The sequence below is a fragment of the Adiantum capillus-veneris genome, chromosome 27 (genome assembly GCF_014529385.1).
Source record: "Adiantum capillus-veneris isolate H3 chromosome 27, ASM1452938v2, whole genome shotgun sequence".
Taxonomy (NCBI): domain Eukaryota; kingdom Viridiplantae; phylum Streptophyta; class Polypodiopsida; order Polypodiales; family Pteridaceae; genus Adiantum; species Adiantum capillus-veneris.
This window is the reverse complement of record NC_140957.1, coordinates 36677916-36822094: the sequence shown is the minus strand read 5'-3', so window position 1 is coordinate 36822094 and position 144179 is coordinate 36677916. Positions and strand designations below refer to the sequence as shown.

The 144179-nt window shown below is 41.6% G+C and overlaps 2 protein-coding genes across 3 annotated transcripts; one reads left to right on the top strand and one right to left on the bottom strand.

Annotated features, from left to right (window-relative positions):
- The first annotated feature begins 19286 nt into the window (after positions 1-19286).
- Positions 19287-20841, top strand: LOC147421780 (uncharacterized). Its single transcript, XM_086503533.1, has one exon. It carries the CDS (start codon positions 20180-20182, stop codon positions 20540-20542), a length of 363 nt encoding a protein of 120 aa, XP_086359659.1. The 5' UTR covers positions 19287-20179; the 3' UTR covers positions 20543-20841.
- A 30439-nt stretch (positions 20842-51280) lies between these two features.
- On the bottom strand, positions 51281-117376 carry LOC147421779 (uncharacterized). Of its 2 annotated transcripts, none has more exons than XM_086503507.1 (2): positions 116446-117375; positions 51281-54172 (listed from the first exon to the last, which is right to left on the bottom strand). In XM_086503507.1, exons 1-2 carry the CDS (start codon positions 116903-116905, stop codon positions 54159-54161), a joined length of 474 nt encoding a protein of 157 aa, XP_086359633.1. In that variant the 5' UTR covers positions 116906-117375; the 3' UTR covers positions 51281-54158. The 2 variants fall into 2 exon arrangements, with proteins under 2 accessions (XP_086359633.1, XP_086359632.1); XM_086503506.1 differs by lacking the exon at positions 51281-54172 and adding an exon at positions 75060-76234 and having other exon boundaries at positions 116446-117376.
- Positions 117377-144179: the final 26803 nt, after the last annotated feature.

Sequence of the window (144179 nt, the reverse complement as noted above, 5' to 3'; positions counted from 1 at the left end):
AACCAACTCGCCATCAGCTAGAGAGCTCGCCATAGCATGATTGTCTTCAAACAAGATAGCCTGTAGCAATCGGCATAGAGGCGCTTGCATAGTAACGTTCAACAACATGTCCGTCAACAGCATGGCATCCACCTGCGGTAACTGATCCTCCAAAGCAAACACCGGCATACCTTCACCTGTAGTCCCTTCAAACAACACTGGAAAAGGCGGAAAGCCTTGCATACCTTATATTTTCACCATAGCTGTAGCACCAAAGCCTACGACTCCTCATCTACATCGACCACGGGATCATCAAACCCCCACTCTGCTGCATCGAAGCACTCTTCTTCAATCAACATGGCCTTACCATCACAAGGCAAGAGAGAGGGTTGCCGAACCCCCTGGTCCACACAAAATGTCTCTTCACCTGCAATCTGTTGCTCTTTGACCATCTTATCAACATGCATAACATCCTATGTCTCATATCTTGAGAAAGCAGACTCCGTTTCCCATGTGCTGTCCGTATCCAAGGCAATGCTATAGCTCGCATACACCTTGGCTTTCTCCAAAAAACTCACCGGCTTTGGCACTTCAACTATCTTCTCCATTGCTTGCTTTTCGGAAGTCACTTGGTCAAGCACATCAGGCGTTACTCGGTAGACTCCTCTCTGCAGCTGCTGAGGCCTCATTGACCCACACGGTATCGTCTCTACTCTGTCATCACGCCTATCCGCTGCTACCACATGTGCATCAACAAAGGGTCAGATTACCTGAAGCTCTTATCTAGCAATTGGCCTTGACACCAATGGACTCGCCAGAACCTGCTTTGCTTGTTGCTTCTTTCAAACCTTCTTCGTCCTGCTCTGCGCATAAGCTACTGCCTCCTCTTATGTGCATGATCCATCTAGCTCGACTTTATCCCGCACTTTTACATGCAAGCAGTTCACAAACTTGGTCATCTTCAAAAAATTTGCATTCTCTACAGCAGTTACCTTAACCAACTTCCTCTATATGGCCTCGAACCCCCACACGAATGCTCGGAAATCACCGTCAAGGCTTTGCTTTAGGCCGTCCAACATCTTCTTCACTTCACTCCACTGCGTGTTGGTCACATATCGGCTTCGGAATGCCACTTCCAATGTTCTCCAATTCTGTTTTTCTTCAGCCTGTAAGCCCTCGTACCATACCTTTGCTTTTCCACGAACCAGGAGCGGGAAAGCTTGGGCCACTCCCTCTTCACTTGACAAGCCGCTGTCTAGCAAAAAAAGCCGTAGTCTTGTAGCCAAACTTCAGCATCTTCAGCACCTGTAAAAGTCAAAAAATTTGACCATGCCATTCGTGTTAGATCCGGCTCTTCAAACCGCGACACCGTCTTCGACTTCACCGAGAAGCAATCAGTAGCTCCTCCGTGGGGGCACCACTGATGGAAAAGGGGAAGTAGGAACAAACCCAGCACACAAGTAAGCTGCCTCTCTATAGCCCAAGGATTAATCCGCACCCCTAACCACATAGATCCACATACACACACACACACACCCACACACTATCTACCAATCTCCGATGCACCGACTCGCCTACAAGCGCCACCGTCTATACACAATCACTTAGAAACTCCAAGCATAACTGGCTCGACAACATACAACTATAACTGCTAATGCATAGCACACTCATCAAATCTGCAAACACACAGTAAGCTCTCCCACCCTCTCTCTCCCTCTCTCTCTGCACATACACACAAAAAAACTCGGAGCCAACGCTACCACGGGTGCTATACACGAGACAAGACGAACAGACAAGAAAATTGCTGACAAATCCAACACAAAAACCGGGGTACAATGATGGCACTAATAACTAATATGTCTCGAAGCCTTTACACTTCGCCTTGCTTTATTAATCCATGTGGAAAAACCCGGCAGCTCTTCGGCCCATCTTGTTGAATGCGATCCTTTTTCCTCGACTTTTGGAAAAGTAGCTTCTGGCCCCGGCTATCTTCCCCCCTCCTTATACGCTCCCTTTTGTGTTATGTAGCGTTGCTCCTTTCACGTCGCCACCCCTTGATGCGACACTGCTCCAATCTCCCATAGCATAGAGACAGATCTAGAAAACTGAATGCAGTAGCGTGATTACCCTACTTTTGGATACCCTTTAGTAGAATTTTCTACTGCAGCTTTCAAAATTTTCCTCATTCCATCTATATTCACACTTTGCATTGCCAATAGAACCTCCCCTTCTGCAGCTTTGCCGGGCCTCCCTCTTCAACTGGCACTCAGTCCGTGAGCCCTCCAACAGCTCTGCACCTTCTTAGCGGTGGCCCCCTCTTCATGGCAGCCTCCTTCAACACTCTTAAGAGCTCCTCCCTCTCTAAGTGGCTTCTCGGCTTTATCCCCCTGCTCACGCCAAGGGGGCTACCCCTTAATGCTCTCGATCATCAAAGAACCAAAAAAACCCTGCATTGGTTGATCTAGACCATCTATTTTGAAGCCATGGTTGCCGATCAAGAGTTAATAGGCATTGGTATTCAAACACCTAGAGAGCCTTGAACTCACCGAACATGATCAAGCATTCTGCATACATACTGGTACTATTGGACAGAGATATACATCAACCTTTAGTATCCTTAAGAACTCCAATCAGCAAAGCTTCGAACCACATTTGACCTCGTAAAAGTGACATTTGGCATACACATCCTGGCAAGTAGAGTCTCCTGCTAACATCTCGATCAAAATTTTATATCATAAACCTCATAGCACCTGTATCCAGCACCCCTTGCCTCGTTCCCAACCTTGTGATATAAGCATTTGATCATGTCACCTGTAATAGCAAGAAACACTTGCAATTTCGACTGGAGAGTGCTTCATCCCGATGTACCTGTCTCCTAACTACATCAAATACTTTTCCAATGTCCCTATCACTTGCCTGCAAATTGCCATGCTTGGACTTCTTGCACTTGCATAGGTCAACCATCTTCAGCTGTACGAGCGTGGCCGTTTTGCATCCTCTCTTTCTCTTTGCTCCATTTTACACTTAAGCTCATTTTGAATCCGTTGCCGCATTTTGCTGGCAGTGTTCATATTTTCCTCTGCTTCATTTCTTTTGCGTTGTTTGATCCTTTCCATAACTTCTGATTTTTTGTGCTGTAGAGGCACATATTCTTCTTCTTCTCTTTCATCATCCACTTCCGTTCCCTGACTTCTCTTTTCCTTGTGTTTCTGTTGGCAGCATCTTTGTCTTTGTGCCTGTGCTTCTTCCAGTGTCCTATGGACTTGGGTGATGGGGATTGCCTCCGCCGCCCGAGTTGGCCTCTTCTTCAGTCTTATGTGTCTAAGTGAAAATTCACCTCCATGTTCCTCATGTGAAGATTGATATTTGGAAGGAGTTTCTCTTTCTCTTGACCCAGCTTCTTCGCTGATTGGTGCATCTGATTCCGTCTTCTCGCTGTCAATGTCATGCTGCCTTGAGCTCTACCTCGTTTGTTTGATCTCCGGTTGTGTCCTCATTGATAGTCCTGCTACCGGTTTTTCTGCTCTTTTAGATTTGTGGATCAAATTCAATTGTGCTTCCGAAAGTGGTAGCTCATCAATCATTCCTAATGGTTGGTAAGCAATTCAAGTCAGCATTGGTCTAGCATTCAAGTAAGTCTTGCTCTTTTGGCTACCCTTGATATTCGCTTCCACTATGTTGTCAAGTAGGTAGTTGCCAAAATCACAATTGACTTCTCTTCTTTCCACTAACCCCATTGCCATCACCGCTGCCATGTGTAAAAAAGGTTCACTGTATCGCGTTGGCTTTTGTACCTTGAAATATTGCAATATGAGCTACAACGGCAATTCAGTAGATCAAGTCTTGATAGGTTAATTTGTGTCCTCTTTGCTTTAGAAGTGCTTTGTCATTATCTATTGCTTTGGTCTTTTGCAATAGATCGTGTGTTCCTCACTGTAGCTGGAGAGCTTTGTTGATTATCTTCGCATTCATTTTAACCTTGACCATAGCTCCGTCTTTTTCTATAAGGGTGGCTTCTCCATTGTATTTAATAGAGCTGATGAGTTCATGTGCTCTTCTTAAATTTGTTCCCCATGGAGGTAGTCGTAGATAATTGTCTAGTTGTAGACACATAGCCCCTGCTAGCACTTCTGACCTCTGGTGTAATGCCCACAATTCCCTTGGAAAAATTGCGGCCTTTACTATTTCTCCGTCTGCTGTGTTGCTTGGAACTTTTCAATGAATATATTGACAGTTATTGTTTCTAGCACCTGTTCTGTGATATAAGCTTTCTCATTTGACGACATGTCCGTGATCTTGTATGGAGGGGCTTCCCACTCCCTTTGTGCTTTTCTTCGGGGCATCCTGAGACCAGTTTTAGATTGAAAATAGGGTTTAGCAAATGATCAAAAACAGTCAAAAAGTTGAAGAAAACACAAACTTGACCATAAAATGAAAAATGAGCATAACTTTGTCAAAACTATCCCAAATTTGACCAAATTTCACCAGTGCATTTAGGATTGCTATAGTCACAAGGGCATGAGGTCACATATGAAGTTTGTCACTAAGGTACATGGATCGCAATCCATGTTGGGACACCTTTTGAAGATCTGGTAATACCAGCTGGTAGGGTTCATCAAGGTGGTACCTTGGTCCAAAACTTTTGGGTTTTGAATCATTGGTTTGGTACTTAAGTCAATTCTTGGTAATTATCCTCAAACGTAATGAAATTTGGCATTTTGATTTGGATTTTGGAATTCAAATGAATTGATACTTCATGGCTAGACCACTATGTCTTCCATCTTTCTTGATTTTTGGAGCACCTAACACACCCAATACCAAACAACACAAAGTCGAGAAAAAACTCCCATTTTATAAAAATCAAACTTATTTTGAGTTAAAAATGTATCATGTCAATATTGCTCAATTCCTTCAATGAACATAGTCAATTTGTATCTTAGGTCCAACCTAAACATACAATACCAATTTGGCCATAAGTAAGTACAGTTCAAATAGATTAAGATAGGCACAATGTAGAAGCCAAAATTTTTCATTCGTGCAATTTTTGGGCTTTGTAGTGATGTCTAGAATTGTCATGAAAAAACATGCTTGGATATTTTTTGGTTGTCAGTATGAAGGTGAATTACCAAGGTGTATCAATATATATAGAACATATCTATAAGTAAATATGGGTGTAGTCATGCAAACACCAATAATAGATATGCAAAATACAAAAAATGCAACTTTTTTGTACTTAATTGTATGCACAATGAAAGAAATGTGTGGTTGTAGCAGCCTTATACTTACATTAGGACCCATGGAAGTTAATGGGAAAAATATATTGGTTGCATCAAAATTTCTGTATGTGGTGTACCATGGGGTTAATTATGAAAATATATCGTTTTTAGTCAAATGCAACACTACGTTGACTTTGGAAACTTGTCATGACTTAGGAATCAAGGAATATGCATGATACTTATTTTTTCCCATGTAGAATGGGTTCTTAGCATCAAGCTTATGTAAGGATGCTTGAAATTTCACACATATACGAGTATTGAACTTTTTTCCAAAATCATGAAGGATTCTTTTATGTCATATTGTGTTACCAAACTAGTGTTAATGAGTTCATTTATCATGGTTATACATCAATGTCTTGTTTATTACTCAGCCCATGAGTATGGTTATATGTGTAAACCAAATATTGACAATGTGTGAACCAATTTCTCATCATTTACTGAGCATTTTCAAAGGTGTTGCTATTGAATTTTACTAGATACTTAAATTTTAATGGTCTAGTTTTTAAATTTAATTAAATATTTAAACAAATCCCTTATCAGTTTAAAGGGGTTTTTCCTCCTATTGTAGGATTATTTTGGGTAATTTTATTTCATCTACCTCATCAAATTCAAGAGGATCTTTTTGTATTGGATCCGCTAGAGAAATCCCCTTAGATGGCTTAGTTAGGCTAATATGAAAAGTATAGGCTAGTGGGAGGAAAGCTTTAGCCTATAAGTCATTTCATTATGTCCGTCTGAATTTGAAATGGTTGATAAAAAGTCCAATTTGCTTATCTTGCTAGGTCTTGCCAGAAGTATGTTGTAATCAAGCCTTTAGAACTTGAGAAAAAACCCTATGATCATCTTTATACATGGTAACACGTTGGTGCTTATTTGCTACTAGATTTTTCTTGAGCTAAGAATATTGTATGGAATTGTTTACCTTTTGAAAGACACTGAAGATTATGTGCATACTTGTTAGCTGGAAAGATCTTGGCAATGGGCATGTTTCCCCAGTAAGTAGAAAACCTTGAATCTTCTTTCAGCAATCTCAAATTTCTCGTAGAAGTATGCACCATATTGTTGTATGCGTATTCTACTATCGAGAGGAACTTTTCCCACTGATTTCTTTGGTCAACCTCATTAACATAAGATTTTACAATATCTATAACAAGGGAATTTTCTTTGGTCAACCTCATTAACATAAAATTTTACAATATCTATAACAAGAGAGTTTTCATTGTTCAACCTCGATAACATAAGATTTTACAATATCTATAACAAGGACTTTAAAATTTTCACTTTCCCAGTCTTGTTTGAGGATTATAAGTAATAGAGAAATTAAATTTTGCACCTAGATTCTCAAATATTCCTTTCCAAAAGAGATTGGTTATTCTAGGGTCTCTATCAAAAACAATAGACTTAGGCAAGCCATGGTATTCAATAATTTGAGAAATAAAAAGGTTAGGAATATGAGGAGCTTTGATAAACTTTTTGAAAGTATTAAAATGATCTTGCTTGTTGAAACTATCCTCTATCCTCTAAATACCAGTATTAACCATGTAACTTGACAAGCCAAAGATAAACAACCCCCTCAAGTCTTGAAAGTGGTATTAATAACCCTCATGCTTTTTTTTTATTGTATTTAATCTCTTGGCATGGAATACTTTAATCAACAAAATTATGTATATCCTTCTTGAAGGAAGGCCAATAGAACCGAGTATCTTGGGAGATGCCTTGTGGAAAATGAAACCAAAAGGAGAGGTTGCACGGAGATCATGGAGAGGGTGAAATGGACGCGTGTCCCTAGGCAAGGTAGAAGGAGACCAAACCGACATGAGACGGATCTCTCCTTGCGCCTCTCTCTCTCTCTCTCTCTCTCTCTCTCTCTCTCTCTCTCTCTCGCAGCAGTCACGAGTTTGGATCAGAATTACTTGCTCTGCCTGTCGAGTTCCCCGTCTGGTGTGGATCTCGCTTGCCGTCCCGAAAGCTCTCCCTCCCTCTGGTCTGTGTACGGACTAGTCGCAGACTGCGACAGTCTGTATCATTTGTGTGCAAGGGTAGGCTGTTGTGGAGGCCTCTAGTTTGTGTACAACGGACGAGAGTTGTGGTCACTGAGGCGGGAGGGATATGCAAAGTAGGAGGGAGACAAGGAGACGGCAGACAGGGATATCCCACAACTGAGGTCTAAGGTGGAGGGGCAGAAAGAGACGGCGGACACAAAGCGTCGGGGAGAGAGCAGGGCATGTCATATTTGAGGGGGACGGTGGAGAGACAGAGGGGGTTGCAAAGATGCTGAAACGTAGGCCTACGCAATGGGCAACCCAGGGAGGCAGCGAGCTGAGCGGTGGGGACTGACCAGGTCTGCAGAGAAGGAGCCAACAGTAGGGTCAGCCAGTACATGGTGATGCAAAGAACAACAATCTACAGGGGTGGGGAAGTCCGCAATAATGGGAGCGTAGAGCAAGGGACGTAGCTGAAGGGTCTCTATTGCAGGGTAGTTTACTCTCATCTCCCTCGCTGTCTGTGGTGGACTCAAGCAAATGGAAATAGAGAGAGAGACGACAAGGCAGACATGGGTCAAAACGATTCTGCCATTGGTTGTGTGTGTGCGCTGCAGTGAGGGAGAACGGACACAAGAAAGGAGGAGGAGAAGGAAAGAGAGGGGGGGGGGGGGATTTTCGTTGGGCAGCGGCAGGGATGAGGACAGACACACATAGTTGAGGACTAGATTCTTTGAGTCCCGCCCCCCTCAAAAGGATTCTTAATTGCAATTGGAATTACATAAACATTAGCGATCTTCTTACCTATGCTCTTGTAAAATCAACAATAATTCAAGAAGGTTTATCACTAATTGGAAGCTTAAACAATAATTCCGTCACCTACAAGATTAGCCTAGCTAGTCTCACTCTCAAGGGCATTGAACAATGCAGATTAAGTAGCTCTGTTAAGAGAAACAAGAAAAGTAGATAGTGGATAATTAGATAATGGTTAGTGACTTATAGAGAGAGAGAGAGAGAGAGAGAGAGAGAGAGAGAGAGAGAGAGGGTTGTAGGAGAGACTAAAGAGAAAAGGTGCCTAGCGAGAGAAAGATAAGAGATAGTAGGCAACAATCACTTGCTAGAGCATTTTGGCATGGAATGATGAGACAATTGAGAGGAGGAGTGGTCCTTATATACCCTCCAAAGAGAGAAAGCTGGCCAAGTTTTCTAAAGTGAAAAAAAGTAGTGGGATTTATGAATACCTAGAGAGAGAAGGTGGAAAGGCACTAGAAGACCAAACTTCACTTGTGGCTGCACCCACTCCATTGGAAGGCAATACCTTGACCACACACATGTGAAGTACAATGAGATTCTTAACCTTCAATAACCCCTTTGGAGCTCACAAAGGATACATGAGGGAAATTATCTCATATAGGTGAAAACTATGAACATCTCATTCTGTGCAAGTTAAGCACACCATAATCTTTTACTCCAACATTAACCTCTGAGCGTTATACCTTGTAAGACGAATGCCCTATAAACAGCATACTTTGATAGTTTTCTCTTTATTGAACTCCATAGATTTTCTACAAACCTTGTATTTGAAGAAGTAATGATCCCTATGCACTAGGTCCAACACCTCTTTATTGAACGAGATAGAGGGTACTATATGCATGATCAAGAATACCCACTTCTTGCAATCCCCACTCTAGCATGAAATCTGACATGTGGCTAACTTGTCAACATATCCTTACTCCTCGAGAGACATGATATAAACACCAAATTTTTTGCTATTGGACCCTCAACGAGCCCTATGAAAAAGAGAACATAGTGGAGGGCCACACCAATGAGACGGTAATGTATGTCCGTGAACTTTGTAAATGTAGGTAATGCACCCTATTCCCTATTAGTGCAATGTTTCATGGCCATCACTCAAGGCCAACGTAAACACCATTTTTTTTGTCATTGGACCCTTAGTGAGAATTTGACAAAAAACTTAGATATTGTGCAGTGCCACACCGATGAGACGGTATTGGATGGCCATAAAATTTTGCAACGGTATGTAACACAACCTACTCCCCACCCTTCGAAAGTTTCATGGCCATCGCTCATTGTCCAAAAGGTCAGGGATGATGCAAACACTATGTCTTGTCCCTACAAAGTTTTATGTGCATTCCTCACTATCTTGACCAGCTTCATTTGAAATGAAAAGCAATGTCGTTTTTATGTTCTAGTAGGTTAGATGGACGTTTGGTTTAGTTTTGGGAAAAAATATTTTTTTAGCCTTTGCTTGCTTTTTGTGCTTTCAATGCTTTTTGTAAAAGGCAAGACTGGATCCTTAATCTAGGAGTTCAAGAGATGGTATGATTCGGTTTTGTAAAAATCCGCTTTTTGAATGCTTTTCACACTACTTCTAGATTTCCATGCTTTTCAACGCTTTTTGATGAAGAATGAGTTTATTTCCTTGTTTGGGTTGATGGGAGAAAGTCATGGTTCAATTTTTTTTCTTTTTTCTTTTTTTTCTTTTCATGCTATGTTTAGCTTTTTTTTTATGTTTTTGAAAAGCAATGTGCTTTTTAGAATGGTCTAAAACCAAAAGTAATATATATATATATTTAATGTGATTTTTAACCTTTTTTCTGCTTTTGATGTATTTGAAAAGCAATGTGCTTTTTAAAATGGTTTAAACCTAAAAATAATATTTATAGTCACCACATGGGTGTGGAACAAATGGTGAAAGAGATGGAATTAAATAAAATTTTATGGGAATTAAGAAAAAAGGTGGTATTGTGTGTGCATTATTTGCCTATGCATGCTATGTACATTGACTCGCCATTACCACGATTTTTATTACCATTTTGCATACTCTTTATTCATATTGAAATATTTTCACGCAAAACTCTCTTATTTTTTGTGTGAATCCACTGCATTCTTTGAAATGAATCTGTCATTGACATCTCATTGCAAAACCTTAAAATTTTTGTCTTGCATGATATCCTTTGCAAGACCACTAGTTAGTAATGGCTTTAAGTGCTTTCCTACATTGTCCTTCGGGTCTATGTTTTCTTTGTCTGGATAGATGGAATCTCTACAAACAAAGCATAACTAACATAAACAAACACTTAGAGTAATTTGAGTTAATTAGACAGTTTACAATGCTCACCTCAATGCTTGGATTCTTTTCTTAAGGGCGCCAGAGCCTACCTTCAACGTTTTAAGATTCCATAGTTTCTTCTTTCGCACACGAGTGCCTAACATTGTCTCTTTGTTTTGTAATCACCGTACCTTTGTTCGCAAGACCTGTGATTCTTGTGTGCGTTGCATTGCAGTCTTTTGGTCCTCATGATGCAAGTTTAAAAGTCTTTAAATCTCATTTTCTTGGTGCTTCACCATGTCTTTATAAGTTTCTGATTTGTTGTTTAGAGCTTTACAGTAGACAAGCAATCCATTCTCTACATTACCTGCAAAGCTCAATAAGTTAGTGGGATTTGAAAATGCTGGGAAAGCATTTGTCATGGGATTCAATGGATAGAGTGAGACTTTTGTCCAAATATCTAGGTGTTTTGCTCCCTTTTCTCTGAGTCTCTCTGTCATGATCGGTGTCACTTTGATGCTAGTTTTGCCTCGCTTACATAGTGGCATATATTGGGGATCCAAGTCAATGTGTAGATGATAGAAGGGTCTCTTGAGGAGGACATTTTTCAGGGTGGAAGAAGAATCCATGTGTGCAACAAGGCAAGAAAGGGAGGATTTCTTTAAGGTCAGCGCACAAACAGTGAGAGAGTAAGGAGAGAGTAGATTTGGAAGGATACGTCCTATTTCCTTTACTCATACATTCCATGTACAGGAAACTCCCTCCAATTCTAGGACGTTCACTAAATGCAACTGAAAACGATTTATTCTTCAATCATCACGGCCGTTATGACACTGTGGCAAGAATCTACTTGTAAGTACACTTTTCGAATGGTTATTCCAACTTGACATTTTCTTTTACCACACCAATTTTCTAGAGAGAGAAATTCAAAATTCTATTTTTCTTAGAAGGCCCTCTAGATGACCTCCGAAATTTCCTAATGTCCGGGGGAAAAATTAACCCAACCTCTAAAAGTTCTTTTATCTCCATCTAGGCCCCCTCTCTACAATGCTATAAGAAATCTACGCTAACGTTGATGAACGAGAACAACACCTGGTTTAAGTGGGATGCGATGCGCAACTAACTTGGGACGGAAACCTTTCAACTCCGTGTAATCCCATGCAAAAATGTTCTGATACTCTTGACATAAAAAATAACTTCCTCCCTCAATGGTGACTCTAAAGAAGCTCCCAAAAGCACAACTTTGTCCTCCCCCTTTATAGGAACCCTCACAGTGTCTTCCTCTCTAGACAAAGGTGGAGTCTCGTCATCCTCATCAAGGGTAATCTCAATAGCATCACGTTAAATACAATAGGAACTAGGTGTCCAAGAAGAAGTAGAACTCCGGTCATCATCTGCATCACTCTCAATTTATGAAGTACCCCCAAGGGTTTGTAATAGAATAAGGATAAGCTGGCAGAACGACTCGAGAATATCCTCTACCTAGCAACAGACACCCTCTAGGGATATCAATAACACAATTGGTACGCCATATCCAAGGTCTCCCCAAAAGAAGTTGATACTGCCTAGGCCTCGGACTAAGCCGCAAAACACAACAATCAATCTCCACAGTTTGGAACGCCACGATAATGGGCAAATCCTGGATGAAAACTTCAACACTCACAAAACGGTGATCACCCATGCGTAACCCAGTAATATGAACTCCATTAAAAGATAGGCCAAGCTTGGCAAAGGTGGTGTAACTCAAAACATTGACCCACCATCAAGTATAGTATGTGGGATCACAAGCTGGTGGATCATGCACTCCACTCGGGGACACTCTTGCTCAGCAAGAAGAGAATCTACCTTCTGAATAGCAGGAAAAATAGGACTCACCCCCTTGGAAGAACCCAAAGCTCTTCAGTACCTTCGCAAAAGGGCACAGCTAGAAGGAGAAGTGAAAAGGTATTGTGGTAAGCTTCACTCGATTAAGAGTAGCTATAAGGTCAAAAGAAGGAATAAGAGGGAATAAATTACTTGGGGTAGGGCAAGGACAAACACGATGACAAGGTTGGGGCAAAGGGTTGGGAACAGGAACAACAACACAGATGGGTGTGTGGGTAGCAACATCGGCGGGTGTAGAGTCTCTCTCCTCCTCAACAACTTTCTCTTTTCCCTTTCGTGTAATGGCATGCATAGGGAATGCAACGGAATCAATCATATTAATTGATGGATAGTTGGTCGCGGTGGGTTTTGAACTAGAAGAAGCCATGGTTGGAGAACTAAGAGACCCTCTTTGTAAAAGTGTCGAACTAGGGCTTGGAGGTCTCTCATTCCCACTAAAAAGGTTCATGGATCCAGGCGGTGGTATTGTAAAATTGCTATTCATCATGTGTGCATCTTAATATAGCAATTTTCCTCAGTATGCCCCTTACCCAAACATCTCTCATAAGTGCAGATAACGATGGGACAATCTTTGGAAAGGTGGCCAAGTACACCACAAGCTTGACATACAATCTTAGTGGGATTAAGCTCAGGGTGACGAGCAGACTATAGATTTTGTTGATGCTTCAAATAGTTCACATCTAGAGTGACAATTGTCATGTTTCCATTCAACTAGCTCATGTAATTAGTCATCATGTCTTTCAAGTCCCCTATACTAGATGCAATGCTCTCATAATCATTCCCGCCCTCGTGATGCATGGAAGGTGTACTGGTAGAAGTAGATTGAGGATAAGTCACAAAAGGTTGGGAAGTGTGAGAAATTGGTGTCGGGACATGTGGAGAGGTGGATGAAGAGGAAGTGCTAATAGTAGGTGTCGGTGCTGTGCTAGCCATGGGTAATACGATGGAGATGGTGTGCAGCTAGTTGTGGTTCATAAGCGCACCTATAGGAACTCTGCACATTAACAGCAGACGTGATACCAATATTTAAATCTTGTGGAGCTTGAGCCCTCACTAAAAGTTGAATACTAGGATGCATTTCCCTAAGAAATGATTCCACGATGGTAAGCGGATCGATGTTGAAAATGGGAGTATAATGGTTGATAAAATTCCCGAACCTTGTGGCGGCTTGCTCAATGCTTTCATGAGGATAATTTTTTAAAAAGGCGCATAATTGTTCAAAAAATGAGAAAAAATTTGGAGGTTTGCAAAAAGTGGCTAAGAATTTCTACTCAAAATTAAAAAAACTAGGGATAGAGTTTGCTTGCAGCTTGAAAAACCAATTCGAAGCTTCACTCTTAAGTGTAGTGCTAAAATAATTCTTTACATGTCCCTCCTCAACAATGTGTGATGTCAAACAAGCAATTTAAAAAATTGTTTACGTGAGCTGCATGATCTTCCAAGGGCGTCAGGGCGAGCGAGGTTAGATGGTAATACCAAAGGTAAATGGATTACACATAGTTGAGCCATGATGGGAATATGGACAGAAAGTAAGATACTTGACGGACTTTTCCTTGGTGGAGCTAATACTTTTGGAAGCTATTGTTGTGAAGGGATTGTAGGACTAGAATTCCATCGTAACGCTTTTTCCTTTTCCCTTCTATGATATCTCTTAGCTCGCTCACTCTCCCTAAGATGTTCTCTCCACTCTTTATCATTGTGCATACGTCCCCTTTCAAGTAGGTTCATGTCGCGAAACCTCAACTAAGTCAAGGTCCCATCGGGTGTGCCATTGTTTGGTAAATATCTAGATGAGCAAGGCGAAGAGGAAAAAGACCCAAAGACCCCTCAGATACCCAAGAACTATAATATAGAGAGTGTAATACAGACCCCAAAGCCCAAATGAGATAGATCGGATGGACCTAAAAAGAATATAGTTTGCTAAAGGTTTGCTGTTAGGGAGCACTGGAGTGGCTGAAATATGGATGAACAATCGCAAAACAATAAACACAACATGAACACAAATATGATAACAAATGATAACATAGTGACATAGAAAATGCTCACGAGAGTCGACACAATGGGCACAAATAGGTTTTTATTTTATGATATACGAGCGCTAATTGCTTTTACAGATGGTTGCTTTAAATGTTTTTATACCAAAATGGAGTGAGAGAAAATAACATTTAGCCCGAATTGCATACGTCGAAGGTGAAAATTTTGATGGCGAGGAACAAAGAAACCCTCTCACAACCCTTAAGATGATACAAAGCTTCAATTTTTTTAACAAACTACAATGTGCAATGACGGCTAGTTCTATGCAATGCTATATGAGAGTGTGTGTCATGTTTCTTCTATTTATGTACAATGTACCAGAGGTATGGTTTCCTTTAGAGCTAGAATCATTCACCACACTTTGTCTTTGATGGTATTCGCAATCTTTAAGGTGGTTTGCACTTTAAATTTTGATGATCTGAGAACTGTATCTTGCGTTTGACTTTTCAATATAATGATACTCTCTCTCTCACTGAATATGCCCTGCTCACAAATGAAACTCTGAGACTTTTTCCCTTTTTTCAACCTCTCTCTCTCTCTCTCTCTCTCTCTCTCTCTCTCTCCCTTTTTTAACTTGCCCAGAGAGGTTCCCACTCTCTCTTTTCCTTTTTTATGGAGAGCCCCCCTTAGAGGACTTTAATAATTCAAATTGTTAGTGCTCTCAAAGCCAAAATAGTGTTAGTTGCCGAGAACAAGGAGGAACTTCTCTCTTCCTTCTCATTCTCGGCAACCCTATAGGGAATTCTTCTCTCTCCTCATTGTCACACAGGGCAAAACCCTGTCTCTCTTCTCGCTTGTTTATGATTAGGGTAAATCCCTCTCTCTCTCTTCTCACTTGTTCATTACTGAGGGAAAAGCCCTCTCTCTCTCTCTCTCTCTCTCTCTCTCTCTCTCTCTCTCTCTCTCTCTCTCTCTCTCTCTCTCTCTCTCTCTCTCTCTCTCTCTCTCTCTCTCTTCTCGCTTGTTTATGCTCATGGTAAAGCCCTCTCTTTCTTCTCGCTTTTGCTAGCCCTCTCAGAGGTTTTCTCTCTCCCTCCTGGACTTGGCACAGAGGAGAATCTGTCTCTCCTCATTTATGCACAAAGAGAAACTTCTCCTCTCTCCTTGTTTATGCACAAAGAGAAACTTCTCTCTCTTCGCTTCGTTTATGCACAAGGAGAAACTTCTCTCTTCGCTCTCCAAATGAACATGCACACACACACACACACATTAAACTCTTGAAATGCTCATAGATTTCTCTGTATGCAGTCGGCAAAGAAGCAAAGAGGCACCTCTCCCTCTCTTCTCTTCCATGAGCGGGCACGAGCCCAAAAAAAGGCATCTCTTCAATTTATTTTCTTTAAATTGACTTTATAAAGGACAACCTTAGACTTTTTCACTTTTAATAACTATTAAAAAATGATAGCACAAATGCAAGCATAGATAAATTTTGGCGTAGCATGTCAAAAACCATAGGATGGTAATCTTTTCTTGCATCGCGCTTTTGCCATGTTATCCACCTATGAATTCTTTGATGTTTCCAGAACTGCAAAATAGCACAAGCCTTCCTCGACCAAAATTAAGCATATCCATTTTAGGTAAAACTGATGTAGATGGTTATCAAATGGACACAATGTTAGCGGGGCGCCATGACGAACGTCTGTAGCATAGCTTTTTGTTACTAACATAATGTCAATATGCAAGGAAGTGACTTTGGATGGGGCATGGAGACTCAATGAGATCATCAATCTCATCAAAGTGAACCTAAAGGGCAGTTCAGACTTCTACAATAGCAAATCAACCACTTCCTAGTCAGAAAATCACTCTATGTCCAATCTCACTGCTCTAGGTCATCGCGCCTTTTTGGCATCCAAACGAATTCAGAATGCAACAAAACTTAAGGAGAGGTATTACAACACCTAAGGGTATATTCCTACCAAGTTCTATAGTCATCTGGGAAGGTACATAAATCACGATCCATCGCAAAAAAATGTATAGAAAACCGACACAAAACTACACGAAAAGGTAGAAACACTCTTCCAAGGTCAAAACATCAAAAAACAACCATTTAAGACCTCAAATCAATGCATTTAGCTCATAGACAAGATGTTGCAAACCACAACAAAATTGAGAATGATTACACTTAAATTGAAGAGCCAGAAACAAAGAACATAATGTGCTATTCGAAATTGAAATATGATTGCCAGACAAGGAGAAATATTACAACTTGTAGCAGCAAGGGAGCTTTCAGTTTGACATCTAATTACTTTCAAAGATAATGATAATCTTCCTTACAAAACTAAGGGTTTTGACTTAAGAGCTTGGGACTCTTTCCCACGGCCATTAAGCCACTTACATGGTTTGTAAGGCTCCGAGAGACTAAGAGGGAATGATAGATTATATTACAATTTGCGAATCCTCGTTAGCAAAATTACACCGCTTTTTTTGAAAAAAATGATTTGAGTACAACAAAGTTTGGTGTATATCTGCCTTTTAAGTGACATTCCACTACGTCTACCAAAGTTTCCCCCCTTCCTATTCATTGCATGTCCTCGTGCAATCTACCTTTGACTGTTGCCTTAGTAGTTGATCAACTTCTTTTATTGTGTCCTAGTGAGTCGCCTAAATTTTTGTGCACTTGCCTTGATCTCCATCTTTGTTGCCAGCTCTGTGAAAGGGTTATTGCTGAGAGTGCTCTGATATGCTATATGTCGAGCTGGTAAATCTTTGGTCAGGGGATTAAAAATGAAGGAGTCCCATTCAAAGAATCCTGTCATGAATGCCTCCTCAAAAGTTTGCATGTAGTGGGAGGGCAAGAACATGACTCTCGCTTACAATCCCATGATGACGTTTTTGCTACAAATTTTTATTTCCATATTCCAGCACATCCCTCTTGTGCCTTCGAGGATGCTTCGCTACTTCTATATCATTGAATTCCATAATGCAAGTGATTAGCATCTTTTCAATCTTCACTAGCATACGGCATGCACAATTTGGTATTTTCTTCATCATGTTGATGACTCCTTTGAGCGTATGAACCATATACTTTTCTGATGGGAGAATGTTATTGCTTGGATTCATAATAACTAGGTAGTTCAGAACTGCTGGTCTTTTGCTTTGCCATGAATAAAAGCCTTCCCAGGATCGCCGTCTATTGATGGGAAAATAAGTTGGGTCGATTCTGAGATGCTGCAGAGCATTTCTATAATATGTTTCATTAGTTGGGTGCTGCTCAAACCATTTCCTTTGCCAGATTGGTTGATTTTCAATGATAGTTTGAATCTGTATGGGAGTGACAAGAACATCTCTCTAATCTCCTCTATGGTTTGGCTCAAGGGTAGGTAGCATTTTTTGTTTCCATAAGAGAGCCACCTGTCTCATTATTGGTAGTGCGATCATCTCATGCTCAAGTTTTTTCTCTCATTATTGGTAGTGCGATCATCTCATGCTCAAGTTTTTTCACCAATTTGTCGGGAGTGATCATGAGAAGGGTTGTTGACTCCAACACCTTGAGCTTATATTATAGATACTCCTTGTGTAAAGGGTCTTTGACTTATGAGATCCATCACTGAATTTCTTCTTTTATAGTATCCAACATGGACGTCATGCCTGGATCTTCAGATTCCTGCATTGCCGTTCCTGTGCTTGTACTTGGGCATATCTATGTGGTGAGCTTCAAAGTTGAATTGTACCACTTCTTCTGTTTGTTCAACTTCCACAGGGATTATTTGTATTGTGTTGCCCTTAGAGCATCCAACTCTTCCTTTGCTTCTGCCAGCTGCTTGCTCAAATTTTCAATTTGTTTGTCTTTAGCTTGTGCAGTGATCTATGCCATGTTGTCATAATTTGCCTGTCATATTTCTCTTGAGCAAGGGCCTCCTTTAGATCCTCGACCTCTTTGGGTAGCGAGGTTGATTTAGTTGTCATGCTTGTGAAGCTCGACGCCTCTTGCAAGGCTAAAAATTGGGTCAGAGTCTTGCTAACCACCGCATAAGCCTCTTCCAGCTTCCCATTCTATTCCCTTTCCCTGATTAGCTCCTCCTCTAGTCTTTGTTGCTCAACATGCAGAATAGTGTTGGATTCATTAAATTGATGGACTTCTTTGTAGTAATATGCAGCATTCTCTTGTTCCTGTTGTAATTTTGATTGGAGTTGTAGCTCAAAACTAGAGTTGCAGTCGGACTTTTTGAAACTCCTCGATTTTGTTTTGCAGCTTCAGTGAGTGTGTTTTTGGCTGCTTTCGTGGCCTCTTTCCTTGCGTCCCCCAGCTCTAGTTCACGCAAGTTGTAGAGAGCTCTTTGGAATTGAAACTGGAGCTTGATCTGGTCTAAATGTGCATCAATGTCAAACGACCTGATCATTTGTGCTCCCTCCTCTACCATAGCTTGCGAACGAGGAGATCTTGGTTGTTTCTAACTTCTTTGGCCCTGGTCGTCAGAGGTAGCAGCATCATCCGTCGTTCATTCTTCTATTTTCTGTGCTTCGTGAGCAGCTTGAGCTGTAGTGATTTCTGGTAGTGCTGTCTCTTTTTCTTGAACTACCTGCTATTGTGACAGCACTTTGTCTGCCATTTGTTCTGGAAGATCTAAGGCTTCGTCTCTTCTTTCTATTTCATCCTCTGAAGCTAGATTTTTGTTCTTTGGTGATTTAAAGTTATATTCTTATTGGTCAAGGGTGTCCCGATAACCTTTTTCTTCTTGGTTTTCTGCTTTCTCCCCTGCCTAGGTAGATTCATCGATGATTCAAGATCATTGACGCGTTGGAAAGGGGGAAGTAGGAACAAACCCAACACACAAGTAAGCTACCTCTATAGCCCTGGGATTAATCCGTACCCCTAACCACACAAAATCACATACACACACTATCTGCCAATCTCCGATGCATCGACTTGCCTACAAGCGCCACCGGCTATACACAATCACTTAGAAACTCCAAACATAACAAACTTGACAACACACAACCATAACTGCTAATGCATAGCACACTCATCAAATCTGCAAACACATAGTAAGCTCGCCCACCCTCTCTCTCCCTCTCTCTCTGCACATACACAAAAAAAATATGGAGCCAACGCTACCACGTGTGCTATATATGAGACAAGATGAACAAACGAGAAGATTGGTGACAAATTCAACACAAAAGACTGGGTACAATGATGGCACTAATAACTAATATGTCTCAAAGCCTTTACACTTCACCTTGCTTCATTAATCCATATGAAAAAACCCGGCAGCTCTTTGGCCCATCTTGTTGAAGGCGATCCTTTTTCCTCTACTTTTGAAAAAGTAGCTTTTGGCCCCGGCTATCTTCCCCCCTCCTTATACGCTACCTTTTGTTTTATGTAGCGTTGCTCCTTTCAGGTCGTCCACCCCTTGATGCGACACTGCTTCGATCTCCCATAGCACATAGACAAAAAAGTGATGCTTACTTTTGGATACCCTTTAATAGCATTTTCTATTGCAGCTTTCGAAATTTTCCTCGTCCCCTCTATATTCACACTTTGCCTTGCCAATAGAACCTCCTCTTCTGCAGCTTTGCCGGGCCTCCTCCTTCAACTGGCGCTCAGTCTGTGAGCCCTCCAACGGCCCTGCACCTTCTCAGCGCTGGCCCCCTCCTCATGGCGGCCTCCTGCAGCACTCTTAAGATCTCCTCCCTCTCCGACTTGCTTCTCGGTCTTATCCTCCTGCTCACGCCAAGGTGGCTGCCCCATAAAGCTTCTGTAGCGTGCCCTTGGTTGCTTGCTGGCGAGCCCTGGTTGCTCCCCTGTTTGTGCTTTCCGGGCCTGGCTTAGAGAACCCTTTCTCTACCTCCTCGAGTGTTCCTCGCTACTGGCCAACCCCGCCTCCTCTCTCTCTGTCGAGCTTGCGGCCCTCAATACATGCTTAATATGGGCACCCTCGCCTCCCTTCTCTGGTTCCAGGCGAGCTGAGCTCGTTCAGCGTTTTTTTGCTCTGTAGTGCCATCCAGCTTCCATGGCCAGCTCTTTGGCGCTACAAGCTGCCAATGATTCTTCTGCTCTCATTTTTGAGCGGCTCCCTGCTGCTGTATCTTGTGAGCTTGTTTCGGAAGCCCTCGGACCCTCCTCTTTCTTGCAAGCTGCTGTATCTTGTGAGCTTGCTTCGGAAGCCCTCGGACCCTCCTCTTTCTTTCTCCCCCGCCTTCTTTTCCGGCTACTACATATGGCCTTGCTCTGTGGTGCCACGGAAGCCCACCCACCACTTCTTGGCTCCTCTCTTCACCTTCCTAATTTGTGCTGCCATGCAACCAGACAGGTGGTGCCCCTTTCCCCTCCAGATGGCGCCCTTATCTGTGTCGTTAGTGCCACCTTTTTTTGACATGGAATTGATTTTCATATCTCAGGTTAAGCTTAGCTTATTTTTAGAAAAAAACTCTTATTGGGTCCCCTTTTCCACGCCCATGCAATACCAACTTTGAGCTCGCCTTGAAAAACTCTTAACTTTACTTCCTTTCACACCTTCAATTGTCGGATCCAAACTCCAGCATCGATCTTTGATAATTAGTCCACTATACGGTCACATAGTAGGCTCCTCTGCGATAGCTCTCAATCATCAAAGAACCCAAAAAACCTTGCCTTGGTTGATCTAGACCATCTATTTTGAAGCCACGGTCGCCAATCATAATGTCCGATCAAGAGTTAATAGGCATTGGTCTTCAAACACCTAGAGAGCCTTGAACTCACCGAACATGAGCAAGCATTCTACATACATACTTAGCTTGGTCTTGCTTCAACTTGTATCCATAAATTTTCTTTGTACATTGGAGAAGAATGTACTATACCATTTTTTGAAGCAGCGACATCATATGGAACCAACTCGCCATCGGCTAGAGAGCTCGCCATAGCATGATTGTCTTCAAACAAGGTAACCTCCAGCAATCGGCATAAAGGCGCTTGCATAGTAACCTCCAACAACATGTCTGTCAACAGCATGGCATCCACCTGCGGTAACTGATCCTCCAAAGCAAACACCGGCATACCTTCACCTGTAGTCCCTTCAAACAACACTGGAAAAGGCGGAAAGCCTTGCATACCTTATATTCTCACCATAGCTTTAGCAACCAAAGCCTGCGACTCTTCATCTACATCGACCACTACATCATCGAACCCCCAGTCTGCTTCATCGAAGCACTCTTCTTCAGTCAACATGGCCTTACCATCACAAGGCCAGAGAGAGGGTTGTCGAGCCCCTGGTCCGCACAAAATGTCTCTTCACCTGCAATCTGTTGCTCTTTGACCACCATATCGACATGCATAACATCCTATGTCTCATATCTTGAGATAGTAGACTCCGTTTCCCATGTGTTGTCCGTATCCAAGGAGTATCCAAGGCACTGCTATAGCTCGAATACACCTCGATTTTCTCCACAAAACTCATCGGCTTTGGCACTTCAACTATCTTCTCCATTGCTTGCTTTTCAGAAGTCACTTGGTCAAGCATATCAGGCGGTACTACTCGGTAGACTCCTTTCTGCAGCTGTTGAGGTCTCATAGGCCCACACGTTATCGTCTCTACTCTGTCATCACGCCTATCCGCTCCTACCACATGTGCATCACCAAAGGGTCGGATTACCTGAAGCTATTCCCTAGCAATTGGCCTTGACACCAATGGACTCGCCAGAACCTGCTTTGCCTATTGCTTCTTTAAAACCTTCTTCGTCCTGCTCTGCGCATAAGCTACTGCCGCCTCGTACGTGCACGGTCCATCTAGCTCGACTTTATCCCGCACTTTTACATGCAAGCAGTCCACAAACTTGGTCATCTTCAAAAATCTTGCATTCTCTACAATAGTTACCTTAACCAACTTGCTCTATATGGCCTCGAACTCCCACACGAATGCTCAGAAATCACCATCAAGGCTTTGCTTTAGGCCGTCCATCATTTGCTTCACTTCACTCCACTGCGTGTTGGTCACATATCGGCTTCGGAATGCTGCTTCCAATGTGCTCCAATTCTGTTTTTCTTCAGCCTGTAAGCCCTCGTACCATACCTTTGCTTTTCCACGAACCAGGAGCGGGAAAGCTTGGGCCACTCCCTCTTCTATTGACAAGCCGCTGTAGTCTTGCAGCCAAACTTCAGCATCTTCAGCACCTGTAAAAGTCAGAAAATTTGACCATGCCATTCGGGTTAGATCCTGCTCTTCAAACCGCGACACCGTCTTCGACTTCACCGAGAAGCAATCAGTAGCTCCTCCGTGGGGGCACCACTGATGGAAAGGGGGAAGTAGGAACAAACCCAGCACACAAGCAAGCTGTCTCTCTATAGCCCAAGGATTAATCTGCACCCCTAACCACACAGAATCACATACACACACACACTATCAGCCAATCTCCGATGCACCGACTCACCTACAAGCGCCACCGGCTATACACAATCACTTAGAAACTCCAAGCATAACTGGCTCGACAACATACAACCATAACTTCTAATGCATAGCACACTCATCAAATTTGCAAACACACAGTAAGCTCGCCCACCCTCTCTCTCCCTCTCTCTCTCTCTGCACATACACACAAGAAAACCCGGAGCCAACGCTACCACGGGTGCTATACACGAGACAAGACGACCAGACGAGAAGATTGGTGACAAATCCAACACAAAAAACTGGGTACAACTTTGGCACTAATAACAAATATGTCTCGAAGCCTTTACACTTCGCCTTGCTTCATTAATCGATGTGAAAAAACCCGACAGCTCTTCGGCCCATCTTGTTGAAGGCGATCCTTTTTCCTTGACTTTTGGAAAAGTAGCTTTTGGCCCCGGCTATCTTCCCCCCTCCTTATACGCTCCCTTTTGTTTTATGTAGCGTTGCTCCTTTCACGTCGTCCACCCTTTGATGCGACACTGCTCCAATCTCCCATAGCATAGAGACAAAAAACTGAATGCTGTAGCGTTTTTACCCTACTTTTGGATACCCTTTAGTAGCATTTTCTACTGCAGCTTTCAAAATTTTCCTCATCCCCTCTATATTCACACTTTGCCTTGCCAATAGAACCTCCCCTTCTGCAGATTTTCGAGCCTCCCTCTTCAACTGGCGCTCAGTCCGTGAGCCCTCCAATGGCCTTGCACCTTCTCAGTGATGGCCCCCTCTTCATGGCGGCCTCCTGCAGCACTCTTAAGAGCTCCTTCCTCTCTAAGTGGCTTCTCGGCCTTATCCTCCTGCTCACGCCAAGGTGGCTGCCCCTTAAAGCCCTCGATCATCAAAGAACCCAAAAAACCCTACCTTGGTTGATCTAGACCATCTATTTTGAAGCCATGGTGGCCAATCATAATTCCCGATCAAGAGTTAATTGGCATTGGTCTTCAACCACTTAGAGAGCCTTGAACTCACTGAACATGATCAAGCATTCTGCATACATACTGCAACTATTGGATGGAGATATACATCAACCTTTAGTATCCTTAAGAAATCCATTCAGCAAAGCTTTAAACCACATTTGACCTTGTAAAAGTGACATTTGGCATACACATCCTGGCAAGTAGAGTCTCTTGTTGACATCTCGATCAAAATTTTATATCATAAACCTCATAGCACCTGTATCTAGCACCCCTTGCCTTGTTCGCAACCTTGCAATATAAGCATTTGATCTTGTCACCTGTAATAGCAAGAAACACTTGCAATGTTGACTAGAGAGTGCTTCATCCCGGTGTACCTGTCTTCTAACTGCATCAAATACTTGCCCAATGTCCCCGTCACTTGCCTGCAAACTGCCATGCCTGGGCTTCTTGCACTTCCATAGGTCGACCATCTTCAATTGTACCATCATTGCCACCCCCTTGTTGAGCATTGATGCTCAACCATAGCATTATTTAGATAATATATCATTCCATAAGAAGAAACTGATAGATACTATGTACAAGAGCTAGATAAAAGCAGGAGAGAAGCACTGTCTGCCGTAGCACCCGCTTGGATCAAATGGAAAGCCATAGGCTCTCCCAAGCATAGTGTAAACTCCACCTAGATTAAAAATATGGCATTGATCATCACCATCCGTTTGTAAAATTGATACAAACCATCCCTACTTTGTACCAAAAAACCTGTAAGTCGACCACTCTTGCTTGGCATAGCCTGGTCTTGCTTCAACTTGTATCCATAAACCTTCTTGGTACACTGGATAAGAATGTACTATACCAATTTCTGTAGTAGCGGCATCATATGAAACCAACTCGCCATCAGCTAGAGAGCTCGCCATAGCATGATTGTCTTCAAACAAGATAGCCTGTAGCAATCGGCATAGAGGCGCTTGCATAGTAACGTTCAACAACATGTCCGTCAACAGCATGGCATCCACCTGCGGTAACTGATCCTCCAAAGCAAACACCGGCATACCTTCACCTGTAGTCCCTTCAAACAACACTGGAAAAGGCGGAAAGCCTTGCATACCTTATATTTTCACCATAGCTGTAGCACCAAAGCCTACGACTCCTCATCTACATCGACCACGGGATCATCAAACCCCCACTCTGCTGCATCGAAGCACTCTTCTTCAATCAACATGGCCTTACCATCACAAGGCAAGAGAGAGGGTTGCCGAACCCCCTGGTCCACACAAAATGTCTCTTCACCTGCAATCTGTTGCTCTTTGACCATCTTATCAACATGCATAACATCCTATGTCTCATATCTTGAGAAAGCAGACTCCGTTTCCCATGTGCTGTCCGTATCCAAGGCAATGCTATAGCTCGCATACACCTTGGCTTTCTCCAAAAAACTCACCGGCTTTGGCACTTCAACTATCTTCTCCATTGCTTGCTTTTCGGAAGTCACTTGGTCAAGCACATCAGGCGTTACTCGGTAGACTCCTCTCTGCAGCTGCTGAGGCCTCATTGACCCACACGGTATCGTCTCTACTCTGTCATCACGCCTATCCGCTGCTACCACATGTGCATCAACAAAGGGTCAGATTACCTGAAGCTCTTATCTAGAAATTGGCCTTGACACCAATGGACTCGCCAGAACCTGCTTTGCTTGTTGCTTCTTTAAAACCTTCTTCGTCCTGCTCTGCGCATAAGCTACTGCCTCCTCTTATGTGCATGATCCATCTAGCTCGACTTTATCCCGCACTTTTACATGCAAGCAGTTCACAAACTTGGTCATCTTCAAAAAATTTCATTCTCTACAGCAGTTACCTTAACCAACTTCCTCTATATGGCCTCGACCCCCACACGAATGCTCGGAAATCACCGTCAAGGCTTTGCTTTAGGCCGTCCAACATCTTCTTCACTTCACTCCACTGCGTGTTGGTCACATATCGGCTTCGGAATGCCACTTCCAATGTTCTCCAATTCTGTTTTTCTTCAGCCTGTAAGCCCTCGTACCATACCTTTGCTTTTCCACGAACCAGGAGCGGGAAAGCTTGGGCCACTCCCTCTTCACTTGACAAGCCGCTGTCTAGCAAAAAAAGCCGTAGTCTTGTAGCCAAACTTCAGCATCTTCAGCACCTGTAAAAGTCAAAAAATTTGACCATGCCATTCGTGTTAGATCCGGCTCTTCAAACCGCGACACCGTCTTCGACTTCACCGAGAAGCAATCAGTAGCTCCTTCCGTGGGGGCACCACTGATGGAAAAGGGGAAGTAGGAACAAACCCAGCACACAAGTAAGCTGCCTCTCTATAGCCCAAGGATTAATCCGCACCCTAACCACATAGATCCACATACACACACACACACACCCACACACTATCTACCAATCTCCGATGCACCGACTCGCCTACAAGCGCCACCGTCTATACACAATCACTTAGAAACTCCAAGCATAACTGGCTCGACAACATACAACTATAACTGCTAATGCATAGCACACTCATCAAATCTGCAAACACACAGTAAGCTCTCCCACCCTCTCTCTCCCTCTCTCTCTGCACATACACACAAAAAAACTCGGAGCCAACGCTACCACGGGTGCTATACACGAGACAAGACGAACAGACAAGAAAATTGCTGACAAATCCAACACAAAAACCGGGGTACAATGATGGCACTAATAACTAATATGTCTCGAAGCCTTTACACTTCGCCTTGCTTTATTAATCCATGTGGAAAAACCCGGCAGCTCTTCGGCCCATCTTGTTGAATGCGATCCTTTTTCCTCGACTTTTGGAAAAGTAGCTTCTGGCCCCGGCTATCTTCCCCCCTCCTTATACGCTCCCTTTTGTGTTATGTAGCGTTGCTCCTTTCACGTCGCCACCCCTTGATGCGACACTGCTCCAATCTCCCATAGCATAGAGACAGATCTAGAAAACTGAATGCAGTAGCGTGATTACCCTACTTTTGGATACCCTTTAGTAGAATTTTCTACTGCAGCTTTCAAAATTTTCCTCATTCCATCTATATTCACACTTTGCATTGCCAATAGAACCTCCCCTTCTGCAGCTTTGCCGGGCCTCCCTCTTCAACTGGCACTCAGTCCGTGAGCCCTCCAACAGCTCTGCACCTTCTTAGCGGTGGCCCCCTCTTCATGGCAGCCTCCTTCAACACTCTTAAGAGCTCCCTCTCTAAGTGGCTTCTCGGCTTTATCCCCTGCTCACGCCAAGGGGGCTACCCCTTAATGCTCTCGATCATCAAAGAAACAAAAAAACCCTGCATTGGTTGATCTAGACCATCTATTTGAAGCCATGGTTGCCGATCAAGAGTTAATAGGCATTGGTAATTCAAAACCTACCTAGAGAGCCTTGAACTCACCGAACATGATCAAGCATTCTGCATACATACTGGTACTATTGGACAGAGATATACATCAACCTTTAGTATCCTTAAGAACTCCAATCAGCAAAGCTTCGAACCACATTTGACCTCGTAAAAGTGACATTTGGCATTTCTTTCATCATCCACTTCCGTTCCCTGACTTCTCTTTTCCTTGTGTTTCTGTTGGCAGCATCTTTGTCTTTGTGCCTGTGCTTCTTCCAGTGTCCTATGGACTTGGGTGATGGGGATTGCCTCCGCCGCCCGAGTTGGCCTCTTCTTCAGTCTTATGTGTCTAAGTGAAAATTCACCTCCATGTTCCTCATGTGAAGATTGATATTTGGAAGGAGTTTCTCTTTCTCTTGACCCAGCTTCTTCGCTGATTGGTGCATCTGATTCCGTCTTCTCGCTGTCAATGTCATGCTGCCTTGAGCTCTACCTCGTTTGTTTGATCTCCGGTTGTGTCCTCATTGATAGTCCTGCTACCGGTTTTTCTGCTCTTTTAGATTTGTGGATCAAATTCAATTGTGCTTCCGAAAGTGGTAGCTCATCAATCATTCCTAATGGTTGGTAAGCAATTCAAGTCAGCATTGGTCTAGCATTCAAGTAAGTCTTGCTCTTTTGGCTACCCTTGATATTCGCTTCCACTATGTTGTCAAGTAGGTAGTTGCCAAAATCACAATTGACTTCTCTTCTTTCCACTAACCCCATTGCCATCACCGCTGCCATGTGTAAAAAAGGTTCACTGTATCGCGTTGGCTTTTGTACCTTGAAATATTGCAATATGAGCTACAACGGCAATTCAGTAGATCAAGTCTTGATAGGTTAATTTGTGTCCTCTTTGCTTTAGAAGTGCTTTGTCATTATCTATTGCTTTGGTCTTTTGCAATAGATCGTGTGTTCCTCACTGTAGCTGGAGAGCTTTGTTGATTATCTTCGCATTCATTTTAACCTTGACCATAGCTCCGTCTTTTTCTATAAGGGTGGCTTCTCCATTGTATTTAATAGAGCTGATGAGTTCATGTGCTCTTCTTAAATTTGTTCCCCATGGAGGTAGTCGTAGATAGATAATTGTCTAGTTGTAGACACATAGCCCCTGCTAGCACTTCTGACCTCTGGGTGTAATGCCCACAATTCCCTTGGAAAAATTGCGGCCTTTACTATTTCTCCGTCTGCTGTGTTGCTTGGAACTTTTCAATGAATATATTGACAGTTATTGTTTCTAGCACCTGTTCTGTGATATAAGCTTTCTCATTTGATGACATGTCCGTGATCTTGTATGGAGGGGCTTCCCACTCCCTTTGTGCTTTTCTTCGGGGCATCCTGAGACCAGTTTTAGATTGAAAATAGGGTTTAGCAAATGATCAAAAACAGTCAAAAAGTTGAAGAAAACACAAACTTGACCATAAAATGAAAAATGAGCATAACTTTGTCAAAACTATCCCAAATTTGACCAAATTTCACCAGTGCATTTAGGATTGCTATAGTCACAAGGGCATGAGGTCACATATGAAGTTTGTCACTAAGGTACATGGATCGCAATCCATGTTGGGACCCTTTTGAATATCTGGTAATAACCAGCTTGGTAAGGTAGGGTTCATCAAGGTGGTACCTGGTCCAAAACTTTTGGTTGTTTGAATCATTGGTTTGGTACTTAAGTCAATTCTTGGTAATTATCCTCAAACGTAATGAAATTTGGCATTTTGATTTGGATTTTGGAATTCAAATGAATTGATACTTCATGGCTAGACCACTATGTCTTCCATCTTTCTTGATTTTTGGAGCACCTAACACACCACCAATACCAAACAACACAAAGTCGAGAAAAAACTCCCATTTTATAAAAATCAAACTTATTTTGAGTTAAAAATGTATCATGTCAAATATTGCTCAATTCCTTCAATGAACATAGTCAATTTGTATCTTAGGTCCAACCTAAACATACAATACCAAATTGGCCATAAGTAAGTACAGTTCAAATAGATTAAGATAGGCACAATGTAGAAGCCAAAATTTTTCATTCGTGCAATTTTGGGCTTTGTAGTGATGTCTAGAATTGTCATGAAAAAAACATGCTTGATATTTTTGGTTGTCAGTATGAAGGTGAATTACCAAGGTGTATCAATATATATAGAACATATCTATAAGTAAATATGGGTGTAGTCATGCAAACACCAATAATAGATATGCAAAATACAAAAAATGCAACTTTTTTGTACTTAATTGTATGCACAATGAAAGAAATGTGTGGTTGTAGCAGCCTTATACTTACATTAGGACCCATGGAAGTTAATGGGAAAAATATATTGGTTGCATCAAAATTTCTGTATGTGGTGTACCATGGGGTTAATTATGAAAATATATCGTTTTTAGTCAAATGCAACACTACGTTGACTTTGGAAACTTGTCATGACTTAGGAATCAAGGAATATGCATGATACTTATTTTTTCCCATGTAGAAATGGTTCTTAGCATCAAGCTTATGTAAGGATGCTTGAAATTTCACACATATACGAGTAATTGACTCTTTTCCAAAATCATGAAGGATTTTTTATGTCCTAATTGTGTTACCAACTAGTGTTAATGAGTTCATTTATCATGGTTATACATCAATGTCTTGTTTATTACTCAGCCCATGAGTATGGTTATATGTGTAAACCAAATATTGACAATGTGTGAACCAATTTCTCATCATTTACTGAGCATTTTCAAAGGTGTTGCTATTGAATTTTACTAGATACTTAAATTTTAATGGTCTAGTTTTTAAATTTAATTAAATATTTAAACAAATCCCTTATCAGTTTAAAGGGGTTTTTCCTCCTATTGTAGGATTATTTTGGGTAATTTTATTTCATCTACCTCATCAAATTCAAGAGGATCTTTTTGTATTGGATCCGCTAGAGAAATCCCCTTAGATGGCTTAGTTAGGCTAATATGAAAAGTATAGGCTAGTGGGAGGAAAGCTTTAGCCTATAAGTCATTTCATTATGTCCGTCTGAATTTGAAATGGTTGATAAAAAGTCCAATTTGCTTATCTTGCTAGGTCTTGCCAGAAGTATGTTGTAATCAAGCCTTTAGAACTTGAGAAAAAACCCTATGATCATCTTTATACATGGTAACACGTTGGTGCTTATTTGCTACTAGATTTTTCTTGAGCTAAGAATATTGTATGGAATTGTTTACCTTTTGAAAGACACTGAAGATTATGTGCATACTTGTTAGCTGGAAAGATCTTGGCAATGGGCATGTTTCCCCAGTAAGTAGAAAACCTTGAATCTTCTTTCAGCAATCTCAAATTTCTCGTAGAAGTATGCACCATATTGTTGTATGCGTATTCTACTATCGAGAGGAACTTTTCCCACTGATTTCTTTGGTCAACCTCATTAACATAAGATTTTACAATATCTATAACAAGGGAATTTTCTTTGGTCAACCTCATTAACATAAAATTTTACAATATCTATAACAAGAGAGTTTTCATTGTTCAACCTCGATAACATAAGATTTTACAATATCTATAACAAGGACTTTAAAATTTTCACTTTCCCAGTCTTGTTTGAGGATTATAAGTAATAGAGAAATTAAATTTTGCACCTAGATTCTCAAATATTCCTTTCCAAAAGAGATTGGTTATTCTAGGGTCTCTATCAAAGACAATAGACTTAGGCAAGCCATGGTATTCAATAATTTGAGAAATAAAAAGGTTAGGAATATGAGGAGCTTTGATAAACTTTTTGAAAGTATTAAAATGATCTTGCTTGTTGAAACTATCCTCTATCCTCTAAATACCAGTATTAACCATGTAACTTGACAAGCCAAAGATAAACAACCCCCTCAAGTCTTGAAAGTGGTATTAATAACCCTCATGCTTTTTTTTTATTGTATTTAATCTCTTGGCATGGAATACTTTAATCAACAAAATTATGTATATCCTTCTTGAAGGAAGGCCAATAGAACCGAGTATCTTGGGAGATGCCTTGTGGAAAATGAAACCAAAAGGAGAGGTTGCACGGAGATCATGGAGAGGGTGAAATGGACGCGTGTCCCTAGGCAAGGTAGAAGGAGACCAAACCGACATGAGACGGATCTCTCCTTGCGCCTCTCTCTCTCTCTCTCTCTCTCTCTCTCTCTCTCTCGCAGCAGTCACGAGTTTGGATCAGAATTACTTGCTCTGCCTGTCGAGTTCCCCGTCTGGTGTGGATCTCGCTTGCCGTCCCGACTGCTCTCCCTCCCTCTGGTCTGTGTACGGACTAGTCGCAGACTGCGACAGTCTGTATCATTTGTGTGCAAGGGTAGGCTGTTGTGGAGGCCTCTAGTTTGTGTACAACGGACGAGAGTTGTGGTCACTGAGGCGGGAGGGATATGCAAAGTAGGAGGGAGACAAGGAGACGGCAGCCCACACAAGGCAGACAGGGATATCCCACAACTGAGGGCTAAGGTGGAGGGGCAGAAAGAGACGGCGGACACAAAGCGTCGGGGAGAGAGCAGGGCATGTCATATTTGAGGGGGACGGTGGAGAGACAGAGGGGGTTGCAAAGATGCTGAAACGTAGGCCTACGCAATGGGCAACCCAGGGAGGCAGCGAGCTGAGCGGTGGGGACTGACCAGGTCTGCAGAGAAGGAGCCAACAGTAGGGTCAGCCAGTACATGGTGATGCAAAGAACAACAATCTACAGGGGTGGGGAAGTCCGCAATAATGGGAGCGTAGAGCAAGGGACGTAGCTGAAGGGTCTCTATTGCAGGGTAGTTTACTCTCATCTCCCTCGCTGTCTGTGGTGGACTCAAGCAAATGGAAATAGAGAGAGAGACGACAAGGCAGACATGGGTCAAAACGATTCTGCCATTGGTTGTGTGTGTGCGCTGCAGTGAGGGAGAACGGACACAAGAAAGGAGGAGGAGAAGGAAAGAGAGGGGGGGGGGGGATTTTCGTTGGGCAGCGGCAGGGATGAGGACAGACACACATAGTTGAGGACTAGATTCTTTGAGTCCCGCCCCCCTCAAAAGGATTCTTAATTGCAATTGGAATTACATAAACATTAGCGATCTTCTTACCTATGCTCTTGTAAAATCAACAATAATTCAAGAAGGTTTATCACTAATTGGAAGCTTAAACAATAATTCCGTCACCTACAAGATTAGCCTAGCTAGTCTCACTCTCAAGGGCATTGAACAATGCAGATTAAGTAGCTCTGTTAAGAGAAACAAGAAAAGTAGATAGTGGATAATTAGATAATGGTTAGTGACTTATAGAGAGAGAGAGAGAGAGAGAGAGAGAGAGAGAGAGGTTGTAGGAGAGACTAAAGAGAAAAGGTGCCTAGCGAGAGAAAGATAAGAGATAGTAGGCAACAATCACTTGCTAGAGCATTTTGGCATGGAATGATGAGACAATTGAGAGGAGGAGTGGTCCTTATATACCCTCCAAAGAGAGAAAGCTGGCCAAGTTTTCTAAAGTGAAAAAAAGTAGTGGGATTTATGAATACCTAGAGAGAGAAGGTGGAAAGGCACTAGAAGACCAAACTTCACTTGTGGCTGCACCCACTCCATTGGAAGGCAATACCTTGACCACACACATGTGAAGTACAATGAGATTCTTAACCTTCAATAACCCCTTTGGAGCTCACAAAGGATACATGAGGGAAATTATCTCATATAGGTGAAAACTATGAACATCTCATTCTGTGCAAGTTAAGCACACCATAATCTTTTACTCCAGCATTAACCTCTGAGCGTTATACCTTGTAAGACGAATGCCCTATAAACAGCATACTTTGATAGTTTTCTCTTTATTGAACTCCATAGATTTTCTACAAACCTTGTATTTGAAGAAGTAATGATCCCTATGCACTAGGTCCAACACCTCTTTATTGAACCAGATAGAGGGTACTATATGCATGATCAAGAATACCCACTTCTTGCAATCCCCACTCTAGCATGAAATCTGACATGTGGCTAACTTGTCAACATATCCTTACTCCTCGAGAGACATGATATAAACACCAAATTTTTTGCTATTGGACCCTCAACGAGCCCTATGAAAAAGAGAACATAGTGGAGGGCCACACCAATGAGACGGTAATGTATGTCCGTGAACTTTGTAAATGTAGGTAATGCACCCTATTCCCTATTAGTGCAATGTTTCATGGCCATCACTCAAGGCCAACGTAAACACCATTTTTTTTGTCATTGGACCCTTAGTGAGAATTTGACAAAAAACTTAGATATTGTGCAGTGCCACACCGATGAGACGGTATTGGATGGCCATAAAATTTTGCAACGGTATGTAACACAACCTACTCCCCACCCTTCGAAAGTTTCATGGCCATCGCTCATTGTCCAAAAGGTCAGGGATGATGCAAACACTATGTCTTGTCCCTACAAAGTTTTATGTGCATTCCTCACTATCTTGACCAACTTCATTTGAAATGAAAAGCAAGGTCGTTTTTATGTTCTAGTAGGTCAGATGGACGTTTGGTTTAGTTTTGGGAAAAAATATTTTTTTAGCCTTTGCTTGCTTTTTGTGCTTTCAATGCTTTTTGTAAAAGGCAAGACTGGATCCTTAATCTAGGAGTTCAAGAGATGGTATGATTCGGTTTTGTAAAAATCCGCTTTTTGAATGCTTTTCACACTACTTCTAGATTTCCATGCTTTTCAACGCTTTTTGATGAAGAATGAGTTTATTTCCTTGTTTGGGTTGATGGGAGAAAGTCATGGTTCAATTTTTTTTCTTTTTTCTTTTTTTCCTTTTCATGCTATGTTTAGCTTTTTTTTTATGTTTTTGAAAAGCAATGTGCTTTTTAGAATGGTCTAAAACCAAAAGTAATATATATATATTTAATGTGATTTTTAACCTTTTTTCTGCTTTTGATGTATTTGAAAAGCAATGTGCTTTTTAAAATGGTTTAAACCTAAAAATAATATTTATAGTCACCACATGGGTGTGGAACAAATGGTGAAAGAGATGGAATTAAATAAAATTTTATGGGAATTAAGAAAAAAGGTGGTATTGTGTGTGCATTATTTGCCTATGCATGCTATATACATTGACTCGCCATTACCACGATTTTTATTACCATTTTGCATACTCTTTATTCATATTGAAATATTTTCACGCAAAACTCTCTTATTTTTTGTGTGAATCCACTCCAAGAAAAAACCTAAAACAAAAAAACCTTTCACCATCAATCATTGCCTTTCACTAAATTCCTATCATGTATTCTTTCTTATCGCTTGTAAATAAATATATTTCAATAAAAACAAATAAGGGTCCCCTCATTTGATTCCCTATATTTTCATATATATCTTTTTTCATTTTATATTTATATATAGCTGACACTATTTTAGATTCCACAAATTGTTTATATACTTATCTGTTTTTTTTCCATCATATCCATATATTATATTTATGCATAATACACAAGCATGCATATTTTCAAACCTCTAAGAATCTATTAGGTCATGGTCTCATGCAAGGAGAGGCTCACCTTTGGAGCCCTATGCAAATTCAACAAGAAGGGGGCCACTAAAGACTTTTTTTGTTAAGAAAAGTAGGTTTTTTTTTTGCGATTTTTTATATCCATCTCCACTTCTAATTTGAAGTAGTGGCTAAAAGAGAAAATGTTGCCCAACAACTGAATAATCATCTCAAAATTTTTGAAAATTTATGGAGCTATCGCCGGTGAGATAGTATTTTGTTTTTTGTGGACCCCAGTTTGTCCACTCTCTCACAAGTAAACCATAGTCTTCTCTCACCTCCTTTCCACACATCCACATATATTCACACACTCACCTACACCTTTCATAATTTCTTTCATCTTCTTCACCATTTTCATCTCTCCCTTACTCCATAGCTCAAAAATTATCGTCTCTACACACACATAGTTCAATTTCTCTCTCTAGAATCAAACTCATATTACCATAACCTCTTCATCCTTTCACAAAAAGAGAAAAAACCAGCAAATAACCAAGCTCAAGCTCTAAAAAACGAGGATTTTGATCATGGAAAATTCAGCTTTTTTTTCATAGTCACAAGAACTACACTGATAGAGTCCTACAACTGCTTCATTCACTAGAGAAGATAAATGAAAAATTTCCTTTGCATCTTGTGGTTTCCATCAAATTGTGTATATTCTCATCCTTCTCTTAGTTTTTATCATTGTTTAAATCATGTAATGCACCTTGAGTGCATATGCCATGTAATTTTACCCCATCCTACTAACTACAAACTACTAACACTAATGACTAACCCTTCTTGTAAATTGCACCCACTCTAGTCTACCTTGAAGTAGGTAACCTCATTAAAAAAAATTACTCATCTCTCTAGAATCTTCTCTATTTCACCTCAATAATTTTCTCATGTAGCCCACATCCATGTGACCCAAGAGACAAGAAAGAGAGCCCCACTCTCATAAGATTATATAAAAATTTTCATAAACATGGGTTTTTATGTAAATATTGATCAGAAAATAATCCTAATAGGGACTCTCCTCACCTATAAAGAGACCCCTTTTTCCTTTGTAAGGCAGGATCTCTACACTATTGCTCACTACTTTAAGCGTACTATGCACCATCTTAGTTGTAGGGAGAGAGACTGAGCTCTCTATACACCATTACTTGTGGTGTGTAGAAAAGCTTCTTTGAGCTAATTGTAACACTGCAAGGGAGTGAGTGATTCATAACTTCCAATCGAAGTTGTACCTACTCTTGCACATCAATTGAATCAATATTTTGGGTGCAATTGTGGTTCAAACTCTCTTGAATCTCTCCAATTCACTCTTGGCAACTTCATTTCGTTTGGTTTAAGGTGATGTGTTCTCATTTTGAGATTCTTTTGTAGTATTTACTTGTATGTGACGCAAGAGCTCTTGTGTTTGTTTTGTTGCTTGGAAAAATATTATAAGAGGGTTGTATGGTGAGACGGTTTCCATAACCCTAAGATTATGTGTAGATTGCAACATCATGAAACTTAATTGTGTCTCTTGACTCTCTTCCAAGCTGTCTTTACATCCGCGTCAATCATTAAAATTGAAGCTAAATCCTTGCACAAAGCTGTGTGTGTGTGTGTGTGTGTGTGTGTTTTTGGTGTTTGGTGTGTGTAATTGTAGCGTTGATATTAGTGATAGTGTACCCTTTCTTCTTGCTTGTATTACTTAGGGATTCTCCCCTTTTGCGTCCTAGTTCGTTATATAACTAGGTGGTACCCCTTGTGTAGTTGGGTTTTGGCTGTGGGTTTGTTGTTTTGGTTTGTGTTGCGTTGTGTCCCAACCCCATTCAACTATCCCAACCCCATTCAGCAGCACGGGAGCCTTCAAAGGTGTCTACAGGTTTCTCTTCTTCTTGCGTGCCTCGGACCGCCTCAATTTTGGTGCCCCCACTGAGGACGGCTTGGTGTTTGTCGATTGTTTTATATTGCATATTTGTATAACATGAAAAAGAAAAAATATTTTCATAGAAGAATCTAGAATTTATGTTGGAATTCCTTTCAAGGCTCTATGTGGTTAATTACATGTCATGTGCAAAAAAGATTGTTGGAACTAACCTTTGTGTGCCATTCTAGCATATAAAGACTATGACACGCTATACCTTTGAGGATATACCAATCTTCTTTGTAAATTTAGAATAAGATGTGATAATATTCTTGCTAATTTTAGAATGGTTTGCCATATCCTTGGCAAAAGGGATGAAATTGAAAAAGGGAATTTTTTGTTGCTATGCCTTAGAGGCAACACTGAGCAATGGTTTTGGAGTATGTATTCTCAAATTGAAGATGGATATACACAAATTTCCAAAGCTTTGAAGACCAAATTCTCTAAAGTTCCAACCAAGTAGAAAGCATGGACTTCATTGAGGAGACTTCAACAACATGGTGAAGAATACTATCCTTATGAGAAGGACTTTTCTCATCAATGGGCAAGATGTGGATTTAATTCTACATTTTCAGATCATGTAAAAATGGATCAATTTATTTTGTGTTTGTCTCCTTTCCTAAAGACTAAGGTTTCTTGTAGTGGACCCTCTACCTTTGAAGAAGCGGTTTCTATTGCCCGAAGGAAGTTTCACACGTACTTCTACATCGAAAATGGTTTCCATCATGCTGGAAGAACCAACCATCAAGAAAGTGTTTCAATCAAGGAATCGTCTCCTTTACTGTACGTCTTTCCTTCTACTCCGACAAATGTTGAAGATGATGTTTACGTGTCAACTGATTATTCAAGTGCTAAAGTGTGTGACCGAGATTCAAATGTGGCATCTCTTTCTTCTACCTTTATCACAAGCATTGAAAAATCAACAGAAGATATTCCAAATGGCATTGATGATGATTCAATAATGGATACATCCAATCTTTTGGCGAAGGACCAATTTCTAGTCAGAGCAGAGGAAGCTTTTGTGCAACATGACTCTATGGAGAATGAAGACATTGAAGGTAATCTTGATCCTATGGAATGTTCTGAGAGTGTGCCTTGTCTAAAAGAAAAGAGTGAAGAATAAGATGGAATTTTAAGTGGGGAGATCATATACCACATTGATCATAAAGAAATGACTGTGTACATGGGATGCCAACTTCAAAACAAAGTAGAAGAGTGTGAGTTGAATCAATGTGAGGAGAATCTTCAAGAAGTATTTGAGGATATTGAAAAGCATTGGTATGACCCATGTATGTTAAGCATGGAGCAACCTATCATGCAAGAAGCCAAAGTTTTCACAAAATCAAAAAGTAATCCATCAACCTTGGAGTTTGTACAATGTGAGGAGTTCCAACCTTTCAGGGGGGGGGAGGGGAGATTAGAAGGGGATGCAAAACATGGGAGAGTAGCAAAAAATACGATCATAAAAGGAAGCTATCAAAAGGGTATCATTCTCTCCAACGGTGTACTAGTGGATAGATTTTCATTCATGGGACAGTCTCTTAGCAAGAAAATCCAAGCTTTTGATGCCCCAATCAACTTCACATTGGGTTTCATCTCTTCACAGTCAATCTTTCCTCTCTATACATATGCCTTTCATCCTGGACATCATACCCTCTTATATTTTGGAGGAGGACATAAATACTTGGCGATGAATGGATGTATGGAGGTCTCACATTGTGATGCTTTTAGTCTTCTTCATAGATTAAAAACTTGCAGATTGCTACATGTGGATCTTGTGTAGATCCTTACCAAAATCTATTCTCTTCCAAGGTGTTGGTAGCGAGATGAACTCTATTGTCTACTTATGTGATTAACTTTTTGCAACACCTTCACATTACAATTAGAAGCATGAATCAAGCTTTCCTAAATCATGAAGGTCATAGAATTCTTGACTTGATGAGCCTTCCCAAGATGAATGATTTTTATGAGCTACAGTTTAGAGTTTTTGTCATACAAGCTCGTAGCAGATACATCAACTTTACATAGGAGAAAGAGCAACCTATGTTTTATATCACATTCATAGTGGTGGAAGCAATGATGGACATCAATACGAGCTAAAAGTTTCTTCAACCAAATTTAGTAAGTGATTCCATACCTTATATCTCTCTAACAAAGAAACTTCAAGATATTTGATCCTGGGGGTGCTTATGGAAACTTATCTAATGAAGGGGGTTTACTCAGCCACTTCATTACATCATGCTATTGGTTTTGGAAAAAAAACCTTCATAGCACACAAGGTTTTATATTCATACAACAAGTGTCCTTCAGAAAAGATGGAAGTAAACAAAGACAGACGTTACAAGATCTACATGTTGTGCGGTCAGATAAATGGTACATGAATGTACTATTATCTTGAGGGGGAGGGGGGACTAATGATAGTCATTTTTTGGCTATCCAAATTGCCATAGTGAGCTACCTAACCCTACCAAAATCACCCAAACACTGCGGCTACCCTACCATTTCATTATACATAGACATGCGTGAGTTAGGAGACTTTCCTCATATCTTCTTAAAATCCTTACCTAGTTAGTCACTTGGTTAGTTGAACCAAAAAATACAATAAAAATTAAAATATATTATGGTCCATTTGTGTGTAAATATTTCATTGTATATAGGGCCTAGATATAAGGAGTTTTTATAATTATTTTGGTATTGATTTAAATATTTTTACTTAAATGTGTGTTATTTGTCTATGTATGCTATGTATATTGACTCATTATTACCATAATTTTTATAAACATTTTGCATACTCTTTATTCCATATTGAAATACTTTCACGCAAGCCTCTCTTACTTTTTGTGTGAATCCACTCCAAGAAAAAACCTTTCACCATCAATCATTGTCTTCACTAAATTCTTATCTTCTATAGGTATTCTTTCTTACCTCTTGTAAAAAAATGTACTTCAATAAAAACAAATGAGGGTCCTCTTATTTGATTCCCTATATTTTCATATATATCTTTTTTTCATTTTATATTTATATATAGCTCACACTATTCTAGATCCCACGAATTGTTTATATATTAACCTATTTTTTACATCATATCCATATATTATACTTATGCATAATCCACAACCATGTATATTTTCAAATGTCTAAGAATCTATTCGGTCTGGTCTCGTGCAAGGAGGGGCTCACCTTTGGAACCTTATGCAAATTCAACAAGAAAAGGACCACTGAAGACTTTTTTGTGAAGAAAAGTAGGCTTTTTGGTGGGATTTTTTATATCCATCTCCACTCCGAATTTTAAGCAGTAGTTAAAAGACAAAATATTTACCAAGAGTTGAATAATCACTTCAAAATTTTTGATAATTTATGGAGCTACCACCGATGAGATAGGATTTTATTTTTTATGGACCCCAGTGTGTCCACTTTCTCACAAATAAACCATAGTCTTCTCTCACCTTCTTTCCACACATGCACACATCCACATATACTCACACACTCATCCTCCTCCTCCTTCTCAATCACCAAAACCTGCACCTTTCATGATTTCTTTCATCTTCTTCACCATTTTCATCTCTCCCTTACTCCATAGCTTCAAAATTATCGTCTCTATACACATATAGCTCAATTTCTCTCTCTAGAATCAAACTGATATTACCATAACCTCTTCATCCTTTCACAAAAAGAGAAAATAACAGCAAATAACCAAGCTGAAGCTTTGCAAAAAGAGGATTTTGATCATGAAAAATTCTTTTTCATGATCATAAGAACTACACTGATAGAGTTCTACAACCGCTTCATTCACTCGAGAAGATAAATGAAAAATTCCATTTTCATCTTGTGATTTCCATCAAATTGTGTATATTCTCATCCTTCTCTTACTTTTTATCATTGTATAAATCATGTAATGCACCTTGCGTGTATATGCCATGTAATTTTACCCAATCCTACTAATTACAAACTAATAACGCTAATGACTAACCCTTCTTGTAAATTGCACCCAGCGTGTCAATCATTAAAATTGAAGATAAATCCTTGCACAAAACTCTCTCTCTCTCTCTCTCTCTCTCGGTGTTTGGTGTGTGTATTTGTAGCATTGATATTAGTGATATTGTACCCTTCCTTCTTGTTTGTATTGCTCATGGATATTTTTCTTTTGCATCCTAGTTTGCTATATAACTAGGTGGTGCCCGTGTAGTTGGGTTTTGGCTGTGGGTTTGTTGTTTTGGTTTGGGTTGTGTTGTGCCCCAGCCCCATTGAGTAGCACGGGAGCCTTGAAGGGTGTCTAGAGGTTTCTCTTCTTGTTGCCCGCCCCGGACTGCTTCAATAGCACTATGGATATGATGGTTTTGACAGTGAAGTTGGAATGAAATGCAAAACTTTCAAATAGATTTTCTAGGTTGGTAGTTAGAGTTAGTTTGAATCAGTATGAGACTTCATATCAGACAATACTGGAAATGAAATATAAGACTAGAGCCGGAAATAACAATGAACATTGAAACTGGGAATGAGAATGAATATCAAAATTCGGAACTAAAACTAGAATATATATTCAGATCAACATATATATATATACAACAGTGAGTCAAGTATGATTTAAGCTTAGACAGAATTACAAGAGCGTCGAGCTCTAGGATGTAAGACACAAAGCTCTAGCCAAAGAGTCAATTACTTAGCGATACTCCAGAATCCCAAAAATGAAGTATTGAGACCTATTTATAGCATTTTAACTGGAATTCTGACCGAATGTGCACTATGCTAGTTACCACGTAGCTATCCTTTGGAATTACCAGTCCAACCACATGCTAAACAGTTATTCCCGACATCTACATTCCTTCCCCCTTTTCTTGAATTTGGGTATTCACCAAAATTTGGGTATTCACCAAAATTTTCAAGCGAACTCGCTTCCTTTTATATGGAGCCTTTTTCTTTGGTCGTCGATAAAGGACTCTGGCTGGCTCTTGAATAGCAAGACCAACATTCTCTCACTGAACAAGATGATACAGTGATTCCTATTCCAACTAATCCTTCTAGACCATCTTCATTTCAAGATCATAAGGAGTTAGTGCATTCCAAGTTTTAGTATCAGTATTGTAAAGGATCCTTTTCCCTCTAGTAAGTTGGGCTTTGGCCAGTTTATGACAGTAGGAGGCTGTGTGCATCCACCCTTGAGGAAGAGATTGATTGCGTTTGATGCAAGCTTGAAAGAGAATATCAACTAGTTCTCTGAGCTATGGTTCAGAGGATGCATTATTAGCTAAGTCCTTTCCATATATTTTAGATGCCTCTACTATGAGTTGCAACAATTGATTGAAGATCTTGATCAGGCTGTGAATTTGAGCCCTCCATTGTCCCATCTCTAGCTGTAATTTGTGTATAGCTTTAGCCAAATCGTCAACCTGGACTTTCTTCAGAGCCTCTTCCAAGACCAAATTCTAGGTTGTCCATTCAGTGGTGGCTCCTTCATATCAGTCTCTAAGCTCATCAAGTATCTTGATATAGCTTTGTTGTGGCCAGCTGGTACTTGATATGTCAGATACAGAGCTAAAAAGAATCTTGGTAGTTTAGCCTCCCTAGTAAGTATTGAATACATCAACACTGGAGAATCTAGAATTAATTCAAAAAAATTCAGTACAACTTGATTCTCTTACTGCATCATTTTTTTGGCTATGCGACCCAGGTGATATAGGCTTTTCAAATTTCTCTCTTGCTCTCCCAAGTTCATTTTGATTTGTGGCCCCCTGTTAATGGTGGCATGGCATTATAGAAGTAAATGGATCTTATGATCTAGAATTTTCTTGGCACTCTGTAGTTGCACCAATATATTTTAATTTGTGTTCTTGATGTCTTTCATATATTTATAGGTTGGCTTGTCTCCCAAAGAATTTCCAGTTCTAAGCCAAGGCTCTTCAGGTTCACTATGGAGGGGTTCTTTACATGAGGATTAACCATAATTTCCTCCTTTGTAATAAACCATTCTCGTATTCTATCCAACACCTCAACACAACTGGGATGAGATGATAGCTGACAGATGTAGTGATTGTGTTAGTTGAGTGATTTTCAATCATTGATCGTTCATCAAGCTTCCATAAACAACATCTAAAAGCGCTCTAAATCAAAATATGATGTTTTATCATGTAGAAATTCTTGGATTTGGATAGCTTTTTGACTTCTCAGCTTCTTTCTTAATGATAGTAGTTCAATGGAGAAATTTTGTTTTGAGTCTGAATCAGAGTTAGACTCTACTTGAATGCTACTCTTCTGATTCCCTTAGGTGTAGACAATGATGGCTTGCTATGTAGCCAACTCTTGGTAAACAGATTTACCATGTTCTTTAGAGTGTGCCTGGGATTGGTCTTATTGTTGATCCTAATGAGACTGGTGTTTATATTGTTGTTGAATCTGGTGATCATGCTGTGGAACCAGTTTATATTGTTGTTGAATCTGGTGATCATGCTGTGGAACCAGTATGCTCAATAGACTAGTTTACACCTGCTATAGAGTTAGGAGGGGGTTGATAGTCTTTGTTATCATCATCATCGTTTTGGTCAGCTCCTATTGATGGGGGCTTTTCACAAGCCAAGCTCCCATACCCCTCTTCTCTCGTCCCCACCCCATGAAAACCCCCTCTTAGGGAGGGAGTGATAAAAGGCATTGGAAAAAAGTAAGAAAAAATAAAGTATGATTATGTAAATATATAAAAAAGGTAAAATAGGCCACCTCATGCCTGCGGGGTAGCCCATCCCCACCTTGCCTCCTTTTTCTTTACTGTTGCCCCGCCGTGTGTCCCTTTTCCTCTCCTCCACTCAAAAGGTCAACCCCCTCTCTCTTCCCCTTGTCCTTTCTCCTTTCTCTCTCCCCTCAAGCTACCCCACCTCTCACCAATAATGCATTATAACTCACCAATAATGCACCCTAACTCACATGCAACCTACCCTATCTTCCATAATAGTATACCCCACCCCCTCTTTCTCTCTCCTATCATATCCCATGACCCAAATACCCCCCCCTCTCTCTAAAGGGCGCCATATCTCTTGCCTTGTAGCTAAATAACCTCCCCCACACTCACACACACTCAGTTTCACTGAAAAAAGGGGCCCACAGACCCATCCCCACCCGGTGGTTACCTGATTTTTCTTGTGTTCACACACATCTGCACACAGATTCACCTCTGAGCACACTCCCCTCTCTCCCCTCTTGTAATTACTTTATTCTCCATGTCACCTCTCATTTTTCATTCACCCATCTCTCTCTCTCTTAGTCTCTCTCTCATGAGACTGCTGTTCTGGCACATATACACACAGCCAGACAAGTGGGGCCCACAGTCACATGGCCTATGTAGATAATGATTTCTTCATTTCTAAATTCTAGAATTTCTCCCCCCTCCTTCCCTATATAAAGAGGGGTCACCATCACACTAAAGACACACAACATCACCAAAGAACACACTATGCACTGTGTGTGCCTAGTGCACACACACACACACCCACACCATCACCATCACCGCAATCACCATGCTTGTCTTGAGCATGACCTCTACACCCTTGGATATGGAAGATGAAGGGCAACTAAATGAAGGATGATGGCCATAATCCTCATGCGAGTCTTCGCCATCAACTCCCACCTATCCGCCATGTGCTCTACCACTCTCTCCCTTCTCATTTCCCTACCCTATGCTCCCCATTTCATCGCCTAATTCTCTAAATAAAGCTTGAGGTTTTGTGAGTATGTTTTCTGGAAATGTTTTGCCCATGTGAGGTGTGCGGAATCGCCACCTAGTCTTGTGTTTTGGAGTGAGCTTGTGTATGTGTGAAGGGTATGCGGATTCGCCATCCTTTTGTGGTGCCTAAGTACTAAGCCGCTATACCCCCTCCCTCACTCTCTCTCTCTCTCTCTCTCTCTCTCTTGATCTCATTCCCTTTCCTCTTCATCATTACTCCCAAGCATCCATCTCTCTTGGATGAAAACTTTGTTATGGTGGTGTGTTGTTTGCGTCCTAGCCGCTGAAGCTAGGTGGTGCCCCGTGTTTGCTTTACCATGACAGGCTCGAGGTGCGCCATTCGATCCCCGGTGTTTTAGAGGCCGTCGGGGTTCGGGGTTCGCTTTGCTCCCGTCACTATGTCCTCCCCTTGGTCCTAGTCCTCCACTTTTTCTTCTTTGTCTTTCTTAACATCCTAATTTTTGATATATTTCTAGCACCAATCGATTGACCAGAGCTCTTGTGTATTGCTCAAATTATTAGACTTCATAAATTCGAGCACATTATCCAAATCCTCCATGCTCAATGTCAAATTTCCCTCACAATCTATGATATCCACCAAAGATTGGTAGATATACTTTTTAGTAGAGGCTTTATTGAGATTATGATGAGTAGCCATTAATGAATTTAGAGCAACTTTCTCCTCCAACCAACTTTGAATCTCTAATCTCTCTCCTCATTGAACCACTTTTGTTTAGATAACCTTCAGTTTTTATTATTTCAGTGTTTTTATCTTCTTTTCTTGAGTGGCTATAAATCTGGCATCATTGTTGTGCCCAATGGATTTCTCGAGTAGCTTGATGTCCACAGCTTGACCATCTCTCGATTGGATTTTTCTATCTCGGTCTTGGTTTCTTGGAGTTTCATCTAAAGGGCAATGACTCCCAAGCCAAGGGTCTTCTACTAGGCTTCTATTAGTTGCCCCATGACATTGAACATTATGTTCCACCCAAACATCATGGTGGCAGTGCATCCATCAATTATAACATTAATGTCCATTTGGGAGGTCTCATAGGCAACAAGAGAAATGGGGTAAGGCACCAGTGCCTTGTCTACTCGTTGGACTACCATACTCCCTTGTAGTGGCTTCTTTTAAAGTCGTTGGACTCAACCCTTTCTTTTGCTAAAGTGGAGGTGCCGATAGGGCTAGCTGGGATTTAGATGGGTCTTTGCCTCTCATATCAGCTGATAGAGCTTAATACATCTTAGTGGTCTGCTTCTCTATAGTGTTTTGTGGAGTCTGAGCTAGATCAATAGGGGTGTCTATTGAAGCCCTTCATTAGGAAGAGAATGGGGTCTAGGATGGCCTCTTTATTTGGCAGTTTAAGGAAGTCAAACCTCCAGAATTAAGAAAGCAATCAAAGGACAACTTTTGAATTCAAATAGGCAAAACGGTTAGTTTATTTGAATTCAAATTTTCCCTCCAAAATAAAATTTATAATCTAACATGTAGTAACATATCTACGGAAAGAGCTCGGCATGTAGATTACAAATCTACAATGTCCGCTCAAATCGGAGATTATATGTAGAAGTTATGGAAGGCCAAACATCATAAAGTTGTCCATCCCCTTATTGGGGGGAAAAGTGCATCCTTTGACCACTCTTACACCTCTCTTACAAACCCACCGTTCTTGTACACATGGCATGTATCTATTTGTCAAAAAGTTAACCACCTTTATAATCTCATGGAAAATAAAGAGACCCTCCTAGACCCCATCATGCTCCTAATGTTCCGTTCCTCTATTTAGCTGGCTTGGATGATGTGTCTGGTTTCGATTTTAGTTGACTAAGCAAAGCAGATATCTTTTGTTTCTTTTTAGGTGGCTTAGTGCTGGCATGTGTGTTGGCTCCTATTGTCCCAACTTCTTCTTGTGTTGCTATTCTCTTTGTATTGATTGTGGAGCACCAGATTAGAGAGTTTGAGACTTTAGAGCTAATTTAGGAATGACCAATGACTTGAAGATTTGGCCATATGGACAAATATCAAACTATTTTTTAAGGCCAAAGACTACCACAAGGTAGTCTTTGAAAATCTCTTGCAAGCCATGATCCCAATACTTTGGCTAATATTTGTCCATGTGGTCAAATGTTAAGCTTGTTTTGAAAGTGGACATTGAAAATTCCTAAATTCACTAATATGGTGTTGTGATGATAGCCAACTCAACACCCTCATTGTTGGTAGTACCTCTTCAATCTGTTGGCCCAGAGAATCCTATTGCTTGGTAATCTTGTCGGTGTCAACCCAAGTCACTACAGCTTTATCCCACGTCATTAGGGTGTGCTGGGATACAAGTCACCGAATACAAGAACTTCCATGCGTACGAAGCCTTGAATACATGATGGTTTTGGGTCTTGAACTTAGCACTTTGTTGAAGAAGACTGCTATGCAAAAAGATAGCTAAGATTATTTTTGCCTTCAAATTCTTTAGTCTATGTAGCAACATACCAAAAAAAATCTCAATCACATAAGTGGGGTTGTTTCTCAAATTGATGGCCTTAGCAATAAACTTATACACTAGCCCTTATTCCAAAGCCTCCATCGAGACTCCCTAAGATCCCCATTTTTTTTTCTTGGTGGATTTTAGCATCCTCTTTTAGGTGTTTGTTGGCCTCCTCAATTGAATATGTCTTGGCCTTAACATGGTAAGGCATACTGAGAGCATGTTCCAAGGCTAGCATGAACTTCTTGATCCATGGATTTCGATAGATCCATGTTCTTGTTCAAAGGTATTCATCACTTGTTGAATAAAGTGTACATTAAATTCCATCATGGTGGCCTCTAACACCACGGTTTTTACAACATCTTCTGGGTTTGTCACCCCTTGACCTATGCTTAAGGCACAATGGGAGAGGACTGACCTATGGTGCTTGCCTGTAAAGGCATACAATGTCGTCTCCCGGTCCACCAACAGCATTAAGGGTAAGGGCATATTCAGCAAGGATGACACTTAATGCTTTGCACTTTAGAAACTCCACAAAACCATGCTTGGAGAACTCTGTGTGAGCAACTCAAAGAATGGATGACCCCATGTAATGTACACAACATTTTCCAATAAAAATATTTCATTTACTTTGCAAATATTTGAGGTTTGCATTTTATGAAGTCAAAGAGCATTCTCATCATACGATCGGATCAAAAATTGGAGTTTAGAACTACTAATTATGACCCTTATTCACTTGAAAACTATAGGTTGGTGAGAGACTTAAGCCTCAAGACTCTATCTAAAGATAAGAGTTGACCTTTTAGGAAAGGAGGAGTATTTTTAGGAAAGAAAGAGGAGCGAGTTAGGTTTAGAGGTCTTGGCTTGGAATCTAAGCTTCTTTTAAAATTAGAGAACCGAAATCGCGTATCGGAATCCATGTCCAAATATATATTTATTTATTTATTTATTTATTTATTTATTTTAATTTCAAACTAGCAAAACTTATGAAGACATTGCAGCCAAGCACCAAACTTAACTGCCAGAGAAATTGACATGTTAATAAGGCACCATAGATGAAAAATAAAAATTATCACAACCACTGACTTGATACTTATGAAGGCACTCCAGCCAGGCACCAAACTTTCACTCTCAGAGCGACATGATAAGTAGGAACCATAGATAGAAAAACATTGATTGTCACAGTCACTTATGATGACACTGTAGCTAGCAGCAAACTTCATAGACTTAGCTACATGGCAACCAGGCACCATAGATAGAAAAAAATAAATTGTCAAGGACGCCACTTCAGCCAAGCGCCATGGAGAAACCTTACTTGTTGTCAAAACCAAGGCCATTGTCTATGGTTGCCCTGCGAAGTTGCCATCTTGTCAAAGTTTTGCTTCCCACGTTAGCCCTCAAAGTTTTCATGTCCACGGTTGCCCTCACACTTTTCATAACCAGAGTTTCCCTGTGTAGCCATCTGGTACTTAAGTTTATGAACAACTGTCTTAGTGGTTTCCACATCATTGATCAGCTGTTCTTGTTTAGTTTCAAGCCCGACGATGACTCCCGTCACTCCGCCTATGCTCAAAGTGACCCCCATAGCCGCTGCTATCGCGTTCCCATGAACTTGGAAGAGCGCCTTCAGCTTCTGATAGCCGCTGGTAGACGCCATGGATTTGAGGTTTGCATTTACTTTGCAAATATTTGAGGTTTTTATTTTATAAAGTCAAAGAATATTCTAATGGAATGATCGGATCAAAAATCAAAGTTTAGAACTACCAATTATGACCCTTATTCACTTCAAAACTATAGGTTGGTGGAAAACTTAAGCCTCAATACTGTATCTAAAGATAAAAGTTGACCTTTTAGGAAAGGAGGAGTATTTTTAGAAAAGAAAGAGGACGGAGTTAAGTTTAGAGTTCTTTGCTTGGAAGCTAAGCTTGTTTTAAAATTAGAGAACCAAAATCGCGCATCAAAATCCATGTCCCATAAAAACTTTAAAAAATTAATTTAAACTAGCAAAACTTATGAAGACATTGCAGCTAGGCACCAAACTTAACTGTCAGAGAGCTTTACATGTCAATCAAACACCATAGATGAAAAACAAAAACTGTGACAACCAATGACATTGTACTTGTGAAGGCACTCCAGCCAGGAACCAAACTTTCACTGTCAGAGCAACATGGTAACTAGGTACCATAGATGGAAAAATATTGACTGTCACAGTCATTTATGAGGACACTGTAGCCATGACCAAACTTAACAAACTTAGTTACATGGCAACCATGCACCATAGATGGAAAAAAATTAATTGTCAAGGGTGCCACTTCAGCCAAGCGCCATGGAGAAACCCTACTTGTTATCAAAACCAAGGCTATCGTCCACGGTTTCCCTGCACAGTCCCATCTTGTCAAAGTTTTCCTTCCCACGGTTGTCCTCAAACCTTTTATACCCATGGTTGCCCTCACACTTTTCATGCCCACAGTTGCCCTCTGCAGCCATTTGGTCTTTAAGTTTATGAACAACTGTCTTAGTGGCTTCCACGTCCTTGATCAGCTATTCTTGTTTAGTTTCAAGCCTGACGATGACTCTTGTCACTCCGGCTATGCTCAGAGTGACCCCCACAACCTCTGCTATCGCGTTCCCATGAACTTGGAAGAGCGCGTTAAGCTTCCGATACCCGCTGGTAATCTCCATGGATTTGAGGTTTGCATTTACTTTGCAAATATTTGAGGTTTTCATTGTATGAAGTCAAAAGGCATTCTAATGGAATGATCGGATAAAAAATCGGAGTTTAGAACTATTAATTATGACCCTTATTCACTTCAAAACTAAAGGTTGGTGGGAAACTTAAGCCTCAAGACTGTATCTAAAGATAAAAGTTGACATTTTAGGAAAGGAGGAGTAGTTTTAGAAAAGAAAGCGGAGGGAGTTAAGTTGAGAGTTCTTGGCTTGGAAGCTAAGCTTCTTTTAAAATTAGAGAACCGAAATCGCGCATCAAAATTCGTGTCTCAAAAAAAAAAAAACTTAATTTTAAACTAGCAAAACTTTGAAGACATTGCAGCCACGCACCAAACTTAACTGCTAGAGAAATTGACATGTTAATCAGGCGCCATAGATGAAAAAACAAATTTGGCACAACCACTGACATGATACTTATGACGGCACTCCAGCCATGCACCAAACTTTCACTGTCAGAGAGACATCATAACTAGGCACCATAGATGGAAAAAATATTGAATGTCACAGTCACTTATGACGACACTGGAGCCAACACCAAACTTAACAGACCTAGCTACATGACAATCAGGCACCATAGATGAAAAAACATTAATTGTCAAGGGCGTGACTTTAGCAAAGCGCCATGGAGAAACCTTACTTGTTGTCAAAACCAAGGGCATCGCCCACGGTTGCCATGCGCAATTGCCACCTTGTCAAAGTTTTTCTTCCCACGGTTGTCCTCAGACATTTCATGCCCACGGTTGCCCTTACACTTTTAACGCCCACAGTTGCCCTGTGCAACCATCTGGTCTTTAAGTTTACGAACAACTATCTTAGTGGCTTTCATATCCTTGATTAGCTGTTCTTGTTTAGTCTCAAGCCTGACAATGACTCCCGTCACTCCGGCTATACTCAGAGTGACCCCCACAACATCTGCTAATATCGCGTTCCCATGAACTTGAAAGAGCGCCTTCAACTTCTGATAGCCGCTGGTAATTGTCATTGATTTGAGGTTTGCATTTACTTTGCAAATTTTTGAGATTTACATTTTATGAAGTCAAAAAGCATTCTAATGGAACGATCAGACAAAAAATGAGAGTTTAGAACTACTAATTATAACCCTTATTCACTTCAAAACTATAGGTTGGTAGGAAACTTTAGCCTCAAAACTGTATCTAAAGATAAGAGTTGACCTTTTAAGAAAGGAAGAGTATTTTTAACAAAGAAAGAGCAGGGAGTTCAGTTTAGAGTTCTTGGCTTGGAAGCTAAGCTTCTTTTAAAATTGTAGAACCAAAATCGCGCATTAAAATCTGTCTCAAAAAAAAGATTTTGTTTTTTACTTTTAATTTTAAGCTAGCAAAACTTATGAGGACATTACAGCCAGGCATCAAACTTAATTGTCAGAGAAATTGACATGTTAATCAGGTACCATCCCAGGGGATTCACTCTATATACAAAACGGGATGCCACCTGTGAGCGAGCAACTTTGATAAAATCCCTATATACGACTCATACTAGAGAATATGACTCCCCTTTCTACGCTTATACAACAATCAATAAAGAAAACTATCATACCCCTATCTTACATATAAAAATTATGTCTCACATGATCTAACTGAGTAAAATTAGTCAAAGAGTGTATAGCATAGTGACGTGGAAGGATTCACTATTAGTAATGAGAGGATGTCACATGCGTGCATCCAAATTAAAGAAACCCCCTTATGTACAGTATGTAAAATTCTAACACTCTCCTAAATACAGACAAGATATGGACGTTATCGTAATGAGCCATTTCCCCATATAGATTTTGCACGCAATGTAATGGCCCACTATTTTATGTATACTAGTAACATAACACATGCTTTGCGAAAATACATGTTGAATTGTAAATGATCAAAAGTGTAAATTGTAGTGTGTTTTCATTTGAGAAAACAAACCACCATGAAAAGTAAGAAATAAAATGAATACTATATTAAAATAAACCAATTGATTCAATATAATTTGTCAAAAAACGAACAACATTTCCTTTGTAAACTGATACACATCTTAATCTCAAAACAAATGATGCTAGCTACCTACTTAGTAGGCTTCCCACATGGGATATAAAGCACACATAAAATGGATTGTTCTCTATATAACAAATATGACAGGTCAAGAGTAAAGGCATTATGCTGACATAATCTAACATTGTGGCAAGCATCATGCATAGAAACATCATGCAGCTTGGGTGTAAGAAGCCCTAATCATACCATCCACTTCACCATTGCATTATCATTGATTAGTTGAAAGCTTGTTTGTAAGGTTTTCATACATGTGTTGTAGTCGCCTTATATGAACAATAAGGTGGGAGAAAATTTTTTGTACCTCTTTTACCAATGAGCTCGTCTGAACCCGCCCCGAGACTCAACTCTCTTCCTTCTTCTAATCTTTTGGTGTGCCTTCAAAATTACAAGTACTAAAAAGCCCATGCTTCTTACTGCTAGCAGTTATTATTTAACAAGAGATAAAGAAAGACAAGGATACAAAAGAGAGAGAGAGAGAGAGAGAGAGAGAGAGAGAGACTTTGAGCGTGTGGGGAAAGGGATGGGCATCGATAATTGATGTAGACCCACCCCCTCCCTCTTTTGGAGTTTTCCACATGGCTATGGCTCTTAAATTTTAGGACTTTGTACTACACCTTTCAAGAGTCCGTCTTTCTTCTATAAACATGCTAAGTCTCGTTACTCGTCCAAGTCTCCGTATATTGGCTTGGGTTCAAACTGTTGCACATAATGCAGCTTCTTGCTAGGCTTCCACAAACAAGAAATTGGCCAAGTGAAAGCACAATTTTTGTTGCTAAATTCTATCCGAACGCATTTAACAGGATAGCTTATGAGGACATACAAGATGTTCTCTACATCATCACGTATGCTAAAGGTTCATAGATACAACCAAGTGTCCACATATCCTACTCGCAATGGCCTCCTTTAGACTTACCCATGGCCAATGTCACGAGTTTACAAGTCAACTGTCTTAGAGCCTGCTATGCCAGCTAAACAACCTCTACTTTACAATCCAAAACTTTTTCTTACAAGTAATAATACGCATATCACACAAAATAAAAATGATTACACCTAAAGTGTACCAAGCAAATGTTGAATCTTGACAGGCCTGACTAATAATTCCATCATTATCATAGAACTTCCAAAAAGCAACATACAAACATTTGACATAAAACTTCTAGAAAAATAACATACAAACACTCTGCAATAATTGTGCATCCGCTGAGAAATAAACAGAGGACTTCTCAGCTTTGGGGGCTTTGACAGACACCATAGCTTGCAAGCTTGTATTGTCATGGCTCGGTTCCCATGTATATATTCTTTGCCTAAAGCAGGTTGTGAAAATTTACTCACTTGAAACTCATTGACAAGTCAACCCTTATGAAAGTCACTTAACAACTTCAGTACACACTTCCCCCAACTGCAGCCAAAAAATCATGATCCAAATGATGAGATCCATCACAATTTAAATTCCTCCAATTCGATGCATTAGAATCTACTATTGCCTTGTTGTTTAATACTATTAGCTCAGAGGCGAGCCCCGTATGTTAAAGATCTCTCAACTACTTGCTAGACCCGAGGCCTATGATGTTAATTAAAGTATAGCCACAATGCAGATCCAAAAGTATCTCCACTTGTAATGATGGTACTTGGAGAAATAAAGACGTACAAACTACTACTTTACCGTATAGAAAAGAGCTATTTTACCATGTAGAAAAGCAAATCTACCATGCTATCACATGACAATTATATAAAATCTAACCAGGATTTTATGATTTTAGCCGATCAGAATACACTGTACCCCTGTTTTTTTTTAACACTGATTGGAAATGCTTTGGTCGATATGTAAGACAAATGTGGTGCCCTTACAAAAGCATAAGAAGTCATTCATGAGCTTTCTATTTGCGATGTCGACTCTCGAAGCACTTTGACTGCAGGATATGCCCAACATGACTATTGCAAGAAGCTCTACGTCTTCTCTGTGCTTTGCCAAGGCTAAAACAACCTCACACACATGGAGATAGATAGATAGATAGATAGATAGATAGAGAGAGAGAGAGAGAGAGAGAGAGAGATGCCCCAGAGAGAGATCCTGAGGTAGAATGACAGATGAGCTAGAGAGAAATAGAGAGCACTAAATATAAGAGACCTCCAACAATAACTTGTGTGCTTATCGACACTTATTGCGGTAATTAAAAACCTCTCAATCAATGACCCATTACACCCAAGACCAATTGCTACATCACGAAAGCTGATTGCAGGCGCTCCCGTAATAGCAAAGTGAAAAAGGCATCAAATGTACACAAGGTTCTAACACCCGCATCCGAAGCTTCAATAAAATCTTATTGGAGCTACCCCACAAAGAAGCATTGTTCAGAATAAATCATCTCTCCAAACATACAAAATTCCTTTCCTTGAATTGGCTAAGGGGAAATTTTAGGAAAGTTAGGTTTATTTTTCAAGCACGAGTAGCAACCCGCTTTGCAATTCCAACTTAGTATCAAAAACTTAAAAAGATGTGCACGTAAAAGCCAACAGAATCACCCAACAACTCTACGATTAGCAAAGCACCTTTCAGTTGCCTTTCGACCTTTGCGTGGCATGATTCAAGGCATGCCATTGTGTGAGGGGCGCTAATACAAACCTGTTTAGTTTAACAAGAAAACAGACACTTAATACAATGAGCTGACAAAGTGCAGGTCGTGGATTTATAAAAATGTATGTTTTTAAATACAACCAACACATTGCTCAATATGCATTTCTCATAGATGCAATGGCAGGACATTAGTGCCACTAGAGATCTTGGGTGAATTCATTCCCGAAACGCGAAGTCGAGGCTTCAAGCCCATCAAGTGCGACAACCACGACCTCAAGCTCATCACTTCCATCCCTTCACCACCAATTGCTAACTTTCCACATCTTGCAAAGTCGATGCTCCACTAATCCCAAAGCTCCTCAAACACAGAACACTACAGAAACACCAAAGCTCTTCAAACAGGGCTCGCATAACAGATCCAACATGCAAAAGTCACATTAGTGAAAATATGACGAAGCAGCAAAATTATTGCCTTCCGAGGGGTCGAAAAGAGCTCCGAAAGAAAAGAAAGAGCGTGCATGATCAGTGTGAAGGTACGAGAGCTTCGAGCATTGGGTTGTTAGCGCATGAGGAGAAAGGAGAGGGGAAGCACTGAAAAACGGCTTGAGATGCTCCTCTCCAAGAAGCAGAGCACAATTGAGCCACAACCTACAAAGAGGCTTGCGCAAGCACTAGGTGCAGCAGTCGAGGGCTTTAAAACCCAATATATATGTATATGATTGTTCAGAAAAGTGTAGGGCAAGAAAGAGAGTGAGCAAAAGATAGACCGTGAGGGAAGGGACCTAGGGTTTTAGGGGACTAGCCTAGTCACTACCCTCATCTAACGAGTGTTGAAGCTATATATGGCTCACTCTACTGAACTTGGTCTCACCTATATATTTGTATCTTGTCCTCAATATGAATCAGTCTTGGGAAGCGTATATGGTGTGTCTCTTGTCTCGTCTCTCTCTCTCTCTTTCTCTCTACATCTCAACATGGTATCAGAGCGGTAACGATCAGGCGCCAATTCAATTCATGGTGACAACAGTATGTGTAAGCGATTCGCATGTAACATTCAAAATTGTTACAAATTTTATTTTTGAGCGTTGATTCTTGTTAACTGTGGTTGTTTTGTGTTAAGAAGAATATGATTAGTGTTTTATGTGGCGTTTATTTCTAATCAATCTAATCGTTGATTACGTTTTTTTGTTAATGAAACCCTGAACTTCATCTCAATTTTTCTTGCTGTTCTGCTCAAAATTTGGAGAAACGAGAAAAGCGCGATGGAGTGTAGCACAATGGCACTTTTCATCCAAAACTTGTTCGTCTCCTCGAGCTCTTCGATTTGAGTTTTAGGTTTGCGTCAATCGGAGTTCGCAGCAGAAAGTTATGCTGTTTTTACTGCATTTGAGCTTGACGCAGCTTTCTTCGTCCTACTTCTTCGTGAAGCGTCCGCAATCGTTTTTCTTATTTTGGCGTTAAATTTTTTGAGAAGATTTAGCTTTTCGCTATTCGTATTGTGGCCGTCAATCTTGCGTCTCAGGCCACTCTATTTTGAGGACTCGTTTATTATTAACGTTTCCTTTACCCTGCCTTTTTTGGGTGACGTCTCTCACATCTTTGGACGTTCCTTGAGCATCCTTCTTACGTTTATCGTTGACAGAACGTAGTACTTATATCTCTCTCATTCTCAATTGCCGCCTTCACCATATATGGTGTGTAGATTCTGCGATCTTATCTTATACGTCTTCTCACAACAAGATATGGCTATGAATATTCTCGTCAACGACTTTCCTTCTGGCCAGCGTTCTGTTCCTCCTTTCCAAGGTCAAGGATCTCCAGGCTGGAAAGAAAAGATGTTGTTAATTCTTGAAGGCGATGAACTCTCCGATGTTGTTCTTGGAAATCGTGTTTGTCCGCCTCAGCCTGTTGATACGGATAATGATAACGTGCTTATCACTGAAGGACCTATATTTGAAGATTGGAATGTTGCCTATACAGATTGGCAACGACGTGATAAAGCAGCTCGTCGGTATATTCTTTCTGCTCTTACTGATTCCCTTTTGCTTGATATGTATGAACTACCTACTTTCCACGACGTATGGAAGTACCTTATTGCAAACTTTCAAAAGAAATCTGTTACAAAAATACTTTATTTGAGAGGGTTGCTTAACAAGTTACAATATGAAGTTGGTACTGCCATGACGGGACATATTGAATCTTTCAAATCTATTATTAATCAACTTGTTGCTGCCGGTGATCATGTTCCACAAAAGCAACTGATTACACTTCTCCTTGATACAGTGAAGGACTCTTCTCATGATAACATTGTTACTATTCTCTCTAATAAAGATGGTCTTGATTTCGACCAAGCTTGCATGTCTTTAATTGAATACTCTCAACGTCAAGAACGTCGGAATGTTGGTCACAATACAGCTATGATTTCACAAGAGGAGACTGAGTCACAACAGATGGAACGTGCTTTTTATGCTTGAAGGCGTCCATTTCAACGAGGAAACCACAGAGGTGGCCGTCGCGGTAATATTTTCTCTCGTCTCAAATTTTCTAATAAGAAATGTTCTTACTGCAACAGAAATGGCCATATTGAAGATGATTGTTGGGCACGTCAATATAATGAAGAACACACTATTACCACAAAACAACCACGTTTATCTAGAGAGTCTTCTTCTTCTTCTTGTGAATATTGTGGACGATCTTATCATCCCACTCATATGTGCTATAAGCGTCGATTCGACACAGATCGGAATAGAGCATATGCTACTAAACATCGAAACAACATTGTACCAGAAAAAAGCTGCGTCTTATGTTCAGTTGCTTCAGACAGAATACTTCATGTACGTGATGGATCACTTTTTATTGTCGATTCTGGTGCTATAGGAAATATGACATATCAGTCTAAGTGGCTCCATAACTATCATCCACTGCCAGTTCAACGTGTTGTTTATCTTGCTGATGATACTACTTGTCAGGTAAAGGGTATTGGAGACTTATATCTTGGTACCTTATCTTCTTCCACTCGAATTTTGCGAGGAGTATTACATGTATCAGATCTTCAACGTAATCTTCTTTCACTTGCTAGACTTGTTGATCTTGGTCTGTTTGTTGGATTTGATCATACCAAATGCCGAATTGAGAAAGATGGACAGACTATAGCCACTGCTCCTCGAAACGGTAATTTGTTTGAACTCTCTCTCAACGATGTTGTAGCAAATATTGTCACTTCTCTAGGTGATCATGATTGCAAAGTATGGCATCACCGTTTTGTTCATGCTGATTTCTCAAAACTCCTTGATCTTCAACGTCGTGATCTTGTTCATGACATGGATCTTAAAGCCCATCCCCATATGGCAATTTGTGAATTTTGTGCTCTTGGGAAACACAATCGTAAACCCTTTCCTCTTTCAAATACAACTCATTCTCATGACATATTGGATCTTGTTCATACTGATATATGTGGACCTCTACCTTCTTCGAGATCACAATATTGCTACTTCATTACTTTCATTGATGATTTCTCAAGGTATACGACTGTATTTCTACTTAGACAAAAATCTATAGCCTTATCTATTTTCAAACAATTCCACAAGGCTACGAAACTTCAAACTGGTCGTCGCCTTAAGAAGCTTCGTAGTGACAATGGAGGCGAATATGTTTCTCGAGAGTTTGTGAGTTACTGTGCTGACAGTGGAATTCATCATGAACACACTATTCCATATTCGCCTCAACAGAATGGTGTTGCTGAACGGAAGAATCGCACTATTCTCAATGTTGTAAGATGTATGTTGATTCATTTTGGCTTATCTCGTGTTTTCTGAGCTGAAGCTACTTTGACAGCAGCATTTATTCAGAATCATCTTCCTACTACTGCACCCTCTGGTAAGATACCCATCACAGCATGGACAGGTGACATTCCTTCTGTATCTCATTTTCGAACCTTTGGATGTATTGCTTATATTCATGTTCCCAAAGAAACACGAACAAAGCTTGATGCTCCTGGTCTTAAAGTTATTTTTATTGGATATTCTGACACTTCCAAAGGCTACAAATTCTATGACCCTTCCTCCAAGAAAGTAATTGTGAATTGTGATGCTACTTTTAACGAACAGCTTATAGGAGGCTCATGGTCCATGGATGATTTTGATGATACTAAATCATTGCTTCAGGCTTTTCCATTTCTTTCAAAAGATAAAACTCTTCCTATAGAGAAACTTTCCTCTTTACAACCATCCATTCCAAATGTTGCCAATGATGATATTGATATTTTTGTTGATCTGCCTATTGATTTTGAACATGGCTCATGTCATGTTTATGATGACGATAGTGCTGATAATGTTTTTTCTACTTCTGAAGATCCCGTTGTGAGCGGGATGAAAACACACACAGCGCCTCTATAACGACCCGACACACACTCTTGGGAAGATACACACACACACACTATGGGGCACCACTCAGCTTACACAACACACCTGGCCGAGACAGGGAACACACCTTTGGAGTGAGAGGAGAGAGACTATCCACTTGCCCACTCCACACAGACACACACACACACACACACACACACCCAAAAAACTCAGCTCAAAAGAGGAGAATTTTTGATGTTTAGATACAATTGAGCTTGGGCCAACACCAATGGGGCAAATAGCTCACACAATATGGCTAAAATAAGCCAGATACAATCACAAACTAGAGCAGAAACTTCGCTTATATGAGAAACTTACACAAAAAAAATAGCAGGAAAAGAGTGAGGAATTTCTCAAAATGGACAGTGCCATCGCGTCCGGAACGGCCCAAAACCCCAGTCTACAATGTCAAAGTGCTCAAATCCGACCTCGAATGAGCAGTTTACGGCCAAAACAGGCTCCAAAATGAGCAAAAACACACCTGTGGCTGTTCCTCCTCTCTTCTCCACGTTTTTTCTGGTCTTCTCTCTGATTTTTCAGTTCCCACACTTAGCTTTATTACTTGGGCACCCTTGGCCTTTTAGATGACCTCAAACGGACCCCGAACAGGCCAAAAACTGACCTCGTACTGCATAGTTGTCACCTTTTTGCATCATTTGCACACCTGGCACTCAGCTTTTTTTCAATAATGCATCTCGCCACCACGTGAAGTGGCCCCAAAAAGTGGTCCTAATGATGACCTTTCTGCATAACTCTCACAAGAAAACACTCACGTTGTGTCCGTCCTCATCCGCGTGCAAATATTGACCTCGTTCGCCCTCCTGACGCCACTAGATGTCATCTGACGCACTTGCTGACCTCACGTCGTCGGCCCGCGAATAGCTTCCTCGAAAAGTTTTACGCGCTATAAACTCCTCATTATTGTAGAAAAAACATACTGGTACTGGTGATAGTAAATATCGAAGCACTATGTACACACTGTCCTACCTGTACACATGTGGGCCCCACATAACCACCTGGCTAAGGAAAATGGGCAATCCTTTATTTGATGCACCATGCATGTATATGTACATATGCGCAATCCCTTGATCCAAAAAACTCCTGACATAATTTGCCCATCCCCTAGCCTGCTAGATCATTCATGATCAGCAGCAGCAAAGAGAGATATGAGACTCGCCGCATCACAGGTCTCCTCATCCCTCACCAACACTGCTTGATCCACAGACAGCTCATCTTGCTCCACCATCATCAATCTAGCATGATACAATTTAAGACGCAATCCATTTACCCTTGACTTATGTAAAATCCCATCCAGGTTAGCCAGCTGATATGTGCCATTCGGGAAACACTCCACTACCTTGAAAGGGCCTTCCCACTTAATTTGAAACTTCTTTTGGAAGGTGTTGTCCAGTTTGCTGTTGTAGCGCAAAACCAAGTCATGTTTCTTGATACCCTTACTTTTAACCTTTTCATTTATCTTTGCCAAAGACTTATTCTGCATCTGCCCATAATGCTCCAATGCGCTCATCCTATCCAACTGGACCTCTTGTAACTGCAAGAGCCTCTCTTTGAATGCATCACTAGGCGACCCAAGCAACTTCTCTAACATCTTGACCGCAGGCAACTCTACCTCCACAGGCAATAGTGCTTCCTTTCCATACACCAAATGAAATGGAGTAAACCCTGTACCTGTCTTCACTGAAGTACGGTAAGCCCATAAAGCACTAGGCAATTCCAAATCCCAATTCTTTCCTTGGTGCTCTGTCACTTTAGAAAGAATTTGTACCAACTCACCATTGAATCTTTCATTTAAGCCATTACACTGTGGGTAATAAGGAGTGGTATGTTGGTGCCTAATCTTCATCTTTGTGCATAAGAAGTCTAGCAGTTTAGCTCTAAATCCTGGCCCCTTATCTGAAAGTAGCTCTAATGGCACCCCAAACTTGCAACATATTTCATCATACACAAATTTTGCCATATCCTTTGCAGTGATCTGTTTTACTGCTATAGCCTCTGCCCATCTAGAGAGATAGTCCACTGCCGTCAAGATATAGCTTTTTCCCCTGCTTGTGATAGGTAACGGGCCTATTGCATCAATCCCCCACTTTTCAAACACATCAAACGCCATAATGGTTTTTCGTAGCTCTGGCTTCAACACTCTCTTCCCAAATGCTTGACATCTATTGCAAGACCTACACCAATGGTGAACATCCTTGTGCAAACTACGCCATACATACCCCTCTTGCAAAATCTTATGCAAGGTGATCTTTAGAGCAAAATGGCCACCACATGCGCCTTCATGATTCTCTTCCAACACTCTGTAAAGCTCCTCCCGCCAAGGTACACGTCTCAACACGAGATCAGCCCCTTTCATGTATAAGACATCACCAATCAATTTGTACCTGTATGCTCTACGCACAAAGCCATACTTCTTAGACTTCTGAATCTCCTTTGGAATGATTCCTGTTAGCAAAAACTCCTCTTCTTGAGCCAAACTTTTGTTAAGTATGGAGCCTGATTTACCCTTGTAATTTTCTGTGGTAAAAACGCACATTTGTAAGGCCCCCATTATGAGGAGAAGCCATCGTGCGTGAAGGAAAATCACTCACCGGAAACCAAAATTTTCACGGACAAGAATCAGGGGCAACTTTAAAGGCTGGAATATTCTTTTTCGCCGGAATATTATGGCCGGACGGCGGCCGGAAAGTGGTCGGAAAACAAATGGTCGTTTGGTCGGTGGCCGGTAGTCAATGGCCGATGGCCGGTGGCCGGTAGTCAATGGCCGGTGGTCGGTGGTCGGAAGTCAATGGCCGGTGGCCGGTGGCCGAATTCAATGGCCGGTGGCCAAATTCAAAAGCGGACTTGTCTTCTCAAGGGCGGCCACACATGGGCGGATTGGAGGGTCCGATTTGGACTTATTCGCACAAGGGCGGCTACACATGGCTGTCTCTCATAAGAGAGGGCAGCCCTTTTGGCCTATAAAAGGAGGCCATTTCTACACACATTTCATAGTGTGAAGTTGATGCAACAAGGTGAGTGTGAGGTGGTGAGAGTGAAGCAAGGCGGGAGCTCCATTAAGGGTATAATCCCTTTGTAAACTACTTCTTGTTTTGAAGTACTAAAGCCATTGAGTGGCTTCTTTCCCGTGGACGTAGCCCACATTGGGTGAACCACGTATATCGTGTGTACTCTCTCTCTCTCTACTCTAGAATCTCTTGTATATAAATCTGTCTCTCTTCATTAAGTAATCTACTCAATTATCTATTTAGCTACGTCTTATTTCCTAACAACTTTCCCGGCCATGATAAAGAGGTAAAGTGGTCCTCAACACAAATAGCTCCCCAATCATGCCTTGAGCTGCTTCATATGCCTCTCCATTTAGAGCACGTTCAATGTGTCTGATGCTCCATGCTTCGAACTTTTTTAACAGGCCTTTAATTCTGAAGCACATTTCCTTCAATGAGGTGTTCTTGCTCTTCCACACACCCAGCACTTGCTTCACCACTAACAAGGCATCACCTTTTATGCTCAGCCTTCGAACCCCATGCTTCAAACAAATGTGTAATCCGGCTTCCAATGTAGCATATTCAGCCTCATTGTTACTATTCGCATCCAATTTGAACCCTCTCTTGCATACTAGCTTCCCCTCTAGATCATAAAGTGCTATACCCCCTGAAGCTGCATCATGGCTCTTTCTGTATGAACCATCAAAGAACAACACATGTGTATTGATGATCTGTGGCACTTCTTCAACTACCTTTCTCACCACCTCTTCCTTAACAATAAGGGGATTCTCCTTGTAGGTCAACAAATCAGCTAGGGTAGCCCTTGTACTATCTTCCACTAGAAAAGAGAACTCAAACTCTTGCAGCTCAATTACCCATTTCTTCACCACATTTGACATGTTAGTACCATTAGTTAATTGTGGCAAAAAGGCATAACTCGTCAAGAAAACAAAAGGCCGTGGTAGCAAGTAATGACGAAATCGTCGACAAGCAAATATTACACTGGCCATCACTAGCTCTACTTCCGATAACTTTCTCTCCGCTACCAACTTCACTCGGCTTGCACAATACACTGGCCTCATATAATGGCTGCCCTTCCCCTTTTGCAATAGCATGGCTCCAATGGCATCATCCCCTACTGATGGATTTACATAAAAAACTTTCTCCCAATCAGGAGCCTGCATGGCTGACAACCCCCCTAACACCTCTTTCACCTCTTGAAACACTTCTTCACACTTGTCATTCCATTGCAATGGATCATGCTTTGCCACTTGCTGTAATGGATAAAGAATCTGAGAAGACAATGGAATAAACCTTGCCATGTACTTCACTTTGTGTATAAAGGTTGCCAATTGCTTCGTACTCGTAGGTGATGGAAGATGAATAATAGACTTAACCTTGTCTGGATCAGCCTCAATGCCATTTTCTGACACCATGTGGCCCAATAACTTCACCCTTGACTGTGCTGGATGACATTTCTTTTGATTTAGTTGTCCTCCATATTCATCATATCGAGCGAATACCATCTGCAGCTTCTCATGGTGATCAGCCCTACTGCTATAGACACAGAAGTCATCCATAAAAGCTTTAACACAACTACCAATGAATGGTTCCAACACCCAATTTGCTCTCTCTTGATAAAAGGAAGGTCCATTTGACAACCCAAATGGCAATACTGTGTAGCAATAGCAGCCCCATGGCGTAATAAAAGTTGTCTTTGTGCGGTCTTTAAGAGCAATCTTCAATTGAAAATAGCCTGAAAAACCATCACACACACTGTACCTCTCATAACCTGCCACTGAATCCAAGATCTAATCGATGAATGGAAGAGGATATGGGTTCTTTTTAGTGGCTGCGTTTAAGGGTTTAAAATCTACACAAATTCTCCACTTCCCATCCTTCTTTGGACAGACTACTACTGGACTCACCCATTCTGTGGTCTCCACAGGGACTATGAACCCTACCTTCAACAACTTGTCCACCTCTTCTCGCTAGGCTTCCATTTGCTCTTGACCCATCCTTCTTAGCCTTTGCCGCACTGGCTTAGCACCTTCTTTCAGCTCTATATGCATCTCTTCACCCTTGAACCCTCTGATCTCTTCATATGAAGTAATGAACAAATCAGGAAAACTAGCCAGCATGTGTAAATATATATCCTTCTCCATAGTTGAGAGGTCTCCACTAATCATTTGCGTCATTAATTCCTGCTTCTTTGACAACTCAACCTTGGTTTGCATCAGCCCTTCAATCACTTCATAAGGCCCTTCACTTTCATCTTCAACCTCATTCGCAAATGCAACTAAACCAATCTCCTGGATTTCTTTGTCCATCAAAAGAAATGCAACATCAGCATCCTCATCACTGCTGGTAGTGCTATCACTGTCCTCATCTGTCACCGTGCAAGAGTCTTCATCACTAGACTCATCCTCATCTTCATAAAGCTCCTCTAATCGTTTCCTTGTGTCCATATTATAAAGCTTCTTGGTACCTGTCTTTCCATAGAGGCTAATCGTACCATGTCGCCAATCTTGAAAAGCTCCCACTGCACGTAACCATGGTCTACCCAGTATAATAGGATATGCTCTCAACCCTGCTGGCATCACATGAAAATCAACCACTGCCTTTGCATCATATGCCTCCACTTCTAAGCTCTTTACAACACCCAAGCATTTTACTTTTTGATGGTTTGCCAATCTGATCCGAAAAACTGACACCCCAGCCATAGTGAGACCCATCTTCTCAACGCATGAGTGTCTTATGACGCATATTTGGGCTCCGCCATCCACATAACCTTGTCCCAAATTTTTCCTTTTATGCCACACATCTACTATTGGACAAATGTCTGGTAGCTCGTCCATTGCCAACACCTTCACTGAACCTCCCTCTGGCTCTTTCTCCATTGGGTTAACCATCCTCTTCCACTGTCGCTTTAGCTTAGGTACCATCTCTATAAGCTGCCCAAAAGTAACATCTGCCTTCCTGCTCGTCAGATGCTCCCTCAAGTCATAGCTTAATTGCCCATCCCCTAGTGGAAAATCTGAAACATGAAACTTTCGACGAGCTCTCCTTTTCCTCTTGGCCTTGACATCCTCGCCTTCATGGCTCTTTCCTTTCCTCTTACTAGGACCTGGGGCACTTCTTCCTTCCTTATCCTCTGTGGTCCTCTTCCCAATAGGCATCACTAATTTATCCTCTAGCTTTGATGCCTTCTCCAAGGTGACTACACTTAGCACTTTTGTCTTTCCCTTTTCCTCCTGGGTCAGTCCACTGGTTCCTTCGTCTCCCTTAATTTCGATGCCATAATCATTTGACCTAGTTAACACCTGTCTTGGCAATGGATACATGTCTCCCCCCATCCTTGGTGGCTTATCACATTGCGGGCTGATGTGACCCAACTCTCCACAATTATAACATGTGGGCGTCTGCCTCCAAAACCTACCATTGCTTTGTCCAACACCATTCCTAGGCCTTTCTTCACCTCCTTGCTGATTTGCAAACCTCCCTCGACCTCGATTATTTCCCACTTGACCTAGCATGTTTAGGCTGAGATTCTTCATCAAATCTACCATTTGCCTCATGTCTTGCCTTAGCCCATCATCTTGCACTGTTGTAGTGACCACTGCTGGCATAAACTGAGTAGTAACAGGAACTACTGGTTCATGATGAACCCCTGACATGTGCCCTTGTAAAGACTCTATAGGCTGAAATTGAGACCTCATTGGCAAAGACTCCAGCCGTAACTGGCTCATTTTCCTCAGCTTCCACTCTTTGTTCCTTGCTACCTCTAGTGCATCCTCATATGTCCTAGGCTTCTTTAGCTCCACTCTCCAACGTATATTCTCCCAAAGACCAGCCAAGAACCTGTCCTTCTTCATCATGTCAGGCGAGGGTACTTGTGGTGCTAAAGCCTTGCACATTCGCTCCCATGCCAATGAAAACTTACGTATGTACGCATCTACTGGCTCACCTTCCTTTTGCACCAAAGCCTGTACTTCTTGCCACACCTTGTCAGGATCTTCTATCTTCACAAACTCCACTTCCAACCCATGTCGTAGATTGTCCCAACTCAACCTTACAGGTGGATCAGCCACACGCAACTCCTCTTCAAATGCTTTAGACCAAACTCGTGCATCACTCTTCAAACAAATTTGGAGAAGGCGTAGCATTTGCGTAGGGTCATGAATCTGGTTGCTGATGCAGGCAACCTTCATCTTTTCCAAAAATTCTTCCACATCTTCATCACTTCTTCCATGAAACTCGGGATAAGAGAAAGCCATGGCTACCCACGTTACAATGCTTTGAGAACCCCTTCGAACACACGTGCCAGAACCCAAGACTTTTGACTACCCAATCCCCAGAAACTTTAATGGAGCTCAACTTTAGATAAGGACAAATACATGCACATCAAATGAGTTTTCATAGTTCATCATCGGAATTACAACAGGCAAAGGACATTCCAGGATCTCTCTCAATCTTCTTGGCCCAAACATAAAGACTATGCGCTGCTGGAAAAAGATCTTCTTGGACACATGAACATTAATCTAAATTCTTTGAGTTAAATGAAAAGGAGTGAACTGAGGGCCATTTTGATCATCCATTAAAGCCAACCATGAAGCTCCCAAGAAGGCACACCTGACTCAACCTCTGATTTTGCCAAAATTTCAGCAGCATAACAGAATAAATGGCTCAAAATACCAAAAAACCAGCCATCATAACTTGGGAAAATTTTGACAGAGTTTCCCCAGAAGTAGAGCAGTAGGAACCCAAAATATAGACTGTATCTGTATGCATAAACTGCCAACAATAGAACCCGAGCATCAAATAAGACTCACTAGTACATAGCCTATGGCGAGGTCACAAAAAGGGTGCTCCAGCTACCTGTATCACCGAAAGTATCTCTACATTTGAGAATCCCCCAGCTCAATAAAAACCTCACGCTATCGACCCTCACACGAAAGCTAATGCAAATCGCGTATAGTCAAGTCTCAGAAATGACTATCTTCCAGACCAAGTCTCAGAAATGGCTGTGACTGCCAAATACAACCATGTATGGCTCCACAAATGCGTACAATGGCAGTTTCTACAAGTAACGTACAATACAGCAAACAATGCGCTCAAATAGGCGCCAAGTGATGCATACCCACAACAACTGCAAGTGACATCACTGCTAGTATATCACTGTACTCCAGCTACCTGTACCTGTGTGAATCACCTGTACCTGTACCTGTAACCTGTAACCTATAATCTGCAACCTGCAACCTGCAACCTGTAATCCCGAAGCTCAAAGCTCGAAGCTCGAAGCAGAAGGTACTCGAAGAAGATCCTCCGTGGGGGCGCCAAAAAAATGTGAGCGGGATGAAAACACACACGGGGCCTCTATAACGACCCGACACACACTCTTGGGAAGATACACACACACACTATGTGGCACCACTCGGCTTACACAACACACCTGGCCAAGACAGGGGACACACCTCTGGAGTGAGAGGAGAGAGACTATCCACTTGCCCACTCCACACAGACACACACACATACACACACACCCAAAAAACTCAGCTCAAAAGAGGAGAATTTCTGATGTTTAGATACAATTGAGCTTGGGCCAACACCAATGGGGCAAATAGCTCACACAATATGGGTAAAATAAGCCAGATACAATCACAAACTAGAGCAGAAACTTCGCTCATAGGAGAAACTTACACAGAAAAACAGCAGGAAAAGAGTGAGGAATTTGGCAAAATGGACAGCGCCATCCCGTCCGGAACGGCCCAAAACCCCAGTCTACAATGTCAAAGTGCTCAAATCCGACCTCGGATGAGCAGTTTACGGCCAAAACAGGCTCCAAAATGAGCAAAAACACACCTGCAGCTGTTCCTCCTCTCTTCTCCACGTTTTTTCTGGTCTTCTCTCTGATTTTTCAGTTCCCACACTTAGCTTTATTACTTGGGCACCCTTGGCTTTTTAGATGACCTCAAACGGACCCCGAACAGGCCAAAAACTGACCTCGCAGTGCATAGTTGTCACCTTTTTGCATCATTTGCACACCTGGCACTCAGCTTTTTTCCAATAATGCATCTCGCCACCACGTGAAGTGGCCCCAAAAATTGGTCCTAATGATGACCTTTCTGCATAACTCTCACAAGAAAACACCCACGTTGTGTCCGTCCTCATCCGCGTGCAAATATTGACCTCGTTCACCCTCCTGACGCCACTAGATGTCATCTGACGCACCTGCTGACCTCACGTCGTCGGCCCGCGGATAGCTTCCTCGAAAAGTTTTACGCGCTATAAACTCCTCATTATTGTAGAAAAAACATACTGGTACTGGTGATAGTAAATATCGATGCACTATGTACACACTGTCCTACCTGTACACATGTGGGCCCCACATAACCACCTGGCTAAGGAAAATGGGCAATCCTTTATTTGATGCACCATGCATGTATATGTACATATGCGCAATCCCTTGCTCCAAAAAACTCCTGACACCGTTACTTATGATGAAGCTATCTCTTCACCACAAGCGGATCAATGGCAAGAGGCTATGGAAGCAGAGTACGATTCTCTTATCTCTGAAGGTACATGGATACTAACTGAATTACCTCTTGGTCGTACAGCTATTAAATGTAAGTGGGTGTATAAGACAAAAGTAAAAGCAGATGGATCTTTTGACAAGTTCAAGGCGCGTTTAGTTGCAAAAGGTTACTCCCAAGTAGCTGGTGTTGATTATCAAGAGACTTTTTCACCAGTTGTTCGCATTACAAGTGTTCGAGTTTTATTGGCATTTGCTGTTCAATTTGATTTAGAAGCTCATCAAATGAATGTGCGAACTGCTTTTCTTAATGGTGACTTGAAAGAGGAAATTTATATGGAACAACCAGAAGGGTTTGTTATTCCAGGTAAAGAAGACCTTGTTGCTCAACTCATAAGGCACTATATGGTCTCAAACAAGCTTCGCGAGCCTGGTATAAAAAATTTGATCTTTTCCTCACCTCTAAATGATTCATCTCTTGCTCGTCAGACCCCGACTTATACATAAAACGCCAAGGTAGCAGTTTTGTGATTCTTTCTCTTTATGTGGATGATACCATCCTTGTTTCCAATGATTTGGGATTTCTTCAGCAAGTGAAAAATTTATTGTCTTCTGCATTCGATTTGGTGGATCTTGGAGAGATTCACTCTTGTCTTGGCATTCAAATCCAACGAAATGGTACAAAAGGTATTTTATTCATTCGACAGTCAAAATTTATTGCAGATACTATTCAAAAATTTGATATGGAATCTGCACATTCAGCCAACACACCTTGTCTTGCAAGCTCTACGAAGAATACTTCTGACAATGGTGGTCAACTTGTCACAAATCAACCTTATGCTAACTTGATTGGATGTCTTCAGTTTGTTGGCATGAACACTTGTCCTGATATTCTGTTTGCTGCTAATTATATTGGACAACATCTTGCATGTCCTTCTCTTAAGCATTGGTCTGCTACAAAGCGTGTATTGAAATACTTGAAAGGCACTACAGATTTTGGTTTAGTCTATCGACGACAACTCACATCGGATTCTATGCAATCTCTTTCTCTTTTGGGTTACACAGATGCAGACTGGGCAAGCTCACATTTATCTATGCGATCTACTAGTGGAAATTGCTTCTTTATAAATGGTTGTCTTGTTTCTTGGACCAGCAAGAAACAACGTTATGTTACAGTTTCTACGACTGAGTCAGAATATGTTGCAGCATCACTTGCACCTCGTGAGTTGATTTGGCTTCGACAAATGCTGGTTGATATTGGTCACTCTCCTCTTTCTAGCACACCCTTGCGGTGTGACAACCAAAGTGCTATTAGTCTTGCAAAAGACTATGTTCAACATAATAAGTCCAAGCACGTTGATGTCCATTATCATTATGTCAGGTATGAAGTACGCAAAGGAACCATTATGGTTGAACACTGTCCAAGTGACCAGATGATTGCAGAAATTTTGACCAAAGGCCTCAATGAGTCATGTTTCATCCTCTTGCGCTCGGAGCTTGGAGTTACTTCGGCCTCACTCTTTTTAGATTAGCTTCTTTGCTATTGTAATAGCTTTGTACATATGACATTGTAATCTTTTAGGTACCATGCACTATGCACACTCCACATTTGCACCTTGTGATATCTAAGTCACTTGAATATTTGCACATAGATGCACAATTCACTTTCACATCATCACCGCTGGTTCATATTTCACATTGTATAGGGGCTTGGGTTTTTCCCTTGAACTCCCCAAGGGATTTTTCATCCAAAGCTAAAGGCCTTTGTTTGAGTAGGGGTGTTGGAGCTATATATGGTTCACTCTACTGAACTTGGTCTCACCTATATATTTGTATCTTGTCCTCAATATGAATCAGTCTTTGGGAGCGTATATGGTGTGTCTCTTGTCTCGTCTCTCTCTCTCTTTCTCTCTACATCTCAACAACGAGGAAGTGAGAACCTCAAAAAATGAACCTCCACAATGATGTCATTTCGGTAACTGTAACTGCACCTTCTTGAGAACCTTTTAAGTTTTCAGCCACCAACATAGGTTCCCTCCGGCCTCCATGCTGGCAACATCATTAAACACACTCAAGAACCCACTACCCTTAGTCATAACTTTTTTTGAGCACTCGTTGCAGTACTCACCAATAAAACAAGTGATAAAATCACAAGGCCTGCAAAATAACCTCTAATAGTAACAAGGATGTTGTCAGGGAGTACAATTTTGAGAAACAAAAGCTATGAAAAACTGGAGTTTCATGGTTAGGTTTTGTCCAGTTTTGATGCAAGCATCCATGGGAGCTAGGGCGCAGAACAAAAACAGACAAGGAACAAGATAAACATATAAAACAACCTCGACGGACTTGAATGTAGGAGCTTTACATCATTTCAGAGGTACTTGACTGAATATTTTGTTATGGACTCCTTCCATGCCTGCAGTATCAAGATCTATATGATTAAAACATTGTCGGGAAGATATGCAGTATCCTCTGCCCCTAGAGCACAATTCTACAATGTCAATCACAACTATATTCAAGTCTACATGCAAGGAGTCCAGAGAAAATTGGGGCTTATTTGACCTCAGTTTTGCGCGCAAAAAGCCTGCAATGGGGAGACGTGAAATTGTGACATTCATCAGGACAACTAAATCGATAATAACAAAGGCATTTTTTGAGTGTAAGTGACAGAAAGAACCGTCCTTGAGAGAGAAACCCCTAGCTGCTCAACGCGTTCTCAGCCAAGTCAAGGTGCAAACAAATACTTGCCAACAAACATATCCGAAAGAGCTAGATGCTTTGATTTTTTGAAAACTAGCCTCCTGCAAGTTGGCTATAAAGGTAAGTTTGGACAGTGAAGCAGTGACACAGACGGGGTGGTGGACTAGGCAACACTGGTGGAGCTGTAGCTTAAGGTGTCGAGGCAGGAAGCACATGGCTAAAATGGCTAAAAAGGTCCTTTCACAGGGACATAGGTGCGGGGGCGATGAAGGATGAGAAAGCGGTTGGTGGCATTGATGAGGGAGATAGAGGTGAGAGAGGGGGGCAGGGGTCAAAGCTCCAGCGAAGAGATGAAAGGCGTGTCGTTGTCGGGGCTGCTATGGGCCAAGCAGACGTCAATGCGCACCACTTGTCCGCATCCACTATGAGTTTGCACTGAAACAGGTTATCGACGCCTTTGGGCATGTGGGGTGGCGCAATCTCCGTCCACATCTCTACTCTCACAGAAAGAAAATCCCCGCGTGCACATCGCCCGTGCTCAAGTGATAGTAGTACTTCTTCATGGCGCTACTCGACCCATTAGCACCGCCGTCCTCGTCGAACAAACACATATTTTTCAGCACGCGATGCGCCGGATTGCTCAGCTCGATCTTACTGCCCTCATTGATAAGATGTCAGGTATCTAGTGGATTCCGTAGTGATCGGTGTACTGTTCTGTGTCAGAAGTGCAGTCAATACTGAGGAAGCATGCATGCAGTCTTTAAATGAACTGATTAGTCAGATACCAGGGTAATTAATGTGCTAAACTGGACTTGCAGGTGCAGCTACAAAAAATGATGATTAATTATCACCTCGTCTTTGCAATGTTGTAGAGGACCAGAGCAGTGTGGCCTGCAGAAGCGCAATGCCAGCTTGGACGAAGGAGATTTTACTATAGTAAGTAAGGTGGAAGACTGTACTGCATGATACTGACTCCTGAGCTGTGATCCTCCATGGCTCATGCAGTTGCTCTCTGTCACGCTGGGCAATTTAGCAGTAGTAGTGATCCTGTTGTGCAACAAGGAGTACTCAGGTTCGTGCGACTTGCAATTTGTCGCTCTCACTCGAGCACTGCAGAGTCCCCCATGATAAGGCCGAGCTGCTCCACTCGGCAAGTACTCCCCGCCTCAAAGCTGGATCAAGAATTGGCCATGTGTGTGTGTGTGTAATGGCAGCAAGGGAACGGATCTCTCTCCTTCACATCCTTGCAAGCAGCTTGGTCGGCTTCATATGCGTCAATGGCTGGTTTTCTCACAGGACAATACCTACGAATGAATAATTTGTGAGGCTAGTTGGTCACCTTGCACACGCAGGCTAAAGGAAGGGGAAGACAGGGGTGGGGCACAATTGGGGTCAAGAGGGAGACGAGAAGATGCAGGATGACGAGCATGGAGGACGACGAGCATGAATGTGTAGAGCGATCAGCATGCACCGACATGGCTCTTGCGTGGAGGCTCCAAATTCCCACCACAAGGTTAAGACAACCATCATGATTCATCACCGTCCACTCCAGCTACTTTTCATTTGACATCCTAGAAAGCATCACCCACCGGGCCACCACTAAATCTTTTCTTTATCATAAATCAAATAAAATTGAGTAAGACCTCAACCGTGGGCAGACCAAAAATTGTCCATTTTTTAAAACTACATCCCTTTTTGAACATTGGTACCCACTAGCACGTGGAATTGGAAACAATAAAATCAAATTGGCTACTTTGATTGTGCAACTGGCTCAAGGCTTGAGACACATTTTCCAGAACACTGATTCTCTCTCTAGATTTATTGGATGCAAGCATTTATAAGATAGTATGTATCCGTGCATAGTACCCTATCCCATCATACTTAGTGATGAGTGTCCAGTATCTTATTCATTCATTAAAAAATTGTGCATTTACAAATCAAACAAATCCTATTGTTGTACATAATGGTGGCAAAACAGAAATCCACTTTTTTGTTTGTATTTTTGGACAACAAAAAAGAAACCCATCTCTATAGCCTTTGCCTTTGGGCAAGCCAAAAAAACAAGGAGAAAAAAGTGATGAAATCACGAGGCTTGCAAAATGACCATTAGGAGATGTACATAATTAAAACAAGACAGAGAGATAGAGAGTGGGGCTCTATCGACCCTCGTGCCCTTCCGAGCGTGGGTCTACCCGATCTCGCTGAGGCTTGCTGTGCTAGCTTCTACGAGTTGTTGGCATACGATACTCCGAGCGGCAGGCCATTGAGAGAGGGCACTACTGAGTTACTGAGGGAAAGCCACACAAAGCAACTTTCCTGAGAAGGCCAATGAGGAGGACGCTTTCATGATAGCTAAGTTCCGCTAGGGGTTGAAGGGGCCTTACATGACAGAATGACACGAGAGACGGTGAGAACTAGATGATAGGGAATGTAAAGGATGGCACGAAGAGCAAGCAATATCAGTTTGCAAACCGAGACATGGTTGGCATGAAGAGCAAGCAATATCAGTTTGCAGACCAAGTCACTTATGATGACACTGCAGCCAATACCAAACTTAACAAACATAGCTACATGGCAACCAGGCACCATAGATGTAAAAAAATTAATTGTCAAGGGCGCCACTTCAACCAAGCGCCATGTAGAAGCCTTACTTGTTGTCAAAACCAAGGCCATCGCCCACGATTGCCCTGCGCAGTCGCCATCCTGTTAAAGTTTTAATTCCCACGATTGCCCTCAAACTTTTCATGCCCAAGGTTTCCCTCACACTTTTCATGCCCACAATTGCCATGTGCAGCCATCTGGTCTTTAAGTTTATAAACAACAGTCTTAATGGCTTCCACGTCCTTGATCCGCTATTCTTGTATAGTTTCAAGCCTGACGATGACTCCCGTCACTCCGGCTATGCTCAAAGTGACCCCTACAGCCACTGCTATCGCGTTCCCATGTACTTGGAAGAGCACCTTCTTCAGCTTCTAATAGCCGTTGGTAGACGCCATGGATTTGAGGTTTGCATTTACCTTGCAAATATTTGAGATTTGCATTTTATGAAGTCTAAGAGCATTCTAATAGAACGATCGGATAAAAATCAGAGTTTAGAACTTACTAATTATGACCCTTATTCACTTCAAAACTATAGGTTGGTGGAAAACTTAAGCCTCAAGACTGTATCTAAAGATAAGAGTTGACATTTTATGAAAGGAGAAGTATTTTTCGAAAAGAAAGAGGAGGGAGTTAAGTTTAGAGTTCTTTGCTTGTAAGCTAAGCTTCTTTTAAAATTGGAGAACCCAAATCGCGCATCAAAACCTATGTCCAAAAATAAAAAATAAAAAATTAATTTTAAACTATCAAAACTTATGAAGACATTGCAACCAGGCACCAAACTTAACTGTCAAAGAAACTAACATGTTAATCAGGCACCATAGATGAAAAACAAAAATTGTCACAACCACTGACATGGTACTTATGAAGGGACTCTAGCTAGGCATCAAACTTTCAGTGTCAGAGAGACATGATAACATGGCACCATAGATGGAAAAATATTGATTGTCACGGTCACTTATGACTACACTACAGCTAGCACCAAACTTAACAGACTTAGCTAGGCAATCGGGCACCATACATGGAATGAAATTAATTGTCAAGGGCGCCACTTCAACCAAGCGCCATGGAGAAACATTACTTGTCAAAACAAAGACATCGCCCACGTCTGCCTTGCGCAGTCGCCATCTTGTCAAAGTTTTCCTTCCCACATTTGTCCTTAAAAATTTTATGCCCACGGTTTCCCTTACACTTTGCATGCCCATAGTTGCCCTATGTAGCCATCTGGTCTTTAAGTTTATGAACAACTATCTTAGTCGCTTCCACATCCTTAATCAGTTGTTCACAGTTTAGTTTCAATCGTGACGATGACTCTCATCACTCCGGCTATGATCAGAGTTACCCCTATAGCCACTGCTATCACGTTCCCATGAACTTGGAAGAGCGCCTTCAGCCTCTGATAGCCGCTGGTAGACGTTGTTGGGCAAAAGAAAATCGGAGATACCTCTGTAGCTTGATAGCCCAAGAGCGTTCAAACTTTATCCTCAGAACCAAAAAATATACCAAAACAAATCTTCATAACCCCCAACCAAAAGGCTTATGGTCCCTTGGAATTTACAAGCACGTGTCTACCCAATGGACCATAGAGCATAGGAGCAAAACCCTGTCAAAGCACGGATTTACAGCACGCGCCGACCAATGCATATGAAGACAAGAGATTCCCCTTTCCCAAATGAATACCACAAACCCACAACTTCAACCTCAACTTCACAATTCATAGAAACGAGCCCTCCCAATCTGCTCACATGCAGTTTTCCACCAGGTTGTCATAGTCGTAACCCTACAAAGAACTAGTCATAACTTGAAGAGCACAACTCCAATTGGGGCACTTTAAAGCTTGAAAAATGAGTGGCAAGAAAGCTGAAGATGACCAAAATTTATTTCGTACACCGCCGTGAGAAAAATTGACATGAAAAGAAAGTTGTCCCAGCACGACTACATGTAGAGAAGGCTAGTCGAGGCAAAAAACTGCATCAAAAAGCACCAAGGAGGCACAACGAGCTAAAATCTGCAAATTTCTGATTTTTGGTTGAAATTTTTTAAGTTTTTACATGAGTTTAAGTTATATGCAAGTCTCACTTCAAAAAACTCACTTACGGGCACTTACAACAGCCCGATAGCTGTCACTAGACTAGCAACTTACAGTGCATGTACATGTGCTTGCTAAATCAAGCTAAAAACCCCACAAAAAGAAAGCGCACACACCCTTTTGACATCAGACGCCATGTTGGAGTGTACAAATTTACAAAAAACGGGTGTCAAAAATATGTCCAACATAGTTTGCCACACCCCAGCCTGCTAGATCATTCATGATCAGCACCATAGAAGAGATCCTGTAAACCACATGAGGGAGTCTTCACTTCATCTTCATCATTAGCCACATGCTCAACAAATTCTTCAAAAGAAGGCTCATCCTCAATCACAGTCATCAGCCTTGCAATATACTTCTTCAACTTGTAGCTATTCACACGTGCTTTATGTGGGGTACCATCCAAGTCAGCAAGCTGATATGTGCCATTTGGAAACCTATTTAAGACCAAGAAAGGACCTTTCCACTTGATTTGAAATTTCTTTTGAAAAGTGCTATCAAGCTTACTGTTGTAACGAAGCACCATGTCACCCTTCTTGATGTCATGTCCTTTACCTTCTCATTTGCCTTTGCTTGATTCTTCTTCAAGACCTGCTCATAATGCTCAAAAGCCAACAACCTATCCAACTGTACACATTGAAAATATACAAGTCCTTCCTTGAATGCATCATTGGGCCCTTCTTCAATCTTTACCATCATCTTCAAAGCTGGTATCTCCACCTCAATAGGAAGTAAAGCCTCTTTGCCTAAAACTAGATGGAAGGGAGAGAAACCAGTACCTGATTTGATGGCAATCCTATAAGCCCATAGAGCACAAGGTAGCTCTAAATCCCAATTCTTCACATTATTTCTTGTCATCTTTGTAAGCATCCTTATAAGCTCTCCATTAAACCTTTCATTCATGCCATTGCATTGGGGATAATATGGAGTAGTAAACCTGCGATGCACATGAAGCTTCTCACATAGATAATCCACCAACTCTCCCTTGAAACCTGGATCCTTGTCAGAAAGTAACTCCAATGGCATGCGAAATTTGCAGTAAATATCTTCATATATAAATAAGGAAACATCTTTACTCATGATGTGCTTAACAGCTTTGGCTTCGACCCACCTGGATAGATAGTCAATAAGAGTAAGTATGTAACATTTGTCTCTAGTTGTTATAAGTAGAGGACCTATTGCATCAATACCCCACTTCTCAAACACATCATAAACCACAATGGTGCTTCTAATTTCTGATTTGAGAACCCTATTTTCCATGCTTTGACACTCTTTACAAGACTTGCACCAATGATGAACATCACGTTGAATGCTTGGCCACACATACCCCTCCTGCAATACTTTATGCAAAGTGACCACCACAAGAACCCTCATGATTCTCCTATAAAATTTTGTAAATTTCCTCTTTTCAAGGCACTTTTCTCATCACAAATCAACCCCCTTCATATACAAAGCATCACCAAGTAGCACATACCTTTTGGCACGACGTAGGAAGGCGTACTTTTTTTACTTCTCCAACTCTGATGGAAGCATATCTGTTTGTAGAAACTCTTCCTCCCTCTCTAAAGCTTCCCTTCCCAAATAAAGAGAAGAATCAGTTCTTAACACATACAATTGCCCAATTGAAGCTTGTGCTGCACCATGTGCTTCTTCATTTTGAGACCTATCCACATGCCTTAAACTCCAAGCTTCAAAATGCTTAAGCAGATTCTTCACTTGAAAACACATATTTTTCAGCCTTGGATTCTTACTTTGCCAGACCCCAAGTACTTGCTTAACCACCAAATGAGCATCACCTCTTACCCTCACACGACGGATGCCAAGCTCAAGGCAAAGGTTGAGACCTTTCTCCAAAGTAGCATACTCAGCTTCATTGTTGCTTTGTGTTGTAAGCTTCAAGCTTCTTTTAGTTACCAAAGCACCTTGAGGATCATACATTACAACACCTCTCAAAGCTTCACCATGCGCTTTCCTGTAAGAGCCATAAAAAAACAATAGATAGGCATTGTCTATGTCAGGAGCTTCCATGTGTTGCCTCTTCTCTGCATCCTCCTTAAGAAGAAGAGGCATTGTCTATGTCAGGAGCTTCTATGTGTTGCCTCTTCACTGCATCCTCCTTAAGAAGAAGAGGGATTTCCTTATAAGTAAGCAAGTCAGCCAATGTAGCCCTTGTACTCTCCTCAAATTCCTGTAGCTCCACAATCCACTTCATAAGCCTCTTTGACAAAGTAGGGCTATTCACCAATTGAGGTAGAAGAGTGTAGCTAGTGAGGAATGTGAATGGTTTAGGAAGAAGGTAGTGCCTAAACCTTCTACATGTATAAATCACACTCACCATGATGAGCTCCATCTCGGTATAGCCTCTTTCCACCTCTAGCTTCACCCTACTAGCACAATAGATAGGCTTCATGTAGTGGGAATTGTTACCTCTTTGAAAAAGCATAGCTCCAATGGCATCCTCACTTACTGATGGATTCACATAAAACTCCTTATCCCACTTAGGAGCTTGCATAGCACGAAGAGAACCAAGAACCTCTTTGATACCTTGAAAAACCTCTTCACATTCATTTGTCCATAGTAGAGGATCCAACCTTGCTACTTGTTGTAGAGGATAAAGAAGTTGAGAGGACAAAGGAATGAACCTTGCCATATACTTCACCTTTTGAATGGAAGTAGAAAGTTGCTTTGTATTTTTAGGTGATGGGAGGAGCACCAAAGCCTTCATTCTTGTCAGGATCCGCTTCAATCCCATTCTCTGAAATCATATGCCCCAAAAACTTTACTCTTGGTTGAGCAAGATGACACTTCTTTGGGTTGAGTTGACCTCCACTTTCATCATATTGCTTCAATGCTATCCCAAGCTTTACACAATGATCCTTTCTAGAGCTATAAACAGAAAAGTCATCAATAAGATCCTTCACAAACTTGCCAAGAAAGGGAGAGAACACCTTATTGACGCGCTTTTGATACCACGCACAGCCATTCATAAGGCCAAAAGGAAGCACACAATAACAAAAGCATCCCCATGGTGTGATAAATATGGTCTTCTTTCAATCTTCTAACGCCAAGGTGAGCCAAAAATTTCCAGAGAATCCATCACATACACTATACCTCTCATGCCCTGCAATAGAATCAAGTATGTCATCTATGAAAGGAAGAGAGTATGGATCCCTCTTCATGGCTGCGTTTAGAGGCTTAAAATCAACACATATCCTCCATTTTCCATCCTTCTTGGGTGTGACAACAACAGGACTCACCCATTCTGCAGTACTCACAAGACATATGAAACCTGCTTCAAGAAGCTAGCCTACCTCTTCCTTTAAAGCATTAAGTTGTACCTGTCCCATTCTCCTTAGCTTTTGGCGTACGGAATGAGCTCCTTCCTTGATTGGAATTTGTATTTCCTCTCCCTTAAAGCCTCTAATCTCCTCATAAGAAGTGATGAATAAATGGAAAATTAGGTTGAACTTTGGGTTGCATCAACTCTTCAATTTGCTCATAAGGACTAGAGATATCCTCATTTTCCATAAGACCAAGAAATCTTTGTTTCTCATCATGCTCTTCTTCAAGAAACAAGGAGGAAACATCTAGATCGCTATCGCTGCTATCTTCCACTTCATTGCCATCATCCCCATTGTCTTCTTCTTCACTTGAGTATCCTTCTTCATCACTTTTCTCATCAAAATCAGCATCCAAATATTGCTTGCTAGCCATGTCAAATCTCTTCTTATCACCCCTTCTATTGTAGAGAGTGATGGTACCATGTCCCCAATCCTTTATAGCTTTGGTTGCCTGTAACCATGGTCTTCCAAGGATGAGAAGGAAAGCACCAATACCCGCGGGCATAACATGGCAAATGACCAGCACTTTAACATCTAATACATCCACCTCCAAGTCCTTTACAACTCCCAAGCACCTCACCCTTGATTGGTTGGCAAGCTTTATGCGAAAACCTGAATTCTTCGCCATGTTGAGTCCCAACTTTGATACACAAGCTTGAGTAATAACACATACTTATGCACCTCCATCAATATAAGCCTCGCCAATGCACTTCCTCTTATGCCATGCATCCATAGTAGGGAATATATCAGGTAGCTCATTCAAAGATAGGACTCTCACTGACCCCCTTGCAGGCTCCTTCTTCATGGGGTTGACTACGTGCTTTCATTGCCTCTTTAACTTGGGACACATCTCCATGAGTTTCCCAAAGGTAACATCAGCATTTCTACTCACCAAATCAACCCTTAAACTATAATTTGGTTGCCCTTCTCCCAAAGGAAATTCGGATGCATTGTAATGTTTCCTAGGTTTTCTCTTCTTCTTCTCTTTACATGTACCTGTTTCAACCTGTTTCCCTCTTTTATGGCTGGGACTTACATCACTCATATCATGATCTCTCGTAACCCTCTTACCTACAGGCATGACAATAGCTCCCGAATCATCCTCCTTCTTCTCCAAACGGATTATGCTTACCACTTTTGTTTTGCCCTTCTCTTCAGCTGTCAAACCGCTTGGCCCTGCTTCCCCTTTAATCTCAATACCATAATCTTGAGCTCGAGAAGGAATTTGTGGACGAAGAGGAAACATGTCACTACCCATTCCTTTTGGCTTGTCACATTGAGGGCTTTTATGACCCCATTTACCACAATTGTAACATTGAAACATATCCCCTCTTCCAGCCATGCCTCTTACTCTACCACCTGTAAACCCCTCATTGCTTCCATAACCACGTCCATATCCATAGCTTTGACCTCTTCCACCCCCCATCATATGCACACTAAAATTCTTCATAAGACCTACAATCTCTTGCATCTCCTTGCGAAAAGCATTCACATCATGAGAAGCTTGTCGATCATAATCTGGCTCTCTAATGAGGACCCTTGGTTGCTCTATCGCTTTCACTTCAACCTTTGGCTCGACATTGATTCCAAGTTGATGAAGTCGCTCTGCTTTCTACTCTTTATTCTTTGCAATTTCAACTGCCTCCTCAAAGGTCCTTGGCTGCTTGAGCTCTACCTTCAAGCGTAGGTTACTCTTCAAACTTGCAAGAAACCTGTCCTTCTTCAACCTGGTTGGAGGAATTTCAGGCCCCAAAGATGTATACCACTTTGTCCATAATGCATTGAATGCCTTCACAAAGTCTTCTATGGTTTGGCCTTCACCCTGTACCAAGCCTTGAATAGACTGCCATACCTTTTGTGGGTCTTCCACCTGTTGAAAGTCTGTAAGAAAATCATGCCTTACCATTTCATAAGTCATAACTTGAGGAGGTTGGGCTGATTGTAGCTCCTTTTTAAAGCCTCCCAACCATTCCCTAGCATCTCCCTTCAAACAAAAGTAGAAGATTCGTAGCACCAACACTGGGTCTTGCTTGTCAGCAAGAAGGCAAGCAAACTCCATTCTCTCAATGAAACCTTTAGAACTTTCATTTGATTTCCCACTAAACTCTCATATATTAAACGCCATGTCTTCTAAAACCTGTTAACTGAAGGTAACTTGAAGCGATTTCTCGGTGGCAGGCACCAAAACACTGTTGGGCAAAAGGAAAACAGGGATACCTTTATATCTTGATAGCCCAAGAGCGTTCAAACTTCATCCTCAGAACCAAAAAATATACCAAAACAAATCTTCATAACCCCCAACCAAAAGGCCTATTCTCCCTTGGGAATTTACAAGCACACGTCCACCCAACGGACCATAGAGCATAGGAGCAAAACCCTGTCAAAGCACGGATTTACAGCATGCGCCGACCAATGCATATGAAGATAAGAGCTTACCCTTTCCCAAGTGAACACCACAAACTCACAACTTCAACCTCAACTTCACAATTCATAGAAACAAGACCTCCCAATCTGTCCACATGCAGTTTTCCACCAGGCTGCCATAGTTGTAACCCTGCAGAGAACTAGTCATAACCTGAAGAGCACAACTCCAATTGGGGCACTTTAAAGCTTGGAAAAAAGATTGAAAAATGACTGGTGAGAAAGTTGAAGATGACCAAAATTGATTCCATACGCCACCATGAGAAAAATTGACGCGAACAGAAAGCTGTCCTAGCACGACTACACGTACAGAAGGCTAATCGGGATTAAAAACTGCATTAAAAAGCACCAAGGAGACACAACAAGCTAAAACCTGCAAATTTCTGATGTTTGGCTGAACTTTTTTAAGTTTGTATATGAGTTTAAGTTATATACAAGTTTCACTTCATAAAACTCACTCACGGACACTTACAACAACCCGAGAGCTGTCACTAGACTAGTGACTTGCAGTTCATGTACATGTGCTTGCTAAAGCATGTTAAACAACCCACAAAAAGAAATCCCACACACCCTTTTGACATCGGACGCCATGTCGGTATGTACAAATTTACAAAAAACCGGGTGTCAAAAATGCGCCCAACAGCGCCATGGATTTGAGGTTTGCATTTACTTTGCAAATATTTGAGGTTTGCATTTTATGAATGTTACCATATACATGTGGTAGTGATGTGTCTGAACACACTAAGACCGCCGGGGCATTTTTTTCCTCTTTAGGAGGTTTTTTCCCTAGTGCATTGTATATACGCCCATCACTCTAGGGCTATCTATCTTTCCATTGCACACTAAGTAACACACTCTCTATTGTGTGCCTTGAGCTTCCTTCGTCTTCTCCAAGCTGTTTGCGTTTCTCTACAACCCTAATTCCAACAATTGGTATCAGAGAAAGTTGCGTCCTCTTGGGCTTAGTCTCTAGCTGCTCCACTATACGCCTGCTCACTTTCTCCGATTTCAGTGAGCTTTGACGAGCGTTCGCATGTCTACTCAGATTTTTGAACTGGGCTCATTCCGGCCTCCGTTTTCACTACTACAGGCAGTACTGCACAGGCTATTTCGTCATTTTGTGCAGAATTTTTGTCAATGTTGTTTTCTGCATAACAAGTTCCTTATAGTCTTCTACGGTTTGTGCTATATAGCATGTGTTGTTCCCGCTATGTTTCTCCTATTTTCGGGCAGTTTTCACATCAGGTGCAACATTTACCATGGCTGACAACAACAACACAGATGTGTTCAAGATGTTTGCTACTGAGGACAGGGTGGATGGGGACGACCGCCCTATGTGGGCTTATATGATGCAACATATTCTTGTGTCAAAGGGCGTCTGGAACATTGTGCAGGGCCTTGATATACGTCCTGGTTCTGAGGATGCAGACGATGTTGAGGATGTCGCAGGTCTTGCTGCAAGGATTGTTGTTGTTAGAGTTGTTTTGCCTACGATAGAATAAGCTTGTTGGGATGTAAAGGATGCACAGGCTCATGCATTGATTGCGTTGTCTGTGAAGCGCACCATTGTTCTTCACATCCGTTCAGCAAAATCTGCAAAACAGGCTTGGGATATTCTAGCAGGTCTTTATGCAAGCCGCAATGAGGCTAAAATTACTTTGTTGTGTAAAGAGTTGGAGTCGAAGATTATGCATGAGGAAGATGATATGGAAACTTTCCTTGCTAGTGTCAAGGATATCAATAAGCAACTTATTTCTGCAGGTAAAGTCATTTCAGACAGTTCCGTTGTGCAGACTGTTCTTGATGCCTTACCAGATTTCTACCAGACTTTTGCTAGTACTTGGAGACTGATGACCCAAGGAAATCCTGAAGTTGTCAAGTTTGATGCATTATGCACATTGCTGTTGCAAAAGTCACTTTCTAGAAAAAACATATGGTTCTGCTGCGAGTGGCAAAAATTATGTTCCTAATGCTTCTGATGGCAACAATTCGTCTGGAAATTTTGGTGATAAGGGCAAAAAGAAGATGCGTTGTCATTATTGTAAAGCTAATGATCACTTGATCAAGTCGTGTCCTAAGTTGAAGGCCAAAGAGGCTAAGAAGAAAGAGAATGGTTCCACTGCAAATGATGGTTCCACTACAAAGCAACCATTGTTGATTCTTCTATGAAAGAAGACTATAATGCTGATGTTGATGCAGAATGGGCTTTTAGCGCAGAGTGTACTTACAATCTTGTTGTCCATGATGCATGCTTGTCAGTTGCTGCAGATTCACATATGTGGTATTTCGACAGTGGTGCTACAAAGCACATTACCTCACATCGTGAATTGTTTACCTCTCTCGAGTCTGTCCCTCAAGGGAATCCAGTCACTTGTGTCAGCAATGCCTCTTATCGGGTTCAAGGAGTTGGAAAGATTGTCCTTACTGCTGCTAATGGCAGTTCTTCCACACTTGTTGATGCACTTTATGTACCCAGGATCAAGAAATGATCTCAATTTTGGTGATGAAATTGTTGCATCTAGCCTTTTGTGCCGTGGGCTGTATAAGCTCACTTTGTATGACAAGTGTGGACAAAATTTTGCAAATGCTGTTGCAGATTCAAGGGCTATCTTAGATGCAAAACTTTGGCATGCACGTTTAGGTCATCTGAATTTTTCCAGTTTGCTGCGTTTGTAGAAATCTGATATGGTTGCTTCTTTGCCGCCTCTTGAAGCACTTGTCAAACATGTTTGTGAAGGCTGTATTTTGGGTAAGATACAACGTTCTAAGTTTCCAAAGGATGGTTCAGTTCGGGCCACATGCAGGTTGCAGATTGTGCATAGTGATGTTTTGGGGCCCATGCAAACTCCGTCATTGGGCAATTACCTGTACTTCGTGACTTTCATTGATGATTAGTCCAGGCATGCATGGGTATTTTCGCTTAAAGTGAAGTCCGAAGTTTATACGTGCTTCAAAGAATTTTTGGCTATGGCTGAAAAATGTCTCGAAATGTACTACGGGCACCCTCCATTCCGATCGAGGGGGGCAATATATGTCTCATGAATTTAATGCATTTCTGGCTAGTCGTGGGATAAAACACCAATGTACAGTGCCTTATACAGCTCAGCAAAATGGTGTTGTTGAGAGGAAAAATAGGTCACTTACGGAAATGGCACGATGTATGGTCAAAAGTCAAGCTTTGCCGCATTCTTTTTGGCTTGAGGCCATCATGTGTGCCACTTATGTACTTAACAGGTGTCCTACGAAAGCTTTGTAGTCTATTACTCCATATGAAGCATGGCATCACAGAAAGCCTTCTATTGAGCACATGCGTGTTTTTGGCTGTTTGGCATATGCTTTGGTGCCACAAACACAACGTAGAAAATCGGATGATAAAGGTGTCAAATGTATTTTTTTTTATTATAGTGCTGAAAGCAAAGGTTACAGGTTGTATTATCCGCAAATAAAACATATTCTGGTTTCACGAGATGTAGTGTTTGTGGAAGATTCTGTTCAGCCCTTGCAGTCATGTACTAGAGATAGTAATGTAAGCTCACGTGACATTTATGACACTTTGTTGCCTCTTTTTAGTGGTGGAAATACGAATGTAATTTTCAAGGAGGCAAATGAACAGCCTATGGGGGTTTCTGAAAATGTTACAGATCAGCCTATTACTGATGCAAATGTACATGATGTACTTGATGAGGAAAGGGCTGAAAATGAGCAGGCTAGAGGTATGCCAAAATGGATGGTGCACACTTTGCGTGACAGTAAATTGGATGCACCTTTGTCTAGTCGTACTCATTCAAGCTCTCGCCATGCATCTTATGCATCAGATTGTTATGCTTTGGCTGTGTCTAGTTTACATGATGTTGAGAATCCTCTGTCTTTTGATGAAGCACAGAATTCAGAAAATTGGATGGCTGCCATGCAATCAGAATATGATGCACTTATCGAAAATGACACATGGACTTTATTTATTTGCCTCCTGGAAAAAAGGCCATTGGTACGAAGTGGGTTTACAAGTTGAAACACAAGCCGGATGGTGAGATCGATCGCCATAAGGCTTGAGTTGTTGCAAAGGGTTATGCACAACAAAAAGGCATAGATTATGAAGAGACTTTCTCTCCCACTTATCGTATGACTACTGTTCGTTTTCTTTGTGCATTGGTAGCTCATTTTGGTTGGGATGTACATCAATCAGACATTGTTACTACTTTCTTGAATGGTGACATATTTGAGGAAGTTTATGTAACGCAGTCTCGCAGTTTTGTCATAAAAGGAAAAGAGGACAAAGTGTGCAAATGTGAGAAGGTTTTGTATGGGTTGAAGCAATCTCCTCGTGCTTGGTATGAGAAAGATGACACTCATTTGGTTAAACGAGGCTTTTGTAACAGTCCAACAGAAAGCACATTGTATGTAAAGCGTGAGGGTGATGTACTTCTCATTGTGGTTCTTTATATTGATGATTTGTTGATCACTGGACCAAATGAGAGACATATTGTTGAATTTAAGGCTGATTTGAATGCTACTTTCAAGATGAAAGATTTGGGGTTGTTGCATCATTACTTGGGTATACAGTTTAAGCAGTGTGATGGTGGTTTTACCTTGTGTCAGAAAAGTTATATAGAGACATTGCTATGTAAGTTTGGACTTGAGGATTGCAAACCTATTGCCACTCCCATGGAAACCGGTTTGAAGTTGAGTCTACATGATGTTGGCGATCCTGCTGATGTCACTCTTTACCAAACTGTTGTTGGCTGCCTCATTTGTGTATGCAACACGAGGCCAGATATTGAGTTTGCAGTCTCACAGGTCAGCAGATTTATGCATAGCACAAGGTCTAAGCATTGGTAGGCTGTCAAGAGGATTTTCCGCTACCTTAGTGGCACTTTACATCTTGGCTTGTTTTATCCCAAGGGGGGATCGTTACCGCCAGACTTACATGCTTTTTCAGACTCAGATTGGGCTGGTTGTTTAGACACGCGAGTGTCCACAAGTGGTTTTTGTTTCATGCTTGGCAGTACATGTATATCATGGTTGAGGAAGAAGCAACCTACTGTGGCCACTTCGAGTTGTGAGGCTGAGTACAGGCCAATCTTCACAGCTACGGTTGAGTGTGTATGGCTCAGACGCCTTATGGCTGATTTGGGTGTTGGACAGGACACTGCCAACACTATCTACACTAACAGTCAGAGCGCATTGGTAGTTGCAAGAAACCCAGTTTTTCATGCTCGCACAAAGCACATTGAGGTGCATTACCACTATGTCAAGGAGAGGCTCTCAGCAGGAGAGATCATCTTGGCTTATGTGCCAACATAGGACAACCTTGCAGATCTTTTCACAAAGGCATTGTCTCGTGAGAAGCTTGAAGCTTTCCGCACAGCTTTGGGCTTAATCCCCTTTGTGGACTGATCATGTCCTCAGGGCATGGCACTTCTCTTTACTCATGTGCCAGATCTCGATCACCGCATCACTCCAGGGGGGATTTGTTACCATATACATGTGGTAGTGATGTATGTGAACACACTAGGACCGTCAGGGCATTTTTCCCCTCTCTAGGAGGTTTTTTCTCCCATGCATTGTATATACGCCCATCACTCTAGGGCTATCTATCTTTCCATTGAACACTAAGTAACACACTTTCTATTGTGTGCCTTGAGCTTCCTTCGTCTTCTCCAAGCTGTGTGCGTTTCTCTGCAACCCTAATTTCAACAATGAAGTCAAAGAGCATTCTGATGGAACGATCGGATAATAAATCAACGTTTAGAACTACTAATTATGACCCTTATTCACTTCAAAACTATAAGTTGGTGGTAAACTTAAGCGTCAAGATTATATCTAAAGATAAGAGTTGACCTTTTAGAAAAAAGGGGAGTACTTTTAGAAAAGAAAAAGAAGGGAGTTAAGTTTAGAGTTCTTGTCTTGGAAGCTAAGCTTCTTTTAAAATTGGAGAACCGAAATCACGCATCAGAATCCGTGTCCCAAAAAAAATTTAAAAAAATTAATTTAAAACTAGCAAAACTTATGAAGACATTGTAGCCAAGCACCAAACTTAACTATCAGAGAAATTGACATGTTAATCACGCACCATCGATGAAAAAAAAAATTATCACAACCACTGACATGGTACTCATCAAGGCACTTGAGCCAGGCACCAAACTTTCACTATCAGAGCAACATGATAACTATGCACCATATATGGAAAAATATTGACTATCACAGTCACTTATAATGACGACACTGCAGCCAACACCAAACCTAAGAGACTTAGCTAAACGGCAACCAGACACCATATATGGAAAAAATTTAATTTTCAAGGGTGCCACTTCAACCAAGCGCCATGGAGAAACCTTACTTGTTGTCAAAACCAAGGGCATCGCCCACAATTGCATTGCGCAGTTGCCATCTTGTCAAAGTTTTCCTTCCCATGGTTGCCCTCAAACTTTTCATGCCCACGGTTGCCCTCACACTTTTCATGCCCACAGTTTCCCTCTGTAGCCATGTGGTCTTTAAGTTTATGAACAACTGTGTTACTAGCTTCCACGTCGTTGATCAGCTGTTCTTGTTTAGTTTCAAGCTTGACGATCACTCCCGTCACTCTGGCTATGCTTTAGATTGACCCCCACAGCTGCTGCTATCGCGTTCCCATGAACTTGGAAGAGCGCCTTCAACTTTTGATAGCCACTGGTAGACACCATGGATTTGAGGTTTATATTTACTTTGCAAATATTTGAGGTTTGTATTTTATGAATTCCAAGAGCATTCTTATGGAACGATCTGATAAAAAATCAGAGTTTAGAACTACTAATTATGACCCTTATTCACTTCAAAACTATAGGTTGGTGGGAAACTTAAGCCTCAACACTGTATCTAAAGATAAGAGTTGACCTTTTAAGAAAGGAGGAGGAAGGTGTTAAGTTGAGAGTTCTTGGCTTAGAAGCTAAGCTTCTTTTAAAATTGGAGAACCGAAATCGTGCATCAAAATCCGTGTCCCAAAAAAAAAAGTTAATTTTAAACTACCAAAACTTATGAAGACATTACAGCCAGTCACTAAACTTAACGGTCAGAGAAATTGACATGTTAATGAGGCGTCATAGATGGAAAAAAATTTGTCACAACCACTTACATGGTACTTATGACGGCACTCGAGCCAGGCACCAAACTTTCACTGTCAGAGCGACATGATAACTATGCACTATATATGGAAAAATATTGACTATTACAATCCTTATAATGACGGCACTGCAGCCAACACCAAACCTAAGAGACTTAGCTAAACGGCAACCAGGAACCATATATGAAAAAAAATTAATTGTCAAAGGCGCCACTTCAACCAAGCGCCATCGAGAAACCTTACTTGTTGTCAAAACCAAGGGCATCGCCCACGGTTGCCCTGCACAGTCGCCATCTTGTCAAAGTTTTCCTTCCCACGGTTCCCATCAAACTTTTTATGTCTACGTTTATTCTCACACTTTTCATGCCCACAGTTACCCAGTGTAGCCATCTAGTCTTTAAGTTTATGAACAATTGTCTTAGTGGCTTCCACATTCTTGATCAACTGTTTTTGTTTAGTTTCAAGCCTGACGATGACTCTCGTCACTCCGGCTATGCTCAAAGTGACCCCCACATCCGCTTTTATCGCGTTCAAATGAACTTGGAAGAGCGCTTTCAACTTCTAATAGCCGCTAGTAACCATGGATTTGAGGTTTGCATTTACTTTGCAAAGATTTGAAGGTTGCATTTTATGAAATCAAAAAGCATTCTACTGGAACGATTGGATAAAAAATTGGAGTTTAGAACTATTAATTATGACCCTTATTCACTTCAAAACTATAGGTTGGTGGAAAACATAAGCCTCAAGACTGTATCTAAAGATAAGAGTTGACCTTTTAAGAAAGGAGGAGTATTTTACAGAAAGAAAGAGGAGGGAATTAAGTTTAGAGTTATTGGCTTGTAAGCTAAGCTTATTTTAAAATTGGAGAACCGAAATCGTGTATCAAAATTCATGTCCCAAAAACAATAACAAAAAATTTAATTTGTAATTTCAAACCAACAAAACTTATGAAGACATTGCAACCAAGCACCAAACTTAACTGTCAGAGAAATTGACATGTTAAACAGGCACCATAGATGAAAAACAAAAATCGTCACAACCACTGACATGGTACTTATGAATGGACTTCAGTTAGGCACCAAACTTTCACTGTCAGAGCGACATGATAATTAAGCACCATAGATGGAAAAATATTTACTATGACAGTCGCTTATGATGACGACACTGGAGCCAGCACCAAACTTAAGAGATAATTAGGCACCATAGATGGAAAAACATTAATTGTCAAGACATCACTTCAGCCAAGCGCCATGGAGAAACCTTACTTGTTGTCAAAACCAAGGGCATCGCCCAAAGTTGCCCTGCGTAGTCGCCATTTTGTCAAAGTTTTCCCTCCCATGGTTGCCCTCAAACTTTTCATGCCCACGGTTGTCCTCACACTTTTCATGCCCACAGTTGCCCTGTGCAACTATCTGGTCTTTAAGTTTATGAACAACTGTCTTAGTGGCTTCCACATCCTTGATCAGCTAGTCTTGTTTAGTTTCAAGCCTGACGATGAATTCCGTCATTCGGGCTATGCTCAGAGTGACCCCCACAGCCATTGATATCGCATTTCCATGAACTTGGAAGAGCGCCTTCAACTTCTCATAACCGATGGTAATCATCGTGGTTTTGAAGTTTGCATTTACTTTGCAAATATTTCAGGCCTACATTTCATGAAGTCAAAAAGCATTCTAATTGAACGATCGGATAAAAAATCGGAGTTTAGAACTACTAATTATGACCCTTATTCACTTCAAAACTATAGGTTGGTAGGAAACTTAAGCCTCAAGACTGTATCTAAAAATGAGAGTCGACCTTTTACGAAAGGAGAAGTATTTTTAGAAAAAAAAGAGGAGGGAGCTAAGTTTAGAGTTCTTGACTTGGAAGTTAAGCTTCTTTTAAAATTGGAGAACCGAAATTGCACATCAAAATCCGTGTCCCAAAAAAATAAAAATTAAAATTAAAAGTAACAAAACTTTTGAAGACATTGTAGGTCCAGACACAAAAATTAACTATGACATGTTAATCAGACACCATAGATGAAAAACAAATTTTGTCACAACCACTAACATGGTACTTATGACGGCACTCCAACCAGGCACCAAACTTTCACTATCAGAGCGACATGATAACTATGCACCATAGATGGAAAAATATTGACAGTCACAGTCACTTATGACGACACTCCAGCCAACACCAAACTTAACAAACTTAGCTACATGGCAACCAAGCACCATAGATGAAAAAACATTAATTGTCAAGGGTGCCACTTCAGCAAAGCGCCATGGAGAAACCTTACTTGTCAAAATCAAGAGCATCACCCACGCTTGCCCTGCGCAGTCGCCATCTTGTGAAATTTTTCCTTCCCATGGTTGTCCTCAAACTTTTCATACCCACGGTTGCTCTCATACTTTTCATGCACACAGTTGCCGTGTGCAGCCATCTGGTCTTTAAGTTTATGAACAACTATCTTAGTGGCTTTCACGTCCTTGATCAACTCTTCTTGTTTAGTTTCAAGCCTAACGATGAGTCCTGTCACTCCGGCTATGCTCAAAGTGACCCCCACAGCCGCTGCTATCGCGTTCCCATGAACTTGGAAGAGCGCCTTTAACTTCTGATAGCGGCTGGTAATCGCTATGGATTTGAAGTTTGCATTTACTTTACAAATATTTGAGATTTGTATTTTATGAAGTCAAAAAGCATTCTAATGGAACGATCGGATAAAAAATCGGAGTTTAGAACTACTCATTATGACCCTTATTCACTTCAAAACTCTAGGTTGGTGGGAAACTTAAGCCTCAAGACTGTATCTAAAGATAAGAGTTGACCTTTTAAGAAAAGAGGAGTATTTTACAGAAAGAAAGACGAGGGAGTTAAGTTTAGAGTTCTTGGCTTGTAAGCTAAGCTTCTTTTAAAATTGGAGAACCGAAACCGAAATCGAGCATCAGAATCCGTGTCCCAAATTAATTTTTTTGTAAAAAAAAACTAGCAAAACTTTTGATACATTGCAGCTAGAGACCAAACTTAACTGTCAAAGAAATTGACATGTTAATCATGCACCATAGAAAATAAACAAAAATTTTCATAACCACTGACATGGTACTTATGAAGGCACTCCAGCCATGCACCAAACTTTCAATGTGAGAGCGACATGATAAGTAGGCACCATAGATAAAATTATATTGACTATCACAGTCACTCATGATGACGACACTGGAGCTAGCTGGACCAGGCACCATAGATGTAAAAATATTAATTGTCAAGAGCGTCACTTTAGCCAAGCGCCATAAAGAAACTTTACTTATTGTCAAAACCAAGGGCATCGCCCACGGTTGCTCTGCGCAGTCATCGTCTTGACAAAGTTTTCCTTCCCACGATTGCCCTCAAACTTTTCATGCCTACGGTTGCCCTCACACTTTTCATGCCCACACTTGCACTGTGCAACCATCTGGTCCTTAAATTTATAATCAACTGTCTTAGTGGCTTCCACATTGTTGATTAGCCGTCTTTGTTTAGTTTCAAGCTTGACGATGACTCTCGTCACTCCGACTATGGTCAGAGTGACCCCCACAACCGCTGATATCGTGTTCCCATGAACTTGGAAGAGCGCCTTCAGCTTCTAATAGTCGCTGGTAGACGCCATGGATTTGAGATCTACATTTTATGAAGTCCAAGAGCATTCTAATGGAACGATTGGATAAAAAATCAGAGTTTAGAACTACTAATGATGACCCTTATTCACTTCAAAACTATAGGTTGGTGAAAAATATAAGCCTCAAAACTATATCTAAAGATAAGAGTTGACCTTTTACGAAAGGAGTTAATTTTAGAAAAGAAAGAGAAGGGAGACCAGTTTAGAGTTCTTGGCTTGAAGATTAAGCTTCTTTTAAAATTGGCGCAAAATCCGTGTACCAAAAAAAAAAAAAACTTTTCATGCCCACGATTGCCCTCACTCTTTTCATGCCCACAGTTGCCTTGTGCAGCCATTTGGTCTTTAAGTTTATGAACAACTGTCTTACTGGCTTCCACATCCTTGATCAACTATTCTTGTTTAGGTTCAAGCCTGACGATGACTCCCGTCACTCCGGCTATGCTCAGAGTGACCCCCACAGCCTTGCTATCGCATTCTCATGAACTTGGAAGAGTGCCTTCAACTTGTTATAGCCGCTGGTAATCACCATGGATTTAAGGTTTGCATTTACTTTGCAAGTGTTTGAGGTCTACATTTTATAAAGTCAAAAAGAATTCTAATGGAATGATCGGATAAAAAATCGGAGTTTAGAACTACTAATTATGACCCTTATTCACTTCAAAACTATAGATTGGTGGAACTCTTAAGCCTCAAGACTGTATCTAAAGATGAGAGTCGACCTTTTACAAACGGAGAAGTATTTTTATGAAAGAAAGAGGAGGGAGTTAAGTTTAAAGTTCTTGACTTAGAAGTTAAGCTTCTTTTAAAATTGGAGAACCGAAATCGCACATCAAAATCCGTATTCCAAAATTTTTATTTTTTTTTAAAAACTAGCAAAACTTTTGAAGACATTGCAACCAGACACCAGACTTAACTGTCAAAGAAATGTACTTGTTAATCAGAAACCATAGATTTTTTAAAAAAATTATCACAACCACTGACACGGTAGTTATGACGGCACTCCAGTCAAGCACCAAACTTTCACTATCAGAGCGACATGATAACTATGCACCATAGACGAAAAAATATTGACAATCACAGTCACTTATGACGACATTAGAGCCAACACCAAACTTAACAGACTTAGCTACATGGCAACCAGACACCATAGATGGAAAAACATTAATTGTCAAGGACGCCACTTTCACCAAGCACCATGGAGAAACCTTACTTCTTGTCAAAACCAAGGGCATCGCCCACGGTTGCCCTACACAATCGCCATCATGTCAGTTTTCCTTCCCACGGTTACCCTCAAACTTTTCATGCCCACGGTTACCCTCACACTTTTTATGTCCACAGTTACCGTGTGCAACCATTTGGTCTTTAAGTTTATGAACAACTGTCTTAGTGGCTTCCACGTCCTTGATCAATTGTTCTTCTTTAGTTTCAAGCCTGACGATGACTCCTGTCACTCCTGCTATGCTCAAAGTCACCCCCATAGCCGTTGCTATGCGTTCCCATGAACTTGGAAGAGCGCCTTCTTTAGCTTCTAATAGCCACTGGTAGACGCCATGGATTTTAGGTTTGCATTTACTTTGCAAATATTTGAAGTTTGTACTTTATGAAGTCAAAAAGCAATCTAATGGAGCGATGGAATCAAAAATCGGAGTTTAGAACTACTAACTATGACCCTTATTCACTTTAAAACTATAAGTTGGTGGGAAACTTAAGCTTCAAGACTGTATCTAAAGATAAGAGTTGACCTTTTAAGAAAGGAGGAGTATTTTTAAAAAAGAAAGAGTTGGGAGTTAAGTTTAGAGTTCTTGGCTTGGAATCTAAGCTTCTTTTAAAGTTGGAGAGCCGAAATCACGCATCAGAATCCATATCCAAAAAAAATTTACTTTTAATTTTTAATTTTAAACGAGAAAAACTTATGAAGACATTGCACTTAGGCACCAAACTTAATTGTCGGAGAAATGGACATGTTATTTAGGCACCATAGATGAAAAACAAAAATTGTCACAACCACTGACATGGTACTTGTAAAGTTACTCCAGCCAAGCACCAAACTTTTACATTCAGAGCGACATAATAACTAGGCACCATAGATGGAAAAATATTTACTATCACAGTCACTTATGACGACACTACAGCCAGCACCAAACTTAACTGACTTAGCTACATGGCAACCAGACACCATAGATGAAAAAATATTAATTGTGAAGGGCACCACTTCAGCCAAGCGCCATGGAGAAACCTTACTTGTTGTCAAAACCAAGGCTATCATCCACGGTTGCCCTGCGTAGTCGCCATCTTGTCAAAGTTTTCCTTCCCACGATTGCCCTCAAACTTTTCCTGCCAACGGTTACCCTCACACTTTTCATGCTCATGTTGCCCTATGCAGCCATCTAGTCTTTAAGTTTATGAATAATTGTCTTAGTGGCTACCACGTCCTTGATCGGCTGTTCTTGTTTAGTTTCAAACTTGACGATGACTCCCGTCACTCTGGCTATGCTCAAAGTGACCCAAAGCCATTGCTATCGCATTATCATGAACTTGGAAGAGCGCCTTAAGCTTCTCATAGCCGCTGGTAGACGCCATGGATTTGAGGTTTGCATTTACTTTGCAGATATTGGAGGTTTGCATTTTACGAAGTCAAACAGCATTATAATGAAACGATCAAATCAAAAAACGAAGATTAGAACTACTAATTATGACTCTTATTCACTTCAAAACTATAAGTTGGTGGGAAACTTAAGCCTCAAAGCTGTGTCTAAAGATACAAGTTGACCTTTTAAGAAAGGAGCATTATTTTTAAGAAAGAAAGAGGAGGGAATTAAGTTTAAAGTTCTTGGCTTGGAAGCTAAGCTTCTTTTAAAATTGAAGAACCGAAATCAAGCATCAAAATCTATGTCCCAAAAAAATAAATTAACAAAATTTAAACTAGCAAAACTTATAAAGATATTCCACCCACGCACTAAACTTAACTGTCAGAGAAATTCACTTGTTAATTAGGCACCATATATAGATGAAAAAAAAAATTATCACAATCACTGACATGGTACTTATGAAGGCACTCCAACCACGCATCAAACTTTCACTGTTAGAGCGACATGATAACTAGACACCATAGATGGAAAAATAATGACTGTCACAGTCACTTATGACGACACTATAGCCAGCACCAAACTTAACACACTTAGCTACATGGCAACCAGACACCATAAATGGAAAAAAATTAATTGTGAACGACGTCAGTTCAGTCAAGCGCCCTGGAGAAACCTTACTTGTTGTCAAAACCAAGGCCATCGTCCACGGTTGCCCTGCGCAGTCGCCATCTTATCAAACTTTTCCTTCCCACGGTTGCCCTCAAACTTTTTATTCCCACGGTTACCTTCATACTTTTCATGCTCACATATGTCCTGCGCAGCCATCTGGTCTTTAAGTTTATGAACAACTGTCTTAGTGGCTTCCACGTCCTTGATCAGATTTCTTGTTTAGTTTCAAGCTTGAGGATGACTCCCGTCACTCCGGCTATGCTCAACGTGACCCCACAGCCGCTGCTATCGCGTTCTTATGAACTTGGAAGAACGCCTTCAGCTTCTGATAGCTGCTCGTGACGCCATGGATTTGAGTTTTGCATTTACTTTGCAAATATTTGAGGTTTGCATTTTATGAAGTCCATGAGCATTCTAATGGAACGATCGGATTAAAAATCGGAGATAGAACTACTATTTATGACCCTTATTCACTTCAAAAGTATAGGTTGGTGAAAAACTTAAGCATCAAAACTGAATTTAAAGATAAGAGTTGACCTTTTAGAAAAGAAGGAGTATTTTTAGGAAAGAAAGAGGAGGGACCTAAGTTTAGAGTTTTTGGCTTGGAAGCTAAACTTCTTTTAAAATTGGAGAACCGAAATCCAGCATCAAAATTTTTCCCAAAAAGAAATTAAAAAATTAACTAGCAAAACTTATGAAGACATTGCAGCCAGGCACCAAACTTAACTGTCAAAGAAATTAACATGTTAATCAGGCACCATAGATGAAAAACAAAAAATGTCACAAACACTGACATGGTACTTATGAAGGCACTCCAGCCAAGCACCAAACTTTCACTGTCGAAGCTACATGATAACTAGGCACCATAGATGGAAAAATATTGACTGTCACAGTCACTTATGATGACACTGCAGTTAGAACCAAACTTAACAGACTTAGCTACATGGCAAGCAGGCACCATAGATGGAAAAAAATTAATTGTCAAGGGTGCCACGTTAACCAAGCGCCCACGTTAACCAAGCGCCCAGGAGAAATCTTACTTGTTGTCAAAACGAAGGCCATCGCCCACTTCAGCCAAGCGCAATCGTCATCTTGTCAAAGTTTTCCTTCCTATAGTTGCCCTCAAACTTTTCATGCCCACGATTACCTTCACACTTTTCATGCCCACAATTGCCTTGTACAGCCATCTGGTCTTTAAATTTATGAACAATTGTCATAGTGGCTTCCATGACCTTGATCAACTCTTCTTGTTTAATTTCGAGACTGACGATGACTCTCGTCACTCCGGCTATGCTCAGAGTGACCCCCACAGCCGATGCTATCGCGTTCCCATGAACTTGAGAGAGGGCCTTCAGCTTCTGATAGCCGCTGATAGACGCCATGGAGTTGAGGTTTGTATTACCTTGCAAATATTTGAGGTTTGCATTTTATGAAGTTAAAGAGCATTATAATGGAACGGTCGGATAAAATCAAAGTTTAGAAGTACTTATTATGACTCTTATTCACTTTAAAACTATAGGTTGGTGGGAAACTTAAGCCTCAAGACTATATCTAAAGATAATAGTTGACCTTTTAGGAAAGGATAAGTACTTTTAAGAAAGAAAGAGGAAGAAGTTAAGTTTAGAGTTCTTGGCTTGGAAGCTAAGATTCTTTTAAAATTGGAGAACCAAAATCGCGCATCAGAGTCCATGTCCCAAAAAATAAAATATAAAAAATAATTTTTATTTTTAAACTAGCGAAATTTATGAAGACATTGCAGCCAGGCACCAAACTTAAATGGCAGAGAAATTGACATGTTAATCAGGCACCCTAGATGAAAAACAAAAAGTGTTACAACCACTGACATGGTACTTATGAAGGCACTCCAGCCAAGCACCAAACTTTCACTGTCAGGGCGACATGATAACTATGTACCATAGATGGAAAAATATTAACTGTCACAGTCACTTATGACGACACTCAAGCCAACACCAAAGTTAACAGGCTTAGCTACATGGCAACCAGACACCACAGATGGAAAAATATTAATTGTCAAGGGCGCCACTTCAGCCAAGCGCCATGGAGAAACGTTACTTGTTGTGAAAACCAAGGCCATCGCCCATGGTTGCCCTGCACAGTCGCCATCTTGTCAAAGTTTTCCTTTCCACGCTTGCCCTCAAACTTTTCATGCCTACAATTGCCACGTGCAACCATGTGGTCTTTCAGTTTATGAACAAATGTCTTAGTGGCTTCCACGTCCTTGATCGACAATTCTTGTTTAGTTTCAAGCGTGATGATGACTCCCGTCACTCTGGCTATGATACAGTCACCCTCACAGCCGCTGCTATCGCGTTTCCATGAACTTGGAAGAGCGCCTTTAGCTTCTCGTAACCGCTGGTAGACGCCATGGATTTGAGGTTTGTATTTACTTTGCAAATATTTGAGGTTTGCATTTTATGAAGTCAAAGAGCATTCTAATGGAACGATCAGATCAAAAATCGAAGATTAGAACTACTAATTATGACTCTTATTCACTTTAAAACTATAGGTTAGTGGAAAACTTAAGCCTCAAGATTGTATCTAAAGATAAGAGTTGACCTTCTAGGGACACGAATTCTGATGCACGATTTCGGTTCTCCAATTTGAAAAGAAGCTTAGCTTCCAAGCAACGAACTCTAAAATTAACTCCCTCCTCTTCCTTTCCTAAAAATACTCATCCTTTCTTAAAAGTTCAACTCTTATCTTTAGATACAGTCTTGAGGCCTAAATTTTCCATCAACCTATACTTTAAAATGAATAAGAGTCATAATTAGTAGTTCTAAACTCCGATTTTTGATCCGATCGTTCCATTACAATGCTCTTTGACTTCATAAAATTCAAACCTCAAATATTTGCAAAGTAAATGCAAACCTTAAATCCATGGCGTTTACCAGCAGCTATCGAAAGTTGAAGACGCTCTTCCAAGTTTATGGAACGCGATAGCAAAGGCGGTGGACGTGACTGTCAGCATAGCCAAAGTGACGGGAGTCATTGTCAGACTTGAAACTAAACAAGAACAGCCGATCAAGGACGTGGAAGCCACTAAGACAGTTGTTCATAAACTTAAAGATCAGATGGCTGCACGTGGCAATTATGAGCATGAAAAGTTTGAGGGCAACCGTGGGCACGAAAAATTTGAGAGCAACCGTGGAAAGGAAAACTTTGACAAGATGGCGATTGTGCAAGACAACCATGGGCGATGGTCTTGCTTTTCACAACAAGTAACGTTTATCCATGACGCTTGGCTGAAGTGACGCCTTTGACAATTAATATTTTTCCATTTATGGTGTCTAGTTGCCATGTAGCTAAGTCTGTTAAGTTTGGTGCTGATTGCAGTGTCCTCATAAGTGATTCTGACAGTCAATATTTTTCTATCTATGGTGCTTAGTTATCATGTCGGTCTGACAGTGAAAGTTTGGTGCTTGGTTGGAGTGCCTTCATAAGTACCATGTAAGTGGTTGTGACAATTTTTGTTTTTCATCTAGGATGCCTGATTAACCGAAATTGAGCATCATAACCCGTGTCCCTAAAAGGTCAACTCTTATCTTTAGATACAGTCTTGAGGCTTAAGTTTTCTACCAACCTATAGTTTTAAAGTGAATAAAGGTCATAATTAGTAGTTCTAAACTTTGATTTTTGATCTGATCGTTCCATGAGAATGCTCTTTGACTTCATAAAATTCAAACCTCAAATAGTTGCAAAGTAAATGCAAACCTCAAATCCATGGCATCTACCAGCGGCTATTAGAAGCTGAAGGCACTCTTCCAAGTTCATGAAAACGCGATAGCAGCGGCTGTGGGGGTGACTGTCAACATAGCCAAAGTGACAGGAGTCATCGTCAGGTTTGAAACTAAACAAGAACAACCAATCAAGGACGTGGAAGCCACTAAGACAGTTGTTCATAAACTTAAAGACCAAATGGATGTACATGGCAATTGTGGGCATGAAAAGTTTGAGGAAAACCATGGGCATGAAAAGTTTGAGGGCAAGCGTGGAAAGGAAAAAATTTTGACAAGATGGCGACTGCGCAGGGCAACCGTGGGCGATAGCCTTGGTTTTCACAACAAATAACGTTTCTTCATGACGCTTGGCTGAAGTGGAGCTCTTGACCATTAATGTTTTTCCATCTATAGTGCATGGTTGCCATGTAGCTAAGTTTGTTAAGTTTGGTGCTGGCTCTAGTATCATCATAAGCGACTATGACAGTAAATATTTTTTCATCTATGCTGCCTAGTTATCATGTCACTCTGACAGTGAAAGTTTGGTACCTGGCTCGAGTGTCATTATAAGTATCATGTCAGTGGTTGTGACAATTTTGTATGATTAACATGTCAATTTCTCCAACAGTTAAGTTTGGTTCCTGGCTGCAATGTCTTCAAAAGTTTTTCTATTTTAATTTTTAATTTTTAATTTTTATCTTTGTTGTGACAGTGTTCTGATACGCGATTTCGATTCTCCAATTTTAAAAGAAGCTTAGCTTCCAAGCAACGAACTCTAAACTTAACTCCCTCGTCCATCTTTCCTAAAAATACTCCTCCTTTCCTAAAAGGTCAACTCTTATCTTTAGATACAGTCTTGAGGCTTAAGTTTCCCACCAACCTATAGTTTTGAAGTGAATAAGGGTTATAATTAGTAGTTCTAAACTCCGATTTTTGATCCGATCGTTCCATTAAAATGCTCTTTGACTTCATAAAATGCAAACCTCAAATCCGTGGCGTCTACCAGCGGCTATCAAAAGCTGAAAGCACTCTTCCAAGTTCATGGGAACGCAATATCAACGGATGTGGGGGTCACTCTGACCATAGCCGTAGTGACTGGAGTCATCGTCATGCTTGAAACTAAACAAGAACAGTTGATCAAGGACGTGGAAGCCACTAAGACAGTTGTTCATAAACTTAAAGACCAAATGGCTACACAGGGCAACTGTGGACATGAAAAGTGTAGAGCAACCGTGGGCATGAAAAGTTTGAGGGCAACCGTGGGAAGGAAAACTTTGACAAGATGGCGACTGCGTAGGGCAACCATGGACGATGCCTTGGTTTTCACAACAAGTAACGTTTCTCCATGGCGCTTGGCTGAAGTAGCACCGTTGACAATTAATTTTTTTCCATCTATGGTGCCCGATTACCATGTAGCTGAGTCTGTTAAGTTTGTTGTTGTCTCCAGTGTTGTCATCATAAGTGACTGTGACAGTCAATATTTTTCCATCTATGATAGCTAGTTATCATGTCGCTCTGACAGTGAAAGTTTGGTGCCTGACTGGAGTGCCTTCATAAGTACCATGTCAGTGGTTGTAACAATTTTTGTTTTTCATCTATGGTGCTTGATTAACATGTCAATTTCTCTGACATTTAAGTTTGGTGCTTGGCAGTCACCTATGACGACACTGCAGTCAGCACCAAACTTAACACACTTAGCTACATGGCAATCGGGCACCATAGATGGAAAAAAATTAATTGTCAAGGGCGCCACTTCAAGCAGGCGGCATGGAGAAACCTTACTTGTTGTCAAAACAAAGGCCATCGCCCACGGTTGCCCTGCGCAGTCACCATTTTGTCAAAGTTTTCCTTCCCACATTTGCCCTCAAACTTTTCATGCCCACGGTTGCCCTCACACTTTTTATGCCCACAGTTGCCCTATGCAGCCATCTGGTCTTTAATTTTATGAACAATTGTCTTAGTGGATTCCACGCTGGTTCTTCCTATGCTAAACTACCTAGACCAATGTATTAATGCTCCTGTGTGGGAACTCCCCAATGCCTACACCTAGCACACTTGATAATAAGTCAGTCACTTAAAACTGGTGCTTCCTAGGCTAAACTACCTAGACCAATGTACTAATGCTACTGTATGGGAACTCCCCATTGCCTACACCTACCACACTCTCGTTGTGCTTATGTGCAATAAGAGGGTATGCAACTAATCTAAAGTGCTTGGATATACATGTCCTACGTACAAGCTCACAAAGGTGCTAGAACACTTCCTACATTGTCCTAAACCCTAGAAGTAGGAGTTACAACTTGTCCACGTGTGTGTAGGGTTAGATGTGCACATGACATCCTCCTCTTTTTATGGTGAGGTACAGGTACCGACTCCGAGCTGCCTCGCTTCCTTGTAGTCCGCCAACAACTCTGGGTAATCTGTGAAGAAAGCTGCATCGACCCACTCTGTTGCATGGGTTCCGCGATACTTCAAAAAGAAGTGCAGTGCTTGCTTTCTCGAGCTACGCTAAAAGCGATGCAGGAAAAATTTCTCCAACTCTATGCCATCAACTTCGTGTACGATCTCGGGTTTCACCTCTTCAAAAATCTACTTTGGGGATCTGCCTGAAACAACGTTGTGAGCGGGATGAAAACACACACAGCGCCTCTATAACGACCCGACACACACTCTTGGAAAGATACACACACACACTATGGGGCACCACTCGGCTTACACAACACACCTGGCCGAGAAAGGGAACACACCTCTGGAGTGAGAGGAGAGAGACTATCCACTTGCCCACTCCACACAGACACACACACACACACACACACTCAAAAAACTCAGCTCAACAGAGAAGAATTTCTGATGTTTAGATACAAATGAGCTTGGGCCAACACCAATGGGGCAAACAGCTCACACAATATGGGTAAAAGATACCAGATACAATCACAAACTGGAGCAGAAACTTCGCTCATAGAAGAAACTTACACAGAAAAACAGCAGGAAAAGAGTGAGGAATTTGGCAAAATGGACAGCGCCATCGCGTCCGGAACGGCCCAAAACCCCAATCTACAATGTCAAAGTGCTCAAATCCGACCTCGGATGAGCAGTTTACGGCCAAAACAGGCTCCAAAATGAGCAAAAACACACCTGCGACTGTTCCTCCTCTCTTCTCCACGTTTTTTCTGGTCTTCTCTCTTTTTTTTCAGTTCCCACACTTAGATTTATTAGTTGGGCACCCTTGGCCTTTTACATGACCTCAAACGGACCCCGAACAGGCCAAAAACTGACCTCACAGTGCATAGTTGTCACCTTTTTGCATCATTCGCACACCTGGCACTCAGCTTTTTTCCAATAATTCATCTCGCCACCACGTGAAGTGGCCCCAAAAAGTGGTCCTAATGATGACCTTTCTGCATAACTCTCACCAGAAAACACCCACGTCGTGTCCGTCCTCCCTGTGTGCAAATATTGACCTCGTTCGCCCTCCTGACGCCACTAGATGCCATCTGACGCACCTGCTGACCTCACGTTGTCGGCCCGCGGATAGCTTCCTCGAGAAGTTTTACGCGCTATAAACTCCTCATTATTGTAGAAAAACACAGTGGTACTGGTAATAGTGAAAATCGATGCACTATGTACATGTTGTCCTACCTGTACACATGTGGGCCCCACATAACCACCTGGCTCTAGAAAATGGGCAATCCGTTATTCGATGCACCATGCATGTATATGTACATATGCGCAATCCCTTGCTCCAAAAAACTCCTAACATAATTTGCCCATCCCCTAGCGTGCTAGATCATTCATGATCAGCAGCAGCAAAGAGACATATGAGACTCGCCGCATCATAGGTCTCCTCATCCTTCACAGACATCACTCGCTCTTCAGAAAACTCATCTTGCTACACCATCATCAACCTGGCATGATACAACTTAAGACGCAATCCATTTACCCTTGACGTATGTAAAATCCCATCCAGGTTAGCCAACTGATATGTACCATTCGGGAAACACTCCACTACCTTGAAAGGGCCTTCCCACTTAATTTGAAACTTCTTTTGGAAGGTGTTGTCCAGTTTGCTGTTGTAGCGCAAAACCAAGTCATGTTTCTTGATACCCTTACTTTTAACCTTTTCATTTATCTTTGCCAAAGCCTTATTCTGCATCTGCCCATAATGCTCCAATGCGCTCATCCTATCCAACTGGACCTCTTGTAATTGCAAGAGCCTCTCTTTGAATGCATCACTAGGCGACCCAAGCAACTTCTCTAACATCTTGACCGCAGGCAACTCTACCTCCACAGGCAATAGTGCTTCTTTTCCATACACCAAATGAAATGGAGTAAACCCTGTACCTCTCTTCACTGAAGTACGGTAAGCCCATAATGCACTAGGCAATTCTAAATCCCAATTCTTTTCTTGGTGCTCTGTCACTTTAGAAAGAATTTGTACCAACTCACCATTGAACCTTTCATTTAAGCCATTACACTGCAGGTAATAAGGAGTGGTATGTTGGTGCCTAATCTTCATCTTTGTGCATAAGAAGTCTAGCAGTTTAGCTCTAAATCCTGGCCCCTTATCTGAAAGTAGCTCTAATGGCACCCCAAACTTGCAACATATTTCATCATACACAAATTTTGCCACATCCTTTGCAGTGATCCGTTTTACTGCTATAGCCTCTGCCCATCTAGAGAGATAGTCCACTGCCGTCAAGATATAGCTTTTTCCCCTCCATTTGATAACCCAAATGGCAATACTGTGTAGCAATAGCAGCCCCATGGCATAATAAAAGTGGTCTTTGAGCGGTCTTTAAGAGCAATCTTCAATTGAAAATAGCCTGACAAACCATCACACACACTATACCCCTCATAACCTGCCATTGAATCCAAGATCTGATCGATGAATGGAAGAGGATATGGGTTCTTCTTAGTGGCTGCGTTTAAGGGCTTAAAATCTACACAAATCCTCCACTTCCCATCCTTCTTTGGACTGACTACTACTGGACTCACCCATTCTGTGGTCTCCACAGGGACTATGAACCCTGCCTTCAACAACTTGTCCACCTCTTCTCGCAAGGCTTCCATTTGCTCTTGACCCATCCTTCTTAGCCTTTGCCGCACTGGCTTAGCACCTTCTTTCAGCTCTATATGCATCTCTTCTCCCTTGAACCCTCTGATCTCTTCATATGAAGTAATGAACAAATCAAGAAAACTAGCCAGCATGTGCAAATATATCTCCTTCTCCATAGTTGAGAGGTCTCCACTAATCATTTTTGTCATTAATTCCTGCTTCTTTGACAACTCAACCTTGGTTTGCATCAGCCCTTCAATCACTTCATAAGGCCCTTCACTTTCATCTTCAACTTCATTCGCAAATGCGACTAAACCACACTCCTGGATTTCTTTATCCATCAAAAGAAATGCAACATCAGCATCCTCATCAGTGCTGGTAGTGCTATCACTGTCCTCATCTGTCACCGTGGAAGAGTCTTCATCACTAGACTCATCCTCATCTTCATAAAGCTCCTCTAAACGTTTCCTTGTGTCCATATTATAAAGCTTCTTGGTACCTGCCTTTCCATAGAGGCTAATCGTACCATGTCGCCAATCTTGAACAGCTCCCACTGCACGTAACCATGGTCTGCCCAGTATAATAGGATATGCTCCCAACCCTGTTGGCATCACATGAAAATCAACCACTGCCTTTGCATCATATGCCTCCACTTGTAAGCTCTTTACAACACCCAAGCATTTTACTTTTTGATGGTTTGCCAATCTGATCCGAAAACCTGACACCCCAGCTACTGTGAGACCCATCTTCTCAACGCATGAGTGTGTTATGACGCATATTTGGGCTCCGCCATCCACATAACCTTGTCCCAAATTTTTCCTTTTATGCCACACATCTACTATTGGACAAATGTCTGGTAGCTCGTCCATTGCCAACACCTTCACTGAACCTCTCTCTGGCTCTTTCTCCATTGGGTTAACCATCCTCTTCCACTGTCGCTTTAGCTTAAGCACCATCTCTATAAGCTGCCCAAAAGTAACATCTGCCTTCCTGCTCGTCAGATCCTCCTTCAAGTCATAGCTTAATTACCCATCCCCTAGTGGAAAATCTGAAACATGAAACTTTCGACGAGCTCTCCTTTTGCTCTTGGCCTTGACATCCTCGCCTTCATGGCTCTTTCCTTTCTTCTTACTAGGACCTGGGGCACTTCTTCCTTCCTTATCCTCTGTGGTCCTCTTCCCAATAGGCATCATTAATGTATCCTCTAGCTTTGATGCCTTCTCCAAAGTGACTACACTTAGCACTTTTGTCTTTCCCTTTTCCTCCTGGGTCAGTCCACTGGTTCCTTCGTCTCCCTTAATTTCGATGCCATAATCATGCGACCTAGTTAGCACCTGTTTTGGCAATGGATACATGTCTCCCCCCATCCTTGGTGGCTTATCACATTGCGGGCTGATGTGACCCAACTCTCCACAATTATAACATGTGGGCGTCTGCCTCCAAAACCTACTATTACTTTGTCCAGCACCATTCCTAGGTCTTTCTTCACCTCCTGGCTGATTTGCAAACCGCCCTCGACCTCGATTATTTCCCACTTGACCTAGCATGTTTAGGCTGAGATTCTTCATCAAATCAACCACTTGCCTCATGTCTTGCCTTAGGCCATCATCTTGCACTGCTGTAGTGACCACAGCTGGCATAACCTGAGTAGTAACAGGAACCACTGGTTCATGATGAACCCTTGACATACGACCTTGTAAAGAGTCCTTAAGCTGAAATTCAGACCTCATTGGCAAAGACTCCACCCCTAACTGGCTCATTTTCCTCAGCTTCCACTCTTTGTTCCTTGCTACCTCTAGTGCATCTTCATATGTCCTAGGCTTCTTTAGCTCCACTCTCCAACGTATATTCTCCCAAAGACCAGCCAAGAACATGTCCTTCTTCATCATGTCAGGCGGGGGTACCTGTGGTGCTAAAGCCTTGCACATTCGCTCCCATGCCAATGAAAACTTTCGTATGTACACATCTACTGGCTCACCTTCCTTTTGTACCAAAGCCTGTACTTCTTGCCACACTTTGTCAGGATCTTGTATCTTCACAAACTCCACTTCCAATCCATGCCTTAGATTGTCCTAACTCAATCTTATAGGTGGATCAGCCATACGCAACTCCTCTTCAAATGCTTTGGACCAAGCTCGTGCATCACTCTTCAAACAAATTTGGAGAAGGCGTAACATTTGCGTAGGGTCATGAATCTGGTTGCTAATGCAGGCAACCTCCATCTTTTCCAGAAAGTCCTCCACATCTTCATCACTTCTTTCATGAAACTCCGGATAAGAGAAAGCCATGGCTAGAGAACCCCTTCAAACAAACGTGCAAGAACCCAAAACTTTTCACTACCCAATCCCCAGAAACTTCAATGAAGCTCAGCTTTAGATGAGAACAAACACATGCACATCAAATGAGTTTTCATAGTTGATCATCGGAATTACAACAGGCAAAGGACATTCCAGGATCTCTCTCAATCTTCTTGGCCCAAACATAAAGACTATGCGCTGCTGGAAAAAGATCTTCCTGGACACATGAACATTTATCTGGATTCTTTGAGTTAAATGAAAAGGAGTGAACTGAGGGCCATTTTGATCATCCATTAAAGCCAACCATGAAGCTCCCAAGAAGGCACACCGGACTCAACCTCTGATTTTGCCTGAATTTCAGCAGCTTAACAGCATAAATGGCTCAAAATACCAAAAAACCAGCCATCATAGCTTGGGAAAATTTCGACAGAGTTTCCCCAGAAGTAGAGCAATGAGAACCCAAAATATAGACTGTATTTGTATGCATAAACTGCCAACAATAGAACCCGAGCATCAAATAGGACTCACTAGTACATAGCCTATGGCGAGGTCACGAAAAGGGTGCTCCAGCTACCTGTATCACCAAAAGGATCTCCACATTTGAGAATCCCCCAGCTCAATAAAAACCTCACGCTATCGACCCTCACACGAAGACTAATGAAAATCGCATATAGTCAAGTCTCAGAAATGACTATCTTCCAGACCAAGTCTCAGAAATGGCTGGGACTACTAAATACAACCAAGTATGGCTCCACAAATGCGTACAATGGCAGTTTCCACAAGTAACGTACAATCCAGCAGACAATGCGCTCAAATAGGCGCCAAGTGATGCATTCCCACAACAACTGCAAGTGACATCACTGCTAGTATATCACTGTACTCCAGCTACCTGTACCTGTGTGAATCACCTGTACCTGTACCTGTACCTGTCCCTGTAACCTGTAACCTGTAACCTGTAATCTGCAACCTGTAATCCTGAAGCTCGAAGCTTGAAGCTCGAAGTAGAAGGTACTCGAAGAAGGTTCTCAGTGGCGGCACCAAAAGAATGTGAGCGGGATGAAAACACACACAGCACCTCTATAACGACCCGACACACACTCTTGGGAAGATACACACACACTATGGGGCACCACTCGGCTTACACAACACACCTGGCCGAGACAGGGAACACACCTCTGGAGTGAGAGGAGAGAGACTATCCACTTGCCCACTCCACACAGACACACACACACACACACACACTCAAAAAACTCAGCTCAACAGAGGAGAATTTCTGATGTTTAGATACAAATGAGCTTGGGCCAACACCAATGGGGCAAACAACTCACACAATATGGGTAAAAGATACCAGATACAATCACAAACTGGAGCAGAAACTTCGCTCATAGGAGAAACTTACACAGAAAAACAGCAGGAAAAGAGTGAGGAATTTGGCAAAATGGACAACGCCATCGCGTCCGGAATGGCCCAAAACCCCAGTCTACAATGTCAAAGTGCTCAAATCCGACCTCGGATGAGCAGTTTACGGCCAAAACAGGCTCCAAAATGAGTAAAAACACACCTGCGGTTGTTCCTCCTCTCTTCTCCACGTTTTTTCTGGTCTTCTCTCTTTTTTTTCAGTTCCCACACTTAGATTTATTAGTTGGGCACCCTTGGCCTTTTAGATGACCTCAAACGGACCCCGAACAGGCCAAAAACTGACCTCCCAGTGCATAGTTGTCACCTTTTTGCATCATTCGCACACCTGGCACTCAGCTTTTTTCCAATAATTCATCTCGCCACCACGTGAAGTGGCCCCAAAAAGTGGTCCTAATGATGACCTTTCTGCATAACTCTCACCAGAAAACACCCACGTCGTGTCCGTCCTCCCTGTGTGCAAATATTGACCTCGTTCGCCCTCCTGACGCCACTAGATGCCATCTGACGCACCTGCTGACCTCACGTCGTCGGCCCGCGGATAGCTTCCTCGAGAAGTTTTACGCGCTATAAACTCCTCATTATTGTAGAAAAACACAGTGGTATTGGTAATAGTGAAAATCGATGCACTATGTACATGCTGTCCTACCTGTACACATGTGGGCCCCACATAACCACCTGGCTCTAGAAAATGGGCAATCCGTTATTCGATGCACCATGCATGTATATGTACATATGCGCAATCCCTTGCTCCAAAAAACTCTTAACAACGTCAACCAAGAAACATGGAAAACGTTGCATATTGACCATGAGTTAGGCAACCACAATTTCAATAGACACATCTTTGACTTTCTAATGACTGGTCTGATGCAAGAACGCTGACTCATCTAATGCAAAAATGATGGTTGATCTCATGCAAAAATGTTGGCTGATGTGCTAATGTTGAAGGGGTTGGCGATGATAACGCTGATGGATGCTAAGGGAAAAAGCTAGGGTACTACTTGGTACTGGGTACTAGATAACGTTGATGGATGCTGAGGAAAAATGCTAGGGTATTGCTTGGTACTTGGTATTGATCTTCTGATGCTCTTAATGAGGACCAAGGGGTTGCATATATAGGTCCTTTAGCGATTTGCCCTACCTACTTTTAATCAATGTCATGTCAAAGTTACTTATTAATACATGACTGAAGTGATTGTTCATATGCCTATATGCTTAAGTGAGGGTATGCAACTATGACCTGCCTGATCATGCATGTCCTTCTAGAGGCTCACAAAGTGCTAGGCTAAATCCTAAGCTAACTAAGATCAAAGCTAAGCTATAACAATATCTTGTCCACATGGCTCAAGTGCAATGCGCACGTGACATCCCTGTGTTAAAGTGAGACACAACTGCCCACTTCTTCATGTGGATGCTTTCTATACTTCTAATACTAAACGCTTTGATCCTTGTGGATGCATAAACCGATGAAAACTCCTCCAAACTTATGAATACTGCGAATGTAGATGCAGCTGCAATGTAAACATCGACCATCCGAGGTACTATATAGCCTTACTACTATCGTAGAATATCAGCCTTGATGCTAACTCTACCTTGCGAGCAAGTACTACCACCTGAATAGTCCTCTCGTGAAAAATTGCGGGTGAAGATAAAAGGTAAGGGCATTCGAAGGAATAACCAATGGTTCCATGTCAACGAGTGTGGATGCAGGCTAAATGCGAATGCAACGCAGAAGAGGGTTAGGGATCCTTTTTCTAACTCCTTCCATATCCGCATACAAGGCAAGCATATCTTGGTACTCAAGATCTGCTTTTTGTGTATCCGATGTCAATCTTTGTTCAAAGACATAGCGATGAAGACGGGAAAGCACCCAATGCGCCATGGACTAAGGGTGGGAGTGTAGAGGCTCACCATCTACATGTTTACACACAAAGATAAAGAGGAAGAAGGGTGTGAGAGAGAAATACACAAAGAGACACACGTAGTAATTCCATTACTCATTCCATTATTGAATTTATCACAAAGTGATGCCATGGCGTACCCAACTGTAAAGAAATGGCCAAAAGTGGTAGCTGTACGGACACCCACACTTTGCATTGACCTGCCACGTGGTATTGCTCTACGGATTTCCGCACATTGCACTGCCAGCTTTTGATGGTTTTCAATGCCAGCTTTTGGATGCAAATGCTTTCGGATTAAGTGCTTTTGTATCCAATGTTGTTGGGGCTCTGCTTTTGGGCATCCCTTGTAAATTTATAAGTGCCTAGAGGGCCACTTCCCGGGAGCATTTATACGTAGAGTCTCTGAGAGAGTCGGACCGTTGGGAGTTGAACTTTGCGAAAGTTAATAATAAAGAAATACCAAAAGGGGCGCCAATCTTTGGGGCCAATTCTTCTTGGCTCGAAACTCCACCATGCCGAGTCGTCTACTCTCTCTTTCTTTCACACTTATTCAAGTGTTTTGAAGTGCTAAAGTGTTGCCAATGTTAGGAAATAAGACGTAGCTAAATAGATAATTGAGTAGATTACTTAATGGAGAGAGACAAATTTACATACACGAGATTATAGAGTAGAGAGAGAGAGAGAGAGAGAGTCCACACGATATACGTGGTTCACCCAATGTGGGCTACGTCCACGGGAAAGCAGCCACTCAATGGCTTTAGTACTTCAAAACAAGAAGTAATTTACAAAGGGATTATACCCTTAATGGAGCTCCCGCCTTGCTTCACTCTCACCACCTCACACTCACCTTGTTGCATCAACTTCACACTATGAAATGTGTGTAGAAATGGCTTCCTTTTATAGGCCAAAAGGGCTGCCCTCTCTTATGAGAGACAGCCATGTGTAGCCACCCTTGTGCGAATAAGTCCAAATCGGGCCCTCCAATCCGCCCATGTGTGGCCGCCCTTGAGAAGACAAGTACGCTTTTGAATTCGACCACCGGCCACCGGCCATTGACTTCCGACCACCGGTCACCGACCATTGACTTCCGACCATCGGCCATTGACTACCGGCCACCGACCAACCGACCGGTTGTTTTCCGACCACTTTCCGACCGCCGTCCGGCCATAATATTCCAACGAAAAAGAATATTCCGGCGAAAAAAAAAGTCTCGGGGGCCTCCGCCCCCGAGGCCTTTAAAGTTGCCCCTGATTCTTGTCCGTGAAAATTTTGGTTTCCGGTGAGTGATTTTCCTTCACGCACGATGGCTTCTCCTCATAATGGGGGCCTTACAAATGTGCGCTTTTACCACAAAAAATTACAAGGGTAAATCAGGCTCCATACTTAGCAACCAAGTGCATAGATTGCAGTTATCTCTGTGTTTCAATCGATTGAGGGACCTAAAGACTACTAGAAAAGAAGACATAGAAGAAATCCCAACTTATAAAGACCCGTCGAGTGACCCAAAATAAGTAAAGGGGTTAGGAAGTAATAATACTAACCCTACCAACTTATAAAGTTTTGTCAAGGGCACCTAAAATTGCGTAAAAGATTGATGATGTGACAGCTGTACGGACGCCTGCAATTTGTATTGACTGCCACGTGGCACTGCTATACAAATTTCCGCAAATTGCGTTGGCAACCTTGGACAACTTTTGGTGCCAGCTTTCAGGAGCAATAATTTTAGACCCAAGTGCTTTAGAGCTCCAGCTTTTGGGGCTTTGCTTTTGACATCCGTTGTACTTTTGTAAGTGCCCAAAGGACTACTTTTTCGACAGCGGATCCTTTGGAGTTGTACTTTGTAGAAAGTAATAATAAAGAAATACTCAAAGGGGTGCCACTCTTTGGGACTAGTGCCATCTAGGGGTAGAACTCCGCCTTTCCATGTCTCGCAAGGATTCTCTCTCTTTCTCTTTTTGAAGTACTAAAGTGTTGCAAAGTGTGTAGATTGCAATCATCTCTCTGTTTCCGTCCAGTCCGTTGCCGGATCCATTGTTGTTGGCCGGATTATGGACAAGATGCGTTTCAAAGTTCATTGTCTAGGAATGTTTGTGTAAGGTGCAGCAGAATGAATGTTTGAACTTTGCTCAAGATGAGTGCTCCGAACTGTGCTCAAGGTTCTTTTTGTTCTTATGGAAGGGAGAGCCTTCCATTCTTAATGAGAGAGTGCAATGATCACAAACAAAGTGAATGGACATTGTGCGTGCAAGTGTATGAGACTGAGAGACAGAGAGAGAAGAGAATATGACAGCAGAGATGTTGTAAAACCCTCCTCCAAAGGCCCCACTCTCGTCGGCGAGAGTGGTCTACTATTGATTGCACAAACTGGTACAAACTGAATGCATGTGACTGATGCAAGTCTAAGCTAGATCGATGATGACGACGGTGATGGCGAGACCGATCTAAGGGCTTAATTCTACTACTTTAGTACTGCTGTCCAAAAACGCTGAATGCTGAAATCTGAGGTCACCTTGCTGCTGTAACAAAAACGCTACTGCTGTGACTGAAATCTGATAGTCTTTATGGCTGAAAATTGCATGCACATAAAGGGCGATCTGGGTTCTGAAAAACGCTAGGGGGCTGAGGTTGTCGTGCAGAGTATCCTTGATGAAAATGCCAGTGGCTGATGTCCTATGGTGATGATGCATGTTGAAAAACGCTAGTGCTAATGTTGATGGAAAACGCTAGCATGGGGGGTCTTCTGCTTGGAGGGAAAACCACCAAGGGGGTTCTTACTGAGAAGTTGCAAGTTGAGCGATGGAGCTCCTACTGCCACTTCTGCCAATTAGTGCTAGTTTAGGTTTGCTTATATACAAACTTACTCAATTTGGTCTACCTACTTTCCAACAAGTCACTTAAAAATAATAAGTGAAAAATATCAAAAATAGGTAAAATAGGCTAAATGCAATGAAAAATTCCCCTGAAGGATTCTGATAGGAATGCTTATGATCATGCTGTGTCCAACAAGAGGATATGCATCTACACTAAGTGACTGAACATGCACGGTCTGCGAACACACGTACAAAAGTACCAGATCACTTCTAAATCTAGACTGACTGGACTAACTGAACCCTTGTCACGATGTAGCTTGTCCATGGACACGTAGGGTTATGTGTTACGTGACATCCCCTCCTTTTTAAAGTGAGGTACTGGTACCGAACTGTATGGCGTCAAGGGAGATCGCCAATAGCATCCGGAATCCTGGAAGGGACTCTTCGCCGGTCCACTCTGATGTGTGGGTCGTGCGGTACTTGAACTTTATAAAGGTTTGCAACGCTTGCTTCTTTGTGTCGCGCCGAAAGCGACACAAAGTCTTGTGTGGCTCCTTCAATGGTTCAACTTCGTCAAATGTCATGGTTCTTTCTTTTTCAAGAATCTCCATGGTTGAAAATTCTTGAAACCATTTCCAACACAAAATCATGAACATACCTATTCCATGTAAAGTTAGTGGAAAAAATCTTGTCTTCCTAAAAGATTGTGCATGCAATGTAGATGAACCAATAGACGGAGTGTCCAACCGTTCACTACACACACGCAAACAATGAGATTGAATCGTTCTCTTCTTATCTAAAGCAATCAACTGTGACAATTCACAACGGAAATACCCATGCTTGGTGCTCATTCTTTCATGTATTTGTTCTACGAATGTGTCATGTCAAGGAAGAGACATGGAATGTGACTTCCCTGAATGCATACTTTTCAGCTTTTCATGAACAATTCGCATACATTCGTGCTCATTTATGAGTGAAACGTGCTCAACATACAATATGTCATGCCTAGGAAAAGGGATCACATAAAGACGCTGACGAAAATACAGGGATCGATCACGAATGAAACACTCGTACAATGCATGCGTACGAATCATGCGAACACATAATACTTCCAGTGAGGGTTCTTTGGATCGAGGCTTGAGAGACAAGATCGATCCTTTCTGAGGGGGTTCTTTGGACTTGGGCTCGAGAGCCAAGATCGATCCTTCGCGATTGATGGAATCTGCAACGAGGTTAGCTTCGCTAGAAAAAGCATCAACTAACACATCATCCTTCTTGTGAACAATCACATCTCCTTCATGCAACTCATCATGCTTGTGAGAAATCACATCTTGATCGTGCAAATCATCATGCTTGTCAGTGTCATCCAAATCATCATGCAAATTATTGTCATTCAATTCATCATGCTTCTCATAATCATGCAAATCCTGTGTGTCATGTTTGGGAGAAGAAGAGACTGAGAGAGTCTCCTTTTCCCAAATCTCTTGCATCTGTGCTTGAACTTGAGAAAAGAGTCGCCAGAATTCTTTCATGGATTGATCGCTCTTTTCTTGTCATGCTTTGGTCTCGCGGTCATATTCTGCTTGTCTTGGTTTGTTCTCGTGATGTATGGCTGCCACTCTTTCTGTGTATTGACGCTCTCTGTCTGTCATCTTTTCTTCGTGTTCACGCTCTATTTCTGCTTTTCGTCTAACTTCTTGTCCATAAACAACTACAGCAACTCCTTCATAGGAGTTAGTGCAATCCTTGACGTAGATGGGGAAGGGGGAGGGTCAGAAAAACCTCCTCGTAAGCAAAATTCTTCTTCGCCTCTCTCATGCTCATCACCTCCAAGCGAAGTATCCATTCCGCTTCGCGTCATGACCATCCACTGAAGTCGTGGGTTCATGTGGGTTCTTGTAGTCTTGGGTTCTTAAGTTCACGAGGAACTTGGGTTCTTGGGAGTCTTGGTTCTTGGGTTCTTGAGGTTCTTCTTTCGCTTGCAATCTGTATTAGAGAAGGATCTTCTCTTCACCCGAGTTCTACTCTTTTCCACGGGCACACCCCTTGGTGGCCTTGCACTCACACCAAGGTTGCTTTTTCCCACCTCACGTCGATTGGTCGGCCGCTAAGTGCACGGTCCGCTCTCAATGAGTGAAAAGAGGCACAAGGGGATGCTGGACAAGCCCTTCTTTCCTGGGATTCATGTCACTCTTCAAAAACACAATTAGGAATCAACACACTCAAGCAAGCTTGGGTTCGTGCGACCTCCACAAGCAAAAAAAAATATAAATCTTATGATCCTTGTGGTTCTTTCCTTGAGTGATACAGAACACTATCAAAGCTCTGTTACCAATGTAAGGTGCACCGGAATGAATGTTTGAACTTTGCTCAAGATGAGTGCTCCGAACTGTGCTCAAGGTTTCTTTTGTTCTTATGGAAGAGAGAGCCTTCCGTTCTTAATGAGAAAGTGCAATGATCACAAACAAAGTGAATGGACATTGTGCGTACAAGTGTATGAGATTGAGAGATAGAGAGAGAAGAAAATACGACACCATAGACATTGTAAAACCCTCCTCCGAAGGCCCCACTCTCGTCGGTGAGAGTGGTCTACTATTGATTGCATAAACTGGTACAAACTGAATGCATGTGACTGATTAAAGTCTAAGCTAGATCAATGACGACGACAGTGATGGCGAGATCGATCTAAGGATTGAATTCTGCTACTTTAATACTGCTGTCCAAAAACGTTGAAGGCTTAAATCTGAGGTCACCTTGCTGCTATAACAAAAACGCTACTGCTGTGGTTGAAATTTGATAGTCTTTATGGCTGAAAACTGCATGCACATAGAGGGCGATCTGGGTTCTCAAAAACGCTAGGGGACTGAGGTTGTCGTGCAGAGTAGCCTTGATGAAAAACGCCAGTGGCTGATGTCCTATGGCGATGATGTCTGTTGAAAAAACGATAGTACTAATGTTGATGAAAAACGCTAGCATGGGAGGTCTTCTGCTTGGAGGTATAACCACCAAGGGGTTCTTACTGAGAAGTTGCTTGTTGAGCGATGGAGCTCTTGCTGCCTCTTCTACCAATTAGTGCTAGTTTAGGTTTGCTTATATACAAACTTACTCAATTTACCCTACCTACTTTCCAACAAGTCACTAAAAAATAATAAGTAAAAAAATATCAAAATAGGTAAAATAGGCTAAATGCAATGGAAATTTCTCCTGGAGGATTCTGATGGATTCTAATGGGAATGCTTATGATCATGCTGTGTGCAACGAGAGGATATGCATCTACACTAAGTGACTGGACATGCACGGTTTGCGAACAGACTCACAAAAGTGTCAAATCACTTCTAAATCTAGATCGACTAGACTCACTGAAACCTTGTCGTGCTGTAGCTTTTCCACGGACACATAGGGTTGGATGTGTCACGTCACAATTTAAATGTGATGTGTTCACAGTTTAAGAATGGGGATTCTGTGACCTAGTGTGGTCTATACTTCAATTTTCTATGAGGCGAACGATGCTCAAGATGGCATTCTTCAAGGTTAAAAATTGTGGTAGCATAACTCTGGTGTATTCAGTAGGAGATGCCACTATTCGAGTGTCCATGGTAGCTTCTTCATCGACTCGGGCTTCCTACATATGTCCACTATGTATTGCAAAGAGGGTGTGAAAGTTATAGCATCTCAAGTAAATAGCCCGATGTGATGACAATCTTTTCTTTGGCTTTAGGCCTTTAAAGTGCTTATTTGTCAAAGTCTTGGGTACTTAAAGGCCCCCAAGCTAGTATATACTATATAAGCAACACCTAAGATTGCTCCCATCAAGTTCTGTCAATTTTGTGCTCCAATATACAAAATCAAAAGCCTGATTGCTCTTTGATAACTGAAAAGATCGTCATTTTAAGCAATATAATGCATGTTTATGTGAGATGCAGAGCTGGGCATGGGTATGTTGTAGAAGTTGCTTCCTTCAATATTTGCATTAACTACAGAATCCCAAATCCAGCTTCCCTATGTTAGATAGCTCAAAATGAAGATCTCCCCAAAATTTAAGCTCCAAAAAAATCTATGGTGCTATAATACGGACATTTTGAAACAGCTCAAACTTTAAAGAAGGCCAGAAATATATAAAAAATCAATTAACAAGCATAAGCAAACCAGAATCTTCTACTTAAATCTATACTACAGCTGACTACTTTAGAAAGGACATAGTGAGCAAACTGTGACCAGCTTTCAATCACACTAAATTATGGCTCTTCTGTAGAAAAGCACATAATTTCACAAAAAAATCCACCTAATTCAGTGCAGGAAACTCTTCCCTAATTGCATGGACACAAAACAAGGCACGGTAAGAAAAAGGGAAAGTACCAAGCGCAAGAAACTGAGCCTTTTTCCCTGATGGTCCCTTCTTCTTTTGAGTAGCAGAAGAATATGCTGGTGGAGAGATGCTCACAGAGACACCATTCTCATCTTTCATGTACTTGCGAGGTCTTCCCCTTTTCTTTTTTACAGGTTCTGATGAAGCTCTGTCTGCTAAACTGACAATTAATGCTGAGGAAGGTGAGGATCCTGCTGCCTCTGGACCACCAAAATACACCGTACTTGCAGAATTTGGCTTAGGTACTGCATTTGGGTTGAGGTTGGGAACGACAGAATTCACATTAGAACTTAAAGTGGAGTTTAGATTAGGGTTGGGGTTGAGGTTGGGGTTGGGGTTGGGGTTGGAGTTGGGGTTAGGGTTAGGGCTAGACAAAACTGAGAAAGGTTGTGTGGCAGAGCTATGGCGCTTGGCAAGAGGGGCATGGATGATTGAAGGTGAACTACCCATAAGTGGGTAGCCAGGATCTCGAAAATAAGCTGAGAAAGGCCCATGGCTGTCGTGTCCATGTTAAGGATGGGTATGTGGGGATTTAGGACTAGCGGAATCTCTGCCTTCCATGCATGCGTGTGTATGGGTGCTCGTCGGGAAATTACCTGTGTATATGAGGAATTCTCTGTGTGAAAGTGGGTCGCCCTAGTCGTTAAGCAATTTTCTGGATGAGTGTGTCCGTGTTTATGGCTGTGGGTGCGTGTAATTGATCTTCTGTAGCTAGGAAAATGAGAGCTTTGAGCAGGAGCTCAGCTCAGAGATGGTGGAAAGAGAGGATGCGCAGAGAACTTTAGGGTTTTCATGCGACATTCTCAGGGGCAGTGGCAGTGAAGTGGAATGGAGCTCTTCTCTCTCTCCCTCTGTGGGGGGCGGGACGGGGAGGAAGGGACTAGTCGTTCCCAATAAATGCGTACATTCGGTGACTGATGATAGGTGAAGAGTGTGTGGACTCGTGAGTTTCTTTGCATAAAATTTATATTCAAAGCCCCTTGGTGGTGATGGTTTGCTTCCAAGGAATGTCTTTTTTTTTTTTTTTTTGGCAAAACTCACAATTGTGAGTGAATTATATTGACCAACCCAAAAATTACGTCTAGTCATGCTCTTGTTGAGCCATGACATCATCCAGAGACTATAATTACATCAGGGTAGCCACCCCCACCAACCTGCCGCCTCTTCCTCGATACACAGGGTCCAAAAAGTTCTTTACGTCGTCCTAGGCATTCCGTCTGTTGACAACAAGGCACAAGTAGTCCTAAACCAATCCTCCGAGTGTTGCTTGCGTCCGAGCGTCCATATTAGCACTTTGCTTTCTTGAGTAATTTATGCGAAGCTTGCCACCTCAGAGCCTCCTTCAAACACACGCCGGTTCCTTGTCTGCCATACATTATGTAAGAAGAAATACCTGACGATTTGAGTGCTGACGAGGAGGGCAGGACTTCCTGAATTCTTGCCTCCAAGGAATAGTCAGTCTTGAAGAACCTAATTTTCCATGTTCTTTGGACCCACTTGCATATTTTCCCGGCGAGGCCTTTAATAGTTAGGCACTCCATGAATAGGTGGGCCAGATCTTCTCTAGCCATCCTGCACCCCAATCACTCCTGAATCTTCACCCCCGTCGGTAAAGCACCCCAAATTACCTTCCATAGAAAGACCTTCATGTGTTGTGGAACCTTTGGCTTCCATATGTACTCCAATACTTGCTCCCACCTTTCCTCCGGCCATTGCTTTTTCCATAGCTTGCTTAGGAGACTAGACCAATTCTTCTTATGCATCATTGCTGATAAATGCTTTTAGGATGGGCTTTCCCTAATAGACTGCTTCCCGGCCATTTCCAGGCATTCCAGTCAAAGGCCATAGCTCCAAGGAATGTCTTCTTCTTGTCATCATGAACTTCCAAAAATCCAAACCTTTTGTAGGCTCTCCTCTTCCTCCTGTTGAAGAGTACACCACTTCACCACATTCAAAAGCTTTGTCAATTGTCACTATTTTGTGAGGTGGATGTGTGTGTCCTTTGACCAGCAAGAGCAAGTCTTGTTGTAGGGCCATGGACTATGTTGCACAGCTGCAGTGCTCCGCAACACAAAACCTAGGTGTAAGGCCATGGACTCTTCTACATACCGCAATGCTAAAAAAAAACTTGAGTGTTTATGGATCAATTATTAGTTAATTGGGTAGATCATTGAGATTGCATTGTGATCACGCGCATATAACTGAGCTAGCTCATTTTTACTCTGCAAACGAATTTTCTACTATGACTATTTCAGCATACTTGCGCATGTAATCAATTGATGGGCTTTAATGCAATCACTTATGATGGCTTTGAATCACTTGTACTCCACATATGTGGCCCAGTTGTAATCGAGCAACAGTTGCTTGCCGCTTTTACCACACAGGGTGGGTTCCAATAGTTCGCGCTCCTATCAACCCAGTCGATCGTCACGGTCACCTCCATGCGCCAGTTTAACAGCAAAATTGTCAATCGTGTAAGCACTCAAAAGTTGTTGTTTCGCGAACACGCCCTAAGACGAGCATAATTGGGGCTCAAAGATCAGCTGTTCTTGTTTAGTTTCAAGCTTGACCATGACTCTCGTCACTCGGCTATGCTCAGAGTGGCCCCCACAGCCGCTGCTATCACGTTCCCATGAACTTGGAAGAGCGCCTTAAGGTTCTCATAGCCGTTGGTAGATGCCATGGATTTGAGGTTTGCATTTTATGAAGTCAAAGAGCATTCTAATGGAACGATCCGATCAAAAATCGGAGTATAGAACTACTAATTATGACCCTTATTCACTTCAAAATTATAGGTTGGTGGGAAACTTAAGTTTTAACACTGTATCTAAAGATACGAGTTGACCTTTTAGGAAGGGAGGAGTATTTTTAGGAAAGAAAGAGGAGGGAGTTAAGTTTAAAGTTCTTCGCTTGGAAGCTAAGCTTCTTTTAAAACTGGAGAACCGAAATCGCGCATCAGAATCCGTGTCCCAAAAAAAAAAAGGGAATCAGAATTTGTGTCCCAAATTTTTTAATTTTTTTAAAACTTTTTTTTAAACTAGCAAAACTTATGAAGACATTGCAGCCAGGCACCAAACTTAAATGTCAGAGAAATTGACATGTTAATCAGGCACCATACATGAAAAAATAAAATTGTCACAACCACTGACATGGTACTTATGAAGGCACTCCAGCCACGCACCAAACTTTCACTGTCAGAGCGACATGATAACTAGGCACCATAGATGGAAAAATATTGACTATCATAGTCAGCTACATGGCAACCATGCCGCACCATAGATGGAAAAAAACTAATTGTCAAGGGCGCCACTTCATCCAACCAGCATGGAGAAACCTTACTTGTTGTCAAAACCAAGGCCATCACCCATAGTTGCCTTGCGCAGTCCCCATCTTGTCAAAGTTTTCCTTCCCATGGTTGCCTTCAAACTTTTCATGCCCACGGTTGCCCTCACACTTTTCATGCCCACAATTGCCCTGTGCAGCCATCTAGTCTTTAAGTTTATGAACAGCTGTCTTAGTGGCTTCGACATCCGTGCTTGATCAGCTGTTCTTGTTTAGTTTCAAGCCTGACGATGACTCCCGTCACTCCGGCTATGCTCAAAGTGACCCCCACAACCACTGATATCGCATTCCCATGAACTTGGAAGAGCGCCTTCACCTTCTGATAGCCACTGGTAATCGTCATGGATTTGAAGTTTGCATTTACTTTGCAAATATTTCAGTTTGCATTTTATGAAGTCAAAGAGCATTGTAATGGAACGATCAGATCAACAATCAGAGTTTAGAACTACTAGTTATGATCCTTATTCACTTCAAAACTATAGGTTGGTGGGAAACATAAGCCTCAAGACTGTAATTAAAGATAAGAGTTGACCTTTTAGGAAAGGAGGAGTAGTTTTAGGAAAGAAAGAGGAGGGAGTTAAGTTTAGAGTTCTTTGCTTGGAAGCTAAGATTCTTTTAAAATTGGAGAACCGAAATCGTGCATAAGAATCCGGGTCCTAAAAATAATAATAAAATATAAAAATTAATTTTTAATTTTTAATTTTAAACTAGCAAAACTTATGAAGACATTCCAGCCATGCACCAAACTTAACTGTCAGAGAAATTGACATGTTAATCAGGCACCATAGATGAACTTAGAGTGACCTCCACAGCCGCTGCTATCGCGTTCCCATGAACTTAGAAGAGCGCCTTCAGCTTCTGATAGCCGCTGGTAGACGCCATGGATTTGAGGTTTGCATTTACTTTGCAAATATTTGAGGTTTGATTTTTTTGAAGTCAAAGAGCATTCTAATGGAACAATCGGATCAAAAATCGGAGTTTAGAACTACTAATTATGACCCTTATTCACTTCAAAACTATAGGTTGGCGGGAAACTTAAGCCTCAAGACTTTATCTAAAGATAAGAGTTGACCTATTAGGAAAGGAGGAGTATTTTTAGGAAAGAAAGAGGAGGGAGTTAAGTTTAGAGTCCTTGGCTTGAAAGCTAAGCTTCTTTTAAAGTTGGAGAACCGAAATCGCCCATCAGAATCCGTGTCCCAAACAAAAATAAAATAAAAATAAATATTTTAAATTTTAAACTAGCAAAAATTATGAAGACATTGCAGTTAGGCACTAAACTTAACTGTCAGAGAAATTGACATGTTAATCAGGCACAATAGATGGAAAACAAAAATTGTCACAACCACTGACATGGTACTCATGAAGGCACTCTAGCCATGCACCAAACTTTCACTGTCAGAGCGACATGAGAACTAGGCACCATAGGCGGAAAAATATTGGCTGTCATAGTCACTTATGACGACACTGCACCCAACACCAAACTTAATAGAATTAGCTACATGGCAACTAGACACCATAGATGGAAAAAAATCAATTGTCAAGGGTGCCACGTCAACCAAGCGCCATGGAGAAACCTTACTTGTTGTCAAAACCAAAGCTATCGCCCATGGTTGCCTTGCGCATTTGCTATCTTGTCAAAGTTTTCCTTCCCACGGTTGCCCTCCAACTTTTAGTGCTCACGATTGTCCTCACACTTTTCATGTCCACAGTTGCCCTGTGTAGCCATCCGGTCTTTAAGTTTATGAACAACTGTCTTAGTGGCTTCCACGTCCTTGATCAACTGTTCTTGATTAGTTTCAAGCTTGACAATGACTCCCGTCAGTCCGGCTATGCTCATAGTGACCCCCACGGCCGCTGCTATCGCATTCCCATGAACTTGGAAGAGCGCCTTCAGCTTTTGATAGCCGCTGGTAGAATCTATGGATTTGAGGTTTGCATTTAATTTGCAAATATTTGAGGTTTGCATTTTATGAAGTCAAAGAGCATTCTAATTGAACGATCGGATCAAAAATTGGAGTTTAGAACTACTAATTATGACCCTTATTCACTTCAAAACTATAGGTTGGTGGGAAACTTAAGCCTCAAGACTGTATCTAAAGATAAGAGTTGACCTTTTAGAAAAATAGGAGTAAGAGGACGGAGTTAAGTTTCGAGTTCTTTGCTTGGAAGCTAAGCTTGTCTAAAAATTGGAGAAGAGAAATCGCACATGAGAATCCATGTCCCAAAACAAAATATAACAAAAAATTAAATTTTAATTTTAAACTAGCAAAACTTATGAAGAGAATGTAGCCAGGCACCAAACTTAACTATCAAAGAAATTGACCTGTTAATCAGGTGCCATAGATGACAAACAAAAATTCTCACAACCACTGACATGGTACTTATGAAGGCACTCTAGCCAGGCACCAGACTTTCACTGTAAGAGCAACATGATAACTAGGCACCATAGATGAAAAAAATTGACTGTCACAGTCACTTATGACGTCACTGCAGCCAACACCAAACTTAACAGACTTAGCTACATGGTAACCAGGCACCGTAGATGCAAAAAAAAAAAATTGTTGAGGGCGCCACTTCAGCCAAGCGCCATGGAGAAACCTTACTTGTTGTCAAAACCAAGGCCATCCCCCACGGTTGCCCTGCGTAGTCGTCATCTTGTCAAAATTTTCTTTCCTGCGGTTGCCCTCAAACTTTTCATGCCCACAGTTGCCCTCACACTTTTCATGCTCAGAGTTTCCTTGTGCAACCATTTGGTCCTTAAGTTTATGAAAAACTATCTTAGTGGCTTCCACGTCCTTGATCAGCTGTTCTTGTTTAGTTTCAAGCATGACGATGACTTCCGTCACTCCGGCTATGCTCAGAGTGACCCCCACAGTCGCTGCTATCGCGTTCCCATGAACTTGGAAGAGCGCCTTCAGCTTCTGATAGCTGCTGATAGACGCCATGGATTTGAGGTTTGCATTTACTTTGCAAATATTTGAGGTTTGTATTTTATGAAGTCAAAGAGCATTCTAATGGAACGATTAGATAAAAAATCAGATTTTAAAACTACTAATTATGACCCTTATTCACTTCAAAACTATAGGCTGGTGGGAAACTTAAGCCTCAAGACTATATCTAAAGATAAGAGTTGACATTTTAGGAAAGGAGAAGTATTTTTAGGAAAGAAAGAGGAGGGAGTTAACTTTACATCTGTTGGCTTAGAAGCTAAGCTTCTTTTAAAATTGAAAAACAGAAATATCCGTGTCCCAAAAAAAAACTAAAAAAAACTAGCAAAACTTTTGAATACATTACAGCCAGGCACCAAACTTAACTGTCAGAGAAATCGACATGCTAACCAGGCACCATAGATGAAAAAAAAAATTGTCACAACCACTGACATGGTACTTATGAAGGCACTCCAGCCAGCACCAAAGTTTCACTGTCAAAGTGACATGATAATTAGCACCATAGATGGAAAAATATTGACTGTCACAGTCACTTATGACGATACTGGAGCCTGCACCAAACTTAACAGACTTAGCTACATGGAAACCAGGCACCATAGATGGAAAAACATTAATTGTCAAGGATACCACTTAAGCCAAGCGGCATGGAGATACCTTACTTGTTGTCAAAACCAAGGCCATCGCCCACGGTTCCCTGCGTATACGTAGTCGCCATCTTGTCAAAGTTTTCCTTCCCACGGTTGTCCTTAAACTTTTCATGCCCACGGTTTCCCTCACACTTTTCATGTCCATAGTTGACCTGTGCAGCCATCTGGTCTTTAAGTGTATGAACAACTGTCTTAGTGGCTTCCACGTCCTTGATCAGCTGTTCTTGTTTAGTTTCAAGCCTGACAATGACTCCTGTCACTCCGGCTTTGCTCAGAGTGACCCCCACAGCCGCTGCTATCGCGTTCCCATGAACTTGGAAGAGCGCCTTCAGCTTCTGATAGCTGCTAGTAGACGCCATGGATTTGAGGTTTGCATTTACTTTGCAAATATTTGAGGTTTGTATTTTATAAAGTCAAAGAATATTCTAATAGAATGATCGGATCAAAAATCAAAGTTTAGAACTACCAATTATGACCCTTATTCACTTCAAAACTATAGGTTGGTGGGAAACTTAAGCCTCAAGACTATATCTAAAGATAAGAGTTGACCTTTTAGGAAAGGAGGAGTATTTTTAGAAAAGAAAGAGGACGGAGTTAAGTTTAGAGTTCTTTTCTTGGAAGCTAAGCTTGCTCTAAAATTGGAGAACCAAATCGCGCATCAAAATTCGTATCCCAAAAAAAAAAAAGCAAAACTTATGAAGACATTGCAGCCAAGCACCAAACTTAAATGTCAAGGAAATCGACATGTTAATCAGGCACCATAGATGAAAAACAAAAAATGTCACAACCACTAACATGGTACTTATGAAGGCACTCCAGCCTTGCACGAAACTTTCACTTTCGGAGCGACATGATAACTAGGTACCATAGATGGAAAAATATTGACTGTCACGGTCACTTATGACGACACTGCAGCCAGTACCAAACTTAACAGACTTAGCTTCATGGCAACCAGGCATCATAGATGGAAAATAATTAATTGTCAAGGGCACCACTTCAGCCAAGCACCATGAAGAAACCTTACTTGTTGTCAAAACCAAGGCTATTGCCCACGGTTGCCCTCCGCAGTCGCCATTTTGTCAAAGTTTTCCTTCCCACGGTTGCCCTCACACTTTTCATGCCCATAGTTGTCTTAAGCAGCCATCTGGTCTTTAAGTTTATGAACAACTGTCTTAGTGGCTTCCACGTCCTTCATCAGCTGTTCTATTTAGTTTCAAGCTTGACGATGACTCCCATCACTCCGGCTATGCTTAGAGTGAGCCCCACTGCCACTGCTATCGCGTTCCCATGAACTTGGAAGAGCGCCTTCATCTTCTGATAGCCGCTAGTAGAGGCCATGGATTTGAGGTTTGCATTTACTTTGCAAATATTTGAGGTTTGCATTTTATGCAGTCAAAGAGCATTCTAATGGAACCATTGTATCAAAAATCGAATTTTAAAACTACTAATTATGACACTTATTCACTTCAAACTATAGGTTGGTGGGAAACTTAAGCCTCAAGACTGTATCTAAAGATAAGAGTTGACCGTTTAGGAAAGGAGGAGTATTTTTAGGAAAGAAAGAGGAGGCAGTTAAGTTTAGAGTTTTTTGCTTGGAAGCTAAGCTTCTTTTAAAATTGGAGAACCGAAATCGCGCATCAGAATCCGTGTCCTAAAAAAGAAAAAAATAGAGAGCCGCAAACGTACGCGAACTTAGCTCTCTTTGCTTTCCTGTATTCTTAGCTGGCCTTGACAGCCTATATAAAGACCTTTCTCCCCTCATTTTCAAGGGACACAGGCACACACTCTCAAAAGCGGAAGCTCTCTTACTTTGATGTAGGACTTACCTTCTCTCCCTCAACCTCTCCTCCTCGAGCTCTTACCTTCAAACCGTCTCCATCTCCAATTCTTTCTCTACCATCGTCGTGTTGCCCTTGGAATTCAGGAGTTCTCTTTCTCTCTTTCTCTCTTCTCTACATTGATACAATGGGCCCGAAGCGAGTGACTTGAAGCTCGAAGGATGCTCATGTCGTTCCACCTCTAAAAAAGGTGCAAAAGAAGGTATCATCTAACTCCAAATGTTGCTCAAGCGGAGGTTTTGGTTGCGGAAGAAGTCAAAGCCGTCCAACCTCAAACACGAGAGGTAATCGAACATGTCGCTAATTCGGTAAGACAAATTTATAATTCTGCATTGCTATTCTTTTGGACTTGGAAAGCTAAGCATAGGGATTCCCTTAAACTGTCCAAGAAACGTGATTTTATCACAAGAAACAAGAATACGTTTTCATAGATTAGTGAATAAATTGTTATTGTTTGATAAGTGGTTACTGATTGATATGAAGAATTGGTTGATCATGTTTGAAGGATCATTTAAAGAGAAGAATTATTGAAAGAATATATTTTGTTCCTCGCGGGTAGCGAGATGATTCCGCGGTTAGCGAAAATTAAGTTGCGGTTATCAGCTCTCTTTTGACCCTTGCGGTTAGCGAGATGCCTCGCAGGTAGTGGGATGCCTAGCCGTTAGCAAGATGCCTCGCGGATAGCGAGATGGGAAGGTTGCATAATTTGCGATTAGTGAATAAATCCTTTGCAAAGGCTCTGTTGGCTAGACAGAGGAAGTCCGCGAGTAGCGGCAACTCATGAGAAATTGGAAAAGTTAATTTTGTTGAATTATATGGCTGTCTTCATTAGGCATTGTTTGGATTGTTTTGGTATTGTTTGAAGGGCTGTATAAAAGAACCTGTGTCTGGAAATAATCAAAAAACATTGTTTGTATATGTAAAACAGTGTGGTAGTAATTAGGAAACAAGGTAAAAAGTGTGAGTGTGGGGTGGAAATTGGGGGCTTGCTCAAGTTTCCAGTCAAGGATGGGTGGTCTCAATTAATCGAGAAACTCTCCACTCCCTTTTATTAAGAGAAGTGAAATTAGAGACTCATTGTGCCAAGAGTCGAGATGTCCCAAATCTACGGGTCCCTGAAAGCTATGGACCCAATTAGTCGGGTACTTTTCACAAGATTACTAGTTAGTTTAGACTGAATCTCATATCATATTTATGGTTTATGGATGGAGGCCGTGCCTCTTAAACGTGGGGAAAAAGGCGTTGTTTATGGATTTTAAATATGTCAATGGGATTTCATCTTTATGTTAGGAAACAGCTTCATTAGAATCCTAGATTTATCGACCTGGCTTGTGGCGTATGACCCTTATAACCACGTAAACAATGAATAGAGGACTTCCTCTCTTCTGTTGCTCATATCTCTACTTTGTGAAAACAGAGTAGGGTGTCGTCAATGGAAAAGGAGAATAGAGGAAGGCTATCTATCAAGTCGTCCCAATCTTCTCGGGGTTGGGGACCTCACACTCCAGGTGGCTAAGGTAGTGCCACAGGGATCTATCCCTACCCATAGGAACATTGCACAAACCTCTAGTACGCATTACAAACTTATCAACATGGTATGCGATCTGCAAAACAGTTTAAACGACTTCAACACTTGCTGTAAGAAACAGTAGACTATCAACTAGATTAAAAAATTCTTACCTTAGTTTCTTCATCCATCTCTTCATGAGTTCTCCTTGTGATGCTAGAGCGATCTTCTCTACCCATAATGATCAACTGCTTGTGTGGATGGAAAGTGCTTTCCGAGATGCTTTAATAAAATGAAGCACCTGATTTGATTTCTAAAAGTGTATTTTCCACGGTTTGTACCAACTTCTGTTTGTTTTCACTCTTGATCTTCAAAGTCAATTTGGGATTTGACCTTCTCTTTCTTTCCTCTAGGATCGTTCCTCATCTTTTCTGAGTCCTAGTGTCTTTGCAACGTCATCAAGGAACAGAAAGTGACAACCATCCATGCATGCAAAGTGAGAATTTAGAGGTCAGAACCTTCCTCCAACACCTCGTCTCCCTCTATCATCTGATCTTCCTCCCTAGTGGAGCTAGGATCTTGCAAGAGGAAAAGTGCCATAGATGCTTCAACCTGCTCATCAACCTCTTTGATAGCTTCATTTGATTCCTCCACAATGGTCACATGTGTTTTTTGGTTGGTCTTTTCCTTTGATTTTCCCTTCTCCATGCCCTCAAGCACCAGCAATACTAGAACCATGTCCCAAGAGATGAATTGGGTGCCTATGCACCCCACGCCCAAGTCTATGAGATCATCCTCATCCTTTGTCCTGCTGTCCCGCTCAGTAAGCCCTTTAATAAACCTCAACAAGTGATTGCAAAAGTTTTTTACGGTCGCATAAAGGTGTTTGAGAAAATCCACTAGCAGCCATGTCATGGTGGATCCCTCAAAGACTATTGCTGAAAGGGCGGTGGTAATGCGTGTGCTAGTTTCCACCCAACCGTGCTATCTTATAGCCTCCCCCTAGCTTACACAATGTCCGGCCGTGCCGGTGGCCTTGCCCATAGGACCCATGTTCTTATATTACCCCCCCTTGGAGAATCGTACGTTTTCATCCTCAAAAATGAACGCAAGAATACGTTTCTTAAGTGCAAAGACCATCTCCCATGTAGAACCTTTTTCAGATCTATCTAGCCATTTTACCAACACCTGTCATCTGACATGATGTCTGGTGCAAAGCTCATGTCAAAAACTACTTCAAACTCAGCACCATATAAATAGTGTCGCCACTTTCGTAAAGCGTGAATTATGGCATAGAGCTCTCTCTCATAGACATAATCAATCTGTTGAGCTCTATCTAACTTTTTACTTTCAAAGGCTATAGGTCTTCCCTCCTGAAGAAGTACTACACCAATTGCTTTATCACTAGCATCAGTCTCCACCACAAATGGCTTAAGTGGGTCAACAATTGCTAGGATGGGAGCAGTGGCTATAGCTACCTTGAGCTGTTCAAAATTGCGTTTTTGGGCTTCTTCCCAAGGAAAGGTCTTACCTTTTGCTTTGAGTTGATCCGTCATAGAAACAATGATTTTGGCATAATCATGGATATATTGTTGATAAAATCTAGCCATGCCTAACGATATTTGAAGCTCCTGAACCGTGTTGGAATGTGGCCATCGAAGAATGGCATTGACCTTGTTAGTGTCCATTTTGATGCAAGAATAAGAGATCACTTGATCGAGGTAATGTATCTCTATTTTAAAGAAATCACACTTGCTTTGCTTAGCATACAATGCGTGAGCTTGTAGCTGTTCGAGCACTAATCGTAAGTGTGCTATGTGAACTCATCTTCAATCTATAAATGAGAATGTCATCAAGGGAAAACCACAACAAATTTTCCAAGAACGTAAGACACTATCCATGAGTGTCATAAATGTAGCTGGAGCATTGGTTAAACCGAAAGGCATAACCAAAAATGCAAATGCCTGAACCGTGTTTTAAAGGAAGTCTTGGAGATATCTTGCAAAAGGATACGCACCTGGTGGTATCCTGAACGAAGATGTATCTTTGTGTAGTATCTTGCCCATGGAGTTGATCAAACAACTCATCCACTCGAGGTAGAGGATACTTGTTCTTGATGGTTATGGCGTTTAATCCGTGATAATCTACGCACATGCGCATAGTACCATCTTTCTTTTTTACCAATAGAATTGGTGATTCCCAAGGCAAAGTGCTAGGTCTAATGAAACCACGGGCAAGGTAGTCAGCCAACTAACTCTCAACCTCCTTGGCTTCTTTAGCTCTCATAGGATAAGGTGGTTTTTACTCAACGGTTTAGTGCCTAGCAAGACATCTATGCCATGTTGCACATTACGTGTAGGGGATCAAACCGATGGTAAATCACTTGAGAATACATCACTATACTCCGTGAGTAAGTGAGTCAGCTTTTGCCGTGCAAAAGAGAAAGTAAACTAGAGTTATGCTGGGATGGAGAATCTTGTAATTCCTGTAATGTCTTTTATATAGCAGTTGCACGTTGCTCTATAGAACTAAAATTGAGAACACTTTGCTTTCTAGATTTGTTAACACTTTGCTTATCATTAGAATTCATGTCACTTTGCATACCATTACTAGAATTCACCGCACTTTGCTCTTTAGAATTCGCAAGACTTGGAGACAAGCAGTAACACAAAAAGATTTCATCTATTAAATCTGCTTTCTACAAAATAGAAAGCTCGGCTGTACATATAAAAGGTGTAATGATATATTTTTCTCACCAAGTAGAAGCACATGTTTACCATTGTCCATAAAGGATAAGGAGTTGTGTTCGTAACTAGTGTGCAATGTGTTTCCTAAACCATGCAGCCACTCCTGTCTTAAAGCTACATCAACACGGTCCATGTTCATAACTTGAAAGTCAGGGGTCATCGTATGATCTTGAACAATAAGCTCAACCCCTTGAACTACCGTGTCCCATACTTCTTTATCATTGCCAAACATCTATTCGACCATATACTTGTGAGAGCAGGGAGTCTGTGTATTCAGTCCCCTATTTACAAATGAGTCATTATTTACACATGGCTTAAATGATTTTTGAGTGATGGTACATTGTACACAATAGTCAAAAATACTTTTAATTACACTCTATGAATACACTGGGTATCAAATCACATTGCTTGAAGTGTACAAACAAAAGGGTTATGTGAGATCATTGACAACATACTATCTACATGTCCTTCCCATGATCATCACATATTTAGTGTAGATCACATGCAAGTTGGTGTCCTCAAAGAGACCCACTAAATACACCTCCATGGACTCCACAAAGAGACCCACCAAATGCACCTCCATGGACTCCAAGGTTATGTCAATGGTCACATCACTCATTTCTAACTTTCTATTGGAGCAGTGTAAAAGGTGGTTTTCCCAGAGTATCTCCACTATTGGGAGGCGTTGTAGCAACGACCTAATCGCAACCCACACATAATTATCAAATCCGTGGATCGGCAACCCGGCTACGGCATGGAAGCACAAGCATCGGATGAATAGAAATAGAGGATTAAAGATAATATCTCTCCAATGCAAGTAAAGATTAGCCATGGCAAGACTAACTCTAATCATTCTCTAATTACTAATCTATCAACTCCTACACACATCAAGTTCACCGAAGTCTGACTTGCCAATATTATGGAGTCACAAGAACACAGTCAACACAAGCATCCATGATCAAAACACACACTAATTGCATTGAAGTTGGCTTTCGCAATAATCACATGCCAACCAAGGTACTCTAATCACATCACACACAAGTGGCCTTGAGCTCAAGGCTCTTAAACCTTCACACACTTAAGCACACAATAAGACACAAACTCTAATGACATGACCAAGAGTGTACACAAACTACACTAATCAAGAGAATTAGAAAAGTAATCAACTAATTGAAATACTTAATGAAGAAGAGAGTTAAGATCCAAGCAAGAAGTGCATGCCTCTCTCAAATCTAGAATAATGAGAGTGTAATACTACTTCATGACATAATGAAATGTAGAGAAGATAAGACTAATGAGTAAAATAGGATTAGATTAATCAAGAAGAGCTTACTCTAATTATAATGGATTAGCACTACCCTCATAAGCATGGGCATTAAGATCAAGGCTAGGCCATAGAGTGAACACGAGAGAGAGAGAGAGAGAGAGAGAGAGAGAGAGAGAGAGAGAGAGAGAGAGAGAGCTCTCAAAAGTGGATCCTCAAGAGTGGATACTCAAGAATGAAGCATCCTTGCATAAAGGATTCCTTTTGAAGGCTTTCACCACAATCCCTTCTACTATGGGTTTAAGTTTGAGCCCTGTAGCTAGCATATACAACTTCTCAACTCCAAATGAGCCCAAGAATTATACAAAGTGATTAGGAAATAGTGAGTCACATCCATAGCATATCTTTCGCTTGATGCATATTCAGTGTAGCCCGTGTTAGCTGCTGCTAACATTCCCCCCTTTCTAATTCGGCACATGTCCTCTTGTGTTGGTGAAGCAACACGGTGACATGGTAGAAAGCAAGTCCATGGAAGAAATGTTGAGTTGCAAAACTTAAGAACGAGTATTGAACATTAAAGGCCAACAAGGATAAAAAACATGAAGTATAGTGAGATGAAAAGTGAATTTATTGCTTCTAAAAGATGAGTCAATCATAGTCAAAAACTAAACAGCATAAAGAAAAAAAACACACAAACTATCATGAAGATTAAACCACTTGAAATTTCAATTTTATGCATGAAACACAAGCAATCAATCAAGACCCCAAGCTAATGAAAGTTCATAAACCTACTAGCCTAAAAACTATATGACCAATCTTAATAAATCATTCAAGTCTATCATGTCTATGGGCTATAAAAAAGCTCCTAATCTATTAGTACATTGTCACAGCTTTTTGAAGCTCATGGAAGTTTTGTTTTTGTCATTCATAGAAAAAATTAAAGCACAATACAAGGCTACCAACCCAAGGCAAGTCATGGTGCGACTCTTGGCTCCTTGAACCCTCAAGAAGGTGTTCCAAAAGCTTACTAGCCTACCAAGGCGATAGCTAACCCCTATCAGCCCAGGGCATCGATTTAGGGCCTTGACCAAGTGAGCCAAGGTGATTCCCCTTTCCTTCCAAGAGCCAATCAGACACTAGGCCTCACAAGAGACAACATAATATAGAAATTTTATTTTCATGTGTCTAGTAGCATTTTTTGCTACTTTTTCTTGACACTTTTTTGCTTCATTGTTTCTTTTTTTTTAGCACTTACTTGTTTCTTCCAACATGAGATGTTTATGGCATTGGACTAAAGGACTAAAGCCTAATCATAGCCCTAGTTCATGTAAAAAATGAATGGAGTATTAAAACTATCACTAAAAGTCTAGAACTAATGAGAAATGAACCTACATTAACCTAAGGTCAAGGCCAATTACTTATGATTAGCACTCATAAAACCAAATTTTTTGATGAGTTAATATTCACAAAGTAAAGTGTTGAAACTTTAGGATGCCCAGCTTTTGAACATGAAAGAACAATAGCTTAGAAGCAAAAATTACTTAAGCCAAGCATAGAGAATAGAGAGATGAACAAAAGAGCAAAATCATGAAAGGATTACACCTATTCATGCTCTTTATGAATCCTTGAGTAAGAATCCCCTTTGTGTAGAGAAGTCTATTGATCCTTTTTATTTTTGAAAGAAGCTTTTTGAAGCTAAGTGTAAACACAAGCTCCAAAGGCCTTTTATTGAAAGCCAAAAACACACAAAAAAAACATCAATGAAAACCTAAAGCTAGGGTCTTGCATACCCAAATTTGCCAAAGGGAAAAAACCCAAGGGAAAAAAGTGCCTTTGGTTATGCACATGGTGCTCTTTGATAGCAAATTTATGTATACACATCAAAATGAGAGAGAATGAGCTTCTACATAAGCAAGTTTTACAATTTTTACCATCTCTCATGCATGATTCAAAGTTGATTAGTTTCTAGCTCAGTGAGATATGGAATTTAAAACAAGCCAAGAGCTGAAAATAATGCAACTTTGGTGAAATGAAGTGGCACTTCAAAGCGAAATTTTACAATTTGAAGCTCTAAACAAGTTGGCTAAACACTAGCTCAAATGAAGTTTTACAATTTTAAGAGCAATCTATGACCTAGAGATGACTTCAACTTGATGAAATCAAAATGAATGGCTCTCAATAGCCAAATTTTTGTACTTGAAAGCTCCCAAAAAAGTTGGGTAAACACTAGCTCAAATGAAAACATTTTCAATTTAGACCAAGCTATGAGCTAGCATGCATACAGCTTTTAGTCAAAAGAAGTGGAATGGCTCTAACTAGCCAAATTTTGCAATATATTGCAATGATGACCCCTTCTTGGATCAATGAAATTTCTTGTTTCCCACAACCCTTCAAAACAACTCAAATCATTAGTGCTCTGCAATTGATAGTGGAATAAAGCTTCTATGTGGTTGAACATAAATGTTCAACAAAGGGGTGGGCAATGATGGTGCAAGAAAAGTGTGTCGATTGTAGAAAGTGATGTAGGCAGGTATATATAGGCTAGGAGGTACATGACAAAGGGATGGGAAATTACCAAGATCCTAGGCAGACTAGTAGTAGTGGGGATGTATGATTTATGTGGTTTCATAGACCTAAAGGATTTCAAGATGGGCCTCACATGGTGGGAGATGAAGGGTGGTCAAAGGGCTGGTTCTTGATCCCAATGTGTAGAGCTTGAGGTGCTGAAGCAGTAGGTCTAGACGGCTCATCAATTGGAGCCTTTGGTGCCCAAGTTATGGCAGTTTGAAATTGAAGGTGATTGCAGATCCGAGACAGACAAGGCAGGTGAAGCCATGGAGTCCAAGCCAGTTTGGAGTTATGGGTGTATAGTGCTTGATTTATGGAGCCTCTTGGTATTTTTAGATAAGTGCTCCGAGCTTTGGATGCCAAGATATGGTCAATCAAAGTTTTATCAGGGAGTTGTCCCTATTGAGAAATCTGCCATCTAGGTTATTTGGAGCTCAACAAGATTTGTAGAGGCATTATGCATGGTATGGAGCTAATAGAAAGTGACAACATGTTAAACAGAGTCCTAGTCGGCCAATTACTATGACTTGGAATTTCTGCCAAGTGAAGGGGGGTGTGATGCCAGACAAAATTGTCCGCGTTTAGAGTACATCAATTGATAGGCCAAACATGGTCACAATGGGCCAGTGCTTGCACGAACCAAAGTCACGGACCGGGTCTACAAGCATGGTTTTATAGGATGGCAAAGGGAGCCGTGAGCAATAAATGGCAGGTGTCTGAATTTGTGTCACAAAATGGTTTTTTTTAAAATAAATTTTGTGGTGAGTGTTTTCGAGCTTGAGGATGGCCATCTCTTGCGATACCACGTGGCAGGCGCATAAGTGCCAAATGTAGGTGCAGGTGAATGAGGTTTGGGCTTCATGGATTGGGGTGTGATCCCTCATATGGACACAAGGGAAGGGAGAGAGAGCTCTAAAATGCGTTGTCTATGGCGGGTGCGCCTTTGGCGTTGAATGCGGTGAAAGAGGCAGCAATTTTGGCTGTAAGCAGAGGTGATGGGTGCGTGAAGAAGCCTGCTGGTGGTGGCCGACAGTTTTGTGGCATTGGTGGTTTACGGGGCGGTGATGACATGGCATGCCTCCGTGGTGGCCTCATTCCCTCGCCCATAAGGGGAAATTTGTTTTTGAGAGCATAGGGAGAGAGTAACGATGGCGCCGTCTGTGCTCCCCTTAGAGCATTGTTCATGTGGAGACTTTGGGAGTGCAAATGGATGTTGAGGCCCCCAAGGGGGAGTTCACAGAGAGAAAGAAGGAGGAAAGATGGCCAAGTGTTTGGGGCATGCATGGATGCTAAAATGGGAGTATGGCAAGTGTAGAGAAATAAAAAACATGCTATCATAGGCTCCAGTTGGACATAGCGAGCCATAAAACACCAATTTTTTTGTTTCTTTTGGCTTGGTAAAGGCACTGTAAAAGGGGGTTCACACGGATTTTGAAGGGTTCTTTTGTAGGTCGAACCAGGAGGATGAAGGTCTTTGAAGTGTCAAGTTGCGGCTATGGAGAAGGTGCTAAGCTTGAAGGCTGCCAAATTCTTGTGTTGAGCTCACCAATGCTTGTGCTAGCTAGGAACTAGAGTTGTATATGGTCGGATTTGTTGAGAAGAAACCATCATCGTTGTGCATGTGGTGTTGATTACCCCTACCCATTCTCTTCTTTGTTGTGTATGTGGTGTTGATTACCCCTACTCATTCTCTTCTTTGTTGTGTGCGTGTGTTTTTGGGTGTGTGTAGGCAGCTCTGCCCCCTCGATGGTTTGTTGTGCATAGAGAGATTGAGAGAGTTTGTGTGTGAGATGGAGGGTTTGAATCGAGCTGTAAAAGACAATGAGTGGGATTTGTTGGTGGTGTCACATTGAGAATGTGTGTACAATAGTGTGCAAACGGTGGTTTTTCGGTGAATTGAATGAGTTTTGAAGGTGAACTCTAGTGGTTAGGGGTGTTGTGATTATCTCGTGGTATAGAGAGGCGGATTGTTTGTGTGCCGGGTGTGTTCCCCCTTCCCATCTTTTGGTGCCCCCACTGAGGACTTGGCTAATGCTCCTAATTGAAGATGAAACGGAGGTTTACCCGGTGTTGGTGGTGCTAGACTTGAAGAGTAGGTGTTGCTAGCATGGCATGGTCTTGGTTTTTGATCTTTAGAGATGTTAAGGATGCGGATGTATGGATGCAAGATTATGGATTGTTTCTACTGGAAAGCGGTGTGTCAAGAGAAGACGATGAGGTGCAAGTTTTCCCGCTCTTGGTACGTGGAAAAGAAAAGTAGTGTTTTGATGAACTACTTGACGAAGTAAAGACCAATCATGAAGCAGTGGAAGTGGCTTTGAAGTGATTTTGTAGCAGGTGTGGTGTTGGATGAGGTAAAGAGAAGGCTGGATGGATTGAAGTAGAGGCTAGAAGCAAATTTTCAAGCATTCACATGGGAGTTCAAGGCTCTTTGTGTTAAGCTAATCAAGATAATTGCTATTGAAAATGTGGATTTTCTAAAGATGAGCAATTTTTTGGAATGCTTGCATGAAGAAGTGCAAGACAAGGTAGAGGTTGATGGCCTTGTGTCATATGACAAAGACGTGGCTCTAGCAAAAGGGCGGACCAAGAAGATATTGAAGAAACGACAAGCAAGTCATGGTTTTCCAGCTGTGTGATGCTAAGGCAGATTGCACCAGTGAGAATTGAGCCAAAAGTGGTGCAAAGGGAGATGCTTGTACGCGAGGAAACAAGGGTGTTGTGGATGCAGAGAGATGGGGTTGTTCCCATGCCAAGGATGCCAGAGAGATCGGCTCCAGTTGTGCAAGAGATGAATACGGTTCTAGATCAAGAAAGAAAAGAGCTGCCAAGTCAGGGTATGGATGGACATGTTCCTTTGAGGAGTGCTAGAGAGCAAAGAGTAAGACTTGCAGATGAAGCCGAAGCTAAAGTAAATTCTTGAGCTTGAAATCAAGGAAGAGGATATGGAGAGTGATTATATCTCTACAGATGCAGATATATGAGTTGGGAGACAGAGTCAACCCAGTTAAGGTATGAAGAGTTTGGTCTTTTGCAAGTGCTTGACGTTACAATAGACGTGTGTGAGGATTAGGGAACAGTACAAGATGAGATGTCGGATGAGGATCAAGATAATGTGGTATGGGAGGGATTTATCCCGCTCTCAAAGAGCATGGTGCAGTGGTTGAAGAGGCGGTTGAAACACAAGCTGCTCTTCAAAATTGCTATGCTCCATTGGCTTGTCAGCTTTAGCAGAAAAAGTGCTTAATAGTGTCGAGATCAAGGGAATAGTTGATGAAGGATAGAGCATGGAGCAAAAAATTGTGATGCTTACAGTGTAGAAGATGGGGACTATGGTGGAAAAAGGAGAGTTCCAAGCAGTTGTTTTGTTTCCCCTTGAGGTATGTGAGTTCTGGTTGATGGGTATGGTGATTTTTACCGCTATACAGTGTATGTTCCAACATGTGCAAGAGTCCTTGATTGAAGAAGCCATGACTTTTTTTGGTTGGGAGGGATGGTATGATATGTCAAATATGTTGTCTGAGGTGTTAGGTATATTTTTATTGAGTGATGACGTGTTTGGTGTTTCTTGGTGTGAAGTGTCCGGTATGCCAATGGATGCTTGAAGTGATGAAGGTAGTCCCTGGATGGTCTACAAGCGTAAAGAGCTACGTATTGGAGAGCGAAACTATGGTATGTTGATACAGATGGATGGAAGGAGCCAATGGAAGGTTTTTGATTCGGCTGAGATCTATGTGATGTAGGGGGTGGGGCAACCCGCTTGAAGGTTTAGCAGTAGGACATAATAGAAGTGTACAAATGGTTTTGGGTTTGCTAATGGTGTTAGCAGGTTTGTGCAATTGACAGTGGAATAAAGCTTGTGTGTGGTTGAACATAAATGTTCGACAAAGGGGTGGGCATTGATGGTGCAAGCAAAGTGTATTGACCGTAGAAAGTGGTACATGCAGGTATATACAAGCTAGGAGGTACATCACAAAGGTTTGGGGCAACTATAAAGATCCTGGGCAGCTTGGTAGCAGTGGGGATGTATGTTTTATGTGGTTTCATAGACCTAAAGGATTCCAACATGGGCCTGACATGGTGGCAGAGGAAGGGTAAGCAAAGGGCTAGTTTTTGGTCCCAATGTGTAGAGCTTGAGGTGCTGAAGGAGCAAGTCCAGATGGCTCATCAACTCGGAGCCACGATGCCCAAGGTATGGCAGTTTGAAATTGAAGGTGATTGTAGATCCAAGATGGACAAGGAAGGTGAAGCCATGGATTCCAAGCCAATTTGGAGTTATAGGTGTATAGTGCTTGATTTATGGAGCATGCTGGTATTTTCAGATCAGTGATCGGAGCTTTGGATGCGAAGATATGGTCAGTTGAAGTTTTACTAGGGGCCGGGTTGGAGCCAGTTTGTCTGCATTGAGAAATGTGTCATCTGGGATATTTGGAGCTCAACAAGATTTGTAGAGGTATTATGCATGCTATGGAGCTGAGAAAAAGTTACAACATGTCAAACAAAGTCTTGGTCGGTGGGTTACTGTGAGTTGAAGTTTCTGCAAGTGAAGGGGGTGTGATGCTAGACAGAATTTCCTCCATTTTGAGTGCATCGATTGACATGCCTTACATGATCGGAATGGGGTGGTACTTGTACAGACCAAAGTAGTGGATTGAGTCTACAAGCATGGTTTTCCAGATTGGTAAATGGAGCCCTGAGCAATAAATGGCAGGTGTCTGAAGTTGGGGCAAAAAATGGGATTTTTTAATAGATTTTGTGGTGCGTTTTTTGGAGCTTGAAGATGGCCATCTCTTGCGATGCCACGTGGCAGGTGAATAAGTGACACATGCAGGTGCATGTCAATGCGGTTTGAGCTTCATATATTGGGGTGTGATCCCTCATATGGACACAAGGGAAGGGAGAGAGAGCTCTAGCAGGCGTTAGCTTTGGCACGTGTGCCTTTGGCGTTGCACGCGGTGAAAGAGGCGACGGGTTTGGTTGTAGGCAAAGTTGGTGGGTGCATGATAGAGCCCACTGGTGGCGGTCGACAATTTTGTGGCATTAGCGATGACATAGGATGCCTGTGTGGTGGCCTCCTTCCCGCGCCCCTAAGGGGCAAACGTTTTTTGAGAGCATAGGGAGAGAGTAACGACGGCTTTTTTGGTGATGTCATATCAAGAGTGTGTGTACATTGGTGTGCAAATGGTGGTTTTTCGGTGAATTTTATGAGTTTTGAAGGTGAACTCTAGTGGTTAGGGATTTTGTGATTATCCTGGGCTATAGAGAGGTGGATTTTTTGTGTGCCAGGTGTGTTCCCCCTTCCCAGCTTCTGGTACCCCCGTTGAGGACCTGGCTAATGCTCCTGATTGAAGGTGAAACGATGGTTTTGCCGGTGTTGATGGTGCAAGACTTGAATAGCAGGTGTTGCTAGCATGGCATGGTCAAGGTTTTTGATCTTTATAGATGTTGAAGACACGGATGTATGGCTACAGGATTATGGATTGTCTCTACTGGAAAGCGGTGTGTCGAGAGAAGACGGGGCGGTGCAAGTTTTCCTGCTCCTGGTACGTGGAAAAGCAAAGCAGTGGTTTCATGAACTACCTGACAAAGTAAAGACCAATCATGAAGCACTGGAAGAGGCTTTTTGAAGCAAGTTTGTAGCAGGTATGGGGCTGGACGAGGGAAAGAGAAGGCTGGATGGATTGAAGAAGAGGCTAGAAGCAAATTTCCAAGCATTCACATGGGAGTTCAAGGCTCTTTGGGTGAAGCTAATCAAGGTAGCTACTGCTGAAAATGTGGATTTTCTAAAGATGAGAAATTTTTTGAATTGATTGCGTCAAGAAGTGCAAGACAAGTAGAGGTTGATGGCCCAGTGTCATATGACAAAGCGATGGCTCTAGCAAAAGGGTGGACCAAGAAGATATTGAAGAAACGGCAAGCATGACAGGGTTTGCCAGCTGTGGTGATGCCAAGGAAGATTGAACCGGTGAGAGTTGAGCCAAAAGTGGTGCAAAGGGAGATGCTTGTACAAGAGGAAACAATGGTCTTGTGGTTGTAGAGAGATGGGTTGATCCCATGCCGAGGATGCTAGAGAGAGCGGCTATAGTTTTGCAAGAGATGATGACGGTTCTAGATCAAGAAATAGAAGAGATACCAAGCCAAGGTATGGATGGTCATGTTCCTTTGAGGAGTGCTAGAGAGGAGAGAGTACGGCTTGTAGATGAAGCCCAAGCTGGAGGAAATTCTTGAGCTTGAAACAAAGGAAGAGGATATGCCAAGTGATCATAGCTCTACAAATGCAAATATACAAGTTGGGAGACGGAGTCAACCCAGTCAAGGTATGAAGAGTTTGGTATTTTGTAAGTGCTTGAAGTTCAGTAGACATGTGTGAGGATCAAGGGAACAGTACAAGACGAGATGCTGGATGAGGATCAAGATAATGTGATATGGGGGGGAATCTATCTGGGCTTTGGAAGACCATGGTGCAGCAATAGAAGAGGTGGTTGAAGCACAAGCAGCTAAAGCTGACAAGCCAGTGGAGCAGATGATTTTGAAGAGTAGCGGGTTGAAGAAAAGTGCTTGATGGTGTCGAGATCAAGGGAACTGTTGATGAGGGATAGAGCATGGAGCCAAAAATTGTGATGCTTTCACTGCAGCAGACGGGGACTATGGTGGACAAAGGTGAGTTCCAAGCAGTTGTTTTGCTTCCCCTTGAGGTATGTGAGTTCTGGTTGATGGGTATGGTGATGTATACCACTAAAAAATGGATAGTCCAACATGTGTAGGAGTCCTTGATTGAAGAAGCCTCAACTTTTTTTGGTTGGGAGGGACGGTATGATATGTTAGATATGTTGTCAGAGGTGTCATGTATGTTTTTGTTGAGTGATGATGTGTTTGGTGTTTCTTGGTGTGAAGCACTCGGTATGCCAATGGATGCTTTGAGTGATGAAGGTAGGCCATGGGTGGTCTACAAGCATAGGGAGCTATGTGCTAGAGAGCGGCACTATAGTACGTTGTTACAGATGGATGGAAGGAGCCAATGGTATGTTTTTGATCCGGGTGGGATCTATGTGATGCAGGGACTAGGGCGACCTGCTTGAAGGTTTGGTAGTAGGACATTATAAAACTGTATGTATGGTTTTGTGTTTGCTAATGGTATTAGAAGGTTCGTGCAATTGACAGTGGAATAAAGCTTGTGTGTGGTTGAACATAAATGTTCAACGAAGGGGTGGGCAATGATGGTGCAAGCAAAGTGTGTCGACTATTGAAAGTGATACACGGAGGTGTATACAGGCTAGCAGGTACATGGCAAAGAGTTGGGGCAACTGAAACGAGCCTGGGAAGACTGGTATAGCAGAGGGGATGTATGCTTTATGTGGTTTCATAGACCTAAAGGATTCCAAGATGGGCATGATAGGGTGGCAGATGAAGGGTGGTAACAATACTGATTTTTGGTCTCAATGTGTAGATATTGAGGTGCTGAAGCAGTAGGTCCAGACGGCTCATCAATCGGAGCCACGATGCCCATGTTATGGCAGTTTGAAATTGAAGGTGATTGCAGATCCAAGACATACAAGGCAGGTGAAGCCATGGAGTCCAAGCCAATTTTGGAGTTACGCATGTCTAATGCTTGATTTATGAAGCCTGGTGGTTTTTTGAGATTGGTGATTGGAGCTTTGGATGCCAAGATATGGTCAGTGGAAGTTTTACCAGGGGCCGGGCTAGAGCTAATTTGTCCGCATCGAGAAATGTGCCATCTGGGTTATTTGGAGCTTAACAAGATTTGCAAAGGTATTATGCATGGTATGGTGCTGATAGAAAGTGACGGCATGTCAAACAGAGTCGTGGGCGGCGGGTTACTGTGGGTTGAAGTTTATGCCAAGTAAAGGGGGTGTGATGCCAGACATAATATCCCCCATTTTGAGTGCAATGGTTGACATGCCAAACAGGGTCGGAACGGGGTGGTGCTTGCACGAACCAAAGTTGCAAACTAAGTTTACAAGCATAATTTTATAGGTTGGCAAAGGGAGCCTTGAGCAATAAATGGAAGGTGCCTGAAGTTGGGGCCAAAAAATGGTTTTTTTTAAAAATTTTGTGGTGAGTTTTTTGGAGCTTGAGGATGGCCATCTCTTGCAATGTCACATGGCACGCACATAAGTTCCACGTGCGGGTGCAGGTCAATGAGGTTTGTGCTTCATATACTGGGGTGTGAGCCCTCATATGGACACAAGGAGAGGGAGAGAGAGCTCTAGCAGGCATTGGCTATGGCGGGTACACCTTTGGTGCTGTATGCGGTGAAGAAAACAACGATTTTGGCTGTAGACAGAGGTGGTGGGTGCCCGAAAGAGCCCTCTGGAAATCATCGGTAGTTTTGTGGCGTCAATGGTTTACGGGGTGGCAATGATGTGGCATGATTGCATGGTGGCCTCGTTCGTGCACCCATAAGGGGCAAACTTTTTTTGAGAGCATAGGAAGAGAGCACCAATGGCACCGTCGGTGCCCCCTTGGAGCAATGTTCATTTGGAGACTTGGAGAGTGCGAATGGATGCCGAGGCCCCCAAGGGGAGTTCACACAGAGATAGAAGGAGGAAAGCCGTCCAAGTGCCTGGGGCATGCAAGGATGCTAAAATGGGAGAAAGGCAAGTGTGGAGAAATAAAAAGGATGCTGTCGTGGGATCCATTTGGACAGAGAGAGCCATAAGACAACATAATTTTTTTTTTTTTGGACTTGGTAAAGGCTCTATAAAAAGGGGGGTTCACATGGATTAAGAAGGGTTCTTTTTGGAGGTCGATGAACCAGGAGGACCAAGTTCTATGAAGTGTCAAGTTGCAGCTATGGAGAATGTGCTGAGCCTAAAGGCTGCCAGATTCTTGTGTTGAGCTCGCCTGTGCTGGCTAGGAGCTAGAGTTGTATATGGTCGAATTTGTTGAGAAGAAACCATCATCGTTGTGTATGTGGTGTCAATTACCCCTAACCCTTCTCTTCTTCGTTGTGTGCGTGTGTTTTTGGGTGTGTGTAGGTAGCTCTACCCCGTCCGATGGTCTCTTGTGTATAGAGAGATTGGGAGAGTTTGTGTGTGAGATGGAGGACTTGAATTGAGCTATATAGGGTGAGAGGGATTTTTTGGTGGTGTCATATCAAGTGTGTGTGTACAATGGTGTGCAAACGGTGATTTTCGTGTGAATTGTATGAATTTTGAAGGTGAACTCTAGTGGTTAGGGGTGTTGTGATTATCTTGGGATATAGAGAGGCGGACTATTTGTGTGTAGGGTGTGTTCCCCCTTCCCACCATAACTCCGTTTGAGGAGCCATCGACCACGTTAGGGAGCATCTTGAACACTATATTCTAGGGCACATTTTTCACACTCCAAAAACTTGGACCAGTTTATCCAATTACCCCCTTCTAGAGCCTTTTTGGCCGATAAAACCTCCTTAACACTAGACTGGGAACATGACACTTTTATGTCCTTGGACACTTTTGTGTCCTGTTAAGTGACCATTTTGCTTGAATTATTTGAAGAGTATGAAAATGAGTTTCTAGCTGTATATCCACAAAGTTGCCTTGATTTGGAAAAAACTTGACATTTGTTTTGGAATATCAATCTCACCATTAACCTTACTCTTGCACAACATTTCTGAGCCTAAATTGTGTGAAAAATTGGGTCCCGTTTTTATTTTTTTTTCAAAATTTTCCAATTATACCACTCTAAACTTCATGTTTGTGACGTTTAAATTGCTATATGATAAGCCCTTTTAGTTCTCAACATGTTGTGATGCTTCTAGGGAGAACTAAGTGTTAAAATTGAAAGTTATGACCAAATTACAAGAATTGCATAATCCTTTTTTTTTTGGCAAAAAATTAGCACCTTTATGATCTTTTTGGTGGCTTTCTTGATATCCAAATGCAATTTTGATTATGTAAGTGTCATGTATAACATAAAGCTAATCTTTCTTGAGTTTTGAGGGACACAATATGCTATAAAGTATAGTAAATGATGATGGTTGAGTTTTCAATTGCTAAAGAATACAAGACATTTTAGTGTAGCAAGTTTACATTTCCTAATATTGCTAGTTTTTTAGGCCAATTGTGTGTATTTTGTAGGTAGTAACTATATCTAATCATAAACTATAAATATGGCTAGATATTGAGTAGTTTCGATGGGATTCTAGAGGACATAATGCTAAACTCAGTGTATTTAGCACCTCATCATTGTCCGCAAGGTTCCACTTAGTAAGAGATCTATTATTCTTTTGACATGCTCTATGGCTCCTTTTGGATGCAAAGGCCCAAATGGAACTAAGAAAACATGTATAGAGTATCTCTATTGAGCGTGACTATAGAAACTTTGATGATAGGTTCGAAGAATGACAAAAATGCAACTTTTTTAAACCTTTTTTTTGCACCAAAAAAAGTAGTGAGGTAAAAGTAACCATATGTTTTGACCACAAACCCATTGAAGTTAACGCATAATTTTATCTCATGTCCTACAAAAATCCCCACTCTTATTTATGTACAATCAACCATAAGGAATGGTTATTTTGGGCAAAATCACTAGTCCATCAACTTTGGAGGATTGTTGTAACCAAGACATGAGAAATTTTAAAAATTTCTCATTTTTTTCCATATGTAGTAATCTTTGAACTATAAGCTCATGATAGGATTTTTCAAATTAAGTGGATCTAGTATGGTTTTGGAATTTTTTTTCCAAAACCCTAAAAGGACACTTCTATGTCCTGTTAGGTTATGAAACTAATCTTAAACATACAATTTTGCTACCCTTTTCCTGCCAAGGACCCTTGTACTTGCTTTAATACAGTTTTTCTTGCTTTCTATGCATTTTGGTGTTTTTTTGTGAAAAGAAGGGTCAATTCCTTAATCTACG

What these genes read in the sequence shown, in the direction of transcription:
- LOC147421780 (XM_086503533.1), top strand. Translation starts at nt 20,180, where the DNA reads ATGGCCAGCTCTTTGGCGCTACAAGCTGCCAATGATTCTTCTGCTCTC.
- LOC147421779 (XM_086503506.1), bottom strand. Translation starts at nt 116,905, where the DNA reads ATGGGTAGTTCACCTTCAATCATCCATGCCCCTCTTGCCAAGCGCCAT. An exon ending in GGCTCAGTTTCTTGCGCTTG is followed by an intron (nt 76,235 to 116,445) that starts GTACTTTCCCTT and finishes CTATCTATCCAG; the next exon opens with GTGGGTCGAAGCCAAAGCTG.